At 51.6% G+C, this 137,129-nt stretch overlaps 5 protein-coding genes and 1 long non-coding RNA gene across 11 annotated transcripts; 3 read left to right on the forward strand and 3 right to left on the reverse strand.

Annotated features, from left to right (window-relative positions):
- Positions 1-18,165: 18,165 nt before the first annotated feature.
- LOC116956442 (uncharacterized) lies at positions 18,166-27,477 on the reverse strand. Its single transcript, XM_032978085.2, has 3 exons — positions 26,535-27,477; positions 24,521-24,690; positions 18,166-20,662 (listed from the first exon to the last, which is right to left on the reverse strand). Exons 1-3 carry the CDS (start codon positions 26,863-26,865, stop codon positions 19,922-19,924), a joined length of 1,242 nt encoding a protein of 413 aa, XP_032833976.1. The 5' UTR covers positions 26,866-27,477; the 3' UTR covers positions 18,166-19,921.
- Positions 27,478-43,580: 16,103 nt separating this feature from the next.
- Positions 43,581-57,438, forward strand: ADSL (adenylosuccinate lyase). The gene is made up of 13 exons (XM_032978138.2): positions 43,581-43,896; positions 46,828-47,031; positions 48,575-48,619; positions 49,311-49,390; positions 49,776-49,947; positions 50,662-50,708; positions 51,138-51,228; positions 51,810-51,879; positions 52,567-52,714; positions 53,136-53,226; positions 54,179-54,268; positions 56,093-56,269; positions 56,829-57,438. The coding sequence occupies exons 1-13, from the start codon at positions 43,759-43,761 to the stop codon at positions 56,913-56,915; spliced, it is 1,440 nt and encodes a 479-aa protein (XP_032834029.1). The 5' UTR covers positions 43,581-43,758; the 3' UTR covers positions 56,916-57,438.
- A 131-nt stretch (positions 57,439-57,569) lies between these two features.
- CFAP184 (cilia and flagella associated protein 184) lies at positions 57,570-73,594 on the forward strand. 4 transcript variants are annotated; one of them, XM_076052267.1, is made up of 11 exons: positions 57,570-59,272; positions 59,564-59,663; positions 61,468-61,968; positions 62,926-62,972; positions 64,470-64,626; positions 65,491-65,591; positions 65,946-66,099; positions 66,970-67,163; positions 68,834-69,046; positions 70,746-70,883; positions 72,900-73,594. In XM_076052267.1, exons 2-11 carry the CDS (start codon positions 59,612-59,614, stop codon positions 73,218-73,220), a joined length of 1,878 nt encoding a protein of 625 aa, XP_075908382.1. In that variant the 5' UTR covers positions 57,570-59,272; positions 59,564-59,611; the 3' UTR covers positions 73,221-73,594. The 4 variants fall into 4 exon arrangements, with proteins under 4 accessions (XP_075908382.1, XP_032834007.1, XP_032833989.1 ...); XM_032978116.2 differs by having other exon boundaries at positions 57,570-58,626; XM_032978098.2 differs by having other exon boundaries at positions 57,570-59,663.
- LOC116956487 (uncharacterized) lies at positions 73,588-81,516 on the reverse strand. Its single transcript, XR_012929635.1, has 2 exons — positions 78,815-81,516; positions 73,588-78,050 (listed from the first exon to the last, which is right to left on the reverse strand). It is a non-coding gene; the product is annotated as an uncharacterized LOC116956487 (long non-coding RNA).
- LOC116956478 (cell death-inducing p53-target protein 1-like) lies at positions 77,365-107,999 on the forward strand. Of its 2 annotated transcripts, XM_032978148.2 has the most exons (5): positions 77,365-78,027; positions 83,878-84,047; positions 88,030-88,155; positions 92,365-92,626; positions 101,610-107,999. In XM_032978148.2, the coding sequence occupies exons 2-5, from the start codon at positions 83,894-83,896 to the stop codon at positions 101,716-101,718; spliced, it is 651 nt and encodes a 216-aa protein (XP_032834039.1). In that variant the 5' UTR covers positions 77,365-78,027; positions 83,878-83,893; the 3' UTR covers positions 101,719-107,999. The 2 variants fall into 2 exon arrangements, with proteins under 2 accessions (XP_032834039.1, XP_075908391.1); XM_076052276.1 differs by lacking the exons at positions 77,365-78,027; positions 83,878-84,047 and adding an exon at positions 87,551-87,916.
- Positions 108,000-111,107: 3,108 nt separating this feature from the next.
- Positions 111,108-120,138, reverse strand: LOC116958257 (parvalbumin, muscle-like). Of its 2 annotated transcripts, none has more exons than XM_076052283.1 (5): positions 119,853-120,138; positions 117,520-117,641; positions 114,738-114,870; positions 112,224-112,336; positions 111,108-111,779 (listed from the first exon to the last, which is right to left on the reverse strand). In XM_076052283.1, the coding sequence occupies exons 2-5, from the start codon at positions 117,638-117,640 to the stop codon at positions 111,736-111,738; spliced, it is 411 nt and encodes a 136-aa protein (XP_075908398.1). In that variant the 5' UTR covers position 117,641; positions 119,853-120,138; the 3' UTR covers positions 111,108-111,735. The 2 variants fall into 2 exon arrangements, with proteins under 2 accessions (XP_075908398.1, XP_075908396.1); XM_076052281.1 differs by having other exon boundaries at positions 117,508-117,641.
- Positions 120,139-137,129: the final 16,991 nt, after the last annotated feature.

Below are 137,129 nucleotides of genomic sequence, written 5' to 3' on the forward strand. Positions count from 1 at the left end.
GACACACACACGTGCTTGCTCCCTGGCGGCGAGGTGGCTCGGCGCGGGGTTGCTGGTGATAATTGGGCAGGCCACGTTCACAGCAAGGGGCCGCGCTACGTGCAAATTGCGACTTAGAACGTGTCCGGGTGGGAGGCTCTGGTGGGGGGCTCGAGGGGGGGGGGGGTCACAATGGCCTTGTCAAAGAGCTGGCACGATTGCGTTTCATCACAAGTTCAAGTCCTGGGTCTAAGTGTATAAATATCGAGTCTCTCTTCTACTCCGACTCTCTCTCGCACACGCACGCACGCACGCACGCGCGCTCTCTCTCTCTCGCAATGGGTTCATAATGACCCAAACAATTTAAAAGCTAAGCCGACACTGCTGAGTGTCTGGGTTCAATCCCCTGGGCTGGTTGTGTCTGTGTGTGTCTCTCTCTTTCTGCGCTTGCCCCGACTCGCATTCTTGCTCGAACACCGTATTTCACTTTCAGGGAGTTTATAATAACTTTGTTAGGTTCATAATGGCCGTGCCAACGTCTCAGAGATGAAACCATATATATATTTTTTATTTTACCAGGTAAAGCTCACTGAGCTGTACAGCTCTTTTTCACACGCGACCTGGCCACAAATGAAAGCTCAACGAAGTGGCTTACCATGTGGAAATGTACTGCAGCCAAAGGCTCTGAACGCGTGACGCTGATTCTAAATGTGGAGGGAAAAATCGGAGGGCTCGGAGAGAAAATCCACGCGAACCACGGGAAGAGAGGGAGAGACACGCAAACTCCAATATACAGCAGGCGTCAAGGTCGTAATCGACCCCACGACCTCCTATATACCAGGTGAGGAAGTTAACATCTCGATTAGCACGGTTGGATACGTACGGTGCAAAAGAAGTTCAACATACATGCATACATAGCCTTAACAGACTGTTGGGGCAAGTGCTGTTCGTGAGCACCTATGAAGGTCGGCACGGTACGTCGAGGAGCAGACACCATCACACGAACTTCGGTCATCCTCGCAGCGGGGGCTTTTAGCTATAACCATCGAACAAAGACGGCGGTCACCGCATCGCGCGCTTTCTGACGCGCTTCTGTGGCCGTCTGGAACGTTCTTCCTTCCGATATTAGGAAAACTCTGGAGCTGTGCGCTATTAAACCATCGAGATTGACAAGTCATGTCTTTAGAACCGCTTTTCATGTTATAGTTTGTTGTCCTTCCCCCGCACCTCCGATTCGCACGGTTGACTAAGTACGGTGTGAAAGAAGTTCAGCATACGTACAATTAAATGATAGCACGTGTTTGCCTTCCAGTGGGAGGAAAGCCGAGTAACCCCGGTGAAAACCAAGCACGCGTACGAGTGGATAACAACACTTTAAAAGTCCGTCACACAGAGACGGTTTCACGATCTCTACTCGCTGTACTGTCACCTGCTGTCACCTCCTGTCCACTTTTTTCCATCCGGCGGCTTTGGGAGGCTTCACCGATCCGCGCGCCCTTCCAAAGCGCTGGGTAAGCACGCGTGCGCCCTCCGCGTCTTTAAGAGGTAGGGGACAAAGGCGCAGCCCTGCAATTACCCGCCCCACACGGAACTGCTGACGGAAGGGGGTACCCACGCTGTGCCCTGCAGCACGTGATCTGCCGATCGACAGACTGCGGTTAAGCCCGCTTAAGAAACGCGGCAGCCGTTGTTTCAGCTGCCGCGTCAGGAGATCGAATCCCAACGCAGCGCCACGGTGGCGAGATGTTAACTACCTCGCCTGGTGTGCAGAACGTCTTGGGAACGATCCCGAACCTCACGCCTGCTGTATATGTGGAGTTTGCGGTGTCTCTCTCCCCGTGATCGAGTGGATTTTTCCCTGGGACCTCCGGGTTTTCCCTCCACATGAATATATAAATTCAAATTTCCACGTGATAAGCCACTTTGGTTGAGCTATCATTTGTGATGATCAGGTCGCTTCCGGAAAAGACCTAAGTAGATCAGTGGGCCTTACCTGGCAAAATAAAAAAAATAAAACCGGCGACTTCAGGTTTGCAAGTGCCTGGGTGCTGACCATTAACCTCACAGCGGCAATCCCTGTAAATCACACGTGCAAGAGGACGCGTGGAAATTCCACATTCCCATGCCGAGGTGATGTACCTCTCCGTAGCGACGACCCGTTGGTTGGTGGTTGGCTCCCCACAAAGTCACAACGCAGTTAACCCCCAGCCCATTCGTTTTATACAGCACCGAAGTGATGATGGGCAACTTGTACGCAGTGCTGGCTCGCCCGATGAGTGCATCCACGTGCTGTGAAGGTGTGGCACAACCATGGGTGGGAGGTGGCGGGCGGGTGGGGGCGGTGATTGGAGGGGATGAGGGGGGAGGGGCACCACATTAATGACACTTGAAGGAGTAATGTCGCCGCGGGGGGTGAGGAGGAGGTGGGGAGGGGGGGGGAGCTTGGATGCCCACCCCCACCCCGCCCCTCCTCGTGGTGAGATTGGGGTTGGAGGTGAGAGGGGTTAATCAAAAGTGATGCGAGATGATACTGGCGGTCAGGTATGGATCGCGAAAGAATCGAACGCGCTTCCGCCATCTATACACAGAAACCAGCGTCTAATCACACGGGCGTCTATTCACACGGGCGTTTATACAGGCCATCATCTATTCACATCATCATTTATACACACCATCACCTATTCACCACATTAGAAAAAAGGGGAGGGGGGGGAGATAAATATTCCATGAGAAATGAATCCCTGAATGCACACGCCTCTACAACATTCACTAAACACGCATCATCATCATGACCCTACGGTGATTCCCGATTTATCGACCACAGAAGAATGATAATGGTATCGACCATGATTAATTTAAATGACTTCAATATAACAATTGCGAAGTGTCAATGATGATGGTGGTGATGTGTTGTTTTGATTATAATGGCGTGTTGATCATGATGGTGATCATGAGCATAATTTATTGTTATTAGTTCAAGTTGGCCAAGTGTTGATGATGATGGTGATCATGGTGATGATGCTGATGTGTTGTTGATGATAGCCGATCATGGTATCGATGTCGATTGACGGTGGAGGCGACGACGGCGATGATGATGGTGATCAGGAGGATGGGCCTGTACTAAGCGAATTACATCCGGCCAATTAAAGCGAGCCCCATCAGAGAGCTCACGGTAATGAAAACAATTAAAATGTAACAATCGCGGGCACTGATGTCGCTGTTCCGCCGGATTGGTTTCGGCTCGGATCAACCCAGTTATCCGTGCTCATCCGCGCCAGGGGACGAGGATGTGTGTTCATGTGGTGTGTGTTAATGCGTCTGTGTCCGTGCGTGTGTGTGTGTGCGTATGGGGAGTGGTAGTGTAGCGGTTAGCCGGCACCCGGGTTCGATTCCCGCTCACGGCCAACACCAATGACGATTGTCTGAACAGGTCCTGGACCTCCCCTAGGTCGACTCAGCCTCAAATGCGTACCTGGTGCGGTGTTTAAACATCGCCACTGGGGAGACAAAGGCGGTCGGGCGTGGTGTTGGCCACACACCCCCTCGTGTGCCACAGTGCCGGCCTTCATAGGTGCTCGCTAACAGCATTTGCCCTTACAGTCTGTTACAGGCTATACGGGGGATCTTTGTCTTTGTGTGTGTATGGGGAGCGGTAGTCGTCGTGGGGAGCGGTAGTGTAGCGGTTAGCGCACTGCATTGCGAACCCGGTGATCCCGAGTTCGATTCCCGCTCACGGCCAACACCAAGTGATGATTATCTGAACCGGTCCTGGGCCTCCCCTAGGTCGACTCACCTCAAATGAGTATCTGGTGTGTAAACATCGCCACTGGAGAAACAAAGGCGGCCGGGCGTGGTGCTGGCCACCCACCCCCTCGTATACCGTTCCGGCCTTCATAAGTGCTATTCGCTAACAACACTTGCCCCAACAGTCTGTTTAGGCTAAACGGGCGATCTTTGTCTTGTACTAACCACAGTGGGGAGCGGTGGCGCAGTGGTTAGCGCACCGCGCTGCTAACCCCCCCCCCCCCCCGCCGCGAACCGAAATTCGATTCCCGATGAGGGTCAATTACAGTGGCGAATATTTGAATTGGTCCTGTACCTCTCCTGGATCGATTCGGCCTTAAATGAGTTTAAGGGGCGCTTTGTGTAAATACTTGTATCAGTAATTAAAGGGGGGGGAGGAAGAGGAGACAAAAGCGGCCGGGCGTGGTGCTGGTCACGCACCCCCTCGTGTGCCGCTTTGGACTTCACGAGGTGCTCGCGAACAGCCCCTTGCCCCAGCGGGCTGTACGGGGTGGCTGGCTGGGGCGATCTTTGTCTTTGTTTGTCCACGTGAGCGCGTGATCGATCAGAGGCGTCTGGAGGAGGCGACAGACGGAAATGAGAATCGGTGGGCCGATCACTAACCACGCCATTACACAAAGACACTAACGCAGTAACGCGCGTACGAACGCTGACATACGTTAGCACACTAGCGTACAAAGAGACGAATACACACATACCAGAAGACATGCACACCAGCATACACACTAACAATGAACGCACTCATACCCAAACACGAACGCGTACACAACGATACACACACGAATACACACGCTTACGTGCAAACAGAAAGATCCCCCTTATATCCTGAACAGACTTTTGGGATCAGTGCTATTAGCGAAGGCCGGCACGGTACATAAGGGGGTGGGTGGGTGGCCAGCACTACGCTAGGCCGCCTTTGTCTTCCTCGTGGAGATTGTTTACACACCGCACCAGGTACCGTACGTATTTGAGGCTGAGTCGACCTAAAAACACACGAACGCACACGCACGCTCTATCCAGCATGTCAAGTAGAATTTACAAGAACACTTAAATCTGCTCTCGTCCGCCTTTTTATTTCATCACGTTGATCTCGTTTCGCTAAAAAAACACAAGTGGTGGAAATTCCACATTTCTATGGCACGTGGCCCAGTCTATCCACATGACGACCATATTTTTGTATACGCACAAATATGCCCCGTATAGCCTTCACAGACTATCGGGACAAGTGCTGCTAGCGAGTAGCACCTAGGACGGCCGGCATGGCACACGAGGTGGTGGGTGGCCAGCAACACGCCCGGCCGCCTTTGCCTCCCCCAAGTAGCGATATTTACACACCGCACCAGGTGCTCATTTGAGGCTGAGTCGACCTAGGGCACGGTCCAGGACCGATTCAGACAATCGTCACCCCGGTGTTAGCCCGTGAGCGGGAATCGAACTCGGGTGGCCGGGGTTTGCAGCGCGGCGCGCTAACTGCTACCCTCTCAAAGACAAAGATCCCCCATATAGCCTTAACAGACTGTAGGGGCAAGTGCTGTTAGCGAGCACCTATGAAGGCCGCAACGGAACATGAGGGGGTGGGTGGCCAGCACAACGCCCGACCGCCTTTGTCTCCCTAGTGGCAATGTTTACGCACCGCACCAGGTACTCATTTGAGGCTGAGTCGACCTAGGGGAGGCCCGGGACCGGTTCAGATAATCGTCACCCCGGTGTTGGCCGTGAGCGGGAATCGAACCCGTGTCGCCGGGTTCATAGCGCAGCGCGCTCACTGCTACACTACCGCTCCCCACACACTCACACATACACACACGTAGACACAGTCGCACACATACACACACGTAGACACAGTCGCACACATACACACACGTAGACACAGTCGCACACATACACACACGTAGACAGTCGCACGCACAGAGTCGTATATTACAACCGCACAACCGCAACACCACGGAGTTCACTCGGTGTATAAATCAGGGGGGTACACGGGACCCCAACAGTTCCCCTTGGGGGCCCCTTCTACCCCCTCCCCCCCCCTACTAAAACAACCCCTGCAGACCCGGCCTGGGGTAGGAGGGCGGTCACGGCCCGTCGATGGACCGCGACCTCACCTGCGAATAGCGCTCACCTGCGCGACCCGGCACGTGCCAGGCCAGGTGCACGCACGCGCGCGTGACTCCCGTGGGGTGCGGGCGGGGGCTGTGGTGGTGGGGGGCGGGGAGGGTGGGGGGAGGGAGGGGTCAGTGTGTGTGTGTGTCGGTGTGTGTTTGTGAGTTAGTGGGGAGCGGTGGTGTAGCGGTTAGCGCTAAGAACCTAGCGACCCGGGTTCGATTCCCGCTCACGGGCAACACCGGTGAATATTATCTGAACCGGTCCTGGGCCTCTCCTAGGTAGACTCAGCCTCAAAATGAGTACCTGGTGCGGTGTGTAAACATCGCCACTGGGGAGACAAAGGCGGTCGGGCGTGGGGCTGGCCACCCACCCCCTCGTATACCGTTCCGGCCTTCATAGGTGCTCGCTAACAGCACTTGCCCCAACAGTCTGTTGAGGCAATACCGTTGATCTTTGTCTATTTTGTGTGTTAGTGTGTTTCAGTGTGTGTCAATGTGCGTGCTCGTTAATGCGCGTGTCAGAGTGAGTGTTAGTCTGTGTGCATGCGGCGCTGTGTGGTTAGCGCGCTGCGCTACGATCTCGACGGCACGAGGTCGATTCCCGCTCAAGACCAATGACGTTCGTTGATGTCTGAAACCCGGTCCCGGGGCTCCCCTAGGTTGACTCAGCCTTAAATAGAAACCTGGGACCGTGTGTGAACATCAGCACTGGGCATGACGGGAGACAAAGGCGGCTGGGCAGTACCGGATTATGCGAGTAGCAAAAGTAGCTGCATATGTAGTAGCCACGGGCCCCGCACTTTCAAGGGCCCCGCGCTAAATGATTTCAAGCTCTCAATTCCGGTTCAGTGATTCTGCACTTGCTCTATTACCATAGTACTATAGCGCCTTCAACTTTTACAAACGACTGGGTGTTTAAGATTAGCGATTTGTCGTATTACCTGGCTGTATAGCAAATGAAAAAAATAAAATTACTTTACGAAGCAAGTAAAAAATGGTGTTTTAATATGTATTTATTTATTTATGGCCCCTGTATAACATGTGCTACAGGCCCCGCACGATAGCTTAATCCGGCACTGCGGCTGGGAGTGTGATTCTAGCTACACCTACCCGCTTGCGGGCCGTTTACGACCTTAATAAGTTCTCGCTAACATCACGTCGCCACCAAGAGTCGTGTCATCTGTTGATGCTTTGCTTGCAGTGTGAGGAGATCTCGTGTTGGGCTAGAGCAGTGAGTGTGGTCCCGGGACCATCAGTGGTCCGGGAGGGTTCTCCAGATGGCGAGATGTTAACTACCTCGCCTCGTGTACAGGAGGTCGTGGGTTCGATCCCCACCGTGAGGCTTGCTGTATATTTAGAGTTGCATGTTCTCTTCGTGGTGGCTTGGATTTTTCTCCGCGTCTTCTGGCTTTTCTCTCCACATTTGAATTCAACATCACGCGTTCAGAGTATTTTGGCTGCTATAAATGTCCACAAGACAAGCCACTTCGTTGAGCTATCATTCGGGGCCAGGTCGCTTCTGAAAAAAAGAGCTCTATAAAAATAAGTTGTATATAATAATAACAACAACAACGACAAGAAATAATAACACAATCAGACATTTGTCAGTGCACTGCTGAATGAAGGCCTTCCCACGCTGCCGTACGCGATAATCACGGGGCGTGTTTGTTTGACCACACTTCACGCTGGCGAATGCAAGTTTGGTGAAAGGGGGTGGCCCAGAATCGGTGCCAGCGGATGGTAAATTAAAACAAAATGTGTTCAGGAGGAGCAGCGCTATCGTGGCGTAGCTATTGAGCCCTACACCCAGGGGGTCGGCACCCAAGATCGCGTCTCTCTCTCTCTCTGCTATACATTTACACGTGATAAGCCACTTCGTTGAGCTATCATTTGTGGCCAGGTCGCTGCTGTTAAAGAGCTACGTAGCTCAGTGGGCCTTACCTGGTAAAATAAAACATAGTTTGGTTCTAGATAAGATGGTCCGCAGGCTGATGCAAATGCAGGTTGATCCGGAAAATCACGACAATGTTTATACCTTTTGTTTCGGACATTAGTTAAAACTGGACTCATGATTGATTTGAAGCTTTCGTGACTGCAGGAATCCATACTCTGGTTCTTTCGGTAAAGTCACGTGACTTTACCGAACGAATCAAAGAGTATGGACTCATGATATTTAATAATAACAATTACATAATAAAGTTAGGTAAATTTACCCGATTAAATTACCTTAACCCTAAGATCGAAATGCCCCCCACCTCCTAAAAAGAAAAAAAACCGCATAGCTGCGTTAAAAAACAAAGTATTTGTTTTTTTTCCGGTGATATGATTCGTTTCGTATGAGTGGTATTTAGAGAGAGAAACGAATGCGTTTCGTCACTTGGGGTTGGGGGGGGCTAGAGTCAAACTTCGTGATGAAGTTGGGAAGTTGGGGTTAGGACTATGGTACGAGGGGGGGCAGGGGTTGGCAGGGGGGACCAGGAAGTCTCCCCCCCCCCAGCCCCCCCCCTCTTCGTTAATCTAATTATCTCGTGTAGGACGTGGTGGTCGCTATGAGCGCGATATTAAAATTATGTAAATATGATTAGTGCTGACACGGAGCTCTCCTGGCAACAACTCTCAGCCTCCACCGCGAACTCCTCCTCCATCAATTTATTTGCAAATGAGATGGGTGTGCGCGTGTGTGTGTATACAAGCGTGTACGTAAACATTACGGGGAGCGGTAGCGCAGTGGTTGAGCGCACTGCTCTACGAACCCGGTGGGTTCGATTCCCGCTCGCGGCCAACACCAGTGACTATTATCGGGACCGGTGCTGGGCCTCCCCCTAGGTCGACTCAGCCTCAAATGAGTACCTGGCGCGGTGTGTAATAAACACCGCCGCTGGGGAGACAAAGGCGGTCGGGCGTGGTGCTGGCCACTGACAATCTGTTAAGGCTATGCGGGGGATCTTTGTCTTTGTATGCACGCATGCATCTGTTAGTTTGGGGAGCTGACTTCGTTGTGGGGGATGATTTGAAGGGGGATGATTTGGAGGATGTTGTGGGTGGGGGGCTCTAGAGGATCCTGGGGAGTAGGGGTAGCGAGGAGACGAGTTAGACACAGAGAGAGAGACACACAGAGAGAGAGAGACATAGAGAGAGAGACAGAGAGAGACACAGAGAGAGAGACACAGAGAGAGGGACACACAGAGAGAGACACAGAGAGAGAGAGGGGAGTCTGGGGGTGCGAGTTGCCCGTGGCCACTAAAGCAGGATGGCCCCGGGAACGAATTAATGCCGTTGTCATAATTGCGTCTGCGGCTCCCGAGAAGATAATCTAGAAGGGAGAGCAGGGAACAGAGAGAGTAGGGATGGGGGGCAGGGCGGGTTTGGGTGGGGGGGTTGAGCAAGGGGGTAGGGGGGGGTTGGTGAGGGGGGGGGTTGGGCGAGGGGGTAGGGTGGGGGGGTTTGGTGGGGGGGGTTGGGTAGGGAGGTTGGGTGGGGGGGTTGGGTGGGGGGGTTGGGTGGGGGGGGATTTGGTGGGGGGGTTGCAGCGAAGTCGGGGGAAGTAGCGGGGGAGGGGAGGGGGGTTGACGGAGGTGTTCAGATGGGGGGCGCGAACGAGTTTGTTAGGGTTGGTTAAACGTATCGTACACGCTGTAGAGGCAATCTTAATATGTAACACACACACACAGATATAACAATTATAGATATGCTTAGACGGGTTTGTAAATGCTGTATGTGTAGGTGTGTGGGGAGCGGTAGTGTAGCGGTTAGCGCGCTGCACTACGAACTTCACGTCCCGAGTTGGAGTCCCGCTCACGGCCAACACCGGTGACGATTATCTGAACCGGTCATGGGCCTCTCCTAGGTCGACTCAGCCTCAAATTAGTACCTGGTTGCGGTGTGCAGTAAACATCGCCACTGGGGGAGACAAAGGCGGCCGGGCGTGGTGCTGGCCACCCACCCCCTCGTGCGCCGTGCCGGCCTTCAGTGGTGCTACTCGCTAACCGCACTTGCACCCGACAGTCTGTCGAAGACTACACGGGGGACCTTTGTCTTTGGCTGTGAGTCTGTAAGGGAGGAGATTGAGTAGCCGTTCAATGGGTGATACTCACTGCCTGGGGAAGGCGGTGCGGGAGTTTGGGGGGGTAAAAAGGGGATTTTTGGGGGGAGGGGGGTCACAAGAGGACTAGGGGACACGAGGGGGTCCCAGGATCCAGACTCGGGATCCCCACCCCCCCCCCAGCCCCCGGTTTGAGGGGGCTGGGGGGGTCCCGCTGATGCCGCGGCTTATAAACGAGTTTAGGGAAGACGTGTCACGTGCGTGATTGTCTAAGAAAGTGTGTACGCATGCACTTGCCCCAACAGTCTGTTGAGGCTACACGGGGGATCTTTTTATTTGTGTGCACGTTGAACTTCTTTCGCACCGTACGCAGCCAACCGGTTTGGCAACTAAGGTCTCACTCCGAATCAGTCGAGCGGCATTCGCCTTACGCCGGCTGCGTTAAGGCTGCCGTGTGGAAGCCACCCGGCCTGTCGCTCCATACGAAGTTTCCGGGTCTTCTCGGCCACAGTAATGTCCTCCCTTCTCGGTGATTTGCGAATACTCGCAGCCCTTTAAAGAAACACCTGCGTCGTCTCGAAACGTTCCGCCGATGCCTGCCTACGATCTACCCCCCCTGGGTTTAACCGGACTGGATTGTGTGAGGAGCTCTGGACGCAGTCCCATCCGTGAACTCCTCTGGCAAACGAGACTCTGTTGGTTGTGTCATTGTATTCCGCACGTCCAGCCACCGCGTGCCCGAAGCAGTTTCTGTTTGTCCGGTTAGAGGCGGCTAAAAACGTGCGCGGCACGGACGAGAGAAGAGGTGGCCTTGTGTGGTTAGAGGAGGATGTGGAGCTGAGTGGACTTGCACATGACCGGTACCAGCGGTGTTAAGATCGGCCTCTGTGGAGGAGGCTCGTGAAGGACGCTGCTACTGGGCAGTTGAAGGCAGTCGCCCTCCAGCAACAACGCAGGGCAGAGGAACGATGCTCACAACAACGAGTAGAGCGCCGGGTGGCTAAAACGCAGCGAGTTGGTGCGTCTGCCAGTCATCTTACTCAGTCAACCCATGGCACCTGGGTCTGTCCCGTGACCTCTTACCGGCAGCGAGCCTTTTACACCTGACTTGGCCTTAAAGTGCATCTAGCCTGGCACAAGCGCCATGGTGACGTCACCGCCACTTAGTGGTTAACGGTGGCTGATGTTGTCTCGCGTATGTAGTGTGTGTGTGTGTGTACGTGATGGAAATCGGTTGTGTAGCGGTTAGCGCGCTGCGTTACGAACCCGGCCACCCGAGTTCAATCCCGCTCACGGCCAACACCAGTGACGATTATCTGAACCGTTCCTGGGCTTCCGCTAGGTTAACTCAGCTTCAAATGAGTACCAGGTGCGGTGTGTAAATTCGTCACTGGGGATACAAAGGCGGCCGGGCGTGTTGCTGCCAAATCCACCAAATCATGCGCCCTGCCATCCTTCAGAGTTGCTGCTCGCTAACAGCACTTGCCCCAGCGGTCTGTTAAGGCTATACAGGGGATATTTGTTTCTTTATGGACATTTTTAGGAGCGAGGGTTTGGTAGCGAGTGACCTAGAGGTGGAGGTGACGATTCGTTGCGGGGAGATCTCTGAGTAGCCTTCAACTGGCCTCGAGGCCGAATGAGTTGTTCTTGTCCTGCGTGTGTGGCTCGCTGTTCGGACGAGCGTTTGAGAAAGAGTGTGGGAGCGTGAGCGTGAGCGCAACTACAGCCCGCAACCGAGTTCCATTCGCTCCCCGAGGTTTGATTCCCGCTCACGGCCAAGACCAGTGACCATTGTTATCACGACCAACACCAGTGACCATTGTCATCACGACCAACACCAGTGACCATTGTCATCACGACCAACACCAGTGACCATTGTCATCACGGTCAATACCAGTGACCATTGTCATCACGACCAACACCAGTGACCATTGTCATCACGACCAACACCTGTGGCCATTGTCATCACTACCAACACCAGTGACCATTGTCATCACTACCAACACCAGTGACCATTGTCATCACGACCAACACCAGTGACCATTGCCATGACTACCAACACCAGTGACCATTGTCATCACTACCAACACCAGTGACCATTGACATCACGACCAACGCCGGTGACCATTGTCATCACGACCAATACCAGTGACCATTGTCATCACGACCAACACCTGTGGCCATTGTCATCACGACCAACACCGGTGACCATTGTTATCACGACCAACGCGAGTGACCATTGTCATCACGACCAACACCAGTGACCATTGTCATCACGACCCAACGCCAGTGACCATTGTCATCACGACCAACGCGAGTGACCATTGTCATCACGACCAACACCAGTGACCATTGTCATCACGACCAACACCAGTGACCATTGTCATCACGACCAACACCAGTGACCATTGTCATCACGACCAACGCCGGTGACCATTGTCATCACTACCAACACCAGTGACCATTGTCATCACGACCAACACCAGTGACCATTGCCATCACGACCAACACCAGTGACCATTGTCATCACGACCAACACCAGTGACCATTGTCATCACTACCAACACCAGTGACCATTGTCATCACGACCAACGCGAGTGACCATTGTCATCACGACCAACACCAGTGACCATTGTCATCACGACCAACACCGGTGACAATTGTCATCACGACCAACACCTGTGGCCATTTTCATCACGACCAACACCAGTGACCATTGTCATCACGACCAACACCGGTGACCAATTTCATCACGACCAACGCGAGTGACCATTGTCATCACTACCAACACCAGTGACCATTGTCATCACGACCAACATCAGTGACCATTGTCATCACGACCAACACCGGTGACCATTGTCATCACGACCAACACCAGTGACCATTGTCATCACGACCAACACTGGTGACCATTGTCATCACGACCAACACCAGTGACCATTGTCATCACGACCAACACCAGTGACCATTGTCATCACGACCAACACCAGTGACCATTGTCATCACGACCAACACCTGTGGCCATTGTCATCACGACCAACGCCGGTGACCATTGTCATCACTACCAACACCAGTGACCATTGTCATCACGACCAACACCTGTGGCCATTGTCATCACTACCAACACCAGTGACCATTGTCATCACTACCAACACCAGTGACCATTGTCATCACGACCAACACCAGTGACCATTGTCATCACGACCAACACCAGTGACCATTGTCATCACGACCAACACCTGTGGCCATTGTCATCACGACCAACGCCGGTGACCATTGTCATCACTACCAACACCAGTGACCATTGTCATCACGACCAACACCTGTGGCCATTGTCATCACTACCAACACCAGTGACCATTGTCATCACTACCAACACCAGTGACCATTGTCATCACGACCAACACCAGTGACCATTGCCATGACTACCAACACCAGTGACCATTGTCATCACTACCAACACCAGTGACCATTGACATCACGACCAACGCCGGTGACCATTGTCATCACGACCAACACCAGTGACCATTGTCATCACGACCAACACCTGTGGCCATTGTCATCACGACCAACACCGGTGACCATTGTTATCACGACCAACGCGAGTGACCATTGTCATCACGACCAACACCAGTGACCATTGTCATCACGACCCAACGCCAGTGACCATTGTCATCACGACCAACGCGAGTGACCATTGTCATCACGACCAACACCAGTGACCATTGTCATCACGACCAACACCAGTGACCATTGTCATCACGACCAACACCAGTGACCATTGTCATCACGACCAACGCCGGTGACCATTGTCATCACTACCAACACCAGTGACCATTGTCATCACGACCAACACCAGTGACCATTGCCATCACGACCAACACCAGTGACCATTGTCATCACGACCAACACCAGTGACCATTGTCATCACTACCAACACCAGTGACCATTGTCATCACGACCAACGCGAGTGACCATTGTCATCACGACCAACACCAGTGACCATTGTCATCACGACCAACACCGGTGACAATTGTCATCACGACCAACACCTGTGGCCATTTTCATCACGACCAACACCAGTGACCATTGTCATTACGACCAACACCGGTGACCAATTTCATCACGACCAACGCGAGTGACCATTGTCATCACTACCAACACCAGTGACCATTGTCATCACGACCAACATCAGTGACCATTGTCATCACGACCAACACCGGTGACCATTGTCATCACGACCAACACCAGTGACCATTGTCATCACGACCAACACCGGTGACCATTGCCATCACGACCAACACCAGTGACCATTGTCATCACTACCAACACCAGTGACCATGGTCATCACGACCAACACCAGTGACCATTGTCATCACTACCAACACCAGTGACCATTGCCATCACGACCAACGCGAGTGACCATTGTCATCACTACCAACACCAGTGACCATTGTCATCACGACCAACACCAGTGACCATTGTCATCACGACCAACACCTATGACCATTGTCATCACGACCAACGCCGGTGACCATTGTCATCACTACCAACACCAGTGACCATTGTCATCACGACCAACGCCAGTGACCATTGTCATCACGACCAACGCCAGTGACCATTGTCATCACGTTCGTACACTGCCAGTGGCGCTTGCTGCAGCAGCAGCAGTCCGTGCGTGGCTAATTGGCCGAAGCGGGGACTAGGCCAACTCTTTTAGGCGGAGCGTAAAAGATTTGGCAACGAAATCGCGCGTCGAGAGCGTTTTCGGGATCTCACCAACCCCGACTCGCAACACGGCGCGTCAGCTCACGGGTGACTTACTCGGATGCCGCGTAGCTCGCACCGCATAGATCCCTCGTCTCGTGCCATCTACAACCAATTTCTTTTGCAAATGAGATGCGCGTGCATGTGTGAAAGCGTGCGTACGCGTGTGTGTGTGGGCATGCAATGTACCGGCCAAGACCGGTGTGACGATTATTTGAACCGGTCCTGGGCCTCCCCTAGGTCGACTCAGCCTCAAATCAATACCAGGTGCGGTGTGGAAACATCGCCCAACAGTCTGTTAAGGATACACGGGGGATCTTTGTCTTGGTGTGTGGGAAGCAGTCGTGCAGCGGTTAGCGCTACGCTGCGCTACGAACCCGGCCACCCGAGTTCGAATCCCGCTCACGGCCAACACCAGTGTGACGATTATCTGAATCGGTCCTGGGTGTCCCCTGGGTCGACTCAGCCTTGAATGAGTCCCTGGTGCGGTGTGTTAATGAGCATCACTGGGGAGACAAAGGCGGCCGGGCGTGGTCTTTCTAATCACAACATATCGGCGCTGTAATAGGTACTCGCTAATAGCACTTGCCTCGAGATGCTTCAGGCGGATTTTTTGCGCACAATACATTGTATGTGTATGCATGTGTTTAGAAGTGTTTGTGTGTGTGTGTGTACCCGTGTTTGTGTGTTGCTGTATTGTCCGGCTATAAGACGCACTAAACACCCCCCCACCACCCCCATGCATTTTAAAGCAAAACTTTTGGTGCGTCTTATAATCCGGTACAAATGCGATTTTTTTTTAAAGAATATTGTAAGCCTCAACTAAAGTTGAGGCTTAAAGGTCGCGGTCTGAGCTTGGCTGTGTTCGCTCCAGCGCTGTCCTCGAGACAGTCTCGTCCCTTCACCTGATGAAGGCCACTTGTGTTGTGGCCGAAACGTCGTGAGAATTTTATTGTGTTATTTTATTTTATCAATTTATTCTCATTCTACGTGACTTTACCGAAAGAACCAAAGAAGATGAATCCTTGCAGTCACGAAAGCTTTAAATCGAAATGTTGTAACACTTTGTGATTATTATTATTATTTGAAGCCCATAAGTTGCACTCGAGCTTTGTGTGTGTCTGTGCTTTTTGTTATTGTAACCTCCTGCCCCGCCCCCGGACTGGGCATGCGTGAATAAGAGCTTTGCAGCTCATCAGATTCCGCCGTTCCACAAACGCCACTGTTCGTGTCACTGTTCATCTGATGCCCGCTTACGAATCTGGTAGTCGCCAAACACGTTTGAACAATACTCTTTGAGTCTTTCGGTAAAGTCACGTAGATAGAAAAATAAAACATAATAAAAAATAAAAATGTTTCTACGTGACTTTTCCTGCAGTCACGAAAGCTTCAAATCACGTTGGAACAATTCACGGGGCAGTCTCCAACTCCCCAACTCTCATCGTCCACTCTCCTCCATCCCTCCACTAACCTCTTCGCGTATTCGCCATGGAGGTGGGCCTTTGCACCGAAACGTCGCAGTGGGGATTTTTTTTTACAAATGAGTTAAGTTTATATATGTACTGTATTTTATAAACTAGTATATTGAGCGCGGGATCAGATCTCGTGTCATTTTATGTACATCGAGCACAACAACAAGTTTTTGGGTGGGTGTTATTTTACGGAGCGCCTTATAACCCGGAGAATACGGTGTGTGCGTGTGTGTACGCGTGTGTTTGTACGTGTGTACGTGTGTGTGTGTACGTGTGTGTACGTGTGTGTGTACGTGTGTGTGTGTACGTGTGTACGTGTGTATGTGTACGTGTGTGTACGTGTGTGTACGTGTGTGTGTGTGTGTACGTGTGTATGTGTACGTGTGTGTACGTAGTGTGTATGTGTGTACGTGTGTGTACGTGTGTGTGTGTGTACGTACGTGTGTGTGTATGTATGCACGTGTGTGTATGTGTACTTACGTATGTAGGTGTGTGTACGTGTGTGTATGTATGCACGTGTGTGTGTATGTATGCACGTGTGTGTACTTACGTGTGTACGTGTATGTGTACGTACGTGTGTATGCACGTGTGTGTGTACGTGTGTGCGGTAGTGTAGCGGTTAGCGCGCTGCGCTACAAACCCGGCGACCCGAGTTCGATTCCCGCTCACGACCAACACCAGTGACGATTATCAGAACCGGCCCTGGGCCTCCCTTAGGTCGACTCAGCCTCAAATGAGTACCTGGTGTAGCGGTGCGTAGGAAACTTCGCCACTGAGGGTGACAAAGACGGCCGGGCGTGGTGTTGACCACCCACCCCCTCGTGTGCCTTGCCGGCCTTCATAGGTGCTCGCTAACATCACTTGCCCCAACAGTCTGTTATACTGGGGGATCTTTGTATTTTGCACGTGTGTGTGTGTACATACGTGTGCGTGTATGTATGTATGTACGTGTGTGTATACGTGTGTTTATGTAGGTGTGTACATACGTGTGTGTAACAATGATTCAAATGTATCATGCGCATTCCATCCTAGGATCTCAATGCGCAATGCGTGACCATCAGGGAACATAAAGAGAACCAGGGTAACCGACCAAACTCAAGAGGGAAGTCTCAGAATACGGCCTGTACGTGTATGTGTGTACGTGTGTGTGTGTACATACGTGTGTGTGTGTATATGTACGTGTGTGTACGTGTGTGTGTGATGGGGTTTTACAAGCAGACTTAAATATATCCACCGACTCGCCTGAGTTCAAGTGGCAAGGCGTTCTAAAGCTTTGTGGGAGTGCTGAGCAGTCGGAGATCGGAATATCAAAAGGACCTTGATGGAATACAATAAATGCATTAGTTCCTGGTTAATATCAGTATCTGCAAATGTACAAACGTGTGCGTGCGCGTGTGTACGTGTGTGTACCTGTGTACGTACATGTGTGTATTAGTGTACCTACATGTGTGTACGTGTGTGTGTACGTGTGTGTGTGTGCATATATGTGGGGAGCGGTAGTGTAGCGGTCAGCGCGCTGCGCTACGAAACCTGGCCACCCGAGTTTGATTCCCGCTCACGGCCAAATTCAGTGACGATTCTCTGAACCGGTCCTGGGCCTCCCCAAAGTCTCAAATGAGTACCTGGTGCGATGTGCAGTAAACATTGCCACTGGGGATACAAAGGCGGTCGGGCGTTGTGCTGGCCACCCACCCCCTCGTGTGCCGTGCCAGCCTTCATAGGTGCTCGCTAAGCAGCACTTGCCCCAACAGTCTGTTTAAGCTATACGGGGGGGTCTTTGTTTTTGTCGTGTGTATGTGTACGGGTGTGTGTGTGTGTGTGGATGTGGTGCTGGCCACCCACCCCCTCGTGTCCCGCGCCGGCCTTCATAGGTGCTCGCTAAGCCGCTAAGCAGCACTTGCCCCGACAGGCGACGCGGTTGAAGGCCACACAGGGAGGGGGGGGGGAGCTTCGTCTCGTACCAAGTCGGTAACGGAATTACATCACGAGTCGCTCATGAAACCGTCTCTCTTTTATAGATATATAAAGATGTCTCGCGACAGCCCGCTGCGAGTCCACTCTCATAGCGCACGCGGCACGCAACACATCGGGGTGATTCCGTTCCCGTAAATCTGCCGCGTATGCATAATAAAGTATACGCGTATAGAATTGCATATATAATATCCCTATTTAAAAAAAAAAGATTACGTGGTTCGCACGGTTCTTGTGTTGCCGCCTACTCACCTGTAGCATCTCTGACATCCATAACTTCGTCTTCATCATCATCATGGCCATCATCATCATTACCGTCACCATCATCATCATCACACGCTTTGGCAAATCGCGTAAGCGGCTATGGCTAACTGATGAAATCACTCAAAGTTGCGTGATCGATTCCGGTCCTATATATATCTCTCTCTCTCGAAACAAAATAATCGAGCTACATACACATCGTCACTACCAGCCGCGTAAAAATCGTAAACTCTGATTGACTTAAAAATATGTTTTTTTAAACGGTTGCTATATAAATAATTCAATATAAACGATGCGAGTGAGGGTGTTTTAAATTGCCTCACAGTTGGTTAAATAAAGGGCATTGTAATACTGTATATAGTACGTACGTGTATATTAAAGCAAATAAGTGTGTATATAGATAAACGGCATCGCCCCCGCCATAGGAATATGGAATGTCCACCGTTGGCTTAGGAATGTATTTCGCCCCATCCATACCACCCCTCGTCCCATGTTATAGTCTATCTCTTTTTCCACTGGCATAACGGAGCCATGCCGGGGTCATTGCAAGCCGCAAGGCGCCAGCTCGTTATTTTGTTTCCACTGCAAAAGCCGAGCCGTGCCGCTCCACGTCACACCCCTGGCCCTGCTTGGCCCCGAGCGAGATTTTCCAGTGTCTTCGTGGACAGAGCAGAGTCGCACCAGTTTGGGTTTTCGGATCAGCTCGGCAAATCGCCAGTGGGTAAATAACCCGTACCGTGGGGGAACCGTGCTGGCGCGGTTTGGACGTGCCAGTGGAAAAGAGATGTGCATTAACTTGACCCTGCGGGGTAATGATTCACTCAGCACCTGCGATGTGATTATATATTTATATTAAAGCTGTGCTGTGTAAGTGTTAATAATGGCTACGTACAGGACACAATTTCAATAAATATAATTTTCTTGAGAATTATTTCGATTTTTCTTTCAATTTAGATTCAAAATGTTGGCGCGGGCAAAGAGCCAATCAACGGTGGCTCGCAATGACAAAGCGGAAGTCTTTAACGTCCGCCTCAACGGCAGACGGTGGGCTTTGGTAATGAATGAACGTAATCACGAACGCTGGAGCTTTCACCTGCAGCACAGAAGTCCAACTGCGGATGGTCGGAGGGTTGACTTATTCAGCCCATCATCTCTCCCGGGGGGGAGGTCGATACATTCAGTACCATCACTCCACTCATAGTCAAAAACTCGACAGCGGTTGTCCTCCGAGCAGGGCCGTGTGGGGGGGGGGGGGGTGAGGCCGGACGCCTTCAAACTAAACCGGAAGTATTAGATCTGACACCGGTGAAGTCGAAGCGCTGCTCCCCCTCCCCAAAACCGCGGGGCCCGGGGCGGTTCCCCCCCTCCCCCCCCCCCTCGATTCGTCGTACCCTAGGGACGGCTCTGCCAACGAGGTTACTGGCCCTCGTCATAAAAACGTGGAATTTCCACCAATAGCCTGTGGGTCACCAACTGTGCTCGCGGACGCACGCGGTGACGATTTGTAGTAATGACAGCGTTCATTCGCCAACCACGCTCGACTGAGCACTCTCCACCGCCACCGCCGCTGCCGCCCCCTGCCCCCCATCTTCTCCAAATGTCAGCGTCGGGGTCGGATTCCGGGTTGGGGTCGCGGCCACTGCGGGGGGTCTCTGCCGCACCACCTCGTCGTCCTCCTCCTCCACCTCCACCAAATCCTCCCCCTCCTCCTCTTCCCGGTCTTCCGCCTCGTCCATCGCCGCCTCCTCCAGCTGCTCCACCAAGAAGCCCAGCGGCTGCTCCACGAGTAGGAGGCCTCTCGTCGTCGGGGCCGCTTCCCTGCCCCCCACCCCCTTCCTGCACGGGCACGGAGCCAGCGAGGGCAGCAGGAGGCTCTCCACGCTGAAGGGGATCACGGCTCGGCGCTTAGGGGTCCGGCACCCCGGGGAGGGGTCTGCGGGTGGGGATGGGTGGCGAGGGGATCTGGTGGACCCCTGCTGCTCCTGCTGCTGCAGGTGCTGTCCATGGTGCTGCTGCCCCTGCTGCTCCTCCTCCTGCTGCAGGTGCTGTCCATGGTGCTGCTGCCCCTGCTGCTGCTGCTCCTGCTGCTGCTGCTTTCTCCTCTTCTTGTCGCGCCGCTGCCGCTCCCTGCGGGCGATCTCGGCGGGGTCCATGGGCTCCCCGCTGCACGTGAGTGGGTGGGCGTTGTGCGCCGGTCTGCCGGGTCCCTTGCGCGTGTTCTCCTTCTTGCGCCACTTGGCGCGCCGGTTCTGGAACCACACCTGAAGGGGGGCAGGCGGGAAGGGAGGGGAAAGGAGGGGAAGGGATGTGAAAGAGGGAGGGGAAAGGGAGGCGTAACGGGATGGAAGAAAAGGAGAGGGGGAGAGGCAGGGATGGAGGGATATGGATGGCGACGAGGGTGAGGGAGCGAGGACGAGGGGGGGACGGAGGGAGGGAAATACATCGGAGGCGAGGAAAGGTGAGAACGCGAGCGAGGGAAATTAGTGGAGGGAAAGAGGTAGAGAGGAGGGAGCGGGGGTGGTCGCGGGAGGGGAGGGAGAGAGCAAAAGAGAGATTTGCAGAGTTAAGCATGTATGCAAAGAGGTGAGCAAATCACTTAACTCACGTGCATGCACTGCATACGTATACGCAAAGACCTAGGTGATGGTATAGTGAGTAAATAAAGAGATAACCAGGTACACAGACGGATGAGCACACAACCAGAGAGAAATTGACAAACACACACAGAGGGAAGGCGGCCAAGCGGATAGATCAATGTGGAGATGGAGCAGGATCGCCATGGATGGAAGCAACCAGCGCTGCAGCATATTAGGGGAGGCCTCCATCTAGCAGTGGAGAGACCGTGGCTCATGATGATTATGGTGGTGGGGAGGAGGCCTTCATCTAGCAATGGATCGACCATGGCTGCTGCTGCTGATGATGATGCTGATAATGAATTTTAGTTGGTAAAACTGATTTATATTTTGTTCCACGGTAAATTGACAGTTGATTGCATTTACGGTGTAAGGAAAAAAAAGCCGATCATGCTGACGAAAAAATAAATAACTTAACAGACCCAAAAAACACATAGATGATCAAAACCGCGCCCACGGTATAGATGGCAAACGGGCAGACAGCGAGAGTCGAGTAAACACAAGAGACGTAAGCAAGCGTCGCGACGGCTCATAACGGCGGCGGCAAGTAAACGAACGCACGCACGTGGAGCGACGGTGTCAGAGTGGACGTGGTGCACTGCTCAATAGAGCCACATCTCCTTGTTTAGAGGCCCTGAGCCGGTGGTGGAAATTCTACGCTCCTATGGCAGAAGGAAAGAGTTTATCCATAGAGCAGACCAACTGTTGACTCCCCCCCCCCCTAATAAGTGGGTCTCATTTTTATCGACCCCCCCCCCAGAAGGGATGATGGGCTGAGTGCCTTCCGGGTGCATAAACTGAGTCTACCGCGATTCTATGCGATGGAGAGCTTTTACTTCCCCGCCATAATTTAATTATTCATTTAAACATCACTTATTAGAGCTAATACGATTCATAATAAAAACAAATCCACACTAACTCGGGAATAAAAGCTGATTCGAAACTGAGAGTTTAGAAATCTCAATGTCCGTGTTTATTTCCTAACTCCATAATATTGCACTAGAAACGATTGCATGCGTTTGCAAATAGTGTACGGGTGTTTGCAGAGACCATTGTCAATAGTGTACACCGCTGAATGGTTGACTTTACTTCACCACGTTGGTCAATGTGGGTCGGGAATCGAAATCGGGTCACTGCAAGGTTAGTGTGCAAGTGCGCTAACCGTTGCGCCACCGCTCCCTTCACTCCCCCCCCCCCCCATTAGTTATATTTTATGATAAATATTAGAATGTTGAAACAAATAAAACACATACGTATTGTGTTGTTGCAATTGTATTGTCTTGATAATTACATTAATTACATTAATTTAAGGTTAAGCTTCAACATTGTTGATGGTGAAATTAAATTATATATTTTAATACGCACAGAAAAAACTCAAATAATGTGCATCACAATTAATAATTTACTGTGGGGGGTTGGGGGGGTTAGGCGACGTAGAATAATAATATTTCCAAATTTGTGTTGTAAGACCTTCCACCACCCGACACAGCCAAAACACTTAGAGTACATTGTTTAACAATGCACTGAACCCGGTGATTTAAACAACCAACAGGTTCTTACAACCAAAAATACGAGCAAATTTACCACGATTATATATTTTTTGTCAAATTTTAACTTTTACCATAATGGAACATAATCGTGAATCTTATTTTAAAATGATAGTTCGATGTAATTTTTACCATAACAAATGTCAATATGCATGAAATATTTCTACGTTTATACGTTGCACAAAAAGGTAAAAATTGTGATATTTACTGCACCACTGTTGTCATAAATGATGGAAAAATCTTCAATATTGCTGCAGCTCTCTCGTTCATTGAAAAAAACATCTAAATAATTGTCAACTTTAATACAGTACTGGCCATCATAGTAAAACTAATTTATATTATGCATGTTTGTCTAGGCCATACACAATTACAGTAAAATATTTCTAACTAAAATTTGTATTATATTGTTCACAGTAGTTTACAATACACACACAGATCACTTTACCGTTATTATTGATGATAAAACAATTAATGTATAGTACTGAAAAAAATATTCGGTAAACACTTTACCATAGCCGTTATTATGGAGGTAATTTTGTTTTGACAAAAAGTTAATAGGATCAACAATAAATGTAAACTAAACTATGAAACCCATTTTTTTATTTTACCCGGTAAGGCTGTTTAGCTTTTTTCAGAAGCGACATGGCCACAAATGGTAGCTCAACGAAGTTGGCTTATCATCATGTAGAAATTTATAGCAGCAAAATACAGTCCTCTAAACGCAAGTTGATTCTAAATGTGGAGGGAAAAACCGGAGGACCCGGAGAAAAATCCACGTGACCACTGGGAGAACATACAAACTCCAAATATACAGCAGGCGTCCGAGACGGGATCAAACCCACGACCTCCTGCATACCAGGCGAGGTAGTTAACATCTCGCCACAGTGGCAACAAATTTTTTTTTTACCACTTAAAGTTCATAGTTATCATCAATATCATCTTCATCAGCAGTCGTGATAGATCCACTGCTAGACAACGGCCTCCTCCCCATCATAAACATGAGCCATGGTTTATCTACTCCTGGATGAAGGCCTCCTCCCCATCATCATCATCATCGTGAGCCCATGGTCCATCCACTGTTGGACGATTGAATCACTCCCTCTCCTCGGTGGTGGCCCACCCCATCGGAACGGCTTCCATTTGTATTCTTGGTTCTTTCGGTAAAGTCACGTAGAAGGGAAACAATAAAATAATAAAAATATAAAACAATAAAATTGTCAATTTGCTTTGTTTGCCCGCTCCGTTACCACCCTTGGCCCGGCAAGAGTGTGTCATCATTTGGTGAAAGTAGACATCTACCGAGACGGCAATGCCCTACGCTAACACCGCACGTGCCACGCGGAGTGAACTACGTAATTCGTGCCAGTGCTTTACCGACGTAGAGGAGCGGTGTCGCTCAGTGGTTTGTGCAGTGCCCCGGGAAAGACAACAACAACAAATCCGCACGGGCTACCTCGCTCACCGTCGATTCCTGGCCACGGCTAACATCAGTGGTGGCTCTGTGAACCGCTCCCGGTGGATCTATCTGTCCCACGGTCGACGTAGCCTCACATTAATGCCCGGTTCGGCGCGTAAATAACCATCGACCCTGGGAATACAAAGGCGGTCGGGCGTGGCGCTGGTCACCCAATCCGCCCTCCCATCCGTGTGTCTTACCAGCTTTCATCTCGTGCGACTCGCTAACGGCACTGGGGATACAAAGGCGGCCGGGCGTGGCGCTGACCACCCATCCAACCCCTCCCCTAAGTGTGCCGTACCAGCTTTCATCTCGTGCGACTCGCTAACGGCACTGGGGATACAAAGGCGGCCGGGCGTGGGGCTGACCACCCATCCAACCCCTCCCCTAAGTGTGCCGTATCGCCACCCCACCGCAGCCCCAACGGTCTGTTGAGGCTGCACGCGGGGCGCCTTCGTCTTGCGCCACGTGGTGTTCGTTCACCTGCACGCGGGACTCCAGCAGGTCGAGGCGAAGCGCCAGCGCCTCGCGCATGAACACGTCCGGGTAGTGGCTGCCCGCGAACGCGCGCTCCAGCTCCTCCAGCTGCCAGCCGGAGAAGTTGGTTCGGGTTCGACGCCTCTTGCAGGCGCGCAGACCGGGGTCCGGGGAACCTGGCTCGGAGGGAGAGCAGGGGTCGCGATTATTATCATCATCATCACCATCACATTTGTACCTTGCTGATCTCGTCAAGGGGCATAAACCATCATCGCGCCAACTCCGCTCATCTTCGCAGCAGCAGCGGCTTTTGATGAACCGTCGAACAAAGACGGCGGTCACCGCGTCGCGCGCTTTCAGACGCGCTTTGGCGGCCGTCTGGAACGCTCTTCCTTCCGATATTAGGAAGTCACCAGAGCTATGCACTTATTCTTATAGATTGAAAACTCATCTCTTTAGAACCGCTTTTCGTGATTAATTTGTTGTCCTTCCCGAGCACCTCCGATTATCACGGTTGGCTACGTACGGTGCGAAAGAAGTTCAACTTACATACGTGGGAAGTACATGGAGCGCCGTAATGTTCACCATTTATATACAAATATAACCCTGACCCTCACCCCTCACACGAACCCATCATCCTATCTCCTACTAACCACAAACTTTAACCCCTAACCGTAACGCTAGCCCTAGACACTAATTATAACCCCTGACCCTAACCCCTCATTATAACCCTTAACCCTAACTCTGACCCAGAACGCTCGCCGTTAACCCCGGAAAGTGAATATTCGGTTCGGGACCTGGCTCCCGTGTCTGTGCGTAGTCTCCGTGTCTCTGTGCGTACTCTCCGTGTCTCTGTTTCTCCGTGTCTCTGTGCGTAGTCTCTGTCTCGGTGTCCACGTGTCTCTGTGCGTAGTCTCTGTGTCTCTGTGCGTAGTCCCCGTGTATCTGTGCGTAGTCTCCGTGTCTCTGTTTCCCTGTGTCTCTGTGCATAGTCCCCGTGTCTCTGTGCGTAGTCTCTGTCTTGGTGTCCACGTGTCTCTGTGCGTAGTCCCCGTGTCTCTGTGCGTAGTCTCCGTGTCTCTGTGTCCCCGTGTCTCTGTGCATAGTCCCCGTGTCTCTGTGCGTAGTCTCCGTGTTTTTGTGGCCCCGTGTCTCTGTGCACAGTCCCCGTGTCTCTGTGCGTAGTTCCCGTGTCTCCGTGTCCCCGTGTCTCTGTGCATAGTCCCCGTGTCTCTGTGCGTAGTCTCCGTGTTTTTGTGGCCCCGTGTCTCTGTGCACAGTCCCCGTGTCTCTGTGCGTAGTCTCCATGTCTTTGTGTCCCCGTGTCTCTCTGCGGAGTCTCCGTGTCTCTGTGCGTAGTCTCCGTGTTTATGTGCATAGTCCCCGTGTCTCTGTGCGTAGTGTCCGTGTCTCTGTGTCCCCGTGTCTCTTTGCGTCGTCTCCGTGTCTCTCTGCGGAGTCGCCGTGTTTCTGTGTCCCCGTGTCTCTGGGCGTAGTCCCCGTGTCTCTGTGCGAAGTCTCCGTGTCTCTGTGCGTAGTCTCCGTGTTTATGTGCATAGTCCCCGTGTCTCTTTGCGTAGTCTCCGTGTCTCTGTGTCCCCGTGTCTCTCTGCGGAGTCTCCGTGTTTCTGTGTCCCCGTGTCCCTGGGCGTAGTCTCCGTGTCTCTGTGCGTAGTCCACGTGTCTCCGTGTCTCTGTGCGTAGTCCCCGTGTCTCTGCATCGTGTCCCCCTTCACATAACTCTTATCCCTGCGTCACTGTCCCATTTTCCCGTGTCCCCGTCACCCCGCGTCTTTAGTCGTCCCACGTCTCCGCGTCCCTACGTATTGTGTCCCCGCGCCTTTGTCCCGCGTGCCCCGAAACTCTGTCCAACGTTTCCTCCACGTCTCGATCTCTTATCGCCGTCTCTCACATCCCATGCGTGTCCCTGTGACCCCGTGTCCTTTGACCCCGGTGTCAGCGCGTGCCTGTCCCTCGGTGTCCGCCGTGTCCGTCTCCCCGTGTCCCCGACGTCTCTCACCCGCGCACGTGGAGCCCGCACTCGTCGTCTCGTCACCTACTCCGCGGACCCCGAAGCTCGCGGGTTCGAACCCGGGCCCAGTCGCGCTCCCCAGGACCTGAAACCCGCCCGGGACCGCGGCCAGGGGAAGCTGAAGTTGATGCTGATGGTGCTGCTGCTGCTGCTGCTGGTGATGATGGTGCTGGTGATGATGCTGTTGATGCTGATGGAGGTGTTGTTGGTGGTGCTGTTGGTGGTGGTGGGGGTGGTGGGGATGGTGGTGGTGATGGTGGTGGTGATGGTGTTGATGGTGGAGATGATGATGCGGATGAGGAAGGTGTTGATGGAGCATTGTCGTGCCGGGTGCGCGCAGCAGCTGCTGCTGGTGACGATGATGACTATGATGGTGATTATGATGATGATTATGATGGTGATTATGATGATGATTATGATGGTGATTATGGGCTATTGCGTTATGATGGTGATTATGATGATGATTATGATGGTGATTATGGGCTATTGCGTACTGATGCTGCTGATGATGATTATGATGATGGAACCGAAGTTGCTTCTGCCGATGCTGCTGTTGTTGTCGTTGCTGCTGGTGATGATTATACTGACGGTGATGATGGCAATACTATCGCTGCTGTTACTTCTGCTGCTGATGATAACGGAACGGCAGTTCCTCCTTCTGCTGCTGATGTTGCTGTTGTTGCTGAAGCTGCTGTAATTAAATTTTCTTCTGCAGCTGATGATGATTACGGAACAGTCGCTGCTCCTGCTGATGCTTTTTAACCTGCTGTTGCTACTTCCACTGCTGCTGTTGCTGCTTCAACTTATTATTTCTTGTGCTGTTGCTTGCTGCTGCTGCTGCCCAGACAGGTCGCGCCGTCCCTCAGATCTCTGATGGAAGGTAGTGATGGTGGAGGTGATGGTGGTGGTGGGTGGTGGAGGGTGATGTTTGAATGATTGAGGTGGTGGGTGGGTGGGTGGGGGGAGCTGCGTTCGACAGGGTGGTGGGACGAGGAGGTGGGAGGGCGGGGAGGGGGGAGGCGGTGTGGGAGTCTGCGGGGTGGGAGAGGGGAGGGGGTCCCCTTGGTCGGGAAGGAGGAGGGGGTGGGGGGGAGTCAAGGGGAGACGGAGGAGGTGAGGGTGGCTGCGGCTGTGTAGGGGTGGCGTGGTACGCGGAGGAGGATGAGAGTGGGTGGTGGTGGTGATGATGCCGTTGCTGCTGCTGCTACTAATGTTATTATTGTGGTTGTGATTATGATGGTGGTGGTGGTGACGGTGCCGCTGCTGCTGCTACTACTAATGTTATTATTGTGGTTGTGATGATGGTGGTGGTGGTGACGGTGCCGCTGCTGCTGCTGCTACTACTAATGTTATTATTGTGGTTGTGATGATGATGACGATGGTGGTGGTGGTTGCGATGGTAGAGGCAAGCAGGCAAAGGAGCGACGCTCACAACGACGAGCAGAGCGTCCCGGCGGATAAAACGCAGCATGTGGGTGGAGCGCATGTGGTGCATCTGGGAGTCTTTATTGGGAAATTATTGGCTGACGAAGTAGTGAAGGAGCTGGAGCTGCGTGGACCTGCCGATGACCGGTACCTGCGGTGTCAAGATCGGCTTCGAAAAGGAGGAGGAGGCTCGTGAAGGACGCTGCTGCTGCTACTGGGCAGTTGGAGGCAGTCGCCCTCCAGCAACAGCGGAGGGCGGAGGAGCGACGCTCACAACAACGAGCTGAGCGCCGGACGGATTAAACCCCCCCCCCCCCCCCCCCCAGCAAGTGACACAACCGCACGCGTCTGCCGATCAACGCAACCAGTTACGCCACAACACTCTGGGTCTGCTTAGTAGCCTCCTGTCAGCAGCGAGTTTTTTGTTTGTTTTTACTTCACGTGGCATTAAAGTGCACCTAGCCTGGCACAAAGCGTCGTGGTTGACGTCTCCGCGACCCCATTTGGCGGTTGTTGTTGTTGTTTTACGATGCTGGTGATGGTCATCGTTTGTGTGGTGCCTCGATGGTGCCGCTGCTGTTCGTGGATGTGGAGTTGGTGGCGTCGTGAGGGGGTCGTGGTGGTCATGTGGTGGTTATGGTGTTGCTGATGGCCGTGGTGATGATGATGGTGGTGGTGGTGATGAGTGGAGCTGTGATGGCCGTGGTGATGGTGGTGAGTTGAGCTGTGATGGCCGTGGTGATGATGATGGTGGTGGTGATGAGTGGAGCTGTGATGGCCGTGGTGATGATAATGATGGTGGTGGTGATGAGTGGAGCCTTGATGGCCGTGGTGATGATGATGGTGGTGGTGGTGGTGATGAGTGGAGCTGTGATGGCCGTGGTGATGATGATGATGGTAGTGGTGGTGGTGATGAGTGAAGCTGTGATGGCCGTGGTGATGATGATGGTGGTGGTGGTGATGAGTGGAGCTGTGATGGCCGTGGTGATGATGATGATGATGGTGGTGATGAGTGGAGCTGTGATGGCCGTGGTGATGATGATGATGGTGGTGGTGATGAGTGGAGCTGTGATGGCGCCTTATTGTGGTGATGCCCATGGTTGAGGTGATGGTGGTGGTGGTTGCGGGTGTAGTTGTAGTGATTATTATTGGTGGTGATGGTTTAAATGTTGGCGGTCGTTGCTGTGGTATTTGTAGTGGTGATTGTGGTTGTAGCGGTTGCAGTGATTGTAGTGGTGGTTCTGATGCTTGTGGTTGTCGTTGTGAAGGTTGTTGTGGCAGGGTGCTTGTTGTGGTGGTTGTGCTGATGGTAGATGTGGCGATGGTTGTGGTGGTTGGGGTGATTGTTGCAGTGCTTGATTGTTGTGGTGGCTGTGATGATGGTGGTCGTGGTGACGGTTTGAGTGGTTGGTGTGATTGTTGCGGTGATTGTGCTGATAGTGGTTGTGCTGGTGGTTGTGCTGATGGCGGTTGTGGTTTCCGTGTGGGATGGTGGGAGCCGTTCGACTGATGCTGGCTCTGGAGTCCACGACTCTCACGTGGGGGGAGGGGAAATGGGAGGGGAGCGGTTGAGTGAGGGGGTGGCCTTTGTAGAGGTTTTAAAGGGAGGTTATTTATTATAATAGTGCACTCAACTCATCCAAGAAATCGTCACCGAGTCTCAAGACTCATTTTCAGGAGGGTCCTGCTGTATTGAAATGTTTTGGCCAATTCCATGAATCGGAGAGCCACCAGAACCAATAACTAAAAAAACAACGCTCAGAACTCTGCACGGACAGATTCAAGAATCCATCTATATGCTGAGTGCATCTTCTGGTCACCACCCTCGGCAACGCAAGCCCCCATCCCAAGTGCTAGACAGACTGAAGTTCCTGTTTAGCTTCGGAGGTCCAACGCGACCAGGTGCATTCAGTGGTGATTTGGTCGCAGGCAGAGAGAGAGAGAGCAGGATCTGGGAAGGGAGGGATCAGGGAGATTTGGGAGGGGGAGATCAGGGAGACCTGGGCGGGAGGGATCAGGGAGACCTGGGAGGGATCAGGGAGACCTGGGAGGAGGGATCAAGGAGACCTGGGAGGAGGGATCAAGGAGACCTGGGAGGGAGGAATCAGGGAGACCTGGGTGGGGGGGGGGGGGGGATCAGGGAGATTTGGGAGGGAGGGATCAGGGAGACCTGGGTGGGTGGGGGGGATCAGGGATACCTGGGAGGGAGGGATCAGGGAGACCTGGGTGGGAGGGATCAGGAAGACATGGGAGGGAGGAATCAGGGAGACCTGGGTGGGGGGGGGGGGATCATGGAGACCTGGGAGGGAGGGGCCAGGGAGACCTGGGAGGGAGGGATCAGGGAAATCTGGGAGGGAGTGATCAGGAAGACCTGGTAGGGAGGGATCAGGGAAATCTGGGAGGGAGTGATCAGGGAAATCTGGGAGGGAGGGATCAGGGAGACCTGGGAGGGAGGGGCCAGGGAGACCTGGGAGGGAGGGATCAGGGAAATCTGGGAGGGAGGGATCAGGGAGACCTGGTTTGGAGGGATCAGGGATACCTGGGAGGGTGGGATCAAGGATACCTGGGAGGAGGGATCAGGGAGATCTGGGAAGGGAGGGGTCAGGGAGACCTGGGAAGAGAGGGGTCAGGGAGACCTGGGAGGGAGGGATCAGGGAGACCTGTGAGGGAGGGATCAGGGAGACCTGGGAGGGAGGGATCAGGGATACCTGGGAGGGAGGGGCCAGGGAGACCTGGGAGGGAGGGATCAGGGAAATCTGGGAGGGAGGGATCAGGGAGACCTGGGAGGGAGGGGCCAGGGAGACCTGGGAGGGAGGGATCAGGGAAATCTGGGAGGGAGGGATCAGGGAGACCTGGTTTGGAGGGATCAGGGATACCTGGGAGGGAGGGATCAAGGATACCTGGGAGGAGGGATCAGGGAGATCTGGGAAGGGAGGGGTCAGGGAGACCTGGGTAGGAGGGATCAGGGAGATCTGGGAAGAGAGGGGTCAGGGAGACCTGGGAGGGAGGGATCAGGGAGACCTGTGAGGGAGGGATCAGGGAGACCTGGGAGGGAGGGATCAGGGATACATGGGAGGGAGGGATCAGGGAGACCTGGGTGGGGGGGGGGGGATCAGGAAGATCTGGGAGGGGGGGATTTGGTGGACCTGGGAGCGAGGGTTAGCAGGACCTGGGCGGGAAAGAATTGGTCGACAGGGATGGAAACTGGAACGTGGGAGGTGCGGATCGCGGGCGCCCGGTCCGTGACTTCGCATTCCCCATCCCTAATGACCTCTTAATGTCGCGCGCGCGTGTAAATTAGGAAAAATAAAGGCAACGAGCGGGGTGGGCGGGGGGGGGGGGGGGAGAGGTCACGAGCGGTTACCCCGTGTCGCGTGGCGCGGTATCCATTATCAGCCTCGCTCGAAATCCACTGCTGGATGAAGCAGACCTCCGCCCCCCCACCCCTTTCCAACGCCGTGTCGGTCATGACCGATGTTTGACCATACTTCACCACTCTAGTCAGTGCGGGTTGTCGAAGTGGGGAGGTTTCCCAGCAACCGTTTCGGAGATAATTCGCCCTGATCGGGAATCAAACTCAAAACGCCACGTGCATGGCGCAGTGCGCTAACCATTGCACCACCGCTCCATTCAAATAATAATAGTATTATTAGTAATATTATTATAAATAATATTATTAATAATGCCCTTTTAATATACCCAGGGAAGCTCAAATTATTCTTAAGACTTTTTGTTTCCACGGCTACACGTGCCTCTCGACTTATGTGCACAAGTGGGTATCTGTACCCGTGTAGACGTGGCTGTACACGTTTGTACATGTGTACCTAGTTAACATCGAACGTTGGAAACCAACGTTGGGCCACCCACCCCCAAAGGCCAACGTTGCCGCAACGTTGCCTCCCAGCGTTTCATGTTAATTGGTATGTGTACACATATATGTAGACACATGCACATGTACAAGCATGCATTAAGGGGACTGTAATGGCTCAGTGGGCCTTACCTAATAATGTAAAACATAAGTTTAGTTTTATTTATAGATATATATATATTTTTTAAGTGATGTGTTTGCAATGCCTATAATTTTCACTCCTATCGTGCATTATGATTATTTATTGATGTAACGTTCTGACCCACCCCTACTAGACTGTGAATAAGAGCTTTATAGCTGATCGGGTTCCTCCAGTAAAAATACATAGTCTGATTCTGTATACATCGTAATAGTTATTCCCCTAAATGTACCGATATGAAAGTAGTGTGTCGCTGAGTCTCAAGACTGATTTGCAGGAGGGTCCTGCCACACGCTTGGGTGTTTTGGCCTATAATAAAAATTTCTGTAAAATTAAGTTTGTTCCTAATTTTTTAAAATTTGTTTATTTCTGATCCCAACCGAGATGGAGGGTTTTTACAAAAACGCGTGTCTCGCTGTTCGTTAGCGTTGTAAATGCGCTCAGCCACCCTTGTTAAACATTAAAGTTAATTGTAAAACAGAGTGTGGGGAGAAGGGGAGGGAAGTGGGAGGGGTCTGTATTTCCTCAATGAATCCAATTAAAGAGAGGTTTTTTCTCATTTCAATTTGTGATTTTTTTAAAATAATAAAACTTGACCTCGGATCAGCTTGCGTCTGGGTTTGACACGGAGTGAAATTAATACAAACACACACACACAAAAAAGGCAAAGATCCCGCGTATAGATTTTAATAGACTTTTATTGGGGGCAAGTGCTCTTAGCGAGCACCTATGAAAGCCGGCACGGCACACGAGGGGGTGGGTGGCCTGTACCACGCCCGGCCGCCTTTGTCTCCCCAGTGCTGATATTTATTCCACACAGTACCAGGTATACCCATGTTAAGGCTGAGTCGACATATGTGGGGAGCGGTGGCGCGGCGGTTAGCGCGCTGCTCTACCGACCCAGCGACTATGCAGCGTATTAAAGCCACAGAGACGCGTCGAGTTCGAGTCCGCCTCACGATAAACGACGAGAATCTGAAGCGGTCCTGTGCCTCCCCTAGGTCAACGCACAAACACACGTACGTACGTACACACTCACACGCATGGCTGTAGGTGTTTGCGTGTTAAAATGTGCGTGAGTGTTAATGCGAGTTAATGTGTGTGCGAATGCGGGGCGGTTAAATGCGCCTGAACGGCTGATGTTTTAAAATGCGTGTTTGTAATAACGCATAAAGTGCGTGTGTGTGTGTGTTAGTGCGTGTGTGCTGGCGTGCGTGGTAATGTGTCAGGCAACGTGTGCCAGGCTGTTCAAAAGTGCAATTAGCAAAGGGAAAAAAAACGATTCGACACACTAGTCAACAACACTGCCTGTGGCGGCACCTCGGACGATGCATACGTGTGTGTACGTGTGTGTGTACACGTGTGTGTGTACGTGTGTGTACACGTGTGTGTGTGTACGCGTGTGTGTGTACACGTGTGTGCGTACGTGTGTGTACACGTGTGTGTGTACGTGTGTAAGTGTGTATGTGTGTGTTCGCTAACAGCACTTGCCCCTACAGTCTGTTAAGGCTAAATGGGGGATCTTTGTCTTTTTGTATGTTGTGGGGAGCGGTCGTGTAGCGGTCAGCGCGCCGCGCTACGAACCTGACAACCGAGTTCGATTCCCACTCACGGCCAACACCAGTGACGGTTATCTGAACCGGTCCTGGGCCTCCCCTAGGTCGACTCAGCCTCAAATGAGTATCCGACTGTGATGTGGAAACATCGCCACTAGGGAGACAAAGACGGCCGGGCGTGGTGTTGGCCACCCACCCCCTCGTGTGCCGTGCCGGCATACTACACGCGTGCGTGACACACGCGTGTGCACGTGTACGTGGTGGGCACGTGTCCGCTGTCGGGTTAAAGGGCATGGAAGGAAGGGGTGGAGGTTGGGGGGGTTGGTAGGGAGGGGGGCGCTATCAGGCTTGGGGTAAAAAGGGGTCCTGCATGGCCCCAGGCTGGGACACAAGGTCGCCGCTGCGGCCGCTATGATTTTGTTAATTAATTGTAGAGAAATAATGACTCGAGTGGCGTTAAGGAGCCTCGGGCCATTAGCAGCGGTTCGGGGATCTCCCCCTCCCCGCCGCGCCCGCCTTCTCACCTCCACTATACCCTCCTCTGCCAAGCGATGCATCAAAATACACGGGCGCAATTCCACGTGCCTATGGCGGGGGGTTCAGTAGGCCCGCGACAAATGGACCACTGTGGTTGACTTTGCGTAGGAACAGCAACAAAAACAAAGGAACGGAAACCGAGAGATCTGCTGCAGGCATCGAGCCGAGGCTGGAGACGACGACGATGATCTGGTCGGAGTGAGACGATTTGTGGAGGTGTGCAATGTCGCACCTGGGTGGGTGGACGAGGAGACGCGAAGAGAGGGAGACGTGGCGAGCTTGACTGGGGGGCCTGATGAGAGGGACGAGTGTGTGTGTCTGTGTGTACGTGTGTGGGGAGCGGTGGTGTAGCGGTTAGCGCGCTGCGCTACGAACCTGGCGACCCGGGGTTCGATTCCCGTTCACGGCCAACACCGGTGACGATTATCTGAACCGGTCCTGGGCCTCCCCTAGGTCGACTCAGCCTCAAATGAGTACCTGGTGCAATGTGTAAACATCGCCACTAGGGAAACAAAGGCGGCCGGGCGTGGTGTTGGCCACCCACCCCCTCGTTTGCCGTGCCGGCCTTTATAGGTGCTCGCTAACGGCACTTGCCCCTACAGCCTGTAAAGGCTATACGGGGGATCTTTGTCTTGTACGTTGAACTTCTTTCGCACCGCACAGAGCCGACCGCGCTACGGATGGAAGTGCGAATAATTGGAAGGCGTCGCTTATGCGCGCACGACTCTGCAACCGGTGGCGAGCAGTTTGCCCAACCGGTTGCTCGCTCGTTGAGAGACGGGCTCTAGAAGTCATCACGTGACAGATGCTCGCAAAACTCCGCTTGGACACGTCGTTTATAGTTTCCTGGTTGGTCAACTACTCTCCCAGATGTGCACCTATGCACGTGTGTATGTCGAACCTCTTTCGCACGGTACGTAGCCAACCGTGATAATCGGAGGTGCTGGAGAGAAGGACAAGAAACTGAACACAAAAAGCCGTTCAATCGACATTTAATAGTCTTCAATCTTGGGATAAGGATAAGAGGCAACGGGGAGGAGACGATGGAGACCGCGTGTGATATTGTTTCACTTTTTTACATAGTGGTAAAACGACTAGCAGCCAGTAATAAACAGCACAATCAAGCGGTAATATCGAGTATATGAAGCGGATAATCAACCATTTTTTTTTATTTTACCAGGTACGGTCCACTGAGCTATACAGCTTTTATCAGAAGCAATCTGGCCACAAATGATCGTTCAACGAAGTGACTTATCATCACGTGGAAATTTACAGCAGCCAAATACTCCAAACGGCGTGATGTTGATTCTAAACGTTGAGGGGAAAAATTCAGAGCACCCGGAGAAAAATCCACGCGACCACGGGGCGGAGAGCCACGACAACTGAAAATATATAGCAGCAGGCGTCAGGGTTGGGATAGAACCCACGACCTCCTGAATACCAGGCGAGGTAGTTAACATCACACCAGCACGGCGCCCTGCAGATGACCTACAAGGTTAGCCCCGTAGGTCGGCTAACTTGCGGCTCTGGAGCAGCATGCGGCTCTTTCAGGACTTCTTCGTGACGTTATTAAGGACCACCGCCACGTATTCACGTGGGTATGACAGCGCTTGAAATATTGAGCCTTTTTTTACCGAATTAGAACAAAAATGGCTCTCATTGTTATTTTGTTTGCCCACCCCTGGGGTTAGCCCCACAGCATTGACAGGAACTGGTCTGTGGTGACTCTCCAACGAGGTCACTGAGATATTTTGTGGATCGCCTCCTTCTAACGACTACGAGGTCACGGGCTCTGTTCCTGGGGTGATCGGGCTTTTCGCCATTGTGCAGCTCCTGAGTCTTTGATAATAAGACAATCGGAGTCATGAGAGCTCTTGTGTAAGTCCTGTCTTGAAAACTCGCCTCTCTAAATTGGCATTTAACCTCCCGCTTTGTTCTGTCCGTTTTACTCTGCAGGTTATGTTTTATTTTCTGGCTTTATATACACGGTGGCGTATTTGAACCTCCGGATGAAATGCGCCTTACAAGTAAAAATGGTAATTATTATAATATAAATATACACGAGCCTAAGTGTTGTGACCTGCTGTGTGGTGAGTGAGGGGTTGAGTGTGTTGCTGTGACCTGCAGTGTGGTGAGTGAGCGGGTGAGTTATTATGACCAGCAGTGGTGGTGGTTGAACACAAGTGTGGTGTACGAGATGAAAACAGCCCGGTAGACCGAGTGAAATTCACGGGAACAGAAGCCATGGCAGTAGCGATGTCGGAGTGAAGAGGGGTTGGCTGACCGTGGGTTGAGAAGTGAGTGGAAGCGCACGGATTCAGATGTCCGCTCAAAGGCCCCCCCCTCCCCCCGCCCCCTGCTCCATCACACGTCACGTGGGCTCGTTAGAGGGAATGGGTCCGCCTGAGGGCAACGTTAGGATCGACATTCATCTCAGTCGGGAGTTCTGGCTCAAAGCCTCTCGCTCAATCTCTCGCACCCTTCCCCGTGCTCTCGCACGCTCTCGCTCACCCCTGAGTCAACCTTCTCGTTCTTCGATCGATGGTCATTTTTATTCATTAGGCCGAGAGGCAGATTTCTTTGCGCAAGCCAGAAAAAAAAGAGAGACGTACGGAATTAAAGCGCAGCGATAAAAGAGGACGATTATAATCGCGATCATTGGCGTCCTCTCTAGAACTAGGTGGCCCACGTGATACTCTCGAGATTCGCAACCGGAGTGTGCTGAGCGCCTCTTGTGAGAGCCAAGTGGGATTCATGAGCTCCTTTGAAAGGTCAATCTGGACGCCCCTTGGTTAGGAAATGTTATTTCCCTCCATGTCTCTCTCGCTCTCTAAATGGTCTCCCAATGTACTCTCTCTGTCTCTTTCTTTAAAGAGTCTATATCCAGAGACTTCCTCTGTTCATCTCAAGGGGGGATTTCCCCCAATTCTCGAGTCGTCAATTCCTCCATGAAGTCCGTCTCTATCTCTCCCCTTTCACATATAATCTGAAGGGTCTTCATCTCTCCATCCTTCCTTCCTTGTTGTATCCTGAGAGCATTCGTCCACTCTCCATCTCTCTCACTCTCTATCTCTCCCACTCTCCATCTCTCCCACTCACCATCTCCCCCACTCTCCATGTCTCCCACTCTCCATGTCTCCCACTCTCCATCTCTCCCACTCCCCACCTCTCCCACTCTCCATCTCTCCCACTCCCCACCACTCCCACTCTCAAACTCTACTGCTCCCCATCTCCCCCACTCTCCATCTCTCCCACTCTCCATCTCTTCCACTCTCCATCTCGCCAACTCTCCATCTCTCCCGCTCACCATCTCCCCCACTCTCCATCTCTCCCACTCTCCATGTCTCCCACTCTCCACCTCTCCCACTCTCAATCTCTACGGCTCGCCATCTCCCCCACTCTACGGCACGGCTGGAGAACTTGCGGTCCGTGGACCCCAATCCACGCTAGACGTCACCTCGTGTTTTTTTGTATTGTTTGTTGTTGCAACATTCTGACCCGCCCACTTTAGACATCTGTGAAAAATAACTTTATAGCTCATTGGATTCCTCCAGTATAAAGAAATATTCTGATTCGGATTATGAATGAGACTCGCCACTTTGAAACGGCCAGCTGCAAGCTTCTTAGCCCTACACGAGTCGACGACTATCGGGAGGAAATGCTATCGACCTGGGGCTGTATGGTGGCGAGATGTTAAATCCCTCGCCTGGTGTACAGGAAATCGTGGGTTCGTGCCCGACCCTGACGCCTGCATATTTGGAGTTTGCGGTGTCTCTCTTCCCGTGGTCGCGTGGATTTTTCTCCGGATCCTCCGGGGTTTTCCTTCTACATTTATAATCGACGTGCGTTGAGAGTAATTGGCTGCTGTCAATTTCCATGGGATAAACCACTTCGTTGAGCTATCATTTGTGGACAGATCGCTGCCTGGAAAAATAGCTATATAGCTCAGTGGACCTTACCTGGTAAAAAAAAAAAGTTATAGTTTAGTTTTCTAACTTTAACGCTCTCGTTCACTTCTATCGCCGCAAGGTTCTCTTGCAGTGAGATACGTGATTTGAGGTGTGTGTGCGTGTCTTAATGTTTGGCTACACGGGTTCGATTTCCGACCACGGCCAAGACCAGTGGCCATTATCCGAACTAGTCCTGGGCGTCCCCTCGGTCGACTCAGCTTCAAATGAGTACCTGGTGCAGTGTTTAAACATCGCCACTGGGGAGACAAAGGCAGCCGGGCGTGGTGCTGGCCACCCACCCCCTCGTGTGCTGTGCCGACCTTCATCGGTGCTAACGACACTTTTGCCCCTCCAGTCTGTTCAAGCTACACGGGCAAGATTTGTCTCACGTTTAGCTGCCCGTCAGAGGTAACCTGAACGTTCAATTCGGCCCTGGGCAAAGAAAATGGTTTCTGAAGCCTGCTCAATTTATCCAATCCCATTTATTGAGCATCTCTCAATCTCTCTCTGTGCCTCTCTCGCCTCTCCCCTAGAGAGTGTATATATATACCTCTCTCTCCCCGACGTAGTTTATCGCCCTTAATTGCCCCGAAGTTGTGTAAACACGCCGGGGTAATTGAACGGACGCCTCCGAACACTGGGCCGCACGCGGTGCCACGAAGCGCATGTTCCCACTTGTGCAGCCCACTGCAACAAGGAAGGCAGCCAAGGGCATTGCAGTAAAACGGGGGTAGAACAGGGGGGTGGCGAGGGGAGGGGGGTTGGGGGGGCAGCCCTGGCAGGGCAGCTTTGCTCTAAGACTCTTTAAATAAATCCTAACCAAATAACGCTGCGCGAAGGATCCTAAATAATGATATAACAGATGGACAGTACAGCTCCGAGACAGGATTCTATGGAACATTGGATTTGTTTACCGTTTACTATTTTTTTTATATATATATTTTTTATTTTACCAGGTAAGGCCCACTGAGATATACATCTCTTTTTCAGACGCGACCTGGCCACAAATGATAGCTCAACGAAGTGGCTTATCACGTGGAAATGTACTGCAGCCAAATACGCTAAACGCACGTTGATTCTAAATGTGGAGGGAAAAAAACAGAGGACCCGGCGACAAATCCACGTGACCACGGGGAGAACAAGATACAGGCGTCAGGGTCGAGATCGAACCCACGGCCTCCTGTATACCAGGCGAGGTAGTTAACATATCGCCACTGTGGCGCCACTCTAATTCATAGAGAGCAGCACTCACTACCTCCTTCCAATGTTATAGGGCACAGCAATATAAGAATAACTACATACACTTATATGGAACTATCGTTTTTAATGGGAAAAAACCGGATGATAATCCACTGTAACATGGTTACAAATGTTTGTTAATAGCTTCAAAAAGTCAAAGAGTCTCCACCTGCTCGCCATCATTGTCAACACGTGGCCTGGAATCTTCTCCAGGTGGTCTCCAGAGCCCAGAGGCACAATTCTCGTGGCATTGTTGCAAATTCTCCGAAGTGTTCACATTTTTTTCGAAGCACCCAGGATATAACAGGGGCAGCACTGCTTAAAGGTGTCCTAATACAACTCTAAGTGGGGAAGCAGCCCTCGCAAAAATGTTTTTTTTCAGTACCATTAAGTGATGAGGCAGCGCCGATGAAAGGAGTGGTATTTGCAATGTGCAGCATTTGCAGAAGGTCCCGTGAGACCCGCGTGCAATTTGTCAATTTCCTGGGGGAGGGGGGCGGGTGGGGATAACCTGGGAAAGGTTTTCACCAACCTACAACGACCAGCGTGGTGAAGTATGGTCAAACAGCCCCCATTGACTGACGCGGCGTGAGCGGGGGAGGCTTGATCCAATGAAATATTGACATATAGTAAAACAAAAACAGAACACATTCCAGATGGGTTATATGAATTTTTAAATAAAATGCATAGTAATGCATAATAAGGCATTTTACCGTGGGGTGCCTCGCTCCTACTGCTGGACATCTGTGAAAAAGAGTTGAATAGCTCATCGCATTTCTCCGGCAGTCTAAATAAAGATTTTCATTCTTATTTGTTGTTACGTAACTGCTATATATTTTGGGATGTTTGGCCAATTCGAACAAGTCTGCATCAGCAGCAGGCCATGCTTTCCCACCTAATGACGGACGCTTGTGTTGCGCCCGAAACGTCGTGATTTATTTAATTGTATTTTATACCTACGTGACTTTACCGAAAGAACCACAGAGTATGGATTCCTGCAGTCACGAAAGCTTCAAATCAAGAATGAGAGTTTTTCCGTCTTGTGGGAAGGGGAAACCGGAGAGCCCGGAGACAACCCACCGCGGATATCTGCAGGAGTTGACACTCTGAAAGCTCCGCACGGATATATTCAAGAATGCATTGCTGTCATTTCCATCTCCCGGCCACCTCGCAGCCAGCCAGCCAGCCCCAACCCTTACAACACCTGTGATGTGCTATGAAGAAGGGTCGAAACTCGAAACATCGCCTGTTACATGTTTTACTTTTTATAGCCACACACACACAAAGTGGTATTCACGAACGTGTTGCGTTTTTTTCTCTTGCTTAATAATAGCTATTACATATTAACCGAGTGCTTTATAAACACGTTTCCAAGAGTATTGACTGCATGATGGTGACATCATATCACCGATTACGCCGGTAATTTGTCTTTACAGGTTCGTGTGTAATTTAGAGTTATTTGGATCCTGCTATAGATTTCCACAAGATAAGCCACTTCGTTGAGCTATCATTTGTGAAAAAGAGCTATATAGCTCAGTGAGCCTTGCCTAGAAAAAACAAAAGATAGTGTAGTAGGTTGTTAATAGACAGCACGTGTCTAATGGCTGTTACAGATCGTAAACTTTCTATGATTTAAATGACGAAAATCATTGCAAGTTGGGAAGAGATGGAAGGATAGGAAAAAAACACCTTTAAAAAGTGGGATGATGAAAGTTGAGATGGAGAGTGGAGGAGATGGAAAGTTGGAGAGATGGAGAGTGGGCGAGATGGAGAGTGGGAGAGATGCAGGGTGGGAGAGATGGAGAGTGGGAGAGATGGAGAGTGGGAGAGATGGAGGGTGGGAGAGATGGAGAGTGGGAGAGATGGAGGGTGGGAGAGATGGCTAGAGTTGGGATGGAGAGTGGGAGAGATGGAGAGTGGGAGAGATGGAGAGTGGGAGAGATGGAGGGTGGGAGAGATGGCTAGAGTTGGGATGGAGAGTGGGAGAGATGGAGAGTGGAAGAGATGGCGAGTGTTGGGATGGAGAGCGGAAGAGATGGGGAGTGGGAGAGATGGAGAGTGTTGGGATGGAGAGCGGGAGAGATGGAGAGTGGGAGAGATGGAGGGTGGGAGAGATGGAGGGTGGGAGAGATGGCTAGAGTTGGGATGGAGAGTGGGAGAGATGGAGAGTGGGAGAGATGGAGGGTGGGAGAGATGGAGAGTGGGAGAGATGGAGAGTGGGAGAGATGGAGGGTGGGAGAGATGGAGAGTGGGAGAGATGGAGGGTGGGAGAGATGGCTAGAGTTGGGATGGAGAGTGGGAGAGATGGAGAGTGGGAGAGATGGAGAGTGGGAGAGATGGAGGGTGGGAGAGATGGCTAGAGTTGGGATGGAGAGTGGGAGAGATGGAGAGTGGAAGAGATGGCGAGTGTTGGGATGGAGAGCGGAAGAGATGGGGAGTGGGAGAGATGGAGAGTGTTGGGATGGAGAGCGGGAGAGATGGAGAGTGGGAGAGATGGAGGGTGGGAGAGATGGAGGGTGGGAGAGATGGCTAGAGTTGGGATGGAGAGTGGGAGAGATGGAGAGTGGGAAAGATGGAGAGCGGGAGAGATGGAGAGTGGGAGATGGCTAGAGTTGGGATGGAGAGTGGGAGAGATGGAGAGTGGGAGAGATGGGGAGTGGGAGAGATGGAGAGTAGGAGAGATGGAGAGTGGGAGAGATGGAGGGTGGGAGAGATGGCTAGAGTTGTGATGGAGAGTGGGAGAGATGGAGAGTGGGAGAGATGGCTGGAGTTGGGATGGAGAGTGGGAGAGATGGAGAGATGGAAAGTGGGAGAGATGGAGGGTGGGAGAGATGGCTAGAGTTGGGATGGAGAGTGGGAGAGATGGGGAGTGGGAGAGATGGAGAGTGGGAGAGATGGAGAGTGGGAGAGATGGAGGGTGGGAGAGATGGAGAGTGGGAGAGATGGAGGGTGGGAGAGATGGCTAGAGTTGGGATGGAGAGTGGGAGAGATGGAGAGATGGAAAGTGGGAGAGATGGAGGGTGGGGGAGATGGCTAGAGTTGGGATGGAGAGTGGGAGAGATGGAAAGTGGGAGAGATGGTGAGTGGGAGAGATGGAGGGTGGGGGAGATGGCTAGAGTTGTGATGGAGAGTGGGAGAGATGGGGAGTGGGAGAGATGGAGGGTGGGAGAGATGGCGAGTGTTGGGATGGAGAGTGGGAGAGATGGGGAGTGGGAGAGATGGGGAGTGGGAGAGATGGAGAGCAGAAGAGACGGGGAGTGGGAGAGATGGAGAGTGGGAGAGATGGACAGTGGGGGAGATGGAGAGAAGAAAAATGCTCTCAGGACACAACGAAGAAGGATAGAAAGATGAAGACCCTTCAGAAAATATGTGGAAAGGGAGAGATAGAGACGGACTTCATGGAAGAATTAACGACTCGAGAATGGGAGGAAATCCCCCCCCCTAGGGATGAACAGAGGGAGTCTCTGGATAGAGACTCTTTAAAGAGACAGAGAGAGCACATTTGGAGACCCTTTAGAGAGCGAGAGAGACATGGAGAGAGAACATTTCTTCACTTGCAAGAGTGAACTTGCAAGAGTGAACTTGCAAGAGTGAACTTGCAAGTACAAGGACGTTTAAGCAACATATATATTCCTACTTGCAGTACAGAAAAGAACTTGCAAGAGTGAACTTGCAAGTACAAGGACGTTTAAGCAACATATATATTCCTACTTGCAGTACAGAAAAGCACGCGACGATGAGAAAGTTAAACAACCACTTGCACGGAGTAACATGTGTTTTAATATCGCGATAATCGTCGTATCGTGATATTTAATATCGCACCGTTAAATAAATCGTGTGTGCAGAGCACGATTTTTTTTCGTGGTTTCCATAGCAAGAAATACACTTTACCGAATGGTGGGAAACCGAATCCGCGATAATCGTCATATCGCGATATTTAACATCGTATCGTGAACTATGTTATCGCGGTAATTGTCATAGCGCGATATGTAACGTCGTATTTTATCGTGAGATATGATATCGCAGTAATCGCAATATCGCGATGTGGAACGTCGTATCGTGAACTGTGATATCGCGGTAATCGTCATATCGTGATATTCGACGCATTATTTTTAACGATGATATCGCGGCAATCGTAATATCGCGATATTTTACACAGTATCGTGAACAGTGATATCGCGGTAGTCGTAATATCGCGATATTTGACATTGTATCGTGAAATATTATATCGCGTAACCTCGGCGAAGCGCGTTTATTTTCGTCACATTCCCATGGCAATCACTTCCCCCTCCCCGTGGGTTACGTCACTTCCTGTTCCCTAACCACCCCCACCCCCCCCTTCTTACCGGGGGTCAGAGGTGACCGCTGCTACAAAAATACTCCCGGCGCACGTCAGTCGCACTCGATCTCCTCCTGGTCCCCCGTGTAGACACCCGGACCTCACCTCTAAGGCCCCCAACTTTGTCTTCCCCCCAATTGTCTCGTGCCTCAGGCAGGGATGAGCGAGACTCACGCCGAGTACCGTTCGCCCCTCGTGAGCCGCTACGCGTCCCCGGAGATGGCGCGAAACTTCGGCGACGAGAAGAAATTCTCCACGTGGCGCCGGCTCTGGCTGCTGCTCGCGCGGGCTCAGCAGGTGGGTGACTGGGGCAAGGCAGTCGGGTGGGGAGGGCACGGCAATGCATGAGGAGCGGCACAGGGAGAGACACAGAGGAGGCAACGCTAGGCGTGGGTGGCACTGCATGCGACTGAGGAACCAAACGGCAGTGGACGTGACGGTGGAAGTCGGGCATCGAATGGGCAACCTGGGCAAGGCAGAGGGCACAGTTGGAGGGCAAGGCTTAGGCGTCGGTGGCAGTGCATGAGACGTGGCCTGGATGACATGGGCGTAGGCGGTGGGCATGGTATGGGGCAGTGCAGTTGGCAGGGCAGTGGGAATGTCAATGGGCATGGCTTAATGGGCATGGCTCGCAAGCGGCACTTGTTTACGCAGCGCCACCGTGAGGTCCAGAGGGGTGCCCGGTGACAGATGTCGCTGCCCAGAGTTGGCGATAGAAAGTCCACATTCCCCATGACAGGCGGTCTCTCAAAATAGGACAACCACTGTTTGATGATGTACCACCACATCGTGATGCTAATTAATGTATTGTGATAGTATGATGGTGATGGTGACAATCGTGGTGGCGTTGTTTCAGACCAAGGTTCAACTACAATTCTAACTTATTCATAATGAACTAATTTGAGCCAGCAATGCTGCAGTAACTTAGCTATAGCTGGCGTAAGTCGATCGCATACTAGAGGTTTTTAACTCAAAACTTTCTAACGCTTAAGGCAAGTCCTATGACCACAGTGAAAATGTAGCTGCTGAAATTGGCAGTCAGGCTGCCAGATTTAGCTCCGCGTGGTTTGAGGTCATGCGCACCAGACCCTGGGGCAGCATTCTGTGTCTATCTCTCGTCTGTCACTGGCTTTTTTCCACTTTTTTTATTCATGTATTTAAATCCTCTTTGATTTAAAACTATACAAAAAACGTTCGTATGGATGACAGTTTATATGTTCTTCCAAAAAACATTATTCAGGATTAACTTTGTGCAATCAAGGCCTTTCCCGAGCAGACTTGTGATGCAACAATCCATCAAGCTCCTGCACATGAACTGATTTCATCTATCTCCGTGGTGGACGTCCTCTTGAGCGCGTTCCCTCCCTTGGCTGCCACCCCACCGTTAGGACTCGACCACCGATCAAGAAGCATGAAACAGTCATGCACACTCCGGTTATCCTCGCAGCAGTGGCTTTTGGCTAACCGTCGAACAAAGACGATCACCGCATCGCGCGCTTTCAGATGCGATTCTGCGGTTGTCTGGAACACTCTTCCGATATTAGGACGCCACTGGGGGAGCTATGTGCTTTAAAATCTGGATTTAAAACGAATTTATTTATAACTTTTATTTAATTTGTTGTCCTTTTCCCCTGCACCTTCGATTAGCACGATTGGCTACGTACAGTGAGAAAGAAGTTCAACATACATCATCCCTTCTGGGGACGTGTCCTGTCCAAGCCCCTTTATTAACAACAGTGTGATGTCTACAATGTGTGTTTGTTCTCTAATCCGTGCGTTGCTCTTCCTGTCTCTGTGTCATCCCAAGCATTCATGTCTCCATGCTCTTCACACTTTTCAGCTTTTGATTCCATCGTCTTTGTCAATGTCCATGTTTGTGATCCATATGTGATAGCAGGTAATAAGTACACGAATAACACATTTCCGTCAGGCAATTTGGTACTAATACATTTTCATTATCAAGTTCAGTTTTTCAGAAGCACTCCAAAGACTCTCCTTTGCCTCTTGAATTAATTTGGTCCCAGTCAGCCTTCAATAACTGCCAAGGGTAATTGTATTTTAATAAATATATTGTTGTGTTTTCAAAGCTTTGTCCCTTCAACAGATATTTTCACTTGTTTATTAGGCCATGTCGTACATGACCTTGGTTATGCTTATATTTATTCTGATAAAAAATGGGGATAAATATTAACCATGGCTGATTTGCTAATGATATGGTCATTACAGTAAATAGTGGGAATACACTACACGAATTAGATAGAATAACTTAATAAACAAAATATTTTAATATCTGTGATACATTTTTCCTATAAATGCATCCAGAATATAATTTTAAAAAGAGCATGGCGTGGATTACCAACACCAGTAAGGCGACAATTGTGGTCAGGCAAAGTGCTGGCCGCACCATTTTTTTGTGCCCAGCCTTAATAGGTGCTCGCAAACATCATTTGCCCCAACAGGCATGTACGGCTATAGAGAACATGTTTTTACCTGGGTAAACGTATTGGTGCATAAATGCTTATGTCCATGTGTGAGTGCGCATGTTCTAGTGTAGTTAGCGAACCCGGGGACCTGAGTTTGTTTCCCGCTCATGGCCACCACCAATACCAGTGGCAATTATCTGGACCATTCCTGGGTCTCCCCTAGGTCGACTCATCCTCAAATGATTACCTGGTGTGGTGTGTAACCACGGTTACTAGGGGACAAAGGCGGATGGGCATGGTGCGGCCACCTACCCCCTCGTGTGCTGTGCCAGCCGTCATAGGTGGTCCCGAACAGCACTTGCCCCCAACAGTCTGTGCAGGCTATAGAGGGGATCTTTGTCTATACACGGAATTATCCAAGCCTAGGAAGGTCGAAACAGATGTAGAATTTCCAAGCTTTAACAAATGCTCCTAGTTAAAATCCAAAAGGCTGGTACAGACTATTACCTGACAAACCATATTGTATGTACTGTACTGTAGACTGAGGTACAGGGCAGATGTTTCTAAATTATGTGTGCATAATCCAGCAGTAGATAGATAATGGCTAATGATGATGAGCACAGTGTATATCGGAATGCGTGTATATACCGGTACGTGTGAGTGTGCTTGTGTATATGCGTGCCAAGTGCTCGTCTTATTCTCTCTCCTCCCGCATCAAATCCTCTTTCACATCGCCTTCCCCCACCCCCTCTTCCACATTGCCTCTCCCGACCCCATCACCACCACCATCACCAACATCACACAGACGCTAGGCCTGCCCGTCACCGACGTCCAGCTCGCAGAGATGGAGGCGAACCTCCACAACATCGACTGGGCGATGGCGGCCGAGGAGGAGCGGCGGTGTCGACACGACGTGATGGCGCACGTGCACACCTTCGCACACACCTGCCCCACCGCGGCCCCCATCATCCACCTGGGCGCCACGTCCTGTTACGTGGGCGACAACACGGTACCGTTAAATCGTCGTTTATTGTGAAATCGTCGTTAAATCAATGTGGGTGAATTGGTGGCGAGATGTTAACCACCTCACCTGGTATACAGGAGGGTCATAGGTTCAATCCCGACCCTGGTGCCTGTCTATGTGTGAGTTTGCGTGTATCTCCCCGTGGTTGCATGGATTTTCCGGTTTATTCCTCAACACATTTAGAAACGAATGTGCATTTAGAGTATTTGGGTGCTATAAATTGCCGCACGATAAGCCACCTTGTTGAGCTATCATTTGTGGCCAGGTCGCTTCTGTAAAAGAGCGAAACAGCTCAGTGGGTGTTACCTGGTAAAATAAAAATAGTTTAGTTTTAACAAAAAAATTATTGATGTTATTGTTATGTTTGTTTTTCCAGAGAAGCTTCAAATTATTTTCAAGAGGGTCCTGCCACGTTTACTCAACGGGGGTGATTTTGCGAGATGTGTAAATGCCAATTAGAGTAATTTTTGCAGGTACATTTTTTATCATTGGCTTGTTTGACCAATATCAGTTGCATTGTATGTTTCCTTTTTTTTAGCTAGAACCCAGAGGAAACCCATGCAGAATAGCGGGGAAAAAAAACATGCCAACTCTACACAGAAAGGCATCTGGAGTTGGGAATCAAACCAAGGCCCTTACTGCTGTGGGGCACGAGTGCTACGCGGGCTTCTTCGAATATATTCGCCAGCAGCCCACATAGCAAAATTGGCGTGTGCCGGCAAGCCACGTGGCGTTATGTTACGATATCACATTGCAACGCGGTGTCATAATGTCTGCCTCCAGCTCTCTCATCTATCTCCTGTTCATCTCCTGTTCATCTCGCTTTCATCTCACTCATTTGTATCTCGACAGGTTTGTCATCTCTTTTCCTGCAATAATGCTGCTCATAGTAATTTCGTCTGTTGTTTTATTGAATGCAGGCGCAACATGGAGGGGGGTGGGGGGGGGATAACACTCACAAAGTGCCACACGATATATATTTTTATTTTACCAGGTAAGGCTCACTGAGCTATTTAGCTCTTTTTTTTCCAAAAGCGACCTGGCCACATATGATAACACAACGAAGTGGCTTATCATGTGGAAATTTATAGCAGCCAAATACCCTAAACGCAAGTTTTTAAATGCGGAGGGAAAAACCAGAGGTCCGGGAGAAAAATCCATGCGACCACGGGGAAAGAGACACGCAAACTCCAAATATACAGGTGTTAGGGTCGGAATAAAACTCACGACCTTCTGCATACTGGTCAAGGGAGTTATCATCTTGCCACCGCGTGCCATGCTAATTACCATTCAAGAATACAGTTTCTTTACTGCCATCAACTGGCTACCTCGCAGCCTCGAAGGTATAGGAGTTTCACAAATCTCGTGTCTGATCCAGCAATCCTTACCTATAAAGCTGCAGATCACAGATGCGCACCACAAAACTCAGCAGTGTGTCTCTGCACGTGTGTGTGAGCGTGTATATCTGGCTAGTTTCGATCTCCCTACTCAAATTAATGACTTTTCTTGTGTTTTTTTTAACCTTCAGGACCTGATCGTGATACGCGATGCCTTTGACATCCTCCTACCAAAAGTGAGTCTTTTCTGTTTTGACACCCCTCGCACTACCTCCGTGTTTTGCATCGCTGCCACGTGATGCGCTGACGGGTTGTGTTTTTTGCACGTGTTGGGCGTGTGATGATCCATTTCCCTCCGTTGTCCCGGTTTTGAGTGCCTGGTGCGGTGTGCAAACATCAGCCCCTGGGGAGACAAAGTCGGCCCGGGCGTGATCCTAGCCGTACCACCTCGTTATGCGCCGTGTTGGCCTTAATGGCTGCTTGCTAAACAGTACTTGGTAAAACAATTAGTGTAGGTTGTACGGGGGATCTTTGTACATACTTGTGTAATTATTTATGTACGTATGTGTGTTCATCGGTGTGTGTGTGTGCGTGTGTGTGGGGAGCGGTAGTGTAGCGGTTAGCGCGCTGCGCTATGAACCTGGCGACCCGGGTTTGATTTCCGCTCGCGGCCAACACCAGTGACGATAATCTGAACCGGTCCCGGGCCTCCCCTAGGTCGACTCAGCCTCAAATGAGTACCTGGTGCTGTGGATAAAAACATTGCCACTGGGGAGACTAAGGCGGTCGGGCGTGGTGCTGGCCACCCACCCCCTCGTGTACCATTCCGGCCTTCATAGGTGCTCGCTAACAGCACTTGAACCTACAGTCTGTTAAGGCTATACGGGGGATCTTTGTGTGCGTGTGTGACCTGTCTGCTTCCTTCAGTTGGCACGTGTCATCGATCGTCTCAGTCGCTTCGCGGAGAAACATGCCGCATTGCCCACGCTGGGGTTTACGCATTTCCAGTGAGCATAGAACAGCCGGCACACACACGGCCTTGCACCCTCACAGCCTCACTCACCACAGCCTCTCTCACCCTCGGCTTCGCTCACCCACGGCCTCTCTCACCCCGGCTTTGCTCACTTTTAGCTTCGCTCACTCACAGCCTCACGCACCCACCGCCCCGCTTACCCACCGCCTCGCAAGCCCATGGCCTCGCTCACCCCACTCTCGCCCCTCGCTCACCCCCTCGCTCACCCCCTCGCTCACCCCCCCGCTCACCCCCCCGCTCACCCCCCCGCTCACCCCCCCGCTCACCCCCCCGCTCACCCCCCGCTCACCCCCCCGCTCACCCCCCCGCTCACCCGTCGCTCTCATCCCTCGCTCACCCCCGCGTGCGTACGCGCGCAGGCCTGCCCAGCTGACGACCGTGGGCAAGCGCTGCTGCCTGTGGCTGCAGGACCTGGTGAGCGACCTGCACAGTGTGGAGCGCATGCGGGGGGAGCTGCGCTTCCGCGGGGTGAAAGGCACGACGGGGACACAGGCCAGCTTCCTGCAGCTCTTCAACGGGGATCACGACAAGGTGGCGCCCCGCACTGGCCCAGCTTGGCCACGATCGCCCATTTGCTCGTTCGCTCAGCTTGACCGTTCGCTTACCTGTCCGTTCAGTCATTGTCTTCCCGGTTGCCCACACTTTTGTGATCGCCTTTCATCGTAATTGCGTTGTGTCGTGTTTGAAAAGCGGCGGACGAGTTTATAACTGTATAAGACTTCGAAGCAATTGTTTTTTTTACTGGGTAAGTCCTACTGAGTTAGTTCTTTTTCAGAAGCGATCTGCCCACAAATGATAGCTCAAAGAAGTGGCTTATCATGTGTAAATTGATCGCGGCCAAATACTCTTCACGCATGTTTCTAAATGTGGAGGAAAAAAACGGAGGATCCGGAGAAAAAATCCACACGACCACAGGAAGAGAGACATGCAAACTCCAAGTATGCAGGCGTCAGAGTCGGGATCGAACCCACGACTTTCTGTATACCAGGCGAGGTCGTTAATATTTCGCCACCCTTTAAGTTTAGTTTGGAGAGCCGCTCAATGGTGTCTGAACCCATAAGATGGATTATTCTCTACGTAGTAAATAACTGTTAAGTGCGCGATCCGGTTGGATGTATTGTGAGCATGAGAATGGACTTGGAGTTTGTGAATCATTGCTTGCCTAACGTCTATTATCTGATCGGGTGGTCCTGTGGTTCGATCACTTGGTCCACATTTGCTTGACATCATCGGCCGTCGCTTCAGGTGGAGAAGTTGGATGAGTTGGTTACCAAGTTGGCCGGATTTGACAAGTGAGTTCCTGCTGATTGATGTCAATTATGATGTTGCTATTGCTATTCTTGTTTTGACTTCTGTTGCTGCCACTCTTAACAATGCTGTCAACACGAATATTGGTGATAATAATGAACCCGATTGATGGGTGATGGATGAAGCTGCTGCTGATGCTGATGATAATTATGTCTTCTGTTGCTGCATGTGATGACAATGTAATTGTTGCTGACGACGATGCTACAAATGCTGCTGCCAATGATGATGCTGATTTTGATAATGCCGCCGCTGCTGCTAATAATACTTACTTAGTGCTGATTATTAAGACGTTGAGGGTGCTGCTTATAACAACGGTGATAATACTGCTTCTATTACTGCCTCTGGTAATGATGCTGTTAATGCTGCTGCTGCTGAAGAAGACGACGATGCTGATGATGGTCGTGCGACGATAGGGCACTGCTCATCACGGGGCAGACGTACAGCCGCAAGGTGGACGTGGACATCATGGCCACGCTGGCGAGCCTGGGCGCCTCTGTGCATAAGGTGACCTTTGTGGTGACCTTTGTGGTGACCTCTGCGGGGTCAACGTTGGGCGACCTCACTTAGCTCCGGGCACCCAGTGTGGGTAAATGCCATGTTGAAGTGACTTCTAAAGTAGTGATGTGGTGTAAAAAAACTTTTTTTATTTTACCAGGTAAAGCCCACTGAGCTATATAACTCTTTTTCAGAAGTGACCTGGACACAAATGATAGCTCAACGAAGTGGCGTTTCACGTGGAAATTTATAGCAGCCAAATACTCTAAACGCACGTTTCTAAATGTGGAGGGAAAACATGCAAACTCCAAATATAAGGCGTCAGGGTCGGGATTGAACCCACAACTGCTTTATACCAGGCCAGGGAGTTAACATCTCACCCACTGTATCTTCCAATGCTAGTCCATCTCATTAGCGCCTTCTAGCGCAGCACATGATGATGTCTGTGATCCATCAAAACCCCACCTGTCAATGCGATCACTTATCTCCACGCTGCTTCTCTTCTTCCCCCTCTTCCTTTTGAAAACGTGTTCACGCACACATTCACGCGCGCACGCACTCGCTCGTGCACCCTTTGCTCCTGGAGCCAGATTTGCACAGACATCCGCCTGTTGGCTCACCTCAAGGAGGTGGAGGAGCCATTTGAGAAGGATCAGATCGGTGAGTCTCGTGGCTTCATGTCGCCCGCGTCACACACACATCACGCACGCACGCACGCACATGGACATTTACGCGGTACACGAGTTCACCAGCAGTGACTGGCTGGCACAGAAGATTTATAATGGCCGCGTTGGAGACGCCGTTATGCTGGGTACTATGCCGGGTTTCGGCCACCCATTAAACCAGGTTCATGCATCCCCCTGTCTTCCCCCGCCCACCTGTCCCATGGTCCCATCTATCCAATATTTTCCTCTTCTCCTCCGCACTCCATACTCCCCTTGTCCTCCCTGTGTGCCCACATTTTTCTTTCTTCCCCTTTCTCACCTCTGCTTCCCCCCTGCTCCTCCCCCGCTGCTTCCACTCTGCTCCATCTTCGCTTCCTCCCTATGCGTACCCTCTGCTCCACTTCTGCTCCTCCCACTCTCCCCCGCTGCTCCCCTGCTGCTCCTCGGCTCCCTCTCTGCTCCCCCTCTGCTGTCCTTTTGCTCTTCCACTGCTCCCCTCTATCCCCCACCCCCTCTGCTCCTCTGCTTCTCCCCCACTCCCCCCCCCTTTTGCTCCCACCTTGCTCCCCCTCTGCTGCCCCCCTCTGCTGTCCTATTGCTCTCCTGTTCCCCTCTGTCCCCCCCCCCCCCTCTGCTCCCCCCACGGCTCCCTGTCTGCTCCCGTGGCTCTCCCCCTCTGCAGGCTCGAGCGCGATGGCGTACAAGCGGAACCCGATGCGGAGTGAGCGCTGCTGCAGCCTGGCACGCCACCTCATGACGCTCGTCATGGACCCCCTGCAGACGGCGTCCACGCAGTGGTTCGAGCGCACGCTCGACGATAGCGCCAACAGGTCGGGGCGGCTGCGGTCTGGTCAGGTCGGGTTGGCTGGGGTCATGTAATGATGTTGAGACTACTCGCAGTATTGGTATTGATGGTGATGATACTTGTATCGATTGTAATGATCACGATACCAGCAGTGATGATGATGATACAGGTAGCATTGATTCTGGAAGTGAATGATATTGGCAGTGATGATACAGGAAGTATTGATTCTTCTCAAAGTGATGATGTTACTGGCAGCGGTTATGATAACAATTCCTCTTCTTTTTTTTACGCTTATGATGTGCTGATTGGGATGATTATTACGACGATGATTCTGGTAGCGTAAATGATGATACTGGCAGTGGTTGTAAGGACGACGATGATGCCGGCGATGACGAGGTGCGAAGCCATGGCTCCTGCTGATAAGCTGCGTGGCCGCGTCTCCGCAGGCGGATCTGCATCCCGGAAGCGTTTCTCACCACCGACATCATCCTCAGCACGCTGCAGAACGTGGGCGAAGGGCTGGTGGTCTACCCCAAGGTGTGAGCGTGACTTTCGTATAGCGGCTTTTGGCTAACCTTAAAAAAGACTGTCACTACATCGCACCCTTTCAGATGCGCTTCTGTGGTCGTCTGGAATGCTCGTCCTTCCGATTATTAGGAAGCCACTGGTGCTATGCACTTTTAAATCTAGGTTGAAAACTCATTTCTTTAGAACTGCTTTTTTCTGTTTAGTTTGGTTTCCCTCCGATTAGCACAGTTGTCTATGTACGGTGCGAAAGAAGTTCAGCATACAGTGGAGCATCGGGCGGCTGAAACACAGCAAGTTGGCACAGTAGGGGGCATAGCTGGTGCATTTACCAGTCATCTCAGTCAGTCAACCCATGGTACCTGGGTTTGTCCCGTGACCTCCCATCAGCAAGCCTTCGACACTTCATGTGGTTTCAAAGTGCACCTAGCCTGACACAAGGACTGTGGTGACTGTCACCGCCACTTAGTGGCGAATGGTGGTTATGGTTGTTGTTGTGACTTCGTGAGTACGTGTGTACTCGGGAGCGGAAGTGTAGTGTTTCGCGCACAATGCCACGAACCCAGCAAGCTGTGTTCGGTTCCTGCTCATGGCTAACATTAATGGCTAATATCTGAACCGATCCTGGGCCTCCCCTAGGTTGATTCGGCCTTAAAAAATAGTACCTGGTGTGGCGTATAAACATCAGCACTGGGGAGAGAGGTTGGCAGGCTTGGTGATGGCCACACCACCCCCTCGTGTGCCGTTCCGGCCTTCATAGCTACTCGCTTAACAGCACTTGCCCCAACAGCCCGTTAAGGGTATATGGGGGATCTTTGTGTTGTGTGTCATTTTGTGAAAATGTGTGTATGCGTGGGAGTGGTGTTTTTGGTGTATTCACATACGCCCACGTGTGTGTGCCCGTGCGTGCGTGACTTCACTACCACATGACCTCGTGACCTTGTGACTTCGATCGCCTGAACAGGTAATCGAGCGCCACATCAAGCAGGAGTTGCCTTTCATGGCGACGGAAAATATCATCATGGCCATGGTGAAAGCGGGGGGCGACCGGCAGGTGAGTGGGGAGAGCAGGGTGGAGGGTGGCTGACGGATGAGCGAGAGTGAGGGTTGTGTGGTGAGAGGGAAGGGTGAGGGGTTGCGAGTTCAGAAGAGAGCGAGGAGGTGTGGGGTGAGAGGTGAGGGTTGAGAGGAGGTTGAAGGTGGGTGGTGGCAGGCGAAGGGTGCAGGTTGAGAGGTGAGGGGCAGGGTGAGAGGAGGGGGAGGAAGAGTGTGGATCATGGCGGGTGAGGGGTATGGTATGAGAGGGGAGGGTGAGAGAGTAGGGGGGGTAGGAGTTGGGCGCCCAGATCAGTGATGCAGTGATGCAGCTCACGAAGAGGAAATCGCTGAAACCTAACCCCATCCGAACTCCAACGCGAAACCGACCTGGGTTCGTCTCCCGCTGTGCTGGCCATTCGTTGACCTCTGCACAAACCCGCCTCCTTAATGACAGCATGGCCCAAAACACACGGTTGTTGTAACTACACAAATGTAATTACAATGAGGATTTATCTAGCATCTAAATGTGGCCGCATCTCAAAGCGCTGTACGGAAACGGCACAAGTCTATGGATCTCTTTGTGAATATGGGAGAGAGGGAGAGACACACACTCAGTTGGTCATAGGCAGAAGAAAAGAGGAAGGTGTTTAACCTGTACTTGAACAGGGGTAGGTAATTGACGGGACTAACTGCTGGGGGAAGAGAGTTCTAGACCATGGGGGGCAGTCGAGGAGAGTGAGCAAACCTCTTCCTTGGGCTGTGTGCCCTGGGCTGCCACGTAATATTTGTTAAATGACATTGCACATACTTGAAAGTAACTTTCAGGAGTGTCTGAACAGTTATGTGTAGCGTCCTAGTGATGTCGCTGTGATATCACTGACACGTGTTGTAAGTCCTATTTCTCTACAGCGGAGTTCCCAAACGTCGATTTACAGTTTTTTTTGTCGAATGTTACTCAAAATTGGTGTGGTACAGCCTGTGACGCACTGGCTTTGGTGTGTAGCTACAAGATAAGAGCTGTTGGGTCCTTGTGATTTGTAGCTATCGCAGTTGGCAGTCGTGCATTTACCAATAGATACAACTACCCCACTGACAAAAACAAACTGCCATTTAATAACAGCCATGCACTGTTTTTAGTAATTTTGGGGCACAGCAGATTGGGAGGGTAGTTTGAATGTTTCGGCTGAATTAAAGATTTATAGGCAGTGTAAGAGTCGAGAATACAAAGACAAAAATCCCCCTTATAGCCTTAACAGAGTTTTGGTGCAAGTGCTGTTAGCAAGCACCTAATGAAGGCAGGCACGGCACAAGACGGGGTGAGTGGCTAACACCTTTGTCTCCCCAGTGGCAAAGCTTATACAGTGCACCAGGTACTCATTTGAGACTGAGTCGATCTAGGAGAGGCCCAGGACGAGTTCAGATAATCGTCACTGGTGTTGGTGGCCATGAACAGGAAATGAACTCAGGTCGCTGGGTTCGTATTGCAGCGCGTTAACCACTGCGCCACCGCTCCCCACTCACAATATGGCTCTAGGGGAGCAGTAAGATGAACCCTTGAAGGATGACTCACTTCCCTGCCACGGCCACCGATGCCATCTCAGCCAATCAGTGACAGCTGTGTGGCACCTCCATCTTGTTCCCCCCCCCCCCCCCTGCTCAGTCAATGACTCCCCCCTAGCTACAACGCCTATGCCCTCCTCCGTCCTTCCCAGCCATGATACCAATGCCACCCGCATACAATGCCGCCCCTTGTAATGTTGACTGTAATGCAATGCAACCCCCACCCCAGCTATAAGAGTGCCGCCCCTCTACATCCCCGTCCCCCCACCGACCACCGCAGGAGTGCCACGAGCGGATCCGCGTGCTGTCCCAGGAGGCGGCCGCCGTCGTGAAGCAGGAGGGCGGCGACAACGACCTGGTGGAGCGCGTGCGCGCCGACGCGTACTTCTCCCCCGTGCACGAGCAGCTGCCCTCGCTGCTCGACCCCGCCACCTTCGTCGGCCGGGCCCCCCAGCAGGCATGGCCCCCTCCTCACCCTCAGAATCGGAATCCGTAAATTTGTTTATACTGGAGGAATTTGATGATGAATCCGATATCCAGTTGGATCCCTCCCCCCCCCCTCTACGCCCACCCCCATACATCACACCCAGTCACCCAATCCTACCCATCACTCTTTCACTGAGCATTGTAGCCCTCATCCAACAGTGGAGTGCTAGGGTTGTACATCTTATGTTGAGCGTCTGGTCGCCACAATATAGTTTTGTTGATTCGATGTTCCATTTCACAATGACGATTTACCCTGGTCCAAGTTCCCCTTTGTAATTTGTATTTTATACATTGTGATCTTATGCTGTGATGTACTTCACTTACCAATGTACATTTCTTAAAACGTATTCAACTTGCAGCAGTTGCACTCGGCATCATCCTGCCCAGAAGTCTTTGTAATTTGAAATCGCCACCTTCCGACTAAACTTTAAACAACTGACCACAGCGCCACCTGGCGCACACAGGGCATCATTGTCACAAACCTCAACCACACTTTCTGACCCTATTTCCCGCGGTCTCTGTGTGTGCAGGTTACCAAGTTTCTGCAGGTGGAGGTGCGCCCCCTGTTGCAAAAGTACAGCAGTCATCTGCAGGGCTCCGTGCAGCTCAGCCTGTGATGAGGCGGGGCGGGGGGGATTTGATGGGGCGACTGAACCCCTCTCAGACGTTCCTGCAATTAAATAGGGGGGGGGGGGGGTGGGGGCAATCCCTAGGGGCCCAACCCAGACTTCCCAATTTGGGGGGCCCAATCCCCTCACCTCTCTGCTGTCCTGTCCGCAAACCTGCATTCCCTGACGCTACCCAATGTCATGACTGGAAACCCCAAAGCATTTAATCTCTAACAAATAACCAGACTCTGCTCAGTGGTTATTTAGCTTGGTTTGTTAATTTCACAAAGTTGCCTTTTGCATCTGCCTGCTTGCCAGGTGTCCAGTGCTCCTGTTTGGTACTTTTGCTGACATTAATGATGTCGATGATGTTGATGACGCTGTGACATGTTAGCAAAGCTCCTGAGGTGATGCTAAAGTGGCCCGATGCCGCAGGATTGCATGCGAACGCTGTTTTTGGTGCGTTGTTTTTTTCTCACGTGAATTATTGAACGAGTTCTTTGTGAAAGAATAAAACAGACAAATGACATTATCTTGGATGGGTTTGGGAATGGTGAGAGATGGAAAGGTGTAATGAGTGGCTCGGCTGTTGAGCCTGCGGGCAGTGCAACAGCACCCGAGGCCCATGGTCCAAAAGAAACCAGGCGCCGGGCCTACGAAGAGAGGGGACATTGGACAGGGGGTGGCCCAATTTCCTTCCTTCGAACCAGGGCCCCTGCCAATCGTGCGCCGTCGCCGAGCATAATGGTTGTGAGCAAAGTCCGAGAGGTCATCACGGCCAAGGCTGTTGATGACATCGCACACCATCACTTGCTAGGTGCTGCTGTTCTTGCAGTCGATACCGGACTTTTCCCAAGGTCTGCTCTTATAATCTCACCACAGCCACCACGTGTTGTATGTATATTGAACTTCTTTCGCACTGTACGTAACCAACCGTGCCAATCGGATTTGCGGGGGAAGGACAACAAACAACTCTTTAGATCCCCCCCCTCGGTCACGGACCTCCGGCTGCCACTCAAATGCTCGTGTTTGTAACCTGCCCACGCGACGCATAGATCACGTCCACTCACCCGTCGCCTCAACACAGGCTCAACTCATGTCGGTGCTCGACTCGCAGACAAACTCTTGCCAAGTTCAAATCGAAGTTATCACAGTGGGAAGTCTGCTGTGGGCAGCTGACCTACGGATAGACTGGCCCCTGGAATGTGGGGTTTTACCTCTGGTACAGGACCACCGGCGAATAATGATTCAATGCCCCAATTCGTTTGAGAAGACCCACACTTTTATGAGACATGAAATTCTGAACTACCTGCACAGGGAAACAAATGAGAAGTAATATATGAAGTGCAAAAGTAAATCTAACACGCCTTAAAAAAAATATAATAGGCGACGTTTCGGGCAATTACTCTTCTGCACAGCACATAGCGAGGCAGTCAATTGACTCTATCGCGTTTCAGGCCTCTTGAGTATCTCTCTTCGCGGAAAACGGCGCCGTTGTCGAGACCCAATGCCACCCCCACCACGTTATGAACAGGAACATTTTATCTTCTTTGGTTCTTTCGGTAAAGTCACGTAGAATGAGAATAAAATAATAAATTAAATAAATTTTAGTGGGCGGTGGCTTTCACGTTGCCGGCAGTGACGTTTTCGCGTGGGCGGGGCGTCTCCGTGGTAACGTAAAGCCAACATGGCGGACGCCGGGCCTCCAGCGGTTACCATGGTGAGCGACCAAAAACTTCGCATCAAATTAAGCGACTTTACCGAAAGAACCAAGAATATAATGACAACATCAACGATATTACTGCCGATGGGAGCGTAACAATGTGTTAAACTGTAAAGCTTACCTGTCGCAACCCATACGGTTTACCCCGTATTCTTGTACAGGGAAATTTAGTTTTCAGGTCCACGCGACGTACAGCCGCTTCAATACGGGCAACATTTGTTTTTTTAATGTTTGTTTGTGTTTCTCCCTTGTGATGGTGACTTTGTTGGATGAACGTTGAGATTTATAAGGGGCACGGGGTGACCAGTAAGGTCTGAATTGGTTTAATTGGGTAGGGCACTGACAAGGGGTTGACGCGGGTATGGTAAAGCCGTTGTGTGCGGGGTTATTTTAGTTTTTATCGTTCTGAGGCGGTTTGAATTTAACGACACTGGTCGGTCAAACAGTTTCGCGATCCCGTTGGAAAGTTTAGTTTTTGTCGTTGTTAAAGTTCCACGGCAACCGTACTCGGGTGTTAGCTCGCTTCCTCGCTCGCTCGCTTTCAAGCGCTCCCGTCGACCGCCTTCTTGGACACATTCGCCGTGACCAGCGCACGATGCCCGTCGTGTTATAAAATTCATGTTAATGACGGCGCGGAGTCACGGTACGTGGCGTCACATACCCCGCAATGCCCACGGATCTCGTCGCATCTCGGAAGCGAAGCAAAGAGGGGGGAGGGGGGGGGTTGAGCCTGGATATGTCTCGAACGGAGTCGCCAATGGTGCGCGGCATGGTAGCCACTGACTGCTGTGGAACAACTGCGGCTTGGCGATGCACAAACGGGAGTTGTACAGCGCACCGTGCTTCGAAGCTCCCGCATACGGTGACCACCGCGATGACAAAGCCGAGGTGAAGTATGGTCAAATTAACCCCAATCTTCGAACCCGCACCGCAGGAGAGTGACCAAGACGCGTCCGAGGGTCAGAGCGGGGAGGGAGCGGTGATGGAGCCTCGGCAAGACCGAGGTGAAACGGACTCCACCGAACACGAAGCAGGTCGGACTGAAGTTCCAACATTTGTGTTTTTTTTACATTTTATAGATTTTATTTGACGAATCACTCTGGGTCCCTGCCGTAATGGTCCCTACCGAATCGGGTTGCCACCTGTCCTGGTGTTTCCCAGGACGTCGTCTTTTAGAGGTAGCTATTCTGAGATATATCTGTGAGGGGCGTAACATATCATAATCAGAATACAGGTAGTCCCCGACTTACGACGGAGATGCGTTACGACGGACCCCATCGTAAGTCGAAAATATCGTAAGTCGAAAATGGCCCTAGCCTACCCAGGAGTCTTAAAGAATGGTAATAATTTAGCAAAACAGAGCAATTTACAGTACCGTACTGTATAAACTATATACTGTATGTATTTATTAATTACAATACTGTATTGCACAGTAAAATTTAAAGTAAAAAACAAGGTAAATTCTTAGCCTACCTATATGAACTGCAATATCATAGAAAGTTTTTTCAGGAAACAATCCTATCTGCTATAAAAACTTTTAACATGCATTGAACGTATCGTATCGTGGTAACTCTATCATGAAATCGCTAAAGCTATGTATCATACATGCACTGAACGTATCGTAACGTATCATATTCTACTGTACTCACCAAGATTCTGTCCGTCGTCTGCATACTTGAACGTTGTTACGTTGTTGATGGCTACATTAACTTAGTTGTCGGAAGAGGAGGATGGCGATGATAAAGTTACAGTATCGTACCTCGTACGCTGCTGCGTTTGCCTGCTGCGCGAAATTAAAAATATTTTACAATTTTGTCATATCGCTATCGCCATCGTAAGATCGAAATATCATAAGTCGGGCCATCGTAAGTTGGGGACTACCTGTATTTATACTGGAGGAATCCGATGATCTATACAACTCTTTTTCACATAGATGTCATCATGGCTACAGTAGATAGCACTGGTGTCATTGTTGGGGGTTAAGGTTGCCACCTGTCCCTGTTTTTTTTAAGTAGCTCTCCTGCAACACTAAAAGCATAGGCGGAGTTTGACTTCTATATTTGGGGGGTGGGCAGGGGTTCGCTTTGTCCCTCACATTAGGAATAGAGGGTGCATAATATTAATTCAATAATTGCATTGTTTTTATCTTAATTGTAAACTACTGAAAATTTATTAATAAAGGGGTTGAACCTCCCCCCCCCGTTCCTCAACTCTGTCCATGATTAAAAGTCTCGTTTTTTTGTCAGTTGTGTAATACAGCACTGCACCACTCAAATCCGATGTATTTACACGTGAGCAGTTTTCAACTCTTCCGGTATCGTGATACGTTCTTACGTCGATATATCCCGGCGGAGGTGGCAACCCTCTTCACAAGACCACCCAGACGTGATGTTGCATGAGAGCCACTGTTACCTTACCTCATTTAAAGGTCTCTCTCACACAGCCACTGCAGTGGGTGGCTTGTTTTCTTTCACCCACTTTGTCACGCTCATTCTTAGAGACGAAGACCTGGGAAAGGGGGCAGTCGACCTGCATGACTTTGAAACCTGAGTGTCAGGCCCAGCACTGCTCACCAAAGCTGTAATAAGGTGTCCGTTGATGTGCGTAGACGTTTTAGACGCCCATCAAAGAACTTAAAATTGTTCATGTAGCTGTCAGAAGTCCTTGCATGAGCAACTTCCCACACGTTTACATAAAAGTAGCAATGATAATAATATGAATTTACCCAGAAAAGTCTCAATTTATTTCATGAAGGCCGTTGTTAATGATATTTAAGTGATAATTCTTTACACGTGCACGCAATCCCATTTTGATTCCTCCTTGCCCGTCCACGTTTAGACCCCGTGCCCTCAGACACAGCAGACAGCACAATTGGTGAGACGCGGGGCATGGAAGACACCGATGGGGCAATTGAGACGCCTGCAGAGGGGGACACCGATGGAGCCGAGACAGCGACAGCCAAAGACATCGAAGGGCCTGAGGCAGCGGCAGCTGGAGACACGGACAGGGATGCAGCTGAGACACCAGCAGAGACAGACACTGGCGGGGCAGAAGCGGCAGCTGACACGACGGCTGTCGCAGACGGTGACAGCAAAGGCGAAGAGGTTGCGCTGTTAAACAGCGGGCGCGAGGAGATGCTGGCAGTGGGAGAGACGGCCCCCACAGAGGCGTCGGCATCTGACGAGGTGGACGAGGGGGAAGCTCGGAATCCGGATGGAGCGGGCCCGGAAGTGATCGTGATGGAGGGGGAACGACTTTCCCCAGGTCCGGAACAGGAACCTGCACCTGGTGCTGAGGGTGATGGGTCACCAGTGGAGCTGCTCACGGAACAGCCTGACGGTTTGTTCAAATGCAGTCATGCTAAACCGTGGGTATTCGATCGCTGAAGGACCAGAATGTCGACCTAACCCATTATCGCAATCCCTGCCGGGTCAATAAAATGAGTACCACTTTCTGGGCATCAACATTGCTCATCTTATGGATAGACTGGCTGCTGCCATGGGAATATGGAATTTCCATCATTTTCTAAGGGCCACCAATGTTAATAAGCTCTCGCTAGCTCTTGTCTGTGGAGGAAGACACTTGAATTTATTTATTTTTATTCAGGAAAGCATCGCTGAGGCTCAAGGCTCATTTTCTTGAACTGCTTTCTGTGTTTCGTTTGTTGTCCTTCCCCCACACGTACGGTGTAAAATAAGTTTAACATACATATGTACATTCAATGAGGGTCCTGTTCGGGGTTCGGATACCTTTGAGGGCAAAACAACTCTCCTATGGTGATGCCCTGTCTCAAACCCACTTTCTGTCCTTCCTCCTACAGACATCACCTCATTTCCTGGAAAAAAAATGCTCTATATTAAGCTGTCACTGGAATATCTCCCTTTACACTTACTTTAACAATCACTCAAATATGGCACCTTGTCTGCAACACCACTGCCATTCACTGCAGCTAAAAGTAGGTCCGCCATTAAAATGTATGCAGTCTAAATATGGGACATTTCCTTTCAACACCACGTAGTTTAATGTTGCCTTCCCACTACAAAAATAAATAACTAGGACAACTGTTGAAAATCCCAAAAAGTTAAATTACATAACAATGGAAAACTGGGCTACTGAGATCGTGCATTGATGTGTTTCCGATGTTGGTTCCGCAATTGATGTTGGTACCAAGTATCCCTTTTGTGTTAGCACTGGTGAGTCTGGCAGTACCAGCTGGTTTGGTGAGAGAAGAGGGGGGGGGAGGATGACAACTGCTTTGAAAGGTCTCTAACGTTCTATAAATGTCTCCCCTTAAAGGTCAAGACAGCACAGAGAGAGCGGAGGGAGACTTGGCTGCGGCAGAGGTAAGCCCATAAAAACTCATGGGCCGCAGAGATTTATTTCCCCCCACTGCCCGGTGGACATTTCCATGCCGTGCGGTGGAAAACGAGGACGTCTGTTTGCGTGTGGCGTTGGCACGGAGTAACCGCTGGAATTAAAGTGCGGGGGATGATTTTTGCAAAACGCTTTTAGCCAACTCATTTAGAAATGCTGAAAATATATCAGATGAGCAGCATGGCTAGGTGAAGCAGCGCCATGCTGAGGCTTAATTTATCTAGCTGGGCGAGAGCCAATTAAAGCAAATGTGGGAAAGTCACATTTATATAAGGATACTTTGCAGTTTTCCTTTTGCCCGTGGGTGGTTAAGTGTGGAATTTGGACCTTGACACTGGTGGCACACAATGAGCTGCTCTTACAAATATATCCATGTACGGTTTGTAGTCAATCCACTGCAGGATGAGAGCCTCCCCACACCATGTGGGTCATGGAGGTTATTTTATTATACTTCATCATGCTGGTCAGTGAAGGCGGCAGCATATTTTGTTGTTTGGGAATACCCTGTATAATTATCAGCAACTACAGCGAGAATCTGTGCCGTCAGATAGCTGTCTCACAATCAGGTGGTCATGAGTTAAGCCCAGTTATGTTAGCAGCATCCCTCCAAGGTGGATAAAATGAATGCCACTTTATTGTAACTGAAGAGCCAATCTCTTATGGATAGACTGGCCCTCAACTTTAGAAATATGGAATTTCGACCACTGGCTTACTGCCACCAACAGAGGTTAGCATCACCTAATGCTCGTTTGAACAAGAAGACGGGTAGACTTTGACCTGTCATGGAAAATTAACTGTAGCCAATGCTCATTGAATGTTGAAATCACTCGAGCATAGTTCATTGTAAGTAGAATATGTAAGGTAATTTCCACTAGGCTTGTATTGATTCACTCCCCGACTGTGATTTGATGAATTGTTACAAGACAGGGCCACAATTCGATTCAATAAATACATTATTTGTTTTAATCTTCATTGTAGTACGTCCTATGCCCTGTCTGTCTTACTCATACAACCTCTGTTCTATAGTCACGTTTTTTTTTGTCTCTACTGTTTCTCTGTCTTTATACTCTTGTGCATTAAGATCATTATCCTGAACGGAAATTGTTTATAAAATATCCATGAATCGAGAGTAATGCATTCTTACCCGTATGATTGATGGGGGGAGGGGGGTGCGAGTCACGTCCATCAAAGAGATGGAGTGATAAAAAAAAAGATAATGTGCAGGTGCTAGGTGGATTATTACATCTCGGGATCATGAAAGGCGGCATGTGGGAGGCCTTAATCCAGCAGTGGATTGCCCATGGCTAATGATGATGATTCATTGTTGTGAGCATTGGAATTGATTTTAATCAATCAATCGTTGACTACTTGCCAGCATTGGCATCATTGGCGCCTGTTAGATTTGGTTATTTCTTGATGGATTTTCACCTGTGGTCCCTGCCGTTTCTCTACATTCAATTGAGCAGGCAGCGGAGGTGGCACAGGGAGATAGGACCCCCGCAACACCAACCATCATCGCGCCCGACGAGGAGTCTGAGCGGTCGATGGAGGAGCCCGTGTCACGGGAGCCAAGCGCTCACGATGGACGGGACTGCGTCAAGGCCGGGGGCGACGGAGCCATGGGTGGGTAGACTCTTGGGGACTCTTTGAGGAATTTGCTCATCCTAATCGCTCAGCCTCTTGAGCTGAGCTTGCATCGAGTGAAATATTCTAGTTAATGCTGCGGGTATAACCATAACATCTCGTGACGATGTTCAAACAATATTTAAAACATGGTGTGCAGGTGTCATCGTCCAAAATTGATTAATTACTTGCAAATCAATAAATAATTAATAGGAAAGCTACATAGCACCTTTTCTGCACTATGGAGGCGAGATGTTAACTACCTCGTCAGGTATACAGGAGGTCGTGGGTTCGATCCCGACCCTGACGCCTGTATATTTGGAGCTTGCATGTTCTCTCCATGCTCGCGTGGATTTTTATCCGGTTCCTCCAGTTTTCCCCTCCACATTTAGAATCAGTGTTTGGCCTCAATACATTTACACACGATAAGCCACTTCATTGGGCTATCATTTTTGGCCAGTTAGCTTCTGAAAAAGAGCTATACAGCTCAAGTGGGTCTTACGTGGTAAAATAACAAATATATACAGTTTATACTTTAATTCCCATTTGCAGGCCGGTGCTGCGTAATCCTCGTTAAAACAAGGACAGCTAGACTGCTGCGGGGCAATGGATTGCTTGAAATGAGACGTGATGTGAAGGCACTTTGAGTTGCTGAGGCATTATATACTCCCTATAAATGCACATGGATATCCTGATTAAGAAGCTGAAATAGAAGGAGCCACTTTCAGACATTATAGTTCTTTTTTTCCCCAACTTGTTTTTACTGTCAAGCAGTGGCTCGCGCAGTCACGACAGCCCTTGTCGGCGGTTTGTTGGGTTTCTGCCCAGTGCACTAGCCGCAGGAACCTAATGTGTGCTTGACAGTAGGTAATTTAGATGCAGTAGAGGAGCAGGACATGGAGAACACCGTGGAGGGTGAGATGGAGCCACAGATGAGTCATGAGGAGCTTCTGGAAAAATACCAGGTAAGGTGGAGGGGGAGAGTGACCTCACACTATATGCGCCGTTCCTTCAACACTACCTCTGCCCACTCACCTACTCACTCATTTACTCACTCACTCCATTATCTTTCCCTCTCTCTCACACTCTCCTCCATCACTCATGAACACACTACTCCCTGCACCTCACCCGTCCATCTCCTCTCCCTCTCTCACACCCTCTTTTTTCCCCCTATCCTCTTTCACTCACACACTCCTGCCCATGTCTCCCCCCACCCACCTCTCACCCCCACACCTCTTCGTCCGATTCATGTCCCCCCTTACCTCACACTTCCTCCTCTCCTTTCCTCTCCTCCGTTCTGCCGACCCCTCGCGGCGCAGGCTCTGCATGAGACCCACGAGAAGCTACTGAGGCGGAATGGGCAGCTGCAGCACAAGCTCGCTGATTACTTTCGCCGCAAAAAGGGCGAGGACGGACGAGTGGAAGTGGAGCGCGGAGGCCTCGACCAGGAGCAGAAGTATCTCAAGTACATGGGTGAGGGTCGGCCCAGTGGACTCATTGAACTGGTGGGATAGTGCCCTCCCCGTGGAGTTGTGGTGTTGGGGCCTCCTAGAAGAGTTGCCTGGTGGTCAAGTGGCAAGGGGGCCTGGTGGGCTAATTGGCCAGATGGCTTAATGGGCTGGTCAAGTGTTGGTCTAGTGCAGGGGTCGGCAAACTGCGGCTCCAGAGCTGTATGCGGCTCTTTCAAGACTGCTTCGTTTTTTTATTTATTAAGGACCGTCTCGTATTCACATGCATTGCGGCTCTTTTAATACTGAGTTATTTTGGTTGCCGACCCCTGGCCTAGTGGGATAGAGGCCCAATAACAAAGTAGTCTGGTGGAGGGTTGGCAACAAGGAATGGTGGCGTGGTGACTCAGGGGTTAGTAACCCAGTGACCGAGTGGCTTGGTCGTTTCTTGGCCTGGTGGAGTGGTGGCCCGAGAGTGGCCCTAGTGGCTGGACACACCAGGAATCCTGGTCAAGAGGCTGTGATATTATGAGTTCACATCCTGGCCAGGGTCAACCCAGCCACTATCATCATCATTGCAATAATAATCATCATCATCTTCATCACCACAACCATCGCTATGGTCATTGTCATCATTATTATTTGAGGAGGTAACACTCAAAAAAATCTTCCACATTCATGTCCATACCCTATTTTTAAACCTACTTTTAGTTCTGCCCATCTTCTGGCCGCCAATCCTGCCACAAGCTGCGGGGTGTAGAGCAACGTACGGCGTTAGAATGTACACCATCAATCCGCGCCGAACCATGCCACGCTGGTCGCCTTTCCCTGCTGCGCTCATTCATGCTGCCCGCCTCCCGCCACCCTACCCCACTCTCCACCATCTTTTTTCCAGTGGCCATAGAGGATGTGCGCCGCCAGGAGCAGCAGCAGCGGCTGGCGCTGGAGCGGCAGGTGGCCGACCTGTCCGCACGGCAGCAGCAGCAGCAGGAGTGCGTGGAGGCCGAGTGGCGGGCGTTGGCAGCCTGCAAGCGGCAAGCGGTGCTGGCAGCAATCAGGACTCGCATTGGGAGGCACGTGTCCAAAGAGGTAGCGGCCGGCAGTCACAGGCTTACACAGGGACGCGGGGGACGTGGGGACGCGGGCATAAAGCAACACGGGGATTCCTGTCCAGAGGTGTTGTTGACCTATTGTGGGCCTGAAGCGGAAATTATTTTTGGAAGCCTCCCCCACCCCTTTCCCACCATCTTTTAATGTATAAACTCCTAATGAGAAGACCAAAGAGACTATATGGAGAAAAACAGATAGGCATGTAGCAAGATAAGAGGAATGTGGACAGACGATAGAGATGTAATGGTCTCAGAGGAGACAGATACCAATGAGATGGAAATGTAGTAAAATTATAGAGAAATACAGTTAGAGTGAGATTGGCTTGTTTGCTCATATTTAAATGAATTGGCTGTTTATGTTTATTAGGATCTGATTTCGAGCTGATATTTGGTGCATCACTACTTGTTTCATGAATCCGGGGGCCCTTTAGCTATATGGGGTCTTACACTATTTCTTAGTCTGCTTATGTCGAGTGCTACCACTGTCCCAGCCACTCGCCCAGCCTAATGGTTCATTGAGCATTATCAGATATGGACGTAACGATCCCCCCCATCTCTTGGATCACAACTTTATTCACAAATTGATTAGTGTCTTGTCCCTGTGGTGCATGTACATAAGTCTGTAGTGGTGCTAAATGACGATGAGGAAGCGGTCAGTTGCCTTACAAAAATGTAGGTCCATCAGCTCAAAGGCCTTTCATAATACAATCATTTTTTTTAAGCAGCAGTAAACGAAGAAAGCAGCAATTGCCTCAAGTCACTTAAAAAAGTACATCTGATGGAAATGTTCAGATGAGAAAACTTCCCACCTTCATAAGCTAGAAGGGCCGTTGCTCAAAACATCAGCCTGTTACATATTGTTTTGTTACTAAACCGACAGTTTAAATGTCGTATTTGCCCAGCAAGCGTGATACATTAGACACTCCGTACATTGTATCATCGGCGTAACGAAATTATGGTCGTCGAATGCACACTCCTGTCTTTCTCTGATGATCTTTTTGTTTTATTTTATTCATTCTACACAATATGCAGTACAGCTGTAAATTATATTGAGCACAACTTTTGAGGAAGCAAACAGTGATGATTCTGTTCGAAAACCGGTCCCTTCTCAGGACCGCTTGGGAGCTTTTGGTATTTATGATAAGGTACGATTCACAGCATAGCCATCTAGATCATGATCTTCATCACCAGATGTGTATGCTATTAATATATAATAGACGATGTTTTGGGTGATGGCTCTTCTTCATAGCACATGGTGGGCCACATGAAGGGCCAAGTGCGAAGAGGGCGGATGTCGGGATGAATTTATTAAATGTCTAACCTGGAGGAAGTAACAATGAGCATACTCATCGGCTTTCACATAGTGGTGCAATGGCACAGTGATTACCACACTGTGGTGTTAACCCAGTGGTTAACTACGTATGTATGTATGTTGAACTTCTTTTGCAGCGTATGTAGCCAACCGTGCTAGTCGGAGGTGCAGATAATAATGAATTATGTCATCAAATTGGACCCAGGTGTGCTGAGTTCGGGCTTTAGTGGAGTTTTTTGTACCCCCTCTTTTTTTATGCAGTTTATGTCTTGTACCAGGCACTTCTTGTGTTGCAAAAAATCGAAAAACGATGGGACGGAGAGCACTCTCTCTTCCAGGAGCTGAAGCAGATGGAGCAGAGTGAGGAGCGCAAGGAGGAGGAGGTGGCGCACGTGCGTCTGCAGAACATCAAGCTGAAGAACCGGTTGAGGAAGCAGGAGCAGATGCTGCGGTCCCGTGAGGAGCTGGGCGAGGGGCTGCACCTCATCGACTTTGAGCAGCTCAAGATCGAGAACCAGACCTACAATGAGAAGGTGGAGGAGCGCAACGAGGTGAGGGGCAGGGGGGGAGGTGGGGGCCAGCCGCGAGAGCAAATGCCCGCGGTCGGTTAAGCTTCAGTGGCGTTCGGACAGCTAAATCACTAAACACAGTGAGGCCTCGGTTAACACATCGTGTTCACAACGCATGTTTGCTACAACGCTGGCACAACGCGTAACACCTGCACTGTTATAACGTGGATTGCGCACCGTTATAATGCGGTTTCTGAGTAGTCAACAAACTACTTTCTTGATCTGCGTGGCTGAGTGGTACGATACGGTACACGGAATGATACAGTAACGCGACGGCACACTCTCAGTTATTTTTCCCGCTATCTCACTGTGTACTCGCACTATATTGCATCTCGCCAAACTTTATCGTTACATTATTTATGGTTTTTCGCTTCACGCGGCACTTTTCAGGAACGCATCTACCGTATTAAACGAGGACCTTACGGTATTGTAATCGACTTTCTTTGCGGTTGCTTACTTGGGCCCTGTTAATCATTGCCGGCTAACTGGACATTCGACCTCCCGAAGTTGGGAAACCCTCTAAAGAACACGCCCGACGTGTCACCCAGCCCCACCCATCAGCTCCCTTCCAGTGACACACGCGGAACGGCTGATAATCTTATTTTTGCCAACTGTTAACGTTTTATCAGATTACTTGAGTAATCGCACTGATGATCAGTTACTTAAATAATTAGGTGACACAACTCTAGTTGTTGGTAATGCATTTAACTTTTTTCTGGTGCCTCTTCCTCGCACATTATGTTTTACTGTTTTTTGTTTCAATTTGCTTGTGTGTCTCTCTGTTTGCCTCTGTGTGAGTCTCTCTCTGCTTGTGTGTCTGTCTCTGTGTCTCCGTGTCTATGTTTTGTCTCTCTCTCAAATTTAGCAATCTTTGGAAGAACGTAATCAACCAGGTGGGGTGTTTACTGTTTTGTTGGCTGACTCTCTGTGTTGTATTGCATTATATTTCCAACTTTACAATTTTGTTTTCTCTTTCATTTGTACCTGATGATGGTTGCTTGTGTTGCAATCGAAACGTCGTATTCTATTATTATTTAATTTCTTTCTACGTGACTTTTCCGAAAGAACCAAAGAGTAATTCCTGCAGTCACGAAAGCTTCGAATCTAGTTAGAATTTTTTTGTTCATTAATTTTACCGTATGGCGCTCTGAAGCCCTTAGGTGGGTCTGCTGCATCTCATATAATCATAAATAATATTATACGTTTTGTTCACGCGCACATTCAGGCGACCACGTGAATTTTGGTGGCTCAGCTCAGCGGTGGCAAACGTTCCACAAAAAAACATCAGCAGTTCCTGATGAACTGAAGAACTGCATTGTATGTATGTTGAAATTATTTCTCACCGTACATAGCCAACTGTGCTCGTCAAAGAGCATAGACCATCACGCAAACTCTGGTCATCCTCGCAGCAGATTTTGGCTAACCATCGATCAAAGACAGTCACTGCATCACGCACTTTCAGATGCGCTTGTGCTGCTATCTGGAACGCTCTTCCTTCCAACATTAGGAAGCCACTGGAGCTATGGACTTTTAAATCCTCTACATTGAAAGCTCATTTATTTAGAACTGCTTTTTGTGTTTAGTTTGTTGTCCTTCCCCCGTACCTCCGATTAGCATGGTTGTCTACGTACGGTGCGAAAGAAGTTCAACATACACACAATGTGCTAATTGTTGTCCACAGGAGCTGCTGAAGCTCAGGAGGAAGATCACGTGCACCGTGCACATGCTCACGCATGTCAAGGAGAAGCTGCAGTTCGTGCAGGTCGAGAACGAGGAGCAGAGGGCAGCTCTCGCCTCTGTCGAGGTCCACGTGGCGCAGGTGCGCTCGGGTGAAGAAACGGCGTTGTGCCGGCCATTGTGAACCGGGCCTGTATCGCAGCGACCAGCCATTGCGATTTGATGGGGTCACTCTCCCTTTTCTTTTTTGTTTTGCTGCTTTCTCCCCCCGTTGCACAGTCTATTCTCCTGTAACGCAGTAGTTGCATTCTGGAAGAACGCATTATGGAAAAATCGCGTTATAATAAATAATATACAATATAGGGTGAAGCACAGTCCGCAATAGTACGTGAGATGCGTATGCAGGATGAGCAAAGACTGAGGCACATGGGTAGCATCTAGAAGCATCCAGCATCCCGAATTGTGTGATGCTATGCCGAGGCAGCCGTACAACTGTTTATTCCTACTCGTGCGACGTAGTTCTGGTCACTCAATCGCGTTATATCCAATTCGCATATGCGTTATAAAAAAATGTGTTCCCTAATACATTCATCGCGTTATATCCAATTCGCTTAATAAAAAAACATGCAGCGTTATAGGAGAACAGACTGTATTCCAATTGTGCCGTCGGCATCTTGGTGGCATGAAGTGCAGGAATCTGCGTTTGTTGAAAACTCTCACATTGAGCCGTGTGACCGTCACCTTGAGTCGGGGAACAACCCCAGAAGATGACATTGCGTGACTACTTCAGAAGGTTCTTCAATAGCCTCTTGTATCCAGGCTAGGCTTACACCTACCCCTCTGTTTCCCCAGCCACTTGCAATGAAGCGCAAACTTTATAAGTGTGGGTGGGAGCATACGAATCAAACCCAAGGTCTCAGTGGTGCCTGCTCATTATCTCTGACGTGGCCATTGTGAAGCCTCTAAGCGAGAGAGAGAGAGAGTCACCCAGCCAAGTTTTAGCAAATTACTGCTCCGATTAGCACGGTTGGCTCCATACGGTTGCGAAAGAAGTTCAACATACATACGTACATGTTGCTTGAACCCAGAAACTGAATCATTCTAGCTGAATGTCTCCAAAACAGTGGTTATCAACCTAATGAGAGAGAAACACACACCCAGCTTCATGGCTTAATATTTTAATCTGAATGGTGCTAGCTCAGTGTCACCAAAATTATAATTATGAGCCCACTGAGACTTTCCATCACTTATTATTCTATTTTAGGTATGGTTTAAGTAGATGTTGGTAACATAAAACCAGTGAAGCAAAACAAAATCCATTTCTCTATTGTACTTCTATGCATCCACGTATATATTCACCGTCTTCAGAAAACCCGCACTGACCAGCGTGGTGAAGTATGGTCAAATGATCCCGACGAAGTGGAGAGGCTGTCATCCAGCAGTGGATTGGCGGAAGGGTTGTACATGGAAGTAGCTGCAGTTGAATTGTGAATCGGCTTCACCTGCACGGTCCAGACGGTGGTGCTGTTTCCCAGAAATGTCTGCAGCCTGGCACCATCTCCACTATTGGTTGTCTGTCCATCTGTTTAGTTGTGTGCCTCTATTTGTGTTTCTTGGTCCACTTGTCCACTGCCTTTCTACGAGTCTGTTTCTCTGTTTTCTGGCTGTCTGATTGTCTTTGTTTGGCTATCTGTCTGTGTCTATATTGACCTTTTCTTTTGCCTCTCCAGCTGTCTCTCTTTCTATACAGATGTTCTTTCATTTTATTTTTTGTCTGTTTGCATGTCTTCATCCACAACTGTCATTGTACATCAATGTATGTTTTTATTTGGTTTTGTATTTTTTTTGTCACGTGTGTTCACCAACCCCCCCCCCCCCGTGTGTCTGTCTACATCTCTGTGTGTTTGGCTCTCTAACTTCATTTCTTTAAGTCCATGTGCCCATGATCCATTTGTTTGCATTAATCATCCCCGTCCGTCCAACACTAGCCCTAGAACCCTACATCTCATCCCACAATAACCATCTCTTTCCCCTCACCCATTTTCCCTCCCTCATCTCTGTCACCCATCAATCGCCTCTCTCCCATCACTCCCAACTCTCCTCTCTCTTCCTCTACACCACCGCCCCCCTCCCCCCCCCCCCCTACCTTGGCCACCAGAGACGAGACGCCCTCACGAGAACCAAGCAGGCCCGGGACGCCCTGCGCACCGACAACATCCGCCTGCGCCGCCGTGCGGGGCTGCTGGGGAGCCCCCAGCTGCTGCGTGACCTCGAGGTGGCGGTGGACGGCGCCGAGCGGCTGCGTGGGCGCCTGCAGGAGCTGCGCGCGCGACACGCCGAGCTGGCGCTGGCCGCGCGGGGCGTGCGCGCCAAGGTCGAGCAGGCCCGGGCCGTAGCGGCCACCGGTGCCAGCGCCCGTAGAGGAGGAGGAGGAGGAGGAGCACTAGTGAGCACGTACGGCGCCGGCGCCCTCGCGTGAAGCCCACTGGTGCTCGGCGGCAACCAGCAGGGGTTTAGCGAAGGTGCTGCCTGCGTTCGTTGTGATGGTAGTTCACTCCATCGGATGGATTGCGATACAGAGACAGTGATAGGGATATACGTGTTTGATATAGTTGCGTGAGTTTGACCAAGTAAGTGCTGTCTCTTTGATTACGATTGATAGGATGGATACAAAAAAATTTCCGAAAAATATAACCTACTCACAAAGAAGGTTTTTTTTTTAAATGTCCGTGATATATATTTTTTGGAACAAACACATTTACAGTAACAACAACACTACCTTTATATACCTTTCGGGAAGAAGACCTCAGAAAGTGTGTGAAAGAATAAACAGGAGAAAGCAGCTGCAGGTGACGAAGTTTGTCCAATCACAGATTTATTCAAAGCTACTGGGAAAAAAACACAGTGCGTACAGTGGGTTTGCGAAGAGAAAATTCAGTTTCTCAAATGGGAAGTTATGCAACGTGAATACAAACAGGGCTATTTTGACTTCAATCAGCTATTCTCTCCTCCATAATGGAAACCCAGTGACGTTCCCTGAGAGCAGTGTTCTTCACTAATTTCCAGGGGGGGCGGTCGCTTTTGTTGATAAGACATCAGTTGTGAGGGCCGTCACACTGCCTGCAAGGGGTGTTTTCACATGTTGTGTGTTGTCGTGGGGGCCGTACATCAGGGACTGCACTAAAGGCACCAGGGGCTGCCAGTGGCCTGCAGGCCCTGCAATGAAGAACACTGCCTTCGAGCTCATGAGCCAAAGGGGTTGGCTAGCATCACCTGGGATTGCAAAGGTTACATGTATCTACCATTATATACGCACTTATTTTTATTGTTTTATTGCAATGCTTGCGGACTTTTGCCCCTTCTGCGCAACTCACACCCACGTCGCAGTGGCGTTTCAACATCACCTGACAATGTAGATTCGCCTTGAGTGATTTTTGCTCTCTGAAGTAGTACCAAATAAATCAATGCACATGGTAATGGTTAGTTTTAGGGCTAGTGTTTGGATTTACGGGTGGGTTAGTATAAGGTCTAGTGAAAGATTATAGCGAGAGTCAACATGAGGGATAATGGTAGTATTAGCGTTAGAATTTGGGTTAGATTTCACATGTAGTAAAGTTGAAGTGACGTTGGGCCTATACATGGTCATTGGTCGTGTCTTGCTTGAGATCCTACGGGAAGTGGTTTTAGTTTCACATGCAGCTTTTACAGATGTCACTCTGAAGTCTCGTGAAAATGAGTCTCGTGTATAGAAATCAGTTTAGAAATTATATCTAGAGCCGTCCTTGTGGTACGGCGATTCGGGCGGATTGCCCTGGGCCCCGCATTTTGGGGGCCCCCATGCTTCTGGTTTAGTTTGAAGGCGTCGCAGGTCCCACAGAGTGTTTTGCCCTGGGCCCCGCACCTCCCATATGGACGGCCCTGATGATATCCGTTCACTTCCATTGAGAACCATTCCCAAACATGAAAACGGTCATGCCCTAGTGTGTTCTGAGTTCGTAAAGCAAAAGTTAGAGAAAGGAGAGGAAGAGAAAGACTGAAGATAACATGGAAGTATAACATTAACAGGGACATGACAGGAGCTGAGGTGACAAGAGATCGGGGATGGGGGGAGGGACTACGGGAGACCTTCGACAGATAGATAGAGGGAAACTTGGCTGGCTGACCCCATAGCATCGTGGAAACTGGCCATAAAAATTTCTATCGCGATTCATGATTGGTTTCCTTTTGGTTATATTACGTATGTATAAGGTCAATTCGAGAGCTATGCACCCTCCACCACCTGACAAAGCCAAAGACACGAAGCTGTTTTTCAGCAAAACCGGTTATGTTGAAAAGCAAGCAATTTTGTTTACAATTGTATACGACGTTTCACTGGTTATTACACCCAGCACCAGTAGGTGTGAGCCAGAGCTCAGATCTCTCGTGAGGTCTGAGATTCCTGCAGCGTCAGTAAAATGAGAAGCACCACTGTCATCTTACATAGAGCCTGGCACACACCATAGCAATGTAGAACATTTCCACCAATGCCTCAGAACCCCCGGCATAGTTAAAACAACCAACAGATGCGGACACTATGACAAGACTGACCTCTGACTTTGCATAGGCACCCAGAGGTCGGTGAATAAGGGGAAAGATACCCCTGTAAGAGCTGACCTTGGAGGTCAACCGTCAACTGAATTTCATCTCGAAGACGCTGGGTCGCACTTAACTGTGTTAGAACTACACGTGGGAGGTGCGGCTTTCCTCAATTATTGGGGAATTAAGTAGTCGCCTAACTTTGGCAGTGGCGAAGTACAAGCAATTACTCGCATGCCCAATCATTGCCCAATTAAATGATTTTGCAGGAGGTACAAATGGAATCATCCATATGGTGACCACAAATGCCATCGAAGAGCTTTTCCGAACTCAACCTGCAGTCATGAAATTCGTCCTATGCTTTTCAAATACCACATGAAAGAAAATGTTTAACTTTTCAAAAACTGCGAGATCTAGCAGAGGGAAGGAATTGACAGCTAGCTGTAGTGGCATCAACGGATATTGCTGGTGGTGCTGACGTCTCATTTTTAGTTAACTTGAGTGGCTTAGGCAACCGAAATCCTGCGTCTCCTTCATTACTTAATAGCTCCCCTATGAGCTTGGTAGATATTCCACGTTCCTTTAGTAGGTGCCAGGCTCTCTATATAATGACCTCAATTAAAATGTCATAGGGTGCAAAGTGTAGCTTTGTAGAAACAAAAATATCTGCGACTTGTAGGAGGTAAACATGGCCCTGGATGAAAATCGGAGCGCAGTATTCTCCCAGGGTCTCAAGTCTGTTGTCAACCTCGAGTAAATATTTTGCAGTGAAGGAATCTGAGCTCTTGACGTTAAGTAACCCCTGCTGATTGACTGTGTTGGCCATGTCTTGGTGAGTGGCCCTTATTTCCTGAGTGCCCTCTCATCGTATTTCCAGTCGTCGTGTTGGGGCACGATAACAAGTTTTCAACAAAGTAGGTTACCCGTCTGTCCATCACGTATCGGATTTTCAACGTCTCCCCACATGTGAAGGGTTTTTCCATGCACCATGGTTTCTCTCTGTGCAAGAACAAATATATACCAATAAGGGAATTGAATAAACACCCTGAGCAGGGCCCTCCTAAAAATAGTGTTGAGACTCGGCAAGTCCTTGCTAAATAAAGAACTGGCACTGTATTATAGTGTCAACTCGGGTGGTGGTGCTGCTGTGGTCAGAGCATTGAGCTCACAAGTGGATTGTCGCAAGTTCAATTCCTGGTAAGAGAGTCACTTAGTGCACCATCGTAACCCGCAAAGCACAAGCAAACTAAGCAAACGCTCGGGGCCCCTAGCAGTTAAAGGGGCCCTGGATTAGAAAAAAGAATAGTGGTGAACCACATATCAGCTGGAATTTAGATCCTAATAAAATCGAATAAAAAAAACCAGCCAATTAATATTGCATCTCTATCGTGTCAGTACCTTCGATCGTCGCATGCCATGTTTGGCTCTTTATCTGCACCCCTCAGTAAACTAACATCTCTGTCTCCTGTCGCCTCACAATTTATAGAGAAGGCCGGCCCCTCAAAATAACTTCTGCTTAGCCTCCCCCTACAGGGAACCAGGACCGCCACTGATCATATTTCTAAATGATTGTAGGTATACTGTCTCTCAGTGTCTTTACCAATATCCATGTCTATATTTGCATCTTTTATGGCTACATCTCAGTGTATCTCCTTACATATATATTTGACTGTCCCTTCATGTCTCTATATTTGCATCTCTCCGTGCATTATTGTGTCTCTGTGTGTCTCTCTGTCTTTGTATCGATGTCTTTAGCTCCGTGTTGATGTGTGTGTGTATGGATCTCTCCATGTCCCTGTGGATTTCTGCGCTACTCTGTTTATGTCTCCCAGCAGCGTGCCAGTTTGTCCGTGTATCTCATCGTGTCTCTCCGTGCATGTGTATCTCCTCGTGTCTACAGCCACTGTCTCTCAAGATCCCCCCACTTCGTGGTGGGAGACATAGCAGTGGGTGGGGGGTAGGAGTCCCCCCCCCCACCCACTATCACCCCCCCCCCCACCACTATCACCCCTTCACACCCCCCCCTGAACCAGCTCCCCAGCCCCGCCCCTCAGTGACGTCACCTCGGCGCGTGGCCCCCGGGAGGAGTGGCGTGCGGAGGCCGGAGACATCAACACCCCGTCGGCAACAAGACCACGGAACGACAATATAATAATTATAACCAAACAATCCACCAATAGTACCGTCACGCATACAATCAACAGCATCAGCAGTAACGTCACAGACACAATTTGCACCGTCACCGATAACGCCATCACTATTGTCGTTGGTTACCATCGATACGGAAAGCATCGCCGACACCATCAATTCCGTTGCAAAATACAGTAGCAACGGTATCACCAGCGCCTTAAATAACACTGCCATTACATCACCTTACCGATAACGGCTAATCGCTAACGTCGACTATCATCGCGACACGGGAGTAATATTAACAACAGACACGACCATCAGTAATCGGTGTCTGCCACAGGCACCGTTTTACACGACCATCGTCACCAACCACAACAACAAACACCACCACCATCATCATCACGGACATCATCCGTATCCGGGACGTGTGGCTGCGTGAACATTGCGCTGTGGGGGTGACGACGAGGAGGAGGAGGAGTACTCGAGAGGATTTGATCGCTGAGGAGTGGACGAGCTGAAGGAAGTGCGACTCGGTAAGAGGTGAAGAAGGAGTTGACAACCAGCGGCGGAAGAGTGACGAGGTGAGAGTCTCGGCCATTTGGTGCTGAGGGGAGAAGGATGATGTTGGTGAGAGGGAGAGAGAGGCGCGAGTGGGTTTCAGTTACACGCGATGATGTTGTTCACCGCGAGTGGGTTTTTTTTTGTATGTTACGCAGCACGGTGGTGATGTCATCATCACCATCATCATCATCGTCACCCACATCACCGCCACCGTCATCATCACCACCGCCACCATCATCACCGTCACCCACATCACTGTCATCATCACCACCGCCACCACCATCATCACCATCATCATCACCGCCACCACCATCATCGTCACCATCATCACCACCATCATCACAGCCACCATCATCACCGTCACCCACATCACTATCATCATCACCACCGCCACCACCATCATCACCATCACCACCATCATCACCGCCACCATCATCACCGTCACCCACATCACTGTCATCATCATCATCACCACCGCCACCACCATCATCATCACCATCATCACCACTTCATCACCGCCACCACCACCGCCACCACCATCATCATCACCATCATCATCACCACCGCCACCACCGTCATCACCATCACCACCATCATCATCACCGCCACCATCATCACCGTCACCCACATCACTGTCATCATCATCACCACCGCCACCACCATCACCATCACCACCATCACCACCATCATCATCACCGCCAGCACCATCATCACCGCCAGCACCATCATCACCACCATCATCATCACCGCCAGCACCATCATCACCGCCAGCACCATCATCATCACCGCCAGCACCATCATCGTCACCAGCATCAGCACCACCACCGTCATCATCGCCGCTGTCACGGGTCGAGGTAACGGAGCCGCCAGGCCTCGTTCACTCCGGTTAGCCGGCCTTGCCCCTTCACTGCACGGCCTTGTACAACATTGACACAGCAATGCCCTTCACTGCATAGACAGCCTTGCCCTTCCATGCACAGCCTTGCCCTGTACGGCATAGACACCTCCTTGTGCTGTACTGCGTTAACACAGTAATGCCCTTCACTGCCCGGACACAGCCTTGCCCTTCTCTGCACAGCCTTGCCCTGTACAACATTGACACAACAATGCCCTTCACTGCATAGACAGCCTTGCCCTGTACAACATTGACACAGTAATGCCCTTCACTGCATAGACAGCCTTGCCCTTCCCTGCACAGCCTTGCCCTGTACAACATTGACACAATAATGCCCTTCACTGCATATACACAGTCTTGCTTTTTCCTGCACAGCCTTGCCCTGTACTGCATTAACACAGCAATGCCCTTCACGGCATAGACACAACCTTGCCCTTCCATGCGCAGCATTGCCCTGTACGGCATAGACACCTCCTTGTGCTGTACCGCATTAACACAGTAATGCCCTTCACTGCCCGGACACAACCTTTCCCTGTACGGTATAGACACAACCTTGTGCTGTCCTGCATTGACACAGCCTTGCCCTGTACGGTATATACGTAGTAATGCCCTTCACTGCATAGACACAGTAGAGTCATTCACTGTATATACACTGTAATGCCCTTCACTGCATAGACAGTCTTGTCTGTAATGCAGCCTTTCCCTGTTCTGCTAAGACAAAGCATTTTCCTCTACTGTAGCATTACCAAATACTGCATTAATACAGCCTTGCCCTTCACTGCATTGAAATGTGCTATTTACTGCATAGACATACCCTCGACTGCACGAACCACCTCCATGCCTTTTACATCACGGCCATGCCCTTCACCCTCGTGCTTTACTGCCTTTATCTACCTTGTTGATACGGAAATGCCCCCCCCCCCTACTGAACGGGGGTCGTGCTCATTCGGGCTCATCAGTGAGATATGCCCAGTTACAGACGTCATGGGTGAAGAATCCTGGTCTGAACTGTCGCCGACGTGCAGTAACAAAGACTCCTTCGCGTTGGATAACGGCTCACGGAAGTGGATATCGCAGAGCTACTACCTCAGAGGCACGCGACAGAGGGCGGCACTCTGCGTGTGAGAGTTAACCAAAGAGTATGGATTCCTGCAGTCACGAAAGCTTCAAATCAAGAACGAGAGTTAACGTTCACCACGCGACGGTTCAACTGATGTGCAGTATTCTAGATTTGAAGTTTTCGCGACTGCAAGGATCCATATTCTTTGGTTCTTTCAGTAAAGTCACGTAGGTGGAAAAAATAATCCAAATGTATTTTATTCTATTTTTTATTATTTTTTCCACCTACGTGACTTTATCGAAAGAACCAAAGAATATGATGTGCAGTATATATAATTCTCAGAGGTGACATTTAGGAGATGCAGAACTAGATTGAATGTGGTGGCGTATTTGTGGTGCAGTCATTGTATGTCCACCGACTGGGCTGAGACAACTGGATTCGAAGCCAGGGTCTCTCTGAGCGTCGCCGTCTCAGAGCCGTGAGCCATCCGGTCACCTACTAACATCGGATTGTTTTTGTAACAGCCCAAGAAGGAAATTTGAAAAAATTGGTAATTAAATGTATCCATAATCCAATTTTAATGAAAAAAATATGTTAACCAGTTTTGTCCCGTCTCACCAAAATTTTGCAACTATCATTCACATTAACCTTTCCTTTTGTCAGCTCGGTATATCGTCTCTCCACGATCCAAAAAATGAGCACCTATTCTGTTGGAAGTTAATGCTAGTTTTTTTTTACTAATAAGGTAACACCTGCCATATGAATGTGGAATTGGAGACTGGTTTCTTACATGGACCACCAGGGCTTGCCGCGCGTCAATGGTGTGTGTGGCTGCAAGTTGTGGCCAGTGGGGAGCGGTAGTGTAGCGGTTAGCGCGCTGCGCTACGAACCCGGCGACCCCAGTTCGATTCCCGCTCATGGCCAACACCAGTGACAATTATCTGAATGGGTCCTAGGTCTCCCCTAGGGCGACTCAGCCTCAAATGAGTAACTGATGACGGACGCTTGTGTTGCGCCCGAAACGTCGTGATTTATTATATTTTATACCTACGCGACTTTACCGAAAGAACCAAAGAGTATGGTGCAGTGTGTAAACATCGCCACTCGGGAGACAAAGCCGGTCATACATGGTGCTGGCCACCCACCCCCTCGTGTGTCATTCGGGCCTTCATAGGTGCTCGCTTTCAGCACTTGCCCCAACAGTCTGTTTCAGGCTATACCGGGGATATTTGTCTTTGGTGTGGCCAGGAGATGTCGAGTGTCACCTCCTGTGCTATTAGCTCCCACGCGAAGCTTAAACGCTCACCAGGCGAATTGGCCAAACCATCCCAATGTAGCACCCCCCCCCCCACCACGAGCTTAAAAAAGAGACTTATGCGTTCTAATAATGCTGTAGAATGGCTGGAAATTAGTCTATACTTCGAACTTGAAAAATCCAAATGCTCATCTTGTGACTCGGTGAGGCATTCCTGGGTAAATAATTGGCATACTTATCAGAAGGTAAATAATTGGCACACGAGAATGTGGAACTTTCTGGAAGCTGGCTTGATGCCACGAACGGGGATCGGCAACGCTCCTAGCTTGAGCACGGAGCCTTTTTCCGGGGCCCGATTTACATTTCTTTGGCGAAACGGCCGAAACACATCCATCATCGCACCCCCGCATCGTCTCAGCGGTAGTCGCCCCGCTTGACGATGGTGATTGGAGACGTGGCCACGTTCTCGCCGAAAAAAATATATATTAATCTGACGAAAAGGGACGTTTCCAGATCGCCGTCGAACAAATTGTCACCCTCGTGGTGCTTTAAAAAAAAATTACGCTCATTCGCGTTTTTCGCGAGGCGCGACGTCTCTTTGATTTCGCACCTTGCGGAAGTTCACGTGCTCGGGTGCGGCACCCAGATTTGCCATTGTCAGCAAGCCTGACCCTTGCCCATCCCCCACCAACCATCCCTCTTTTCCCTGCGGCCACTGTGTGCCGCACCGGTTTTTGCCGATGACGGGCCAGCGCTGCCGATGCGGGCCCCTAATAACAACGGTTTTGCAGGCGAGGAAATTTGGGCTGCCCTCATTGCGCAGCCGCTCGTTGGAAAACGGCTTGTCGTTCGACGTTTCAGGCTGCGTCATTACCCAGCCCCCCCCCCCTTTCAATCACCATTACCGCCCAGTCCATCGGCATCCATCATCGGGGAAATATTTATTGTTAGTCAATCGCGGAATTGAATGGTGGTAATACAATGTTGGGACAAAAATATCACCACCGTGGCGTCGGTTATAAATCTGTGCCAAACACAGTGTCGGGAAAAATAGTGTTTACGGAGGGATTTGGAAGATTGGGCTGCGCCAAACGATAAGACACACCCCTGGATCCATCATGTGACTCCGGGTATGTGGAGCAGAATGCTCCATGCCCATGTTTCCCAGTTGCTAGTGATATGCTTAGGTGCAATGGCCTGCGGAAGCGAATACAACAGAGCTACCTCTCAAGATCCCTTCAAGTGAACCCTGAGGTGTACACACAGTGGATGGCAGCACTTTCCCACCCACTGTCAATGTTCATGGCGTGGCAGTCAAACCGATGTTTTCATTCTCAGAAGCTGGATTTTGGCCAAACGAAGCACGGTCCCCAGTTTAGCTTTGGTGGGTTTTAGTTGTGTGCAGTAATCACTGTCCACATCGCATGCAAACTCACAGCATTTGCACCGTTCACTCAGGAGCTGCCTTCATTCAACCGATGAGTGAAACGAGTTCAACCAACGACCGTGCAAGCACATCCTGAAAGTAACGCTCATTTGGAAAATTCCCCTTTACGAAACAAGCCGTGCAGTCTGGGGGGGGGGGGAGCGGCAGACGCAAAGCTGAACATTTATGGGGGCGATGACGTGGCACTGAGCGTCGAGCTGTCATTTGTGATGGCCATGTCGCTTCTGAAAAATAGCTATATAGCTCAGTGGGCCTTGTCTGGTAAAATATAAATATATATATGTTCAGGAGCTAAATGTTAATGTCGAGGTCTGCTAGCAACGACAAGATGACTTCAGGAGAGAGTTTGTGTAGTTTTTACTATTACTCCTCTGTTGATGGATTGCAGACCACAGTGGTTTACTATATGGTTTATAGTTTGGGTGGCATGATTATGATCATACTGTGGCTTGTCCATATGAGTCTCGATGTATACCTGGGTCTCTATATATTTTCATGGGTCTCTAATTATCTCTGAGCCTCTACCTTTATCTGTGTGTCTGTATGTGTTTACTATATGGTCCATAGTTTGTGTTGCATCGCCACAATTACACTGTGGCGTGTCTTAAATGTATCTCTATGAGTATCTATGTCTCTATGGGTATCCTATGCATTGTCATGGGTGTATAATGTATCTCGATGAGCCTCTAAGTGTATCTGTATGGGTTTACTATATGGTACAGAATTTGGTTTGCAGGGCTACATTTGGTTGATAGCTTCACCAGTGTCTTCGAGGAATGTCCAAAGCCAGGAGGTGCGATGTTTTGGGGATCGATTGAGGTATTCTGCACGTCCACGTTATTCCACTGTTCACCAGCATTCTTCCGGATGAGATGGCATGGCGTGTAATCCAGGCGGGATTGTAATATGTCCCATCGCCGCTGCATGCTGTATACGCGCAGCTGCGCGTATACAGCATGCAGCGGCGATGGACCGTGCCGCTACGAATCCCTGAGCGGATCGCCGCTTGAGAGTCGAGGATTCGCAACCCTACCGTAAGCAGCAACCGGTTGTAAACAACTGCTTGCAACTTGTTGCAGAGACGTCCATGTGTGAAGCGATTCAGTTGCGTGCAATCAAGTCGCGTAGCCAAATCGCTCAGGTGTGGACCCAGCTGTAGGGAGTTGACGCCGCTGCTGCTTCTGCCGCGTGTTGCTGCGCTGTGAGCGAGCAGACCCCAAGACGAGGCCATGGCGTCGGAGCCACCCCCACCGTATCAGGAGCCCTACCCCGTGGGCCCCTCGGTGCCCACCGCCCCGTCGGCAACCCCCGCCCCCAAGGGGCCTCCAGGAATGACTGGGCCATTGCTCGGTGACACCAAGTCGATGCCACAGCCCGGACAAGGTCGGCATCGCCAGTGCCTCCAGTGTCTCCAGATTTCTCCCATCTGTGCCTACGTCTCACGTTTGTCTGTCCCAGTGTGTCTTTGTATCTCCAGCTTGTCCCCTGTGTTTCTGTGTCTGCCTCGTGTCGTCCTTGCATCTTTTGTGTGTCTCTGTGCATTGTACGAAAGGGTGATTGCAATGTTTCGGTTGAACTTCCCGATAGGAAATGACAGCGGAAGTCTTATTACGGCGATAGTCATGATGAACGTTTAAAGGTGTGATTGAGTGGGGCAGGTATGCTAATACGTATATGTATGTTGCACTTCTTTCACACCGTACGTAGTCAACTGCAAATCGGAGGTATAGTGGAAGGACAACAAACTATACACCAAAAGCATATGGAGAGCGAAAGACAAAGAGCCATTTGTTTAGCCTTATCATCCACAGTGGCCTACAAGCCAATTGCTGTTAGCGAGCTCTCCTATAAAGCCGGCGCCTCGCATGGTTCGGTGGTGTGGCCAGCACCCTAGTTGGCCGCGTTGGTTCCCTAGTCTTAATGGTTACACACGGCACCCACCAGACGCTCGTGTGGCTGTGTTTCCCTCGGCGAGACCTGCAGGACCAGTTCAGATATCACCTGCCACTGACATTGGCCGTGGCCGCGAATCGAACTGAGGTCGCCGGGTTCGTAGCGTGATGTGCGGAATAAGGACTGCAAACTCCACACAAAAAGCAGTTCTCAAGAAATGGGTTTGTAAATCGAGATGATTTAAAAATGCATCGTTCCAGTGGCTTCCTATTATCCGAAGAAAGAGCTTTCCAGACAGCCGCAGAAGCGTATACAAAAGCACGCGATGCGGTAACCCTCTTTGTTCGATGGCCAGCCAAAAGCCGCTGTGAGGATGACCCAAGTTAGCATGATGGTTTCTGCTCCTTGACGAGATCAGCAAGGTGGTGGGAGAACGGCTGTAGTAGCGACCGTGATGAATAGAGAGGCGAGGAGGAGGACGCGGCTCGATAGTGGGAGATTGGCCTCAGTAAATCCACGAGCGCCCCCGTCTCTTCAACAGTGGACTCTGGCCCGAAGCGAGGGCGAGTGCACCCATGTGGCTGTCTGGCTTCCTGGCCCTCTCGGGTTAATCATTCATCTTTAAAAAAACATGTTTTTTGAAGAAGTGGTCCAGAATTGGAGAGCTACTTTGGGGCCATTTGCAGCGCCTCCTCTTCCTCAGTCTAACACGTAGGCTGTCGTGACCAATATTATCCAAAATAAATGGGTTTTTTTGGGTTAGATCCATTGCCGAGGTGGCGCTGTACGGCTCTACGGCGGTGTTTTTCTGGTCTCGCCCGATGCCGCCCAGTATCTTTTGCATCCGACGGTCGACGTTTCGTTCTGCCTGCCGTGGGAGTTTTTATTCCGGGAACCGAATTCCCCCTCGGCTTCATTCTCTTCAGGAGCTTAGTTTCGGTCGCCCGAGCACCCGCTGGGTTCAGTTTCCTGAAGGAGCTCGCAGCACGCGCAGCGGATCGCCGGCACACACGGCGCGGTGGCATGTAGCGTAGTATCGACAAGGCTCGATTATTACAACTCGCTACTCTACGGGAAGTTTGGCAAAAACATTACCAAGCTGCGGCTTGTACAAAACTCTTTGGCACATGTCGTGACGGGTACTGCAAAATGCCGACCTGTCCGTGCAGTGCTCGCCGAGCTGCATTGGCTTCCGGTTGCCGAACGAATACGTTATAAGGTCGCACTCATTACACACAAAGTGCTTGCCGCAAATGAACCACAAGAGCTTGCTGATCTCGTCAAGGAGTATAAACCATCATCACGCTAACTGCAGTTATCCTCGCAACAGCTTTCAGCTAACCATTGAACAAAGACGGTCACCACATCGAGCGCTTTCAGATGCACTTCTCTGGCCGTCGGCTATACTCTGCCTTCCGATATAAGGAAGCCACTGGAGCGATGCACTTTTATATCTAGATTGAAAACTAACTTCTTTAGCACTGCTTTTTGTGTTCAGTTCATTGTCCTTTCCCCGCACCTCCAATTAGCGCGGTTGTCTACATACGGTGCGAAAGAAGTTCAACATACGTACGTACGAATGGCACGTCGCGGCCTAAACCCGAACGCGCACGTGGGAGAGCACGTACGGGCGAGCCCCCATCGCTCATTGGGTGACGCATTTCGCCGCGGGAGCAAAAGGATAAGTATCGCCCCCTTCATCAACACTTCTTGACTAACAACGGCGACAATAACAACAACCACAAAAAGGTCGTCAAAATGCAACTGCGCCTGATTCATTATTTGTTTCTTTCGTTTGCGTTTGATCTCGTGGGTGCAAGTATCAGTTACTTTTTTTTCTTCAAACTTTAACCCTCCACCACACACCCGACAGAGCCAATCAAACAAGGTGGTCACGTGGGAGGCAAATGTGCCACCTTTTATCATTTATTTAACGAATGCTTTTACACGTGACTTTTACGCAGTTAGAGCACCAGATACACAAGAGAGTTAGTGGACGTCAGCCCACGTAACCACGGAGCCATGCAACGGTGTACTCCTCCTCGAGCACGTGCAGGGCAACCGATCCGCCCGGCGCGCTCTGACGCGCCCTGACGCACTTCACGTTGCCACCTGATTTGGTTCGTTGATTTTGTCGAACATTTCAGTGGAGGTCGCGTCCAGCATCACTGGGCGTTGGCAACAGCTGCACTCTCGCTGGGAGTCAACTAATCACGAATCACAAGATGCTCGTTCAGTGAAAAGGAATCGGCTAAACATACCAAGCAGCGCCCACCTGAATAAATAAAATAAAACATCTTCGCGATGAGGCTTTTCTGAATGAGCCGAGTTGACATTAATATACTAATTGTAATAATTATTATTTTTTCATTATAATTATGCAAGCATTTTATCGCATCATAGAGGATGTCCAACGGGGAGATTGAGCGATGAAACCGGTTGGTGCCCCAAGCGAGATCGTCCGTGTAACCTCGTACGGGGGATTTTCAGCATTGTTACATGGCACCGTTTTGTGAGGGGTGGTGGCGTCGGTGGCGTCTTGGGAGGGAGGCCTTGATCCAGCAGTAGATTGACCATGGCTGCTTATGATGATGATGGTGGATGATGGTGGATATGTATGTTGAACTTCTTTCGCACCGTACGTAGCCAACCGTGCTATTCGGTATTATGATCATGCAATTGTTTACCAACAAATAGTTGTCGATAAGCCGTTATTGCCCCGAGCCAGGCCTCCTTGAATGGCACAGTCCGCATCAAGCGCAATAGCCACGATGATAATTATCATTATTATTTAGCAAATGTTTACAAAGATATTAGGGAAGTAGATGATCTAAAAGTGGGGATGTGTTCTGGTTTCGGCGGCGCATGTGCAGAGCAGATAACGGCCGCTGTTATTACTGCTGTCGCGGGTCGCTGGTCACAGTGGGGTGCCCGTTCGTAGCGCCCAGGCGTGGCCGTGGCGGGGGGGGGGATGCAAGGGGCTGGGATCTGCGGTTTGGTTGTGGTCAGGCGCGCGAGAACGGGCCGTGACCAATTACGAGCGTGCGCGACGCGCGATAGTGAAGAGGACCTGGATCTGGGCGCATGTCTTTGCGTGCGTGGGTAAGTGTGCGCGCACGAGCGCGAGCGAAGCTCGAAGGGTTGCGCAGCGATCGGCGCACTGCCCTAGGAAACTCGATCTGCCGCTCACTGTCAACTTCGCCAGCGAATATCTGAACCGGTCCTGGGCCTCCCCTAGCTCGACTCAGCCTTAGATTAATACCTGGTGCAGCGTGTAAACATCGGCATCGGGGAGACAAAGGCGGCCGGGGCACGGTGTTGGTCACCCATCCTCTCGTGTGCCATGCCGGCCTTCATAGGTGCTGCTCGCAAACGGCACTCGCCCTAACAGTCTGTTACAGGCTATACGGGGCGATCTTTGTCTTTGTTCACATGCGTGTGTGTGTGTACGTGTTCACGTGTGTCGCTGCAGATGGACAGTTCCCCGTGCAGACTCAGCCCAGCTGGTTCCCAGCCCTCCCCCCGTACTCCGCCACCCCACCCACCATGGGCCCTCCCCAGCAGGGGTACCCAACGTCCCCCGGCGAGTATGGACCAGGTACGCCTTTCGGGCCACGGGAATGTGGAATGGGCACCGCCGATGGAGATGAGAGCCGCCCGTCGCTCGTTCGTTCGGAGCGTGGAGGTGCCGCTGTTATTCTCTGTGTAATGCTGTGCGTGTTGTGTAGCTATTGTAATTGTAGAATGCGATTGAAATCGCATAATGCGGTTGTAATTGTATATTGTAATTGTATAATGGGATTGTAATTGTATATTGTAATTGTGATCATGTATAATAGTATTGTAATCGTACAATGCGATTGTAATCATATCATGTACTTGCATAATGCGATTGTAATTGTATACAGGTGGCCCCCCGCTTTTACGATACAATGCGATCCCGGAAACCCCCCCCCCCCCCCCCGTCGTCGTAAAGCGGTACCCCGATTTTCCCTGTAGACGGTGGCGAGGGGAGAAACAACGCTCGCCGATGTGTTTTTCCATTCATCGGCCGTACGTGACAGGGCTCAACGGGAAAACATCCACTAAAACAAACCGCTCGAGAATAACGAAACGGCCACACGCCAAGCCACGTCGGAAGGCAGACCACCCCCCCCCCCCTCCCACTCACGTGTCGGGAGACGCGTCGCTCGTCGCGTTTGGGCGCCGTTAAGATCGACCCGTTGGTGGCGTGTGTAGGCAACGCAGAAGTGCGGATCGTTTGTGAAAATCGGACCACCGTCGTAAAACCGGCCGTGCAAGCACTCCACCCCAGGCCTTGGCATCAGAACCCTGACCAAAATCAGAATCCTTATTGAGGCTGGAGGCGGAGGAATCTGATGAGCCACGAAGCTCTTTTTCACAGACATCCAGTCAGGGGCGGGCGCGTCGTCAAGTTACACCAAACAAACGAATACAACGGACGCTTTGAGCGCACGATAGGGGAAAGGTAAGCAAGTAAATAAGTAAATGTAAATAAAGTAGAGGAGTGCAACAATCGGACACGAGTGCACATCCCCTCGTGCCTCTTAAGAACAAAGCCAACTCAATAAGGCAACCTTTGTTTGGCTACTGTACCCTCCTTGTTGAATTTTGTTTCCACCGAGTACCACCTTGCCTTACCCAACACGGTTGTGAGAGATAAATGCGTGGATAATGACCATCAATAGTTTAACCAATTGTCCATGTTGTGAGGTATCCTAATTCGCTAGTACACTGCAAGCAAATAAGATCAATTCAACGGGACGCTCTGCATACTTGGCGTACTTTGTTCGTGCTCGTTTACGGGTTTAGAAAGGTATTTTATATCGTCCTCGGTTACCATACGGATTAAAATATTCTGAATTTTGATTTAAAGCTTTCGTGACTGCAGTAATTCATATTCTTAGTTCTTTCGGTAAAGTCACGTTGTTTCCCTTCAACGTGACTTTACCGAAAGAACTAAGAATATAAAATATTCTGGTAGTTATTTTACATTGGTAGATGCATGCGTGATTCTTCATCAGTGACTCTCATGTATGATATAAGTTCACACATTTATAGATCACCTCATGTACCCCCTGGGACGTTGCCACATACCCCCAAGAGTCTGCGTATCCCCGATTAGAATTTATATATGCCAGCACGCACCATTTAATTAGGTAGTGAGGGAAAAAAGTATTTGATCCCCTGCTGATTTTGTATGTTTGCCCACTGACAAAGAAATGATCAGTCTATAATTTTAATGGTATGGGTAATTTGAACATTGAGAGACAGAATAACAACAACAAAATCCGGAAAAACGCATGTCAAAAATGTTATAAATTGATTTACATTTTAATGAGGGAAATAAGTATTTGACCCCTCTGCAAAACATGACTTAGTACTTGGTGGCAAAACCCTTGTTGGCAATTACAGAGGTCTGACGTTTCTTGTAGTTGGCCACCAGGTTTGCACACATCTCAGGAGAAATTTTGTCCCACTCCTCTTTGCAGATCTCCAAGTCATTAAGGTTTCGAGGCTGACGTTTGGCAACTCGAACCTTCAGCTCCCTCCACAGATTTTCTATGGGATTAAGGTCTGGAGACTGGCTAGGCCATTCCAGGACCTTAATGTGCTCCTTCTTGAGCCACTCCTTTGTTTCCTTGGCCATGTGTTTTGGGTCATTGTCATGCTGGAATACCCATCCACGACCCATTTTCAATGCCCTGGCTGAGGGAAGGAGGTTCTCACCCAAGATTTGATGGTACATGGCCCTGTCCATCGTCCCTTTGATGCGGTGAAGTTGTCCTGTCCCCTTAGCAGAAAAACACCCCCAAAGCATAATGTTTCCACTTCCATGTTTGACGGTGGGGATGGTGTTCTTGGGGTCATAGGCAGCATTCCTCCTCCTCCAAACACGGCGAGTTGAGTTGATGCCAAAGAGCTCCATTTTGGTCTCATCTGACCACAACACTTTCACCCAGTTGTCCTCTGAATCATTCAGATGTTCATTGGCAAACTTCAGACGGGCATGTATATGTGCTTTCTTGAGCAGGGGGACCTTGCGGGCACTGCAGGATTTCAGTCCTTCATGGCGTAGTGTGTTACCAATTGTTTTCTTGGTGACTATGGTCCCAGCTGCCTTGAGATCATTTACAAGATCCTCCCGTGTAGTTCTGGGCTGATTCCTCACCGTTCTCATGATCATTGCAACTCCACGAGGTGAGATCTTGCATGGAGCCCCAGGCCGAGGGAGATTGACAGTTCTTTTGTGTTTCTTCCATTTGCGAATAATCGCACCAACTGTTGTCACCTTCTCGCCAAGCTGCTTGGCAATGGTCTTGTAGCCCATTCCAGCCTTGTGTAGGTCTACAGTCTTGTCCCTGACATCCTTGGAGAGCTTTTGGTCTTGGCCATGGTGGAGAGTTTGGAATCTGATTGATTGATTGCTTCTGTGGACAGGTGTCTTTTATACAGGTAACAAGCTGAGATTAGTAGCACTCCCTTTAAGAGTGTGCTCCTAATTTCAGCTCGTTACCTGTATAAAAGACACCTGGGAGCCAGAAATCTTTCTGATTGAGAAGGGGTCAAATACTTATTTCCCTCATTAAAATACAAATCAATTTATAAATGTTTTGACATGCGTTTTTCTGGATTTTGTTGTTGTTATTCTGTCTCTCACTGTTCAAATAAACCTACCATTAAAATTATAGACTGATCATTTCTTTGTCAGTGGGCAAACGTACAAAGTCAGCAGGGGATCAAATACTTTTTTCCCTCACTGTATGTGTGCGTGTGTGTTTGACTGCAGTATTATGGTCATTGTATCAATGTTTACAGTATATTTTACATTAATATGTTTGCGTAAGTGTCATTACTATCTTGATTTGAAGCTTTCGTGACTGCAGGAATCCATACTCTTTCCACGTAGGTGGAAAAAGAAAAGAAAATTATTTGTATTTTATTTCGCAACGTATGTAGCCAACCGTGCCTCAAATGAGTACCTGGTGCGGTGTGTAAACATCACAACTAGCGAGACAAGGCGACCGGGCGTGGTGCTGGCCATCCACCCCCTCGTGTGCCGTGCTGGCCTTCATAGGTGCTCGCTAACAGCACTTGCCCCAAAAGTATGTTGAGGCTAAATGGGGGATCTTTGTGTTTGACTACATGGTGATGTTCATTGTATCAATGTGTCCTGTACAGTACATGTTACATTATTAATTCGTTTGCGTGTCATTACGTGTTTGTTTTGTGTGTGTTATAGTGAGTGTGTATGGAGTGGTAATGTAGCGGTTATTGCATTGCGCAATGAACCCAGCGACCGAGTTCCATTCCCGCTCACGGCCAACACCAGTGACGATTATCTGAACCGGTCCTGGGCCTCTCCTAGGTCGACTCAGCCTCAAATGAGTACCTGGTGCGGTGTGTAAACATCGCCACTCGGGAGACAAATGCGGCCGGGCGTGCTGCTGGCCACCCACTGCCTCGTGTGCCGTGCCGGCCTTCATAGGCGCTCGCTTACTGCACTTGGCCCAACAGTCTGTTACAAGCTATGGGGGATGGAGTCTTTACCTTTGTTTGTATGTTGTGTTTGTACACCGCGTCATTACCTGTTTGGTGTCTCGTCACCTGACACCCTGGACACCCTTGCCAAAACGAGATGTTCCATCTGAAAGGGATGGTGCAGGCGAACGCATTCTCATCTTAAAAAGAAAAATGTATATCAATCACCAACAACAACAACCACCACAACAATCGTAAATCAACAGCGTCTCCTTCTCCGCCCCCCCCTCCGATCTCCGAGCAGCCTTCTACCCGCAGCAGCCCGTGGGCCCCTACCCTGCGTACGGCCAGCCCTTGGCGGCAGGGGGGCCCGGCGGGCCCGCGGGCCCCACTATGGTCGTGCCGTCGGCGGCGGGCCAGGCGGTGACGCTGTTGCACAGTGAGGTGCCCCAGCCGTACCCGATGCGCATGGTGTGCCCGCACTGCCAGCTGCTGGTCACGACGCAGACGTCTCACATCTCGGGCACAATGAGCGTGCTCATGTGCGTCCTCTGCTGCATCGTCGGGTGAGTGCGGGGGGGCCCCCCTTCCTACCGCTTCTCAGTCCGTGAGGGGGGGGGGGGGGTAGCCGGTGGGGGGGGTGAGTTGGGTAGGGGGGGAAAGTGGGCAGTACCACCTGGGGTGGAAGATTCAACCGAGTGTCTGCCATGGGGCAGTGTCTGCCACGATCAGTGTCCACTAGGGGCAGTGTCCACCACGGGCAGTGTCTACCATGAGCAGTGTTCACCACGGGCAGTGTCCACTATGGCCATTGTCCACCGTAGGCAGTGTCCACCATGGGCAGTGTCCACCATGAACAGTGTCCACTATGGGCATTGTCCACCATAGGCAGCGCCCACCATGGGCAGTGTCCACCATGAACAGCGTCCACCATGGGCAGTGTCCACCATGAGCAGTGTCCACCGTGGGCAGTGTCCACCATGGGCAGTGTCCACCATGGGCAGTGTCCACCATGAGCAGTGTCCACCATGAACAGTGTCCACCATGAACAGCGTCCACCATGGGCAGTGTCTACCATGAACAGCGTCCACCATGGGCAGTGTCCACCATGAGCAGTGTCCACCATGAACAGCGTCCACCATGGGCAGTGTCCACCGTGGGCAGTGTCCACAATGGGCAGTGTCCACCATGGGCAGTGTCCACCATGGGCAGTGTCCACCATAAACAGTGTCCACCATGAACAGTGTCCACAATGGGCAGCGTCCACCGTGGGCAGTGTCCACCACGGGCAGTGTCCACAATGGGCAGCGTCCACCGTGGGCAGTGTCCACCATGGGCAGTGTCCACCATGAACAGTGTCCACTATGGGCAGTGTCCACCATGAGCAGTGTCCATAATGGGCAGTGTCCACCAGGGGCAGTGTCCACCATGAACAGTGTCCACCATGGGCAGTGTCCACCATAAACAGTGTCCACCATGGGCAGTGTCCACCATGAACAGTGTCCACAATGGGCAGTATCCATCATGAACGGTGTCTACCATGAGCAGTGTCCACCATGGGCAGTGTCCACCGTGGGCAGTGTCCACCGTGGGCAGTGTCCACCGTGGGCAGTGTCCACCATGGGCAGTGTTCACCATGAACAGCGTCCATCATGGGCAGTGTCCACCATGAACAGTGTCCACCATGAACAGCGTCCACCATGGGCAGTGTCCACCATGAGCAGTGTCCACCATGAACAGCGTCCACCATGGGCAGTGTCCACCGTGGGCAGTGTCCACAATGGGCAGTGTCCACCATGGGCAGTGTCCACCATGAACAGTGTCCACCATGGGCAGTGTCCACCATAAACAGTGTCCACCATGAACAGTGTCCACAATGGGCAGCGTCCACCGTGGGCAGTGTCCACCACGGGCAGTGTCCACAATGGGCAGCGTCCACCGTGGGCAGTGTCCACCATGGGCAGTGTCCACCATGAACAGTGTCCACTATGGGCAGTGTCCACCATGAGCAGTGTCCATAATGGGCAGTGTCCACCAGGGGCAGTGTCCACCATGAACAGTGTCCACCATGGGCAGTGTCCACCATAAACAGTGTCCACCATGGGCAGTGTCCACCATGAACAGTGTCCACAATGGGCAGTGTCCATCATGAACGGTGTCTACCATGAGCAGTGTCCACCATGGGCAGTGTCCACCGTGGGCAGTGTCCACCGTGGGAAGTGTCCACCGTGGGCAGTGTCCACCATGGGCAGTGTTCACCATGAACAGCGTCCATCATGGGCAGTGTCCACCATGAACAGTGTCCACCATGAACAGCGTCCATCATGGGCAGTGTCCACCATGAACAGCGTCCACCATGGGCAGTGTCCACCATGAACGGCATCCACCATGGGCAGTGTCCACCATGAACAGCGTCCACCATGGGCAGTGTCCACCATGAACGGTGTCCACCATGGGCAGTGTCCACCATGGGCAGTGTCCACCCTGGGCAGAAAGCTTATGCTCATATTCCGTAGATATTTCATATCATGTTTTTTTCCCTCGCCCGCTCGAACGCTCGCACGCTCGAACACTCGCTCGGATAAAATTCAACAGCGTTCATCCTACGGAGGGAATTTCCCCCCCCTCCCGCCCATGGGAATATGGAATTTCCCACTGTGGAAACGGAGATGAGCGCCGCCCCAACACCCCAACGCCCCCTTTCGTTTTGAACCCGGGAGACTCTTCCCAATTATCTCAACTTTTTTTCCCCTTCCTCAAAAACGACCGCGTGTCGCCGACACACTTCAAACGGCAGCGCTCGCACACGCCCCAAATCGCTGGCCACCTTCGCCTTTACCGCCGCCGCTACTCGCCGAGATTAATCCGGGCAGCTGTACGGAGAGGGACGTCCGGGGGGAAAGGAACGCACGAAAAAAAAGGTCCGGAAACGGACGAGCAGAGGTTTGGGGAAAACAAAGATTCAAGAATAGGTCACAACTACATAATCTTTGGGCCTATTTTAAAAGCGGCGCGTTATTTTCCGTTTCCGAAGCAAACAGAAGAGGGCTATGATTAGTGATCGCTGGCGCGCTGACAGCAGGGATCACAACGGCGCGATCGTAATCTCTTCCGTGGCCCCATGCGGCCCGTGGGGGGGGGGGGGGGGGGGGGGGGCGGGGTGGAAGCGAGCCGGAAGAGATGCGCGGATTGAATGGGCTTTATTTGACGGTCAGAGTTAAACTAAACTTCTAAACTATTTGAACATTTTTTTTTATTTTTCCAGGTAAGGCCCACTGAGCTATGTAGCTCTTTTTCAGAAGCGACCTGGCCACATCTGATAGCTTCAAGGAAGTGGCTTATCACGTGGAAATGTATTGCAGCCAAATTCTTTAAACGCACATAAGATTCACGGGGAGAACATGCAAAAATCCACGCGATCACAGGGAGAGAGAGATGCAAACTCCAATTATACAGGCGTCAGGGTCGGGATCGAATCCACTACCTCCTGTATACCAGGCGAGGTAGTTAACATCTCCTAGCCACCATGGGTTGGATGCCAGCGGTGGTCCCATGGAGGTGGTGAGCCTATCGTCTTTCTCGTGCGCTCCCTCCAACCTTGGTTTGGCACGTGCAGGACTCTTCGCGTGGACAGACTTGGGAAGTGGTCCCCGGGGCAAACGTCGAAGCGGAGGTTTTGGTCTCGTCTAGAAGTCCTGCCTTCTTCATCTGTCAGTATCGCCGCATACAAAATTAAAAAAAATGTTTGTTTGTACACATCCAATCAGCCGCACGGCCTTCTGTGGAGTGAACCTCTCCAGCAGCACATTCAGTGTCTCGACAGCAGAGTCAGGCTTGCTTCAACCAATGCTGGGGAACTGCCGATGTCTGAAGGGCAAGGAAGAGCCTGTCCGTTAGACATTGGTCCTAGTTCGACGTAAAACCATAGCACAAAATTCTGGTATCGATTGACGCCAGTGACTGACCGGGCCGAGACGTTAAAACTCACTACACACGACGATGGTTTAGTCGCGTGCGTGCGCGTCCGCGTAAATAAAAAAACGCGGATGTTTGAATCCAGCGTGCCAAACCCGCGGACTCTGGTCCCCATGGAACGACCATGATGAAACCACGTTTTAAATAAAGACGGGAAAGAAACATTTGGTAGTACAACTGAGTGTGTCTCTGACACAGACATTGTAACTTCATTAAAGGAGCGAGAGAGAGCAAAAGAAACCCAGTCCCAATGACCTGAAGCCAAAAGCCCATTTGTGCTGGCTCAGCGCTTTTGCCGATGTGGCAATTATGAACCAGCTTAGACCAGATCCACAACTCCAACCCAGGATTCTAATGTTACTGGCTCATTACACCCCCCCCCCCCGCCTCCTGAATAAGAGAGTCAGACACTTAAGGTGCAGCACTTGAACTTGTCGACCTGGCAGTGCTGGCTCCTCCGTCCGTGACAGCCTTTTAGAGTCCCCAGAGAGAGCGAGTGACACCCCCACCCAAAACCTGGAGCCGGAACCTCATCGGTGCTGTCTGAGCATCTCCGACACGTCCATTATGAGTCCCCAGATAAAGACGAGAGTGATGCGCAGCCTCAGAACGTGAACCCATAAACTCACCGGTGCCGACTCGGTGACTGCGACGCAGCCATTACGATCGCCCTGAGCCAGTGGGGCCACTCAGCGCGCTGGCGAAATGTTAACTCCCTCTCCTTGTATGCAGGACGTCGTGAGTTCGATCCCGACCCTGACGCCTGCTGTGTATTTGGAGTGTACGTGTCTCTGCCCGTGGTCGTGTGGATTATTCTCTTGGTCCTACGCTTTTCCCCTCCACGTGCGTTTAGAGTATTTGTCTGGTGTAAATTTCCATGTGATGATAAGCCGCTTCGTTGAGCTGTTGATCATTTGTGGGCAGGTCGCTTCTGAAAAAAAAGAGCTATATATCTAAGTGGGCCTTAGCTGGATAGTTTTAGTCATAAATGTTCTTTAATTCTTTAAACACGTGGGGCGATTTCCATTAAAAGTTTCGCCGTGATCGCACTCAAGCGCATGTGTGTGGGGATGCAGCCATGGCTCTGGGTAAAGCCTCGGCGACCGTAGTTCCATCGCCACCACCACCTTGCTCGTTAATCCAATGAGGCCACCCCCCCCCCCCCCGTCTCTCTCTCTCCCCCTCCCTCTCTCTCCCTCCCTCTCTCGCTCGCTTCGCGCGCCGAGATCTCGTTCTGGTTATTTTGGAGGCACGTCTCCCCAAGGAGGAGGATGAGCATGAGCAGTCGAGGACCAGGAGTCGGGCCAGGGCTTCCAAACGCATGAGCTCACGCGCGAGGGGCCCAGGAGTGGCTCTACCACTCGCAGCCCTCTCCTTCTCTCTCTTGCGCACCGCTCTCTCGCTCTCTCGCTCGCTCTCTCCATGTCGCTCGCTGTCTCTCCATCTCTCTCTCTCTCGCTCGCCTTGGGTCTCGCCCTCCCTCTCTCACCATGGCTCGGAAAAGGACGGAAACAACCTGAGATGGTTTTGTTCCGCCACGTCTCGTGAACGCGCACACCCGCGTGATGTTTTTGCGTTTTGCCCGTTAGCGTTTTTTCCCCAATTTTTTTGGTTAAATTGACGCAGCAATGACCATACGTTTACCACGCTGGCCAGTGCGGGTTCGGCGATGGGGATCGGGTGCCCAGGACTCGTTCCGCTAATGATCGCCGACGGGAATCGAACTCGTGCGGCCAGCTTCGCTGTGAGGTGTTGTCCCTGTAACGTTTTCGGTTGTTCCTGCCACACCGTTACCAACGCGGTCGATTCCTTCCTCTTTTGGGTGCGGAGTGGTGGCGCAGCTGTTAGCGCACTGCGCTTTGCACCCGGTAACCCGAGTTCGATTCCCGGCCTAGGTGGTGAAGAGTGATGTCTGAACCAGTCCTCTGCTCCCCCCCCCCCCCCCGACCATCGTGGTGAAGTATGGTCAATAACCCCCATGAGCAGCAAGGTGTGGGGAGGCCTTCATCCAGCAGTGGATTGACAAAGGAATACCTTTATTTATCTCTGCTGCCCTTCATGTTGTATTGGTTTTGTGTGGCCCTGTGGCCAGCGCGACCGACTCACAATAGGGAGGTCACGCATTCAAATTCCGGTTGGGGGCCGACTCAGCCCAACATCATCACCACCACCACCTGGTAAAATTAGTGACTTTTGTGGGAGGTCCACTGGCCGTGCCACGGAAGGACTAGGTGCCGTCATGGCAAAGTGGAAGTTTATTTTACAGGGCTACCTCTGAGATACCCTCAAACTCTTGTGTTTAGTTTGTCCTTCCCCCGCACCTCCGATTAGCACGGTTGGCTACGTACGGTGCAAAAGAAGTTCAACATACATACATACAAGCGACATCCCGTTCACACAGTAGGGCAAGGCAATTTCCCACTCACTCTGCATATGAGAGTAATTTTCATCGCACGCCGGCCAAACCAATATTGCATTCTCAGAGCTGGAATTGTGCCAAATTAAGTGCAGAACCGAATTCAACGTGGTCATTGCTTTTGTTTGCGTAGTCGTTGGTGAGCGGGCTGATACCATCAACTCACTGGCCTTGAGAACCCAGTGTAATCACGAGCGGCTGTCTGGATTCGAACCCAGTTTCTTACCGGTGGCAATGTTTTTTGTTTTTTTGTGCTGTTGTAACCATCGCAATGTTTTCGTGGAAAGTCCGCATTGGATTTCACGTCGCCACCCAGGCCGCTTGCTTCCGTGATTGGCTGCGCCACCTGTGAAGAACCTGTCACGTGACCTCATGTGACTGTCCCATCGCCTAAATAAAATCCTGAAGGTTGCCAGCCACGTGCGCCGCGTAGCAGGTCACAGCCGGGTAGCGTGAAGCAATAAAACGCTTCGGGAGCGGTTTCGGCCCGAGGCAAGCGTTGGCAGGCAAGCGTTGGCAGCGTCGTCCATCTCTTATCCCATCCCTGCAGCCACTAGAAACGCTGCTATTCAGTGGAATCACGACAATTCACGGCATCGTCAGAGTGTGTTCAATCACTCCACCGCTCGGCGTTCAGCGAGCCCGCGCCGCTGAAAGCAACTGCGGAGCGTCGCCCGTCTCCGTGAGCCTCGCTGAGCCTGGCGGCGGGAATTCCACATTCTTATGGCTACGGACGTGTACCGCCTTGCGTTGCCTCGGCTCGGAATCTGGACGGCCGCCACCGCCGACCCAGTAGCCCGGGCGGTTCGGTGCAGGCCGCTGACCCTGTGGCGGCGGCACGACCGTGCGGTTATTTCCGTGCCGTTTCCCCCCCCACCCCCTGCCCCCCCCCACCCACGGACTTGCACTTCGATCCCCGCCGAGCGCCGGCCACATCAAAATGCAGCATGGGGCCTGAGACGTCGTCTCGATTACACAACGAGAGAGAGAGAGAAGGAGCTACCGGCCAATTTGATGAGCTTATGCGTGCATGCATTCACACGCCCCCACACTTAACTCACAACCGATATGTCAAGGTCATCTCCCAGATGTTATTAAAATAGCCAAGGTGGAAAAGTCAAAAGTCTTCCCACGCCCCCCCCCCACCAGAACCAAGCGTGGCGCTCAGTTCTGGTGGTGGAAATTCTACATTCTCATGGTGGGGAGGAGTCTAAGTTTCATCGACCCTGTAGAAATTTTCCAATCGGTGCTCATCCGTACGTAGCACGGTTGGCTACGTACACCGGTGCGAACGAAGTTCAACATACAGTACTTGCACATACATCACCCGTCCGTCCGCACGTGACGCATGGATCATGGGCACGGACGCTGACTTAGAATGCGGAACGAAAGCTGTGAGGTGTGCGGAGAGGCGCGTGAAGAGGCGCACGTTCGGAATTGCGCTGCGAGAGGGCAGGAAGAGTCACGTGGATCGGAGAGCACATACGTGCGTGCGCGGGGCAGAGACTCGCGTATGACTTTGAGAGAAGTAAAGTGGCGCTCGGGCAGGGCACATCGTCGTGAGAAGGGGCGATGGCCGGCGGTGGAGACGCAGCGATGAAATCCACTCGTGTGCTGAAGCCGCATAAATTCTACCGTTGCACCCCTGTGATGATTATTTTTAAGTTGATACTGCTGATGATGCTCCTGCTAATGGTGGTGATGATATATGTATTATTTGATGCCGCTTCTACCGCTGCCGCTACCGCTGTTTATTATCGTAATGCTGCTGCTGCCGCCCGTAATTAATGACGTGGCGACAGCGACGGTGACAGTCCGACCGGAGCCCAGAGGCCTCGCCTCAAGATCACACGCTGCAGGGTCGGGAGCGTCTGATCAACACGCCGTTTCTGGGCGGGCGGGCGGGCGGGCGAGCGAGAGGGCGAGCGTTTTGACCGGGCGGGCCCCCGACGAGCTCGGCGGCCCTGCGGAAGAAGGCGGCCTGCCCCCCCTCCCCTCCCGAAATCTCGCAGCTGTCGCACCGCGACGACGGAGACCGACGGCGCGGTGGCCTCCGGGCGGCCCCTTCCCCCCCCCCCGCGCGCCGTGGCCAACCACAGCGGGCGGCGCCAACAGCGCAGTTTTTTTTTCCCTGAGCACGGTCGCAACTGTTGCTGTGTGTTTGCGCAATTAGCCGGCCTTTTTGATTAATGGCGCGGGGCCGTAGTTTTCTTTAGCCCCTGGTCGATGCCCCCTGAAGAGAGAGGGGAAAAGTTGCACGCCCCGCTTAAAATAACTGGCTGCCCCCTTCGAGCTGCCTGGTTGTCGTCGTTGCGGCCCGGACCGTGCGCAGGAGCCGGCGTGCGTGGTTTGTGTGCGCGTGCCTGCGTGGGTGCGCGTGGTTGTGCCATTCGTAGGAGCCGTAGCGGTTGAGCCCCTCGCCGACTCGCCGCGATTGTGGGGGTGGCCGCGTCGCGAATCGCGGATCGGTTCTTCTCGTTTTTTAACGGGCCCGGCGTGTGTCGTTCCTCGTCCTGCGCAGTGTGTTTGCACGTGCTCCGTCAGCCTATTTGCGCGCACAAAAAAAAAAACCCGCTCATTCGTCGGCACGCGTGCTTGTGCACGACTTCATGCCATGCGTGTCGTGATCGTAGTATTCGCAGAGCAAATAAGCGCGTGCGTGCATGCCCACGCGGTCATGCGCACATGACGGCACTTGCCAACACGACAGTCTATGACAGGGAATCGGCGCGCGTGTGTGTGTGCATTTGTGTTGGCAAACAGCTACTTCGTTGAGCTATCCTTTGTGATAGGTTGCTTCTGAAAACGAGCCATGTAGCCCATTGGGCCTTACCTGGTAAAATAAAATAAATGAGGAGTGGTAGTGCAGTGGTTAGTGCAATGCACCGGTTCAATTCCCGCTCCTGGCCAACACCAGTAACGATTTTTGAAATCGGTCCTGGGCCTCACCTAGGTCAACTCAGCCTCAAATGAGTACCTGGTGCAATGTGTAAACATCGCCACTAGGGAGACAAAGGCGGCCCGGCTTGGTGCTGGCCACCCACCCCCTCGTGTGCCGTACCGGCCTTCATTGGCGCTGCTACTCGCTAACAGCACCTTGTCTCCAAATTCCGTTAAGGCTACATGGGTGACCTTTGTCTTTGTTTGCGCTGACGCAGGTGCGACCTGGGCTGCTGCCTCATCCCGTTCCTCATCGACGACCTCAAGGACGTGGAGCACACCTGTCCCAACTGCAAGGCGCACCTCTTCATGTACAAGCGGCTGTAGGGCGGCGGCAGGGCTCCCAGAAGACCCACACGCGCACGCGTACACACACAGACACACACGTGTACACGCACACATGTACACATACGCACATGTACGCACACACGCAACATCAACAACCGCCATTCGCCACTAAGTGGTGGTGACGTCACCACGGCGCTTGTGCCAGGCTACACGCGTTGTGCACACACACGCGCGTCCGCGCACACACAACCCACGCGTACTCACGCACACACAACCCACGCGTACTCACGCACACACAACCCACGCGTACTCACGCACACACAACCCACGCGTACTCACGCACACACAACCCACGCGTACTCACGCACACACAACCCACGCGTACTCACGCACTCGGCCCGCACCCGTACAAAACCGCCGTCCCACTGCAGCCGCCTGCACGTGACGACGGCGCCGCTGCTCCTCGCCGACCGTGGACGGACGACGTGAACACGCGTGTCGCGGCGAAACACTCACATCGGCGCGCTATATACATATATAAATAGGAATGGCGGGACAGCACTAAGGGAAGGTTTAACCAATTAGCCGCGCGCGATAGGGTTCACGGAGGCGTGCCGTGGCCGTTTGTGGGGTGGGGTGGGATGAGTGTCGGGGATTTAAGCTCGTTAAACGCAACCGCCTCTGGAGCTGAACGCGACGTCGAGAAACCGCCCGGCTCGCTCTCGCCCGTGGGCGAGCCGGCGAACGCATCCTGCGTCGCCCGCTCCTTTCCCCTCGACGGGGCGGGGGGCGAATCCGCTTTTGGGTTTTTTGGGATCGCACCACCGCCGCAGTCCCGCGCACGGTCCGTGTCCTTGCTGGCGGGAAAACCCAAGGGGTGGGGATCGGCGTCACACCGATGCCTGATCCCATCGCCTAACCCCCCTGCCGAATTCTGATGTTGAGAGGGAGGAGGGGGTAGATGGAAGGGCGGGGGGGGGGGCTGGGGGGTCGTCTCGCCGACCGTCACGATCGCTCTGCCGTCGTGGGCACGTTTCGTTTCGCTGGATCGAGCGCTCTCGGTGACCGTCGTTGTTGAGGCAGCGGTGGGGGCTCAGGGCCGCGAAGCTTAATTGAGCGGGCAGGGGTGTTCTCTCGGTCGGAAGTCGACGGAAGTCTTTGCCGATTCGTTGCTGACCACACCCCCCTTGCCGCGTGCGACTTGGGAGGTTTCTACACCAGCATCGTCTCCTTGCCGCGTGCGAGCGCACGAGCGGCTGTTGTGACCGAGATCGTCGGCTCTCAAACGACGCTCTGACAACGATGTTGACGCACCCGGCGGAGATGGATCGTTGCGTCCGATATGGAACCTCCCCTCCCGTCTGATGCAGAGCCCTCCCGTCCAATAGAGAAAACTTCGTGTCGTCCGATACGGAACCCTTGCGTCATCCAGCACTGAACCTTTGCCTAACCCGACACGGAACCCTCATCTTGTCAAATGCAGAACCTTTTTTTTTCATCCAATAGAGAAACCTTCGTGTCGTCCGATGCAGAACCCGCCGTTTTGTCCAATACAGAGCCCTTGTTCAAAACGGAACCGTCATCTCATCCGATACGGAACCCTCATCTCATCCTATACAAAAACCCTCGTTTATTTATTAACTTAATATAAACCCTTTGACCCGCTACCTTACAGAACCTCCGTCTAATCAGGTACCAACCCAGAACCGCAAGTCTCGATCCCATGCAGGGCCCTCGCGTTATTTATGGTGCCTTAGTTTAGGTTCAATGAGCATTAGCCGATTCCACCACCTTCACATCGGTCATCTTAGCCCCGGTCGGACGGCCCTCACAGAAGTACGGCTCCCGTTGGTCGGATCCCTTTGCCCGTGGGGACCAAACAAAACGTTGCTGTCAACGAGAACCAAACTGTGATTGCAATGTGCCCGCTCTTCGTTGTCACTTCTTTTCATTGCTTCGGTGAAAAGGCGCGCGGAGAGAGCCCAGCGGTGGGCCCAAGGCACTGCGGCCCAGCTTGGGATGCGTTGCCAAATCGTCTTTGTCGAGGACTTTTGCTTATTATCCGCTTGCCTGAATTTATCTAAAGAAAAAAAGAATACGACACGACGCTCGCACGCCTCACGAATTGTTTACCTGCGATTTAGCACAGCCATGGGGGGGGTGGTGGCTGGAAATAGACGAACCATTGGTTCGTCGGCCCGGTTTACGCCGTCGTATGTTGTGGTATGTCGTTGTACGTCACGATACGTCGTTGTACATCGCAGTACATTGCAGTACATCATTGTACGTCGCTGTACGTCATGACGTCGCTGTACGTCGTCAGGTCGCGGTACGTCGTGACGTCGCTGTACCTCGTGACGTCGCTGTACGTCGTCACGTCGCGGTACGTCGTGACGTCGCTGTACGTCGCTGTACGTCGTGACGTCGCGGTTCTTGCTCGCCGACTCGCGGGCGCGGTGAGTGTAAACACCCGTAATAACTGTTTTTGTTATTAGATCGAGTAAATATAAATGTGTCGTTCACCCACCACCACCCGACATGGCCAGTTCGTAAAGGTCTTGTCACGTTAACAAAACGTGCCAGTTAGTTGCTACGTCAGCACACCACCGGTGTGTTGGAGAGTAAACACACAACATTTACAATTCGAGTAGCCGGCATCACCTACTTTTCGATTTAAAGCTTTCGTGACTGCAAGGATTCATCTTCTTTGGTTCTTTCGGTAAAGTCACGTAGAATGAGAATAATAAAATAAAATAAGACAATAAAATTCTCACGACGTTTCGGCCAAAACACAAGTAGCCTTCTTCAGGTGAAAGAACAGAACTGTCGGGACGACAGCGCTTCAATTGACGTCACCACGTACAGCTCTGTCGTCCCGACAGTTCTGTTCTTTCACCTGAAGAAGGCTACTTGTGTTTTGGCCGAAACGTCGTGAGAATGTTATCATTTTATTTTATTCTTATTCTACGTGACTTTACCGAAAGAACCAAAGAAGATCACCTACTTTGTTGTGGGTTTACTCTCCAAAACACAGGTGGTGTACTGACGTGGCAACTAATCGACATTTTTTTTGGTTAAGTGACAAAACCTTTACTCATTGGCTGCTTCGGTTGGTGGCGGGTTTAAAGCGCCCATTTAAATTCAGCCGATCTAACCCCAAAACAAAATACCTTTATGATGAATAATATCGGTTGAAACGGCCTGCTACGTGTAAAAAAGTGGTAAATACCGCGATTTACGGCGGAGAGTAAACGCCTCGGTGGTGGGGTGGTGGTGGGGGGTGTCGGGAGGATTAGCGAGAGGTCACAGTCTGAAGTTGAGAGTGGCGCGTCGTGAGTCGCGTTGGTCAGCAGAGCGACCCTGAGCTGACCTTTCGCCAGAAGCCGTCGTCGTGATAGCCGACGACCGTGTCATCCCCGCCTTTAAACACGTGACCAGCTGGTTTTAGTGGGGAGTGGGGGCCATAATTGCCATGTTGCTGGGCCCATGCTATTGAGATCCTGGAAGCGTGTGTGGGTGATTGTGTGTACGAATGTTGAACTTCTTTCGCACCACCGTACGTAGCCAACCGTGCCTATCGGAGGTGCTGGGAAAGGACAACAAACTACACGCAAAACGCAGCTCTGAAGAAACGCGTTTTCCATGTAGATTTAAAAGTGCCATTGCTCCAGTGGCCTCCTCATATCGGAAGGGAGAGCGGCGTTCCAGACGGCCACCGGAGTGCGCCTGGAAGCTCCAGGCGACGCGGTGACCGTCTTTGTCCGATGGCCAGCCCAAGAGCCGCTTGCGAGGATGGCCGGAGTCTGCGTGATGGTTGGCTGCTGGGTTCACGCGAGTTCACCACCGCACGTTCAATCCCGACACGTGCTCTCCCAGCCCCCGCCCACCCCCCTCGATCCCCCACCCCCTGCCACCCCTCACCGCCCGGACTCCCAATTCCCCTCTTGAGGACAATGTCACCACCGTCGTCTCGGCCTCCCGTTATGGATTCCCCCTCTGAGTGCGGAGTGCCTTGCGATGATGTTGACGACGATGGTGATGATGTTGATGGGACGGAAGACGAGGTCAGGGTGGGACAGAGCGTGGGGGGAGGGGGGCGGGGGGGGTCTGTGTTCGTGCACGCGCGATGCTTTGCGCTGGGCTGTTTTGACGCAAGCGTCGGCGATAAAAGACCGAACAAAAATCCTTGAAATTCACTTTCAACTGCCGTAGGAACGCCGCTGCTGCCTGACCGCCGAGCTCTTTAAAAAGCAAACGCACCGCAGAGGTGTCACTGGCATCATCATCACCACCACTACCATTCTCATCACCCTCGGTAGCTCCTTAACCGTGGCGGTCGTGGAGAAGCCAGTGATGGCTTTGGCAATCAACTCTCTCCACCTCTTGCGGCCCATTGCGATCTGACGAGATCACTTTAAAATTTAACCAAACTATATATTTTTTATTTTACTAGTAAGGTCACCACTGAGTTCCGTAGCTCTTTCTCAGAAGCGACCTGACCATCACAAACGATCGCTTCAACGAAGCGGCTCATCACGTAGACATTTTTAGCCGCCAAATTACTCGAAACGCGTGATGTTCATTCTAATTGTCGAGGGGGTGGGGAGAACTCCCCGAGAACCCGGAGAAAAATCCACGCGACCACAGGGAGAACACGCAAACTTCAAATATACAGGCGTCAGGGTCGGGATTGAACCCACGACCCCCTGCATACCAGGCGAGGGAGTTAACATCTCGCCACCGCGGCACCCTGAGTCGTACCCCCCCCCCGCCCGCCCACAAAAAAATAATTCACGATTGCAGACGATGTGAAAGAGCGACCGCGTCCTCCCCTGGGAAGCACCGTGAAGCAACCCCACGACTGGGCCTGCGCGATGAAGTATGGTCACACGATCCTCGCCCCCCCCTCCCCCCCCGTGTGTGTGTGTGACTGACAACCTTGTGGGGATGCCTCCATCCTAGCAGTGGACGGAGCCTGCGCGGGAGGGTTCCGGAAACCACCCGCGGACGGAATCGGGAGGTGTAGCTTACAAGCGGAGAAGAGTCGCACGCGTGGTTCCAGTCGCTTCGCGTCTTCGTTCCGGTCGCATGCCCCCCCCTGCCCCCTCTGCGCTGTAAGTGTCTCCGCGAGTTTACTTTTTGTTTTGGGTGTTCGGCTTCGTCGAGAATCCCGCCGTCCCCGTCCGTCGCTGGGGTGCAGCTGCTGTGGTCGGTCCAATCGAGAGGCGCCGTCTTGAGTTCGGCATCGCCCCGGTGGTGGGGGGGGGGCGTAAATCACCCCGGGTGAAGCTGTGCAGACATTTTTCGATTTCGATCACGTTGGGTTGAACGTCCACGCCTGACCACCGCGGGTCTCTGTGACACATCGATAGAGAAACATCGACGTGCAACAGAGACCCGTGGACCGACATGCACTTTACATGATCCATGGACTTGCATAGAGACCCATCGACTCGCGTGCACTTACACGATAGGCTTACATATAGAGGATCATCGATGTACACAGAGACCCGTAGACTGACGTACACTTACATGATCCATAGACTTACATAGAGATAGCAGATTCGCATCCACTCAGATGATCCATATACCTGCATATAGGCCCATACACTAACAACGCCTTGCAATATAGGTCCATAGAGTTGCATACACACACATGATCCGTAGACGATGGACTAACATGGAGACACATGGACTTGCTCAGCTCGTTCTCAGCCAAAAAGTAACTTTTTGTCGCGTTGGTTTCGGCTTCTCTTATTTTCCTCTTTATGCATGTATGTTGAACTCCTTTCGCACCGTACGTACTCATATGTGCTGATCGGAGGTGCGGTGGAAGGACAACAAACTAAACACAAACAGCAGTTCTTAGCAAATTAGTTTTCAATCTAGATGATGATTTAAAAAGTGCATAGCTCCGGTGACTTCCGAATATCGCAAGGAAGAAGCGTTCCAGACGGCCGCAGAAGCGCGCCTGAACGCACGCGACGCTGTGACCGTCTTCGTCCGATGGCCAGCCTAAAAATCCGCCGCTGCGACGGATGACCCCGGAGTTCGCGTGAGCGGCTTTATCCTCCTGGACGGGATGTGAACCCGTGACATTCAGCTTGTGGTGTGGTGGAGCTGCCACAGCAGCAGCAGCGGCGGCGGCGGCGGTGGTGGTGGTGGCATGGGAGAAGGGAACCCCGGGAGAACTGGAATTTCCAAACCATTTCACCTCGAATGGAATCTTTTTGAGTCGTTGCCTGTACAATTATCACCCCCAAGTTATATATATATTGTATTGTCGGAACGTGAAAGATTAAATTTAACACGGCGCGTTAGTCACGTGTGTGTGTGTGTGTAATGTGTCTGTGGATGCTCGCTGAACAGCACTTGCCCCAACAGTATGTTAAGGTTGTACGGGGGATCTATATCTCTGTTGTTTGTGGGGTCGGCAGCGGTTAGTGTCGCGGTTAGTGGCGCTGCGCTAGGAACGCGGTGACCCGAGTTCGAACCCCGTCACGGCCAACACCAGTGACGAATATCTGAACCGGTCTTGGGCGTTATCCACATGGTCGACTCAGCCTCAAATTAGTACTCGGTGCGGTGAGTAGTCAACAAAACATCGCCACTGCGGAGACGAAGGCGACCGGGCGTGTTTGCTGGACCATCCACCCCCTCGTGTGCCGTGCCGGCCTTCGTTAGGTGCTCGCAAACAGCACTTGCCCCAACAGTCTGTTGATGCTATAACGGCGGGGATCTTTGTGTGTGGGGAGTGGTGGCACAGTGGTCGGCACACTGCATGTACAGTAATACGTCTCTTCACCCCCCCCCCCCCCTTAACGTCGTTTCGCAACTACGTCGTCACTTTATTAACACCGCCACCTGATTTGCGTCGCCTCAACCCCCCCCCCCCCCACTCACGTCGCTGACAGCGTCGTCATCCGTCCTTTCTCGTTGTCCGTCGCCTCTCAGCCTTCGCCACCACCTTACCCTCCGAGTAGCACAGTTGGCTATGTGCGGTGGGAAAGAAGTTCTACGTATATATGCAACCTGTAAATCGCTTTGATTTACGTCGTTTCGATGTTAGTCGTCGCAGCTTTCAGGAACGCATCCCCCGACGTAAACCGGGGCGTGACTGTATATGTAATTACGTATGCACGCAGCATGTGTACGTTAAACACAAAGATCCATCGTGTAAGCCGTAACAGACTCTGGGGGCAAGCGCTGTTAGCGAGTAGCACCTCTGAAGGCCGGCACGGCACACGAGGTGGGTAGCCAACACCACGCCCGGCCGCCTTTGTCTCCCCAGTGGCCACGTTTACACACACCGCACGCAGGTACTTATTTGAGGCTGAGTCGACCTAGGGGAGGCCCAGGACCTGTTGAGATATCCGCCACTGGTGTTGGCCGTGACCGGGAATTGGAACTCGGCTCACCGAGTTCGTAGCGTCGCGCGCTTAACCGCTGCGCCACCGCTCCTCACATTGCGCACACACACGAATGCATGCACGAGTACACACACACATGAGTACACACAGAGTACACACACACATGAGTACACACACACATGAGTACACACACACATGAGTACACACACACACGAGTACACACAGAGTACACACACACATGAGTACACACACATGAGCACACGAGTACACGAGCTTCAGTCAACAAATGGAGTTTAATAAACGCGTGCGGGGGGGGGCATCTCCGGCCTTGACGCGTTCGCCTTTGGAACAACAACAGCAACAACATTCTTGTGTAAGCGCAAACACACACCTCGTTATCCTCTTACAAAATTAATCGATCATATACAATGATTAATCTACAGCGAACAAATAATATAAGAGTGAGTTCGTAACACATGCACACATATACAGCCATTCGTCTGCAATGAATCGATTCCTCTACGGCAAATACAATCGTCCCCATGCACGCGTCACCAACAAAGTTACGTTTTATAATAAGTAATATATGTTGTTTGTCCCTTGACTGTCACTCTTAAATATGGCTTCGTTCGTTTGAACGTTAGGTTGTCCTGGGTGAAAAGTGGGAGCTAGCTTTTTTGTTAGTTTGCCCAATCCTTACCACCTGGCTCAAATAACCTCGTAAACAAACAAACGATATATCTACATGCGCGTACTCTGATCGTATGTGTACTCATAATCCTCTTTCGCAGCGTACGTAGCCAACCGTGCTCATCGGAAGTGCAGAGGGGGGGGGGGAATTAACAAACTTAACACACAAAATGCAGTTCAAAAAGAAATGACGTTTTCAGTTCAGAAGAAAATAAAGTTGTCAGTGTATCAGTGCCATCACGTGGGGCAAGCGCCTCTGACCAAGTCGCTCGCAACTCTACGGCTGTTGCTTGACGATGCCGGTTGTCATCTTACCGGCGAAGCGTCCCGGTTACTCAAATTGTGAACGCTGCAGCGGGTTTACTCTCCAACACGCAAACCGGTGTGCTGAACTGGTAACGAATCCATACTCTTTGGTTCTTTCGGTAAATTCACGGAGTGAGAAATATTTTTGTTTTTATGTATTTGTTTTCTTTTATTTTTCTACCTACGTTACTTTACCGAAAGAACCAAAGGATGTGGATTCCTGCAGTCACGAAAGCCTCAAATGAAGATTGGTAGCGAATCGGCGGCGCACGTTTTGTTTACGTGTGACAACCGAACTAATTTGCCGTGTCGGGTGGTGGCGGGTTTAACAACGCATTTATATTTTACGCGATCGAACACAAAAAAAACCCTATTATGGATAATATTTGTCGCGAAAGCCTACTACTACTAAGTGTTAAACAAAAAAAGTATCGGCGAAAATAAATAAATAATTCGCTTTCCTCCCAACTTGACCAATCTCTTCCCCCACCGTCTCCTACCCTGGTTCTCCCAGGCGGTTAAATAAACCCAACAACGGCAACCACTATTACTAGCTGCTATACAACTACCACCACCGCCGCCACCACCAGGGTTTAATTCCTCGGCCAATATTTTCCAGAACGGGTGAAATCGACGTCGCAGGCATTGCGCGGACGCTCATTAAACGCGGTTAATCTTTTAAGCGCGAGCGAAGGTTAAATGTAGCTACCGTCACTCGAGGTCACCATCTGGTGACCCCCAGGCACTCGTTAAGGCACGTGTTATACACACCACCACTGCCATCAACTACCGCCAACGCCGCCACCACCACCGCCCCACACACAACCACTTTCACGAGGACAAACGAACGCGACACGGATGTGGCGGGTGCCAAAATAAACCCACCCCGGGTGGTACAGCGTTCCGGCAGTTTTCCGGCTTAACTCAGAAATATTTATACTGGAGGAATCCGATGAGCTATAAAGCTCTTTTTCACCGATGTCCAGTAGGGGCACGGGGTCAGAACGTTACAACAACTGAAGCATTGACCACCACCACCATTACCCCCACCACCACCACCGCCGCCACCACCACCACCGACAACCACTGCTTCTTTGGCCGGAAGATCTGAAACGCAACCGCGTAGCGTCGTGGATTCCCCGCCACCCGCTGCGCCCGTGCATGCCCCCCGACGGAGGCGGCGGCTGCTGCTGCTGCTGGCGGCCTCGCGGCCATTCGCTGCTGCCAGATTTGTTTTTGTTAACACGTGGGGACGTGGACAGGGGATCAGGAGGAGGAATAAGAATAATAAGAGGGTGAAGAGGAGGATGAGAAGGAGGAGGAAGAAGAGGAGGATGAGGAGGAAGAAGAGGAGGAGGAAGAAGAGGAGGGAGAGGAGGAGGATGAGAAGGAGGAGGAAGAAGAGGAGGAGGGGGAAGAAGAAGGAGGGGGAAGAGGAGGATGAGAAGGAGGAGAAGAGGAGGATGAGGAGGAGGAAGAGGAGGAAGAAGAGGAGGGGGGAAAAGTGGAGGAGGAAGAAGAGGAGGAGGGGGAACAAGAAGAGGAGAAGAAGAGGAGTAAGATGTTCCATCGCTACACCAAACGTCGCCACCTTCACGACGCGGGTGTCGCTGCTGGGGGGCGGGGGGTGGGGAGAGAGGGGGGGAGAGAGGCGGTGGTCGTGGCTCATCATGGCCGGCGACGCGTGGAATCACTTCTTCATGGCGGCGCCTTCCTTGACGAGGGCGCTGAACTCTGCGCGGAGGGAGGCAGGGGGGAGAGATAAGAGGAGGAGAGGCAGGGGGTGGGGGGGAATAGGAGGGAGGTGAGAGGGAGATGAGAAGTTGGAGGGTGGTGGATGAAGGTGGTGGTGATGGTGAAGGTGGTGGTGAAGGTGGTGGTGATGGTGGTGAAGGTTTTAGCGGTGATGTTGACTGATGTTGTGATGGTCGTGGTTGGTAGTGGTGCTGATGAACATTGTTGATGAAGGTGATAATAGTGGTCGTGGTGATTGTAATGGTGGTGGTAATGATGATGTTGATGTCAGATGCTCAGACCATCACGGTTAATAAGCTCAGTCAGGATGATGATGATGATGATTACTAAAGAACATGCTACTGATGCTGCTGCTGCTCACACCATGATGTGAATGGCGATGCTGCTGATGATGATGCCGTTAATGGCAATGTTGAATGGTACCGTCAAAGTCGATTCGCCCGTCCTGGTTGCTGTCGATCACCTGGAGGATCTGATCTGTCTCCAGGTCACTCAACTTCTTGTTTAACTCCCCAGTGATGACCGCTGTCACATACCTAACAACATCATCATCATCCTCGTCAATATTAAATCATCGCCGTAAGCATCACGATCATCATGACTGAGTGACCGAGTGACTCGATAGGTAGCTGAGTTGAGTGTGTAAGGGATTGAGTAGGTGAGCGAGTGGATGAGTTGAGTGAGTGAGTGGACGAGTGAGTGGGTGAGTTGATGAGCGAGTGAATCGATCACTGAGTGAGTGGACGAGAGGGTGAACGAATGGATGTGTCAGTAAGTTGGTCAGTTAGCTGGTAAGGGATTGAGTAGGCGAGTAGGTGTATGAGTGCGCTAGTGGGTGAGTGGACGAGTAAGTGGGTGAGCGAGTGAATCGATCACTGAGTGAGTGGACGAGAAAGTGAATGAATGGATGGGCCAGTAAGTTGATCAGTTAGCTGGTAAGGGATTGAGTAAGCGAGTGTGTGTATGAGTGAGCTAGTGGAAGAGTGAGTCGATCACTGAGTGAGTGGGTTAGTGGACGAGTGAGTGAGTAAGTGAATGAATGAGTAAGAGATTGAGTTGGTAGGTGAATGAGTGAGTTATTCGATCAATGAGTGAGTTTAGTGAGTGGACAATTGAGTGGGTGAGTGAGTGGATGAGCGAGTAAAGTCCATCAGTGAGCGAGTGTGTAAGGGATTGAGTCGGTGGGTGAATGGACGAGTGAGTGGGTCAGTGAGGAAGTGGATTAGTGAGTGCGTCGATAAGTGGGTGAGTGCGTGAGTAAGTGATTGAATGAGTGAGAGGCTGAGTTGGTGAGTGGGTGAGTAAGTGATTGAATGAGTAACATACTGAGTTGGTGAGTGGGTGAGTAAGTGATTGAATTGAGTGAGCTGCTGAGTTGGTGAGTGGGTGAGTGAGTAAGTGATTGATTGAGTGAGAGGCTGAGTAGGTGAGTAAGTGAATGAGTGAGAGGCTGAGTTGGTGAGTGGGTGAGTAAGTGATTGAATGAGTGAGATGCTGAGTTGGTGAGTGGGTGAGTGAGTAAGTGATTGATTGAGTGAGAGGCTGAGTAGGTGAGTAAGTGATTGAATGAGAGGCCGAGTTGGTGAGTGGGTGAGTAAGTGATTGAATGAGTGAGCTGCTGAGTTGGTGAGTGGGTGAGTGAATAAGTGATTGAGTGAGAGGCTGAGTAGGTAAGTGATTGTGTGAGATGCCAAGTTGGTGAGTGCGTAAGTGATTAAATGAGAGGCTGAGTTGGTGACTGGGTGAGTGATTGAATGAGTGAAAGGCTGAGTTGGTGAGTGGGTGAGTGTGGGTTGCATGGCCGACAACAACAGCTGCCGTCATTTAATCCCAGCATCATCAACCAGAGCCCCCCCCCCCCGCTCCCCCCAATTCCTCCCCACGCGTGGTTGGGAGGAGCAGAAGACTTTGGAGGTCCCTCGTGATTGCCCCCCACCCCTCGTGATCCCCCCCCCCCACCCTCGTAATTCCCCCCCACCCCTCGTGATCCCCCCACCCTCGTGTTTGCCCCCCCCCCACCCCTTTCTCCACCTCTCACTCCAAACCACAACACCCCCATCCCACTTCCCACCCCCCTCCTCTACCCACAATTTTCTCGCCCGCACCCCAGCCAGACCTGAAACCGAACCCGGATCCTGAGTGGAAAATAGTTTTATTTAATAAGGCGAAAGGTCTGGGACCCAGGGAGGCAGAGTTAAGTTCAACCCCTTGTCAGACTGCGTGGTTTGTGTGCTGTGTGTCTGGATATCTGGTCTGTGTGCTGTGTGTCCGGCCATCTGGTCTGTGTGCTGTGTGTCCGGCTGTCTGGTTTGTCTTCTGTGTGTCCGGCTATCTGGTCTGTGTGCTGTGTGTCCGGCTGTCTGGTTTGTCTTCTGTGTGTCCGGCTGTCTGGCCTGTGTGCTGTGTGTCCGGCTATCTGGTCTGTGTGCTGTGTGTCCGGCTATCTGGTCTGTGTGCTGTGTGTCCGGCTGTCTGGTTTGTCTTCTGTGTGTCCGGCTGTCTGGTTTGTGTGCTTTTATAGGTGCTCGCTAACAGCGCTTGCCCGTACAGTCTGTTAAGGCTATATGGGGGATCTTTTTCTTTGTGTGTGCGTGGGGAGCGGTGGTGTAGCAGTTAGCGCGCCGCGCTACGAACCCGGCGATCCGAGTTCGATTCCCGCTCACGGACAACACCGGTGACGATTATCAGAACCGGTCCTGGGCCTCCCCTAGGTCGACTCAGCCTCAAATGAGTACCCGGTGTAGCGTTGTGTCGTAAACATCGCCACTGAGGGATACAAAGGCGGCCGGGCGTGATTGCTGGCCACCCACCCCCTCGTGCGCATTGCCGGCCTTCATTGGTGCTGCTACTCGCTAACAGCACTTGCCCCGACATTCTCTTAAGGCTATACGGGGGGGGGGGGATAGTCTTTGTCTTTGTGCGTGTGACGGCGCTCGCCTAAGCTCGTTCCACTCGATGTATCCGCTGTTGTCCTTGTCCAGCTTCAGGAAGACTTTGCGAATGTCCTCCTCCTTCTCCCCGATGCGGCTCAGACACTCGAGAAGCTTGCGGTAGTTGAGACTCGTGGCGGCTTGAGGGAGGGGGTTGGTGGGGGGGGCGGAAAGAGAGTCACGGGGGGTCACCATCATCAGCAGCATCATCAGCAGCACCAGCAGCGGCAGTAAGCCTATCGTCATCATCGTCGATATTGTCATCACGAGCAGCAGCGACATTGGAGCTATCTTCACCGTGATTCTGTACATCAGCAGCATCAGCAGCCTCAGAGAAAGAGAAGCAGCCTCAGAGAGAGGCAGTGGTGTATCAGCAGCATCAACTCTGGAAGGATTAATCATCATGAACATTAAAAGCTGCATTATCAACATCAGCAGCGGAGGTGCGAAAATAATGATGAAGTTCAACATGCATACATCATTAACATCAGAAGCTGCATTATTCTCGTCAGCAGCAGAAGTAAGGTGATCATCATCGGTAGCAGCAGAAACTGAAGCCGCGGTGTCAACAGGCTCACTGTCAAGAGCAGCATCAGAAGCATTAGAACAATCATCAGCAGTATCATCGCCATCAGAAGCATACTCATGACATGCCCCACCAGCATCATTAGTAATAAGCAGAAACATCATCATCAGCCAGTAGCTTCATCACCAGCATCATTAGTAATAAGCAGAAGCATCATCATCATCAGCCAGTCGCTTCATCACCAGCATCATCAGTAATAAGCAAAAGCATCATCATCAGCCAGTAGCTTCATCAAGAGCATCAACAGCGTTAGTCCCAGACGCTCAATTATCATCGTCAGCAGCAACATCATCATCGTCAAAATCAGCAGCAGAATAGTCAAAATCACCATCGTATAAAAACAATCCTGAATGAAATGAACTCGATGTGGGTCACTCCACTGAACAGATCTCCGTGAGAGAGAGAGAGGAGAGAGATACTTGTGTTGGTATCTGATATGAATAAGGGCCATGACCACCCACAGTGTCGGTGGCGACCGAGTCGAGTCCTTGGCGTTCCGTGTTTCTAGAATCTAGAATTATTGAGATTTGTTTGTTTAATTTTGTTGTGTCCCCCCCTCCCCGCACCTCCGATTCGCACGTTTGGCTACGTCCGGTGGTGCGAAAGAAGTTCAACGTACAGTAATACAGTACATACAGTACATACACCTTCTGCTCGGCTGCGTGCAACGCAGACTCGGTCACAAGCGATCTGGGACGTTCGTCCCTGGGAGCGTGAAGGTCGCTCCCGTGAATAGAGAGAGGGGGTGTGGGGGGGGGGCAGCCCCCCCTTAGTCAGGGGAGACTCGAGCCGAGTTCGAAACGCACCACGGATCGTCCGTGAGGCAGCACCGCGCGCGTGCCGTCGGGACAACAACAACAACAGCAACAACAACAGCAGCAACAACAACAACAAATTCACGCACGCCCCGGTGCGGGGCACCTCCTTAAAAAGTCGTCTTGAGGGCTGAGTGAAAGCAGCTCTGGTTTTGGCCTCACTAACGGGACTTCTTTCCTGCTGTCCTTGGTTAAATAAAGGGCATCGCATTTTTTGTTCGATTAAGGCCATTATTTTTTTTATTTAAAGTTTTCGTGACTGTAGGGATTCATATTCTTGGTTCTTTCGGTAAAGTCACGTAGAGGGGAAACAATAAAATCATAAAAATATAAAACAATAAAATTCTCACACCTGATGATGATTGCTTGTGTTGCAGTCGAAACGTCGTGAGAATTTTATTGTTTTCTATTTTTATTATTTTATTGTTTCCCTTCTACGTGACTTTACCGCAAGGCCATTATTGTTCGTATTGGTTAAATAAAGGATATCGTTATTATTGGTTTAAAAAAGGGTCACTGTTATTGTCGTTATTAGTATTACTGGTTTCAAAACAAAAATGGGGACATGTATAATTGGTGAAATAAAGGGTATTCATAATATTATTTTATTTTCTAACACCGTGCGGTTTGGCCGCACTCGCTGCGCTCCTGGGTCGGCGCTGTCCGTGGTGCTGAATTAGAATCACACCCCCGACCCTCCTCCCCCCGTGGAGCCGAGCGAATTATTGAGGCGCTTGAGGCGTTTTGTGGGGGGCCGCTTGTGATGGGGGTTGAAGGAGGGAGGCGGCGGGGGGGGGGGGGTAGGTCGAGTAACCAGGGGGTGGGTGGGCGGGGGGGCATGAAGGATATTGAATGGGACTCAGCGTAGGAAAGTTTCACCGCTTTGCCACCCTCAATTAAACAAAAACAAATACTTTTTATTCTACAAGGCAAGACCCACCGAGCGATGTAGCTCTTTTCAGAAGCGACCTGGCTATCACAAATATACAGCTCAGCGAAGTGGCTTATTACCACGTGGAAACTTCTAGCAGCCAAATGAATAATCGCGCATGAATCTGCCAATATAAAATAACGACGAGAACACTCCACGGGGGGGGGGGGGGGGGGGGGGACATGCGTCAGGGTTGCGATCGAACCCACGACCTCCTACATACCAGGCGAGATAGTTAACACCCCGCTACAGCCCGGACACACACACACTTCGTTGAGCTATCGTTTGTGAGCAGGTTGCTTCTGAAAAATATCTACAGAGCTTTACCTGGTAAAATACAATATAAAATACAAAAAAAAGTTTAGTTTAGTATCTGAATTTATAAAAAAACACACACACCAGACCCGCCACACGCTCCCGACACGCGGAATTCACGTGCCCTGACCCGAAATCGAACCGTGTTTCCCATCGGAGGAGCTGGCCACGCTGCGCAGATCACTGTCGGACATCTTTGCCCCGAGCGCAGAAACCATCTCCAGAAGCTGCTTCTCCCGGTCCATAAACGCCTGGCTCGCCATGCTGGGGGGTGAGATGGAGGAGGGGCGGGGGGAGAAGGTGGGGGGGGGGCGAGGTGGACAATCGGGAGGTCCACAACAGCCCTGACCCGGGCGAGTGGTGGTCCGCGCAGGGGTAGACCAGACAACCGGACACACAGCAGGACACAGAGCACACAGACCAGACAGCCGGACACACAGCAGACAATCGTATTCCTGACTCAGGGTAGTGGACAATCTGGAGGTCAACAACAGCCCGGACCAGAACACCGAATACACTCACAGCCCGCTCCCTCCTAGCCCCGACTCTACCCTAGGGGTCGGCAAAATCCAAATAACAAGAAGGGATCTTTTTGTTTTCGAATTCGGTAAAAAACAACAACAACAACAAACCCTCAATAATTTCAAGAGCGACCAATGCAATGTGGTCAATACGAGACGGCGATGGTCCTTCATAAATCACGCCACGAAGCAGCAGTCCTTAGCGATGCAGCGTGGGCCTCTGCTCTAACCCATAGCCGCAGCTCTGACGCTTAGCGTTCAGCCCCAGCATTCGCCCAGAAGGCTTAGCCGCTACCCTCACTAGCTCAGCCTCCGTCTCGACGTGCACACACAAGTGCAGCGCCTTGCCAATCCACTGCTAGGCGAGTCCCCCCCCCACACACACACAGTGGTGGCGGGAAGATGTCACATGGCCATGCTTGACCCCACGCTGTTGCTTAGCCGCGGGTCGGTGGGAGGCCTAGGGAATGCAGTACAACCACGGGTCGTGCTGCAACGAGAGTGTCCACCACTCGCCCGTTGGCCGATACCACCTTAATATATAGAGGACCGCAGAGCTTGCGGGGAGGGAGATGGGGAGGATTTGGCAAAAGGATCGCAACCGCGTGGCTGCTGATGTTGCTGCACTTCCCGCTTCGTCTGCGGTTCCTCCTCGTCCCCTCCCTGTCTCCACCCCCCTCGCTCTTTCTCTCCAAACAACGATCGGATGCTGACCGATGCGGTGGCGCGCAACGAGTTGAATTAAATATCGTCAAATATTAATTCGACACTCTGCCGGTAGAGCCTGGTGAATGGAATTACACATTAGCCGGGCTCGATCCCAGCTTCAGCCTCCGAGATCTTGGCGAGATAGGGTCGCATTTCGGCACCGTCGATCAGAGAGGCCAAGCCCTGACTCGTAAGCCATGAACCCCAGCCCCCCGATTCGAACCTCCGCGGTGACAGCGCTCACAGTCACAGCCAAAAACCGCTCCCTCTCACGAGGGCAGCGGTAGCTTAAAGCGAGCTTCCAACTCAAACGAGCACCGAGCGGTTTTCGAGTCCGGTGGTGGAAATTCCACGTTCCCATGACGGATGCGAGACTACTCGTTGGACGACCTCGGTTGACCTTTCCGCAAAGTGGCAACTCGTTTAGTGTACCGCGGAGGGGTGAGCACCCTCGAGCGTCTCATGGCCCGAACTCTCGACTCGAACCCTTCCCCTAGAGCTTGGTTCCAACACTAACCCGTGTACATGGCCCTAACCCTTAACCCGAACCATAGCATCAACCCGAGCCCACGACACTATGCCAATCCATAACCCTAACCCCAACTACAACCTACAATACTAAACCCAACCACAACGCTAGCCCAACCACAACCTTAACCCAACCACAACCTTAACGCAACCACAACCTTAACCCAACCACAACCTTAACCCAACCACAACCTTAACGCAACCACAACCTTAACGCAACCACAACCCTAACCCAACCACAACCTTAACCCAACCACAACCCTAACCCAACCACAACCCTAACCCAACCACAACCCTAACCCAACCACAACCGTAATCAAACCACAACCTTAACCTCACTACAACCCTAACCCAAACACAACCCTAAACCAACCACAACCCTAACCCCGACCAGAATCCTAACTCCAGACACCACCCTCATCCTAACTCAAGACCCATATCACACCCCGATCCTTGACCCCTCACCAAAAAAACGATGGCATTAAGGGATGTTGTGGTATGCTAAGGATTTAGGATCGGCTTTAAGGGATACAAACACGGGTTCGATTTACGGCCAAGTACTCGATCCCAGCAACAATCGATTCATCGACGCCACCCATCGTGAAGAGAATACAATAATCGCGAAAAATAATCGATGCAGACTTCTATAAAAGTGGTCTCAATGTTGCCACGAATCTCACCACCACCACAACAACAACAACCAGCCCGCCTCTCTCACCTCGACCACTTGAGGCACGCTCTCCTCTCAGACTCAAAAGGTCAAAATCTTCCTCTGCTTTCTCTCCTGTATCTCTCTCTCTCTCGCGCGCGCTCTCTCCCTAGATCTCTCTCTCTCTCTGGTAGGCCGTCTGCGTCTATGTCTGTCTACGTGTCCGCGTCTGTCGCAGTGCAGCAGTGGAGATTGCTCCCCCAGGTCTCCCGATCGCAGGCCGCACACAGCACGCACACACCAAGCAACACAGAACGCGTCTTCTCCCCGTCTCATCCCAGGGTCCCTGCCCATCCCCTTTATATAAAGAAAGGAGACGAGGTCCCTGTGCATCGGAGATCCCTATTAATAGGGGAGGGGGGGGGACTCTTGAGGATTATAGGGGTTCAGCCCCTCCCTCCCTCTGACCCCCCCCCCTCTACTCTACCCCAACGGAGAGGCCCCCTAATTAATCTCGGCTCCGTCGCATCTCTCATCGCCTCCTGACCCCCACCTCGCCACCCCGCGCGCGCGCGCAGCGGGAGTCTCAGATGCTCTGGTGGGGGGGGTGGGGGCCAATGTGAATGCGGGGGAGCGGGGGGTGGCCTTGGGGAGGGGTGCGGGGGGGGGGGCGCTTGGACGTGTGGGGTGGAAGGATGGGAAGGATGGGAAGGATGGGAAGGATGCGTCTGTGCGTGTGTCGTCTGTGTTGAGGAGCGGTAGTGTAGCGGTTGGCGCTACGCTGCGCTATGAACCCGGCGACCCGGGTTCGATTCCTGCTCGCGGCCAACACCCAGAGACGATTATCTAAACCTGTCCTGGGCCTCCTCCCCTAGGTCGACTCGGCCTCAAAATGAGTACCTGGTGCGGTGTGTAAACATCGCGACTGGGGAGAGAAAGGCGGTCGGGCGTGGTGTTGGCCAACCACCCCCTCGTGTACCGTTCCGGCCTTAACAGCACTTGCCCCTACAGTATGTTAAGGCTATACGAGGGATCTTTGTCTTTGTTTGTGTGTGTTGGGGAGCGGTGGTGCAGCGGTTAGCGCGCCGCGCTGCGAACCAGAGTTCGATGTCCCGCTCACTACCAATAACAGTGGCGAGTATCTAAACCGGTGCTGGGCCTCCCCTACGTCGTCTCAGCCTTAAATAGGTACCTGGTGCGGTGTGTCAACCGTCAGCAGTGTGTCGTTCCGGCCTTCATAGGTTCTACTCTCTAAGCGCACTTGCCCCCAACAGTATTTAAAAGGCTATACGGGTGACCTTTGTCTGTACGTGTGTTCGTGGGTGTATGGGAAGTGGTGGGGGGTATGTGCATGTGTGGGGCGGGAAAGGGGTAGGATGTGCATGTGTGTAGGGCTAGGATGTGTTTGTGGGTTGGTGGGGCTTTGTGGGTTGGATTCCCGATCACGGCCACCAACACTCAGTGACGATTATCCGAACCGGTCCTGGGCCTGCCCTAGGTTGACTCAACCTCAAATGAGTACCTGGTGCGGTGTGTAAACATCGCCACTGGGGAGACAAAGGCGGCCGGGCGTGGTGCTGGCATCCCACCCCCTCGTGTGCTTACTAACAACAGGTTATACGGGGGGTCTTTGTTTGGGGAAACAAAGGCGGCCGGGCGTTATTCTGGTCATAACACTTAATCGTTCGCTGTGGCGGTCTTAATAGGTGCTCGCTAACAGCACTTGCCCCAACAGTCTGTTAAGGCTATACGGGGGATCTTTTCCTTCGAGTGTGTGTGTATTTGAGTGAATGTGTAAATGCGTGCGTGTGTTGTTTTGCCAACTCTGATGCGAGTGAATGTATGTGTGCGCGTGTGTGTTGGAGTGTTGGGGTGTTGGTTGTGTGTGTATTTCTAATTGCGTCAATGCTGTGTTGGTGTGCATGCGCGGTGTACGTGTGTACGTGTTTTCGGCGGTTCGCGCAGTGCGCTACGAACCCGGCGGCCCGAGTTCAATTCCCGCTCGCAGCTACCAGCACCAAGTGCCGAGTATCTCAACTGGTCCTGGGCCTCTCCTAGGTTGACTCAGCCTCAAATGAGTACCTCGTGCGTTGTATAAACATCGTGTTGGCCACCCACCCCTTCGCATGCCAGCCTTCATAGCTGTTCGCTAACAGCACTTGCCCCAAAAAGTCTGTGAAGGCTACACGGGGGATCTTTGTCTTTGTTAATCTATAAACTGACTGAGATGACTCAGTTAACCGATAACACCTGGGTCTCTCCGTGATCATCTGCTGCAAGCAAGCATGCGACACTTCAGTTGGCCTCAAAGTGCACCAAAGGGAACCATCCCTTCGTGACGAATGACGGCTGTTGTTACTATATTTGTAAAAAAATAGTACGTGAGCATGTCAGCCCAGAACACATCATGGAGCAAAGTGGGGATGACCCTGCTGAGGCTGCGGTGCCTCAAATATTGGAAGAATTAGTCACCCCCTGTGAGTGGCTGGATGAAGTGCCATCCGTTGAGGAAGTACTGAAGGCGATCCGGAGTCTGAGACCAGGAAAGGCACCGGGCAGAGATGATCTCCCAAGCGAAATGCTGGGGGAGGGTGGCGTTTGTGCACAGACTGCCCTACATGGCATCATACAAGTCTGGACTACCGGATGGGTTCCGCAGGATTGGAAGGATGCCCTGCTCTTTAAGAAGGGGGACCGCACAGACTGTCACAACTACAGGGGGGATCGAAACGTCGTGATATTTTTATTCATTTTATTTTATTATTATTTTTTCTACCTGACTTCACCGAAAGAACCAAAGAATATGAATTACTGCAGTCACGAAAGTTTTAAGCCTAAATTTAACTACAGGGGCATCTCCCTCCTCAATGTCCCGGGAAAGGTTCTGGCAAGGATTATTCAACATCGCCTTGCCAGGCACGCTGAGGAGAGGCCTGCGGAGCCACAAATGTGGTCTCAGGCCAAGGAGGTTCTGCACAGACGCCATATTTTATCCCAGTCTGCAAAAATAGAGGTGTGTGGAATTCCAACAGGACCCACATCTCTGCTTTATTGACCTGGTCAAGGCCTATGGGTTGTTATTCATGCTTTCGGAATCCCTGACTCTCTGCTCACAATCATTAGGGACCTTCATAATGGTGGACAGGCCCGGATAAAAGAACGTGGCTGGGAGTCAGAAGGCATTTCCTGTTCACCTTGGGGCGCGACAGGAATGTCCTTTGACTCCCACATTATTTAACATCTTTATCGACCACGTAGTTTAAGAAGCTTTTCATGGCCGAACCGAAGGAATCTCCATCAGGTAAAGATACAATGGAAGGCTGATCGATGCCCGGGTGCGGTAGAGGGATGGCTCCCTATTGGTCAACCATATTATGTATGCTGACGATCTGGTGATTGCTGTTCACTCAAAGAAGGAGTTGGAGGCACTGCTGCTTGACCTGAAGTGTGCTACTAAGAGGTGGGGCCTTATAACCCGCCACTATAAAACTAAGCACCTGCCTGGGTAGTTTGTGCCATTAAACACTCCACCCCCTCAACTCCCCATTGGCGGGGCAGTTGTGGGCAGAGTGCAGAGGTTTCAGTACCTGAGCAATGTGCTTATGACCAGCTCCGGTTTGACAGCAGATGTCTCTCTCCGAATCAGTCGAGCAGCATTATCTTTTTATCGGCAGCGTAACGCTGTGTGGAAGCTATCTGGTCTGTCACACCACACGAAGCTGCAGTTCTTCTCGGCCACGGCCATGCCTTCTCTTATCTATGCTCATAAATCATTTAAAGATCTGGACACATTCCCATCAGTGAGCTTCTCTGGCAGGAGAGGCTGCGTTGGCTGGGTCATGTAGTCCGCATGCTCAGCCACCGCATGCACAAACAGCTTTTGTTCGGCCGGATAGAGGGGGCTAAACGGGCACGACACGGGTTCGAGAAGAGATGGAGTGATGTGATAAGAGAGTATATTGAGCTAAGTCGACTTGCCGATGATTGGTACCAACGGTGTCAAGATCGGCCTCTGTGGAGGAGGCTCGTGAAGGACGCTGCTGAGGCAGTTGGAGGCAGACGCCCTCCAACAACAACGGAGGGCAGAGGAGCGACGCTCACAACAACGAGCGGAGCGCCGGTGGCTAAAGCACAGCAAGTTTGCACAGTAGGGGGCACAGGTGGTGCAAAAACCAGTCGTCTCAGTCAGTCAACCCATGCTCAATCCATATGTAAGTGTATGCAGTGTGTGTACGTGTGTGGTGTGCATGTAAGTGTGTGTGTGGCCGTGTGTGCGTCAAGTGTGTATGAATGTGTGCAGTGTGTGTGCGTGTGTGTCTAGCGTGTGTATGTATGTGCGGAGTGTGTGTGTTTAGTGTGTGTTTTTTGTAATGTTCTGACCCCGTGCCCCGACTGGCTATCCGTGACAAAGAGCTTGGTAGCTCATCGGATTCCTCCAGTGTAAATAAAGATTCTGATTCTGTGTTTGTAAGTGAGCTCTGTGTGTGCGTATATGTGTGTGCGTATGGGGAAAGAGCGGTAGTGTAGTGGTTAGTGTGCTGCGCTACGAACCTGGCGACCCGGGTTCGAATGCCGGTCACGGCCAACACCATTTACGATTATCTGAACCGGTCCTGGGCCTCCCCTAAACATCTTCACTGGAGAGACAAAGGCGGCCGGGCGTGTTCCTGGCCACCCACCCTCTCGCGTACCGTTCCGCCCTTCATAGGTGCTCGCTAACAGCACTCTCCCCAACAACCTGTTCAAGTCTATACGGCGGGGAGGCGGGGGATCTTTGTCTTGTCTTTGTATGTGTGGGGAGCTTTTTTTGTTTTGTTTGTGTGGGGGGGGGGGGTGACGCAGGGGTCAGCGCACTGCTCCGCGAACCCGGTGTCAAATCGGCTCGTGGCCACCACCCACGAACCGAACGTCCGAGCGCCGTTGTGGGCCTCTCCGCGGCGAACTCGGACTCAAAGTCGCGTACCTGGCGCGGGGCGTCAACGTCGACACCTGGAGAGACAGGTGGTGCCGGCCAGCCACCCCCTACCGTGTGCCGTTGTTGGTGGTGTTGTTGGTGGTGTTGTTGAAGTTGTTGGTGCTGTTGTTGATGTTGTTGTTGGTGTTGTTGGTGTTGTTGATGTTGTTGGTGTTGTTGTTGTTGGTGTTGTTGTTGGTGGTGCTGTTGTTGGTGTTGTTGGTGGTGTTGTTGTTGGTGGTGTTGTTGGTGGTGTTGGTGGTGTTGTTGGTGTTGTTGTTGTTATTGGCCTCGCTAACAGCACTTCCCCCGCCCCACATTTATACAGGGGGGGGGGGATTTGTCCCTCGATCTCCTCGCCTAATGATCAACGTCGGCAAGTGACAGCGAGCTGCTTCTTCAAATCCGCCTCGCTCTAATTGGCCATTAAAGGTGAGGAATTGTCACGCGGCCTCATCATTAAACCCCACTGAAGATCCGTGACCCAAGTACAACCCCCAGACCAAACACCCTCCCCATCTCCCTCTCTACTCACCAGGCATATACCTCGAGCCCTCCACCCTATCAATTCATCGTAACCCAACAACCCCTGACCAAATCCCACGGAATTTAACCCTTAAAAAATCAACTCTACTAACCATAGTCCATCGTGCTAACCTTAGCCCTAACCGTAGCCCATTTACACAACCCTAGCCCAATAATGCCCTTCTCTTTATTGATTCGCTTCCCTCTGGTAATGCCCTTCCCTCCGTTGATACCCTGTATCTTGCTGGTCATGTCCATCTCTGCGAGAATCTTCTCCTGCAATACCCTCTTCTCTCCGGTAATGCCCTTCTCTCTGTCGATACTCTATATCTGCGGTAATGCCCCTTCCCTCTGGTAATGCCCCCCGCCCGCCAGGTTTGCATTGAGTGCAGTACCGCAGTTTGTCCGTCAGGAGGCGCCGCTGCTCATTGCGATGGCCGTTGGGTTGGGGGGTTGTTATATTTTCAAATAGAATGCAATGTAATTTTTTTTGGTATTTATTGAGTGCAATTGTGAACAAAGGCCATATCAGACATTGGCACATCCCATCGGCATATGAATAATTGGTTCGCTGCGGCTCAAAGACTCAGTAGTCCCCGCAAGGCGTGTGATGGAGTTAGGAGTGTGTCCCATGTGCGTGCCCGAATCGGTTTCTTCGCCGACGATGTGTTCAGGCAGGCGCTCCCATATCGGGGCAGCAGAGCGAAGAAGTTGGGAGCTTCTGCCCGGGGATCACGTGGCTTGGCAGGGCTGCGCATAATCTGGTTGGCACGGAGTCTTTCATGCGCACGTCGAACTCATCTCGGACCGTGCGTAGCCAACCGTGCCAATCGTCGGTGCAGGGAGAAGGACAGCGATCTAAACACACTAAAAGCACTTCTGATTTTAAAGTGCTATAGCTCCAGTGGCTTCCTAGTATCGGAAGGAAGAAGCATTCCGGACGGCCGCAGAAGCGCCGCGCGATGCGGTGACCGCCGTCTTTGTTCGATGGCCCGGGCCAAACAAATTATCGTTCCCGGTTTCTCTTTTTTATTGTTGTTGTTGTTGACCGAGTTCGAAGGGCACTTTTGGAGATCCAAGTGCCGTGCGTCCCGAGACCACCGCCGCGCAAAGTGAGCTCCCTCTCCCTCGCTCGCTCGCTCTCTCTCTCTCCCTCGACTCGGCACCGTGGCCAATATCAGTCACGCGAGATTCGTGACCGTCACACCGACACGTGAAATCTTGTTCACTATCACCCTTGTTGTTATTGTGATGTTAATGGAGGATACTCTGGAACGAGAGTGGACACCGTTGAGAGACGATCGCAAACGCCTCGGTCGTGCGATTGTGGCACACAGAGACGCATAGAGATACAGAGAGACGCATAGAGATACAGAGAGACGCATGTAGATACACAGAGACGCATAGAGATACAGAGAGACGCATAGAGATACATTAAAGACGCAAGCCACAGTAGTGCGATCGTGGTCATGCAATTCACACTATGGACCTATAGGGTACCCATAGAGATACACAGAGGTATGTAGAAACCCATGGGGACTCATAGAGACTCATAGAGATACAGAGAGACGTATAGAGATACATTAAAGACGTAAGCTACAGCTGCGCGATTTTGGTCATGTAACCCACACTATAGACCACGTATTTCTTTGGCTGGCAATCAGATGCATCTACATCTGCAGAACGTGAATAACCCGTGGCATCTACAGAACATGAAGAACCAGTGACATCTACATCTGCAGAACGTGAACAATCAGTGGCATCTGCAGAACATGAAGAACCAGTGGCATCTACATCTGCAGAACATGAACAATCAGTGGCATCTGCAGAACATGAAGAACCAGTGGCATCTACATCTGCAGGACATGAAGAACCAGTGGCATCTACATTTGCAGAACGTGAAGAACCAGTGGCATCTACATCTGCGGAACATGAAGAATCAGTGGTATCTACATCTGCAGAACGTAAAGAACCAGTGGCATCTACATATGCAGAACGTGAACAATCAGTGGCATCTACATCTGCAGAACATGAAGTACCAGTTGCATCTACAAGAGATGATCCAACTTTTAAATCAATTCCCCGTATTTAGTGTACACGCTGTACAACACGTTTGGAATCGACGAGAGTAAAGTTGGACTTACGAACACATCGACTTACGAACAGACCTCTGGAACCTACCTCGCTCGTAAGTAGAGGAGTCCCTGTATGCACCATACAGTGTACGAACATCTACCCCTACGTGTTAATTATACAACGGAGACCATTTATAAATAACACGTGTTCTTTTTTTTATTTTAAGGCCACCGTGTTGTTGACGAATAGTGTTGAGTTGTTGTTATTTGTGTTCGTGCACCACTGGCAACGCAGCAGCAGCAGCAACAACAGCAGCAGCACTCACGCGCGATGTCATCCGATGTTTTCGACGTCGTCACAAGATTAAAAAATAGAAAACAAAAATTGGTCACCGTTGAATGTGCGAGCGAGAAGCTCTGGAGAGGGAGGAGTCTGAGACGCCTTGCGGCTGTCACTTCGTGGACCCACGGCGCCCCCCCCGTCTCGACGCGCAAATGCCCGGCAGCAAAAATGTTGTGCGCGTTCTTCGGTTCGGCTGTCGACGTTCCAAGTTTTTTTTTCCAGTTTTCAGTTTTTTCAGTTTATTTATTTTGGTATAGCCCTGTGAGCCATTCGGCTCTTGAATCGGGTGCAACCACAACAAACAAAAAAACAAAAACACGAACAAGAAAAACATCTTAAAGTGACTATGTATTGACTGCGCAAACAGAAAATCCATGGGGAAAAAAAACCAGCAAAAATATTCCTGAAAGAAAGCACCGTACACCACCAACGCTGTGTGGACTGCGACCCCCCGCCGCCCCGCCCCCCGTAGGGAACGCCGCCGCCGCCCACGTGGTCGCCCCCCCCCTACCCACCACCCCCCCCCCCCGTGCGCCCAGCAGTGGTGGTGACGTTTGGTGTTTGCGATGGAACATCTTACTCCTCCTCCTCCTGTTCTTCTTCGTCCTCTTCTCGTCGTCTCACTCCTCCTTCTTCTCCCTCCTCCTCTTCTTATTCCCCCTCCTCTTCTTAGGGGCCGTCCATAAATGACGTCACGCACCTAGGGGGGGAGGGGTCAGATATTTGTGACGATGTGTGACGAGGAGGGGGGGGGGGGTGTTGAGAAATGTGACGTCACATCAAAATTCGCAACTTTAAATAAATATAGACAACACCTTCTACTTTATTAAATAGACTTTTTAATAAATGTTTTCTCCTACAACATCAGAGTTGCAGCGCCACATTAAATACGCACTAAAATGACAATAGTTTAAAGCGATTTGAAGCATGTTTTTGGGGGGGGGGGGGCAGAGCTTTGTGACGTCATATTTGAGGGGGGGTGTCTGACTTTTTCTGACGCCGTGTGACGAAGGGGGGGGGGGGTAAAAAATCGTCCAAAATCGCGTGACGTCGTTTATGGACGGCCCCTTATTCCACCTCCTACCTCGTCTTCCTCCTACTACTCCTTCTTATTCCTCCTCTTATTCGTCTTCTTATTCATCCTCCTCTCCTCTCTCCACGTCCTCCCATCACCCGTGGATGAAACAAATCGGCCGAGTCTCGCCGCCCGTGTCGAGCGGGCCAAGAGCAGCAGCCGCAAGACGTCGCACGCGCGGCGCCTCGGCCCGCCGCCGACCTTGTGCGTGACGACGCGCGGACGAACGGTAGCGATGGGCCACTTCAGAAGCGTCGATTGACAGAGGTCACCAGCCGAAGTTGAACACTCCGCAAAGAAGATGCGTGCCGGGTATTGCACGGGCACTGTGGAGGCGGGACAGCGGCAAAGGGTTGGTGGATTACCGCCACGTGCATGGTGTTGTGGAATTCCCTTGGCGTGTCGGTGGGTTGGTGGGTGGACGTCTAGGAGGAGCCGTACCCCTGGCTATGCCAGGAGATGGCGTTGCAGCGAGGAATGCACTCTACCTTTCCCGTCTGCTGCCAAGGGGATAGAGTGTTTCCCCCTCGCACGCGTCTGCTTTCTCCGGGTGCGCAGCGGATTCCCAGCGCGTGTTTAAGCACTCGTTAATTGGGCCGATAGCATCTTGATATATGGAGGATCGCGGAGCTTGGGGGACAGATTTGACGGCGTCTCACCACGTGGCTGATGCTGCTGCTGCCTTCCCGCTCGTCATTGGTTCCTCCTCCTCGCGCCTCGGAGTCGTCCTGTCTCTGAGTCGTCCTCTCTCTCTCTGAGTCGTCCTTTCTCTCTCTGAGTCGTCCTCTCTCTTTCTCTCTGAGTCGTCCTCTCTCTCTCTCTGAGTCGTCCTCTCTCTCTCTGAGTCGTCCTCTCTCTTTCTCTCTGAGTCGTCCTCTCTCTCTCTGAGTCGTCCTCTCTCTCTCTGAGTCGTCCTCTCTCTCTGAATCGTCCTCTCTCTCTGAGTCGTCCTCTCTCTCTGAGTCGTCCTCTCTCTCTCTCTGAGTCGTCCTCTCTCTCTGAGTCGTCCTCTCTCTCTCTGAGTCGTCCTCTCTCTCTGAGTCGTCCTCTCTCTCTGAGTCGTCCTCTCTCTGAGTCGTCCTCTCTCTCTCTGAGTCGTCCTCTCTCTCTCTGAGTCGTCCTCTCTCTCTCTCTCTGAGTCGTCCTCTCTCTCTGAGTCGTCCTCTCTCTGAGTCGTCCACTCTCTCTCTCTCTGAGTCGTCCCCTCTCTCTCTGAGTTGTCCTCTCTCTCTGAGTCGTCCTCTCTCTCTGAGTCGTCCCCTCTCTCTATCTGAGTCGTCCTCTCTCTCTGAGTCGTCCCCTCTCTCTCTGAGTCGTCCTCTCTCTGAGTCGTCCTCTCTCTGAGTCGTCCTCTCTCTCTGAGTCGTCCTCTCTCTCTGAGTCGTCCTCTCTCTCTCTGAGTCGTCCTCTCTCTCTGAGTCGTCCTCTCTCTCTGAGTCGTCCTCTCTCTCTATCTGAGTCGTCCTCTCTCTCTCTGAGTCGTCCCCTCTCTCTATCTGAGTCGTCCTCTCTCTCTATCTAAGTCGTCCTCTCTCTCTATCTGAGTCGTCCTCTCTCTGAGTCGTCCCCTCTCTCTATCTGAGTCGTCCTCTCTCTCTGAGTCGTCCCCTCTCTCTCTGAGTCGTCCTCTCTCTGAGTCGTCCTCTCTCTCTCTGAGTCGTCCTCTCTCTCTGAGTCGTCCTCTCTCTCTCTGAGTCGTCCTCTCTCTCTCTGAGTCGTCCTCTCTCTCTCTGAGTCGTCCTCTCTCTCTGAGTCGTCCTCTCTCTCTGAGTCGTCTCTCTCTCTCTATCTGAGTCGTCCTCTCTCTCTCTGAGTCGTCCCCTCTCTCTATCTGAGTCGTCCTCTCTCTCTATCTAAGTCGTCCTCTCTCTCTATCTGAGTTGTCCTCTCTCTGAGTCGTCCCCTCTCTCTCTCTGAGTCGTCCTCTCTCTCTCTGAGTCGTCCTCTCTCTCTGAGTCGTCCCCTCTCTCTTTGAGTCGTCCTCTTTCTCTTAGTCGTTCTCTCTCTCTGAGTCGTCTTCTCTCTCTATCTGAGTCGTCCTCTCTCTCTCTGAGTCGTCCTCTCTCTCTCTGAGTCGTCCCCTCTCTCTCTGAGTCGTCCTCTCTCTCTGAGTCGTCCTCTCTCTTTCTGAGTCGTCCTCTCTCTCTCTGAGTCGTCCTCTCTCTGAGTCGTCCTCTCTCTTTGAGTCGTCCTCTCTCTCTGAGTCGTCCTCTCTATCTGAGTCGTCCTCTCTCTCTCTGAGTCGTCCCCTCTCTCTCTGAGTCGTCCTCTCTCTCTCTGAGTCGTCCTCTCTCTTTCTGAGTCGTCCTCTCTCTCTGAGTCGTCCTCTCTCTGAGTCGTCCTCTCTCTCTCTGAGTCGTCCTCTCTCTCTGAGTTGTCATCTCTCTCTTTTTTATGATCAGAGGAAACAAGAAGATGCTTGGTGTAGTCGGCACTTTGCTCCGTTCATCATTTCGTTAGTTTTGTTTTTTTATGCTTTGCTTTATGTAAACCCCCCCCCCCCCCCCCCCATTTTAAATGAAAGACCCAACAAAATATTTTTTCTTCTTCTTTTCTGCTCTCCTTACCCCTTCCCTCTCTCTCTACCCCCCTATCTGCCCCCCTCCTCTCTCTCTCTGCCCCCTCTCTTCCTACTCCATTTCGCTCGCTCACTCTCTCGCTCTCTCTTTTTTTATAACTACGACAAGTGCTGCATCTGCACGCAGCCCTTCCCACAGTCAAACGGCCTCCGACGGGTAGCTCAAATCTGCATGCACAGAGCTCTCTACCGTCATCTGCCACCGAGCACACGGCCTCCTCCAGCGCCCATTGCTCCTTGAAGGCCGGCACGGCGTGGGTCAGCCGCGCATGGCGGAACTCCAGCCACACCCTGGCTCCGACCAGAGCGCGGAAGATGCCCAGGCTACTGGCCGGACGTTTCCCCTCCAGGACCATCTTCCTCGCCCTGTATATGGCGAGCTTGGCGTAGCCGAAGAGCACGTTGACCAGCTCCTGAAGATGTTGGGGTCCGTCGCCCTTCGGGTATCCAAAGATGAGGACCGTCGGGGGAGAAGTGGAGGCTGAACCTTAGGAGGATGTTTCTCAGGACCTTGAACAACGAGTCCAGACTCTTGCACTCCACGTATTGGTGCGCCACCGTCTCCACTTTACCGCAGAACCGGCACTCCGGGGACGTGTCGGTGAAGCGCGCCAGGGAGGCGTTGGTGGTGACGGTGCCGTCCTCTCTGAGTCGTCCTCTCTCTCTCTGAGTCGTCCTCTCTCTCTCTCTGAGTCGTCCTCTCTCTTTCTCTCTGAGTCGCCTTCTCTCACTCTCTGAGTCGTCCTCTCTCTCTCTCTCTCTGAGTCGTCCTCTCTCTGAGTCGTCCTCTCTCTCTGAGTCGTCCTCTCTCTGAGTCGTCCTCTCTCTCTCTGAGTCGCCCTCTCTCTCTGAGTCGTCCTCTCTCTCTCTGAGTCGTCCTCTCTCTTTCTCTCTGAGTCGCCTTCTCTCACTCTCTGAGTCGTCCTCTCTCTCTCTCTCTCTGAGTCGTCCTCTCTCTGAGTCGTCCTCTCTCTCTCTGAGTCGCCCTCTCTCTCTCTGAGTCGTCCTCTCTCTCTCTCTGAGTCGTCCTCTCTCTCTCTGAATCGTCCTCTCTCTCTGAGTCGTCCTCTCTTTCTCTGAGTCGTCCTCTCTCTCTGAGTCGTCCTCTCTCTCTGAGTCGCCCTCTCTCTCTGAGTCGTCCTCTCTCTCTGAGGCGTCCTCTCTCTCTCTGAGTCGTCCTCTCTCTCTGAGTCGTCCTCTCTCTCTCTGAGTCGTCCCCTCTCTCTCTCTGAGTCGTCCTCTCTCTCTCTGAGTCGTCCTCTCTCTCTGAGTCATCCTCTCTCTCTTTGAGTCGTCCTCTCTCTCTGAGTTGTCCTCTCTCTTTTTTACGATCAGAGGAAACAAGAAGATGCTCGGTGTAGTCGGAACTTTGCTCCGTTCATCATTTCGTTTGTTTTGTTTTTTTATGCTTTGCTTTATGTAACCCCCCCCCCCCCCCCCTTTTAAATGAAAGACCCAAAAAAATATTTTTTCTTCTTTTTTTCTGCTCTCCTTACCCCTTCCCTCTCTCTCTACCCTCCTCTCTGCCCCTCCTCTCTCTCTACCCCCCTGTCTGCCCCCCCCTCTCTCTCTGCCCCCTCTCTTCCTACTCCATTTCGCTTGCTCACTCTTTTATAACTACGACAAGTGCTGCATCTGCACGCAGCCCTTCCCACAGTCAAACGGCCTCCGACGGGTAGCTTAGATCTGCATGCAGAGCTCTCCGCCATCTGCCACCGAGCACACGGCCTCCTCCAGCGCCCACTGCTCCTTGAAGGCCGGCACGGCGTGGGTCAGCCGCGCGTGGCGGAACTCCAGCCACACCCTGGCTCCGACCAGAGCGCGGAAGATGCCCAGGCTACTGGCCGGACGTTTCCCCTCCAGGACCATCTTCCTCGCCCTGTATATGGCGAGCTTGGCGTAGCCGAAGAGCACGTTGACCAGCTCCTGAAGATGTTGGGGTCCGTCGCCCTTCGGGTATCCAAAGATGAGGACCGTCGGGGAGAAGTGGAGGCTGAACCTTAGGAGGATGTTTCTCAGGACCTTGAACATCGAGTCCAGGCTCTTGCACTCCACGTATTGGTGCGCCACCGTCTCCACTTTACCGCAGAACCGGCACTCCGGGGACGTGTCGGTGAAGCGCGCCAGGGATGCGTTGGTGGTGACGGTGCCGTCCTCTCTGAGTCGTCCTCTCTCTCTCTGAGTCGTCCTCTCTCTCTGAGTCGTCCTCTCTCTCTCTGAGTCGCCTTCTCTCACTCTCTGAGTCGTCCTCTCTCTCTCTCTGAGTCGTTCTCTCTCTCTGAGTCGTCCTCTCTCTCTCTGTGTCGTCCTCTCTCTCTCTGAGTCGCCCTCTCTCTCTCTGAGTCGTCCTCTCTCTCTGAGTCGTCCTCTCTCTCTGAGTCGCCCTCTCTCTCTCTGAGTCGTCCTCTCTCTGAGTCGTCCTCTCTCTCTCTCTGAGTCGTCCTCTCTCTCTCTGAGTCGTCCTCTCTCTCTGAGTCGTCCTCTCTCTCTCTGAGTCGTCGTCTCTCTCTGAGTCGTCCTCTCTCTCTCTGAGTCGTCCTCTCTCTCTGAGTCGTCCTCTCTCTCTGAGTCGTCCTCTCTCTCTCTGAGTCGTCCTCTCTCTCTGAGTCGTCCTCTCTCTCTGAGTCGTCCTCTCTCTCTCTGAGTCGTCCCCTCTCTCTCTGAGTCGTCCTCTCTCTCTCTCTGAGTCGTCCTCTCTCTCTGAGTCGTCCTCTCTCTCTCTCTCTCTGAGTCATCCTCTCTCTCTTTGAGTTGTCCTCTCTCTCTCTGAGTTGTCCTCTCTCTTTTTTTACGATCAGAGGAAACAAGAAGATGCTCGTTGTAGTCGGAACTTTGCTCTGTTCATCATTTCGTTTGTTTTGTTTTTTTATGCTTTGCTTTATGTAAACCCCCCCCCCCCCCTTTTAAATGAAAGACCAAAAAAAATATGTTTTCTTCTTTTTTTCTTTTGCTCTCCTTACCCCTTCCCTCTCTCTCTACCCTCCTCTCTGCCCCTCCTCTCTCTCTACCCCCCTGTCTGCCCCCCCCCTCTCTCTGCCCCCTCTCTTCCTACTCCATTTCGCTCGCTCACTCTTTTATAACTACGACAAGTGCTGAATCTGCACGCAGCCCTTCCCACAGTCAAACGGCCTCCGACGGGTAGCTTAGAACTGCATGCAGAGCTCTCCGTCATCTGCCACCGAGCACACGGCCTCCTCCAGCGCCCACTGCTCCTTGAAGGCCGGCACGGCGTGGGTCAGCCGCGCACGGCGGAACTCCGGCCACACCCTGGCTCCGACCAGAGCGCGGAAGATGCCCAGGCTGCTGGCCGGACGTTTCCCCTCCAGGACCATCCTCCTCGCCCTGTATATGGCGAGCTTGGCGTAGCCGAAGAGCACGTTGACCAGCTCCTGAAGATGTTGGGGTCCGTCGCCCTTCGGGTATCCAAAGATGAGGACCGTCGGGGAGAAGTGGAGGCTGAACCTTAGGAGGATGTTTCTCAGGACCTTGAACAACGAGTCCAGACTCTTGCACTCCACGTATTGGTGCGCCACCGTCTCCACTTTACCGCAGAACCGGCACTCCAGGGACGTGTCGGTGAAGCGCGCCAGGGAGGCGTTGGTGGTGACGGTGCCATCCTCTCTGAGTCGTCCTCTCTCTCTCTGAGTCGCCTTCTCTTTCTCTCTCTGAGTCGTCCTCTCTCTCTCTCTGAGTCGTCCTCTCTCTCTCTGAGTCGTCCTCTCTCTCTCTCTGAGTCGTCCTCTCTCTCTCTGAGTCGTCCTCTCTCTCTGAGTCGTCCTCTCTCTCCTGAGTCGTCCTCTCTCTGAGTCGTCCTCTCTCTCTCTGAGTCGCCCTCTCTCTCTGAGTCGTCCTCTCTCTCTCTGAGTCGTCCTCTCTCTCTCTGAGTCGTCCTCTCTCTCTCTGAGTCGTCCTCTCTCTCTTTCTGAGTCGTCCTCTCTCTCTGAGTCGTCCTCTCTCTCTGAGTCGTCCTCTCTCTCTGAGTCGTCCTCTCTCTGAGTCGTCCTCTCTCTCTGAGTCGCCCTCTCTCTCTCTGAGTCGTCCTCTCTCTCTGAGTCGTCCTCTCTCTCTCTGAGTCGTCCTCTCTCTCTCTGAGTCGTCCTCTCTCTGAGTCATCCTCTCTCTCTGAGTCGTCCTCTCTCTCTGAGTCGTCCTCTCTCTCGCTCTGAGTCGTCCTCTCTCTCTGAGTCGTCCTCTCTCTCTCTGAGTCGTTCTCTCTCTCTGAGTCGTCCTCTCTCTCTCTGAGTCGTCCTCTCTCTCTCTGCGTCGTCCTCTCTCTGATCGGCTGACCACGAGGAGACGGAGCGGGTGAAATGAGCTCGCGTGCCAAGGAGCGAGACGGATCGTGCCGTCCATGGTAGGACCGTGAGAGATGGCGCTGACGTAGGGAGGCCTTCGTCCAGCAGTGGATCGAGCCCGGCAGATTATGCATTTAAATGTACTGTATGTGTACAGTGTGTGTGGGGGGGGGGGGAGCGGTGGCGCAGCGGTGAGCGCGGCCGCTATCTGCGACGATCCCGGGCCTCACCCCCTAGGTCGACTCAGCCTCAAATGAATACCCGGTGCGGTGTGTCGTGAACATCGCCGCTTAGGGAGACAAAGGCGGCCGGGCGTGGTTGCTGGCCACCCCCCCCCCCCCCCCGAGCCCCTCATGTGCCACGGTGCCAGCGGCCTTCATCGGCGGTGCTTCTCGCTGACGGCACTTGCACCCCGCTCCCACTGCAAAGGGCCGCACGGGTGACCTTTGTCTTTGTCTGTTCCGGGCCGCGGATGCCGGGTGACGTCACCCGCGGCGCGCGCTGCGGGTGACGTCACCCACGGCGCGCGCTGCTCGATATTCCGGGTGTGCACGCGCCTCGAGACGGGCACGCGCCGCCGGGGGGGAGGGGGGAGAGGGGGTTAGGGGGGCGGGAGGGGAGGAGGGATAGCGGGAATGGGGATTGAAGGGAGGGGTATGGGGGGAGAGGGGGGATAGGGGAGGGGGGTCAAGGGGAGGGGTATGGGGGAGAGGGGGGTAGGGGGGATAGGGGGAGGGGGGATAGGGGGAAGGGGGGTTGAGGGGAGGGGTATGGGGGGAGAGGGGGGTAGGGGGGATAGCGGGAATGGGGGATAGAGGGAGGGGTAGTGGGGGGGAGAGGGGGGATAAGGGGAGGGGAGATAGGGGGAGGGGGGTTGAGGGGAGGGGTATGGGGGGAGAGGGGGGATAGGGGGAGGGGGGATAGGGGGAGGGGGGATAGCGGGAATGGGGGATAGAGGGGAGGGGTATGGGGGGAGGGGGGGGAAGAGGGGGATAGGGAGAAAGGGATAGGAGGGGGATAGAGAGAGGTGGGTGGGGAGGGAGAGAGGGAAGGAGATGGTGGAGAGACGGAAGAGACAGAGGAGGGAGAGATGGAGGGGGAGAGTTTAACAGAGAGGGGGCGACTACTTATTGAGATCACAAACGCGCAATGTGGTTTCCCTTCTCCGCTCGGCACTTCCTTTCAGGGCTGCTGCGCTATCATCGACAGGGCGCGCTTGTGCAGGAAGCAAAATAATTTGTTGTCATGTCGCGAGGTTCATCACATCCTTTACTTATTTTATTTCATCCGTCGTATGTTTATTTTATCTCCCCCCACCCCCACCACGCTTCCACGCACGCCCCCGTTCACTCTCGAATGAACACGGGGTGGGGGGGGGGGTAGGGCGCTGGGGTCTAAAGCGCCTGCGGGCAATGACAGGGGAGGCACCCACGGTCTCATGAGATCTCGGAAGCTCAGCGGGGATGAGCCTGGATCGTGCTTGGATGGACTGGACACCACC

This window comes from Petromyzon marinus, chromosome 3 (assembly GCF_048934315.1).
Source record: "Petromyzon marinus isolate PM22_M1 ecotype Great Lakes invasive population chromosome 3, UKy_Petmar_22M1.pri1.0, whole genome shotgun sequence".
NCBI lineage: Eukaryota > Metazoa > Chordata > Hyperoartia > Petromyzontiformes > Petromyzontidae > Petromyzon > Petromyzon marinus.

Bases quoted from the DNA above. Each gene is read 5' to 3' on its own strand.
- LOC116956442 (XM_032978085.2), bottom strand. From the start codon at position 26,865: ATGCTCCATCAACACCTTCCTCATCCGCATCATCATCTCCACCATCAA. The intron at 24,691-26,534 runs GTGAGAGACGTC...CCTCCGAGCCAG, and splicing joins TGCGGGCTCCACGTGCGCGG to GTTCCCCGGACCCCGGTCTG. The intron at 20,663-24,520 runs GTGAACGAACAC...GCCCCCCTTCAG, and splicing joins TGCTGGAGTCCCGCGTGCAG to GTGTGGTTCCAGAACCGGCG.
- ADSL (XM_032978138.2), top strand. From the start codon at position 43,759: ATGAGCGAGACTCACGCCGAGTACCGTTCGCCCCTCGTGAGCCGCTAC. The intron at 51,229-51,809 runs GTGACCTTTGTG...TCCTGGAGCCAG, and splicing joins TGGGCGCCTCTGTGCATAAG to ATTTGCACAGACATCCGCCT. The intron at 53,227-54,178 runs GTGTGAGCGTGA...TCGCCTGAACAG, and splicing joins GGCTGGTGGTCTACCCCAAG to GTAATCGAGCGCCACATCAA.
- CFAP184 (XM_032978098.2), top strand. From the start codon at position 59,525: ATGGTCAAATTAACCCCAATCTTCGAACCCGCACCGCAGGAGAGTGAC. The intron at 61,969-62,925 runs GTTTGTTCAAAT...CTCCCCTTAAAG, and splicing joins GCTCACGGAACAGCCTGACG to GTCAAGACAGCACAGAGAGA. The intron at 70,884-72,899 runs GTGCGCTCGGGT...CTTGGCCACCAG, and splicing joins TCGAGGTCCACGTGGCGCAG to AGACGAGACGCCCTCACGAG.
- LOC116956478 (XM_032978148.2), top strand. From the start codon at position 83,894: ATGGCGTCGGAGCCACCCCCACCGTATCAGGAGCCCTACCCCGTGGGC. The intron at 88,156-92,364 runs GTACGCCTTTCG...ATCTCCGAGCAG, and splicing joins CCCCGGCGAGTATGGACCAG to CCTTCTACCCGCAGCAGCCC. The intron at 92,627-101,609 runs GTGAGTGCGGGG...GCGCTGACGCAG, and splicing joins GTCCTCTGCTGCATCGTCGG to GTGCGACCTGGGCTGCTGCC.
- LOC116958257 (XM_076052281.1), bottom strand. From the start codon at position 117,640: ATGGCGAGCCAGGCGTTTATGGACCGGGAGAAGCAGCTTCTGGAGATG. The intron at 114,871-117,507 runs GTCAGGGCACGT...CCCTCCCTCAAG, and splicing joins GAAACACGGTTCGATTTCGG to CCGCCACGAGTCTCAACTAC. The intron at 111,780-112,223 runs GTACCATTCAAC...CCCTCCGCGCAG, and splicing joins CGGGCGAATCGACTTTGACG to AGTTCAGCGCCCTCGTCAAG.